This window comes from Dromiciops gliroides, chromosome 3, assembly GCF_019393635.1.
Source record: "Dromiciops gliroides isolate mDroGli1 chromosome 3, mDroGli1.pri, whole genome shotgun sequence".
Taxonomy (NCBI): domain Eukaryota; kingdom Metazoa; phylum Chordata; class Mammalia; order Microbiotheria; family Microbiotheriidae; genus Dromiciops; species Dromiciops gliroides.
Window position 1 is genome coordinate 90,368,314 of NC_057863.1, and position 108,725 is coordinate 90,477,038.

The window sequence follows — 108,725 nt, forward strand, 5'->3', positions numbered from 1 at the left end:
TACACAGGCTGACTCTGTTCACACACAGTCTGAGCATTTTGCGGGGCCAGTTCCCTTTCAGGCTTAAGTGGAGAAATGTGTTACTGCTGGAAACAGAGGGGAAAAAAAGACAAGTGATCGGATACATGCGAACTTAATCTCTATTTTAAACGTCACTAACAATCCAGTGGTTAATTAGCAATTTGCTGCCCACCAGTATGCAAATGAATGACAAGCAAAGACCCTCAGCAGCTGTAATTACTTTGCTGATTTACAAGCCACTTTTCCCTCAGTGTTGGTTTCTCCCTGTGTGCGTGCATTCATGCATTGTGGATTTCATTATTTTTAGAAGCTTGCTCTATGCATTTTTATGCTTTCATACTTCTAGCTTCCAGTAATTGGTGCTCTTAAGTACTACATGTATATCTGTGTGTGCACGTGTATATGTGTATATTTGAAAGAAGATGCATTTGCTAGGGTTTCCTATGCTCACAAGGAGTGGAAAACAAGATGTAGCAAGCATCTGAAATCCAAAGCACAACACATAGAGAGCCAGACCCTAAGACTGAGAGCAACTCACTTTTTCTCTTGCTGCCAAATTCTTCTGGGGGGCTGTTCTAGTCTTATAATATTTGTTTTCTTCTCAAGCAGCTTGTGGGAGTCAAGTCTCACTCTTCTTCGGGTGTCTGACTACTTTGGAGCAGGATGTTTTACTGTTCCGAGGATTAAATGCTGGTCTTTTTCTTTTTCTTTTTTTTGACCAGGGCACTAAGGAGGGCTCTCATGTTAAATTAAGTCAATTAATAAATGGAGACATTAAGCAATCAATTTTGTCAGCCCATCTCCCCAGCATTATGTATGGCTGGCTGTAATCACAAGATAAATGCAATGTGCTGATATATGGTAATGTTCAATAATACATTCTCCACCAGTCTCAATTCATCAGGGAGTTTCTGGAGGGGAGGCATTTGTTATTGGCTGTCTCTGCACCTCAAGGATAACATTTCTGTCCTTTTGATTGGCCGACCCACTGCTGCAAGATTCTAACCGTCTTATTTTGATGATGAATATGAAGGCATGCTAAGCCGTGCCGGAGAGTAGTTTTTTCCGAGGGCTGCGCTCTTTTCAGTAGAGCTCAAGGACTGACAATCTCCTCCGCTGTTTTCCTCTACCTACAAGACCCCCCCACCCCAAAAAGTTGTGATGCTTTTCTTCACCCAGTGCTTTGGGGCTGTGTTAGATCTCATTCATCTCAGGTTTCAGCACTACAAGGCGAAGAGGGTCTTTTCGGCTGCCGGGCAACTTGTCTGTGTTGTCAACCCCACGCATAACCTAAAGGTGAGCTGCTCCCTCGGTCTGAACCTCACCCAGCTTGGGTTCGAGTGCATGGTTTTGCAGGCATTTGTACAAGGTTGGAGCCAATTCTGACGGTGTGTGTGTGTGTGTGTGTGTGTGTGTGTGTGTGTGTGTGTGTGCGCCTGCCCGCGCAGGGGACTAGGAGATATTTTGTGGTTGTTTTGTTTGCTCAGCTCTCAAGAAAGGTAGCCAGAGTGTCTCTCTCTCATTTCTTTTCATAAAAGCCATTCAAGTGGGACTGGGGTGGGAAGAGCAAGGGTGCCTGCCCCTTTTTATCCTTCTGTCACAAATATTCCTGGGACAAATGTTCAGGAGAAATGATTTGAAAAGTTAGAGAAATGGCAATCTGTTCCAATGTGTTTGGAGAAGCACCAACCACATGGACGCTGGAAGCTCCGTCTGGCTGGTGCCAAAGTGAGGGATGTGGCTTATGAGTAGACTTAAACGGGGGGGGGGGGAGCATCAGAGAGAAGAGGGGGAGTTCTCTTTTTGAAGTTGTTTGCCCTTACCCTTAGAAGGGTAATTGCTTTGAGTTTGCTGGGCCGGACCCTGTGAGCTAGCTGTGCTTCAGCCCTGAGGCCAAGGGAGAGGTAAAGAGAGGAAGGAAAAGAAATTTCTCTGAGGAATAGGAAACCTATCTTTATTTAGCTGCCTTAAACACTTCGGTCCTTGTTGCCTGTGTTTACTGTGGCCTCTGTACTGAGAATTTTGATGCTGCAGCTGCCCCAGCCCCTGTGAGTTAGTGTCTCTTTTAGAGAGCAGTCAGGTTAAAGGGAAACCACTGATGGATTCCTACAGATATTATCAATGGGGAGATAAAGTACCAACAGCTTGACTGAGAGAATGCTGAGAGGAGGGGAGGTGCGGAATGGTGGAGACCACTAACTCTAAGAATAGCAGGATGAACATGAATATGCTGAATATTCTCGGAATGTGCTGTAAAATGCAAGATGGATTCTTGAGGATTTGTTCCCCTTTCACTGCTGCTCCCCCTTTTCCCTCACCTGTACTCCCTGTTCCTGAATCCTGTAAAATGTATGGGCATCCTCAGATAGGATATGTCATTCTCCCAAACTCTCCTCTGATCACCTCGGGGAGCTGCCATTGGCTTATTTTTCATCAACAGGAAACCCTTAAGCTTCTGCTAGACAATATGGATCTTGTGAGTCAGTGCTAAACTGTAGGAGCTACCATCCCAGCCTCTCACTTCCCAGGAGTCCCTAGGAAAGACAGTCACTTACATCCTAGGGTCAAGATGCTAGGGGAGTTACTTCTCCCCAGGAAGTTGAGTATTCTGCAAGCTATGGGAAAGGACCTGTCCTAGGTACTGGGTCTTTATGTTTCAGCAGGTGACTAACTTTGTGTTTTCATCTTTGTGTGAACAACCTATCCCTCTTCCTAACCCCATTCAGAAATAGATTTTTCTTAATGACTTATCCTTAAAAATGAAGTGTACTCTCAGTGAGTTTCAGCAGTATGTTTGTATATGATATCATTTCATATTCCATTTCATGGCCACTTTCGAGGCCATATTTACAATTCCATTAATAATTATACTTCATTGCCACTTTAGTTACCTGGTACAGGGAGGAAAGAGCCATTTAGTCTTTTCTTTTAAAATAATGTTTTATCTTTGAAAATCTTTAATCAGAATAGTTTTTAGTTTGCAGTTTAGTGCATTTTTAGATTTATAACCTAAAAAAGCTAAAGTTGACATGAGAAGACATACTTGTTAATGTCTTGAAAGGATTCCAGATAAATGAGAAGGATCTAACTGAGAGCAGCCCTGAGCCCTAGCATTTTGGAGGATTCCAAAAGGAAGTTCTAAACCTCTTACTAAAAGTCTTTAGGCTTTTATTCCCCTTTTTTGACTGCACCTGTGATTGTATTGGTGGGAAGAACTCCCAATGAGGAAACTCCCTTTGCCATCTGCTCTCCAACTTACAGTCTTTGAGAATTGCCAGAGGCAAGTGACTAGCTCAGGGTCACATAGCCTATGGCAATTCTGTGTCAGAGGTGGGACTTGAATCCTGGTCTTGTTGAATCAGAGGACAGTTCTCCATGAATTACACAATGCTACCCTTTCTATGGAAAAACCATATAAGAAATACCTCTTTTTCTAAAAGCGGCATATAATCTTAGTTTGTCACTAAATATGACTCATTTTCCAATGCTCTCTCCTTCTTGCTTTTCATTTCCCACACAAAACCATTTGGGGATTTTGCTCAAACAGTCCTCACAATAGGTAAACAGAGCAAGCTGGGTGATCTGTTAAGGGTGCGTGCAGCATGACAAGCAAGTGTGCTTGGGGTGGGGAAAGGTCTGTAGCAGTGCTAGACACATGGTTACAAGCTATTGCTGCCTGCTCTCTGGTATATCTGCAGTCCACCAGGAGGTAGGCAAAGCCCAGGTTTATGGAGTCCTGATCATTCACAGATCTTTTCCAGGGTGTGTGTATGTGGGGAGGGGAGAACCCCCAGCAGAGTAGTTAACTAGCCAAGCAATAGGAAGCAGAGCTCTCTTGTGTTGATAATCTATGTACCCACAAAGGAGATTGCCCATTCTGAATTTTCTTTTCTACAGACAGAATAAGGAAACAACCTAGTAGATAGAGACATAGGAGCCTCTTATATTTAAGAAATAAAATTTTAAAAAGAAAGATAAAAAATTGTTGACCAAAGAATGGCTATTGATCTCCTCTCCCCCACACCCCCAACCCCTTTTGTATGAAAGGTTAATCCATACAATTGTGACCAAGGACAGATAGATTGCAACCTTGGTTTCAATTTTCTGGGTTAAATGTGGCCACAAATAGGGTTGGGAAGCCAATGTTTTTCTTTGTGGAAATATTTTCCACTTTGTTCTTCCCTGATCTTTCTTGAGAATGCTAACAGCATCTTAGGACCTGAGGCAAGTGCTGAGTTATAATCAAAATTCACTTGCTGAGCAGAGAAAATCATGTATTTACCAGGCTTCTATAGGTCACCTTCATTCTCAATCTTATTATGGCTCTTACTCAGTAACCTGGGATTCTTTCAAGCAGAGACAAGCTGATGCCTCTCTTTTGAAATTAAAGCCAAAGCTTTCTTGTGACTGCAGACACTCTGGTTAAACAATTACACTCTGTAAGCCAACCCTAATTAAAGAGGATTGCTTTGAGTACCAGTGTGCTGGTGCCTCTGACGTTAGGGACATAGCTTTCAGGGAAAGTTTTTTTTAAGTGTTTACTAGGCATGGGAAGAATCAGTAAATGAAGCATTCTTGTTTGAGTGCAAATGAGTCTCAGTGTCCCTCCATATCTCTAGGTGGCTTTTTATTTCTGTCTGTCTCCCTGGATTTCTTCCTTCTCAGAGACCTCTCTGTTGAGAAGGTTCTATGATTCGGTATACCAGGATACTTCATCCCCAAACAAAGAAAAGGTTTGCCCACAACATAGCAGGCAACCCTGGCTCAGTGTCCTCAACCTCTCCATTCAGAAAGAGGTTTTTGGAAAGTGGGCAAAGTGGGTGGCAAGCGTGGGGACACCAATCAAGCAAACCTTCATCTTATTCTGAATGGGCATATCTCCTCTTTATCCTTTGCCTTCTCCTAACCACTGTGCAAGTCTTTTCTTCAAAAAGGCACATAGGGGGTGGCTAGGTGGCACAGTGGATAAAGCACCAGTCCTGGATTCAAGAGTACCTGAGTTCAAATCTGGCCTCAGACACTTGAAACTTACTAGCTGTGCGACCCTGGGCAAGTCACTTAACCCTCATTGTCCTGCTCTGCAAAAAAAAAAAAAAAAAAAAAAAGCCAAAAAGGCACATAACCCCCACAAATTCAAATTCCAAACCCTTCCCTTCATTTTGCCATAGCAACATGGTGTATTAGATTGAAAGTCAGAAGACCTGAGTTCAATTATTTGTCTCTATTATTCCCTATGAGCAGCTAGGTGGTGAAGTAGATAGAGCACCAAGTTTGGAATCAGAAAGAATCATCTTCCTGAGTTCAAATCCAGCTTCAGATGCTTACCACCTGTGTGATCCTGGGCAAGTCACTTAACTCTGTTTTTTGTTTGTTTTTGTTTTTATGTTTTTTAATAATAAATGTTTTAATTTGTAGTTTTGGATTCCAATTTTTATCCCTCTTTCCCTCCTCCCCCCCCCCTTTCCTGAGGCAGCAAACAATCAGATATGGGTTATACATGTATGATTATGTAAAACATTACCGTAATTGTCATTTTGTAAAGCAAATTTGATTAAAAGAAAAAAATGAAAGAAAGTTAAAAATAGCATGCTTCATTCTGTTCCATCAATATCAGTTCTTTCTTTGGAGGTAGATAGTATGTTTCATCAATAGTCCTTTGGGATTGTCTTGAATCATTATATTGTTGAGAATAGCCAAGTCATTCACATTTCTTCATCAAACGATATTGCTGTTTCTGTATACAATGTTCTCTTGGTTCTGCTCACTTCATAATACATCATTTCATACATGTCTTTCCAGGCCTTTCTGAAGTCATCCTGCTTGTCATTTCTTACACGTAACTCTGTTTGCCTCAGTTTCCTCATCTATAAAATGAAATGGAGAAGGAAATGGTAAATCACTCCAGTCAATATCTTTGCCAAGAAAGCACAAAATGTCACAGAGAATCTGACATGACTGAACAACAAAAATGATTTCCTATCTGTGTGATCTAGGGTAAATCATTTCATGTTTTTAGGCTGTTTCCTCATCTGCAAAAGGACAGAGAGAAACTAGATGATTTCTAAGATCTCTTCCAAATCTCTTTCAGAGATCCAGATAGCATGAGATAGTGGAAAGAGCATATGTGTATCAGAGGACCTGGGCTGGAATCCCAGTTCTATCATTTGTTGTATAACCTTAAGTGACCTTAAGTGAACACTATGGCCTTAAATGACTTTAATTCTCTCGGTCTCTATTTCCTCTTCTGTAAAACGAAGAGGTAGATGAAATAATGTATGATTTTCCTCCCAATTGTGATCATCTGTACTTAAAATTTTTGCCTTTGATCATATTTATTGGTGCGTATATCTTACCTTCCCAATAGAATCTAAGATTCTGGAGGTCTGGTACTGTATTTTATTTTGTTTTGTATTTGAATCCCTACTGTCTAGAATAGTACCTCACTTGTAGGGTTAGTGATAAGGACTAGAGCTATGATTTCATAGGTATAGGGAACTCCTAGGTGGGGAAACTCCCTCTACCAATGCAGGGTGGCACTTTTTTTGTAACTTCTCTATAATTCTATAATTATGTGGGTCATAAGAGTTGCCCATTGCTATAAGAAATTAAGTTATTTACCTAGGGTCACACAACTGGTATGTGCCAGAGGACAGACCTAAGTACAAGTATTCTTAGCTTTGAATTCAGTTTTCCATCCATTAAGCTACACTGCCTCTCACTTTCAATAGAGAGTTGCTGTTTTGTGTCGTCTATAGCTTCCTGTCACTTCCTACCCCCATAGTGTGACCTTCTCTATAAACCCATTCTTTCTCCCAGTGCCTGTCCCAGATTCCAGGCATCTAGAATGAGGATGACTGAAGCATATGAGGGCAAAGGTTTTTGGGTGAGCACTCAGCACTTCCCAGGTGGGACAGCAGCAGTTTAGCAGATTAATTGCTGCATGTCCTTAACCACAGCCCTAGTTAAAGGCACTTCAGAATGTAGATCAGCACTGCTGCTTTGAGGCAAACAGTCAGAAGTCCCTCCACTGACATCTACACATTATTGCCAATCCACTCTTTAGAGGACAATTTCCTTCCTCTCAGTGCCAAAGTCAAGGGAGCAAATACTTCGCCAACTATCCCTGAGTTGACCCTTTTGGAAAATCTACTCAATCTTTGAAACGGTCCCCTCACATAATTCATTATCGTGACTTTAGGGACAAAGGCACATAGGGATACAGCTGAGGGTAAATAGGACAACAAGGGCTTTATTTTAATTATTTCTGGCAAAGGGTTCAGTTTCAGGGCGTTGCTTCAAATTACTATGGATTTAATTTTTAAAAGTCCATGTGTCTTTAAGGGGAGTGGGGATGAAGTAAAGAAAGAATAGTGTTGTTCAGTTGTGTCCAACTCTATGTGACCCCATGAGCTTTTCTCCATGGGGTTTTCTTTGCAAAGATACTGGAGTGGTTTGCCATTTCCTTTTCCAGTATGTCCCCATCTTACAGATGAGGAACTGAGGCTAATAGAGACTCACATAGATTACATAGCTAGTAAGTGTCTGAGACTGGATTTGAAGTCAGATCTTCCTGACTGTAAGCCTGGTACTCTATCCACTGCACCATCTAGCTGTCCCAGCAGCAGCAGCAGCAACAACAACAACACACACACACAACAGTAGTGCAGACCAAATTCAAGAGCCATCTCTAAAGCTAAAGGAATTACCTTGTGAAGTTTTTTTCCTTCCTCAACCATAGCCTCCACCCCCAACATACTTCTTTTCCTTGAATCTTTGTACTAGGTAGACCTTCATTGAAGTTCTTTCTATGTGCAAAACATTGCCTCGAGGAGGGGTAACAAGATGAATAAGTTAGTTTCTGTCCTCAAGGAAGTTACAATCCAGCAGTGGAGCTTGCATGGGGACATGGGTATAATAATGGGAATTAGAATATGGAGTGTATGTGTGTGTGTGTGTGTGTGCGCGCACGCGCGCGCGCGTGTGTAGATGGCAGTAGTGCAAAGTACCAGTAAAGAAGTCATGATTGACAGAATACTCTTGCCATGGAAGTGGGGAATAGGGAAGACTTCCAGGGGCTGGTTGCTCCTTAATAATACTTAGGGATGAGGCAACATGACAGCTAAATGTCTTGGCATTGCTTTTAGAGCAGATTTTTAAAGAGAAAATTTCACTGGTAAATAAATGTTTTAAAGGGGATAAAGATTTCCAACAAAAGCTTTCAACTTCAACATGTGAGTTATTGACATTGGACCCATGGAGCTACATCTCAATTTTGCAGGGGCTTAGATTCCATTTGTGAGCTTTCCAGCCCTCTATGCTCATCTCTCTTCCCTTCTGTTGCCCAGTCTTTGGTCATTTCATTTCCCCTTTGCATCTTTAGAGCTGGACAGGAGAAAGAGATGAAGATGAATCCACAACCCACAGATACTACATTATAAAAGAGAAGAGACAAAGCCATAACCCAATGATGACTGGGTTCACAATGCATCTTTTCAGACTGATTTCACTGTATTGTCCCTTAAGGCACTAGATGTATCAGCCATATTGGTTTACTTACTGCTTCCCATATACGATATTCTCTCTTTTCTCTGTATCTTTCTACAGGTTGTCCCCTATGCCCAGAATGCCCTCCATCCTTTCTTATTGGAATCTCTAGCTTCCTTCTAGGCTCAGCTTAAGGGTCATAGAAAGTCTTTTCTGACCTAGCCCCGTTGCTCCCCCCCAAAATTTTTACATATATATATATATATATATATATATATATATATATATATATATATATATATATATAGTATTGTCTCATTTGTGTATGTGTTATTTCCCTGAATTGACTGTAAGCTACTTGAGGGAAGGGCCTACTTAATTTTTGTTTTATATTTGTATCCCCAACTCTTATATGGTGCTTTGAGCATAGTAGATGCTTAATTAATGCTTGTTGAATAAATATATGAATACTCAGACCATACTATTTTCACTGCAACTCATTCAAACTCTTTGAGCCCTAATTCGGAGTCAGAACATTGTACTGTATTAAGTTTTATAGGGCATATAATGTCATAGAACACATTTGGTTAATGGTTATTTGCAAGTGTGGCCCCAGAGTCATATAACAACTACTGTCCCAACTAGTCAATTTATTAGAGACTTATTAGCAATTTGAATGAAAGGCAAGCAGCAGAGAAAGTTGATGCTAATAGCTACAATGAGATTAGGGAATTATCTATGTGTTCCACTTATTCAATAGTATAATGCTGGTCTGTGATCAAACTGTATCAAGTTTCCTCTTATGTGGGCCCAAAGAGGCTGTTTGGGGAATAACGACTTTTATGCATGACATCCTTATTCCCCTGCCACAATGATAAAGAGCAGGTTGGAATGAGAACCCTGAAACTTAAGCCTTCATTTCAACATTTCAAGATTCTTCTCCATGATTATAATTCAGATACTTGAAAATAGCTCAGCTTCATTTTCTCTACAAATACGGGCAGCGTGCTGTCCAAGCTTTCATCTGAGATATCCATTGAGAAAATGAAGAATAGAACCAAGGATGCCTGGGGCACTTGGATAGAAACTTTCCTCCAGACTGACATCAGTCCATTGATCACCACTTTTTTGGGTATGGACATTTATTTGCCAGTTCTTGGTCTGCCTTCTTGTACTGTCATTTGGCCTATTATCTTCATACTTGTCCACAAAGATCTCCCAAAAGACTTGATTAAATGCCACACTGAAATCCAGGCATTTTGTATGCATGGCATCCTACTGACCTACTGGTTTAGTAACCAACATTCCCTATCCAAAAAAGGAAAAAGAAATGATTCATTTGGCATGACCTTTTCTTGATAAATCTGTGCTTTTGTATTGTCCTATCTGTGTATGTGTTATTTCTCTCAATTGACTCTAAGCTTCTTAAGGGAAGGGCTACTTAATTTTTGTTTTGTATCACTAGCTCTTATCCTTTGCTTGGTCCTTATCAAACTGAGCTTCAATTTCCTCATATGTGAAATCTGGATAACAATAATACTTATACTACCTAATCTGTAGTTGTTCAAAAGAAAGAACATTGTTAATTATAATAAACTACAAATATTAACCTTATTAATTTATGTGGTCCTTGACTGGAGTTCCACTTATCCTCATGGTGGTATAGAAGTTACTCTGGGTTCTATTGTAGCAGGGCAATACTCTGTGGAAAGTCTTCCTAATCCAAGAGCCTTTTGTAGCATTCCTCTTTGGGCTACAGAGACAAATGAATACACTTACTGCCTTTGTGTGATTAGGTAAATCACATAACCACGTTGGGACTTAGTTTCCCCATTTATAAAAATGAAGGGTTGGATTAGATGATTTTTTGAGGTTCCTCTCAGCTCTAAATCTATGATCCTATCATTCCCTGTTAGATATGTGAGCTCAGTGCCATGCCTTTTGTTCAGAACCGAAATGTAGTATGGATATTTTTAAAGGATTTATAATCTACAAAACAATGAAATTGCCATCAGTTTGAACCTTAGAGGTTGCCTATATAGAAATGTAATGTTCATAAAATACAAAGCCCTATGGCTGGAGTTGATTAGCTTTGCCTCCTACAATGTGGTGAGAAATATGGAATAATAACAATGGCTAGCACTTATAGAAACCTTTCAGGTTTGCAAAGTGTGTTATAAAGCAGTCTCATCTGACCCACTGTGAAGTAGATGCTAGTATTTACTCACATTTTTAAAATGAAGAAACTGAGACAGAGAAAGGTTAAATGACTTGCCTAGGGATAGATAGCTAGTAAGCAGCTGAGACAGAATTTGAACTCTGGTCTTCCTGACTCCAGGTCCACTATGCCACCTAGTGGCCTTACATGCAGCCAATTACTATTGTGTAAGGGATGGGGATGACTGGGTGAAGGAGAAAGAAAGATAATTGCAGAGCCCTTGGGGACGAGGAATGTATTCTAGCTGAGAACACTGTCTTTCTAATCTGTCCTTCCAGCAGAACTGGACCTCTTCCCAAGTGCACCTTGTCCTCAGCTCCTTGACAGTGTGTAAATCATAGGGGGAAGTAGCAGGGCTTTAAAAAGGGAAACACTTACTGGTTCCCTGATGCTGACATAAACATAATACAGAAGAGGACGGAGATTCTCAAAGGTAGAGGTCATGCAGAGCCATCCAACACTACCTCCAGACTTGTAAATAACTGCACTGAATCTTGATTTTTTTTTTTTAAAAAAGGCTCTATTTCCATTTAGATTGTTGATACAGAATGAAAGTACCTCAAAAAAACAAATCTGAAAGCAGGCTAGTGTTTTTAGCAGAGCAGCAGGGTAACTGTGACTAATTTGGAAGATGGGTTTAACTGGAAACGTCAGTTTTACTTGTACACCCCTGTATCTCTTAATCATTTCTTGGTCCTTTAATGTATTTTTAATAGTGAGTCTGTGATTAGGAGGGAGAGATCTGATTGCTGCAGAACTGGCTGGTGCAGGAGCTGTGGGAATCCTGGCAGCTGCAGGGTATGGCCTGTGGCGTCTTTGGGTATGGCGCCGGCTTGGAGCTTGCTGGGGCACAGTGGCTAGGAGCAAAAGGGAGAACTCATTTTAAGTACCAGAAGGCTAGTGGAAGATAATACTTGCAGACAGCAGACGCGGCTTAGCTGGGCATTAGGAAGACACTACTTCTTAAGAATCAACCAAAACCCAGATCAATACCTGACATTTTGAAAAAAAGCTGCTGGGAAAGTCTGATCCTGCTCATCAGTGACCATCATCCTAAAAGAAAGCTGAGGCCCCTTTTATTTAGCACCTGAGGCTTCTGTCAGGGACTTGCTGAGTGACCCTCAGGCAAGCTGCCACTTTTTTTGCCTAGGGTTCTCATTCTGAGGAATGGAGTGGATATTTTAGGGATAGCTTGTAACTGTTGTCAGGGTCCCCTCTGGGCAAGGGGTTCTCCACCTGAAATCACCATGTCCTGAAGAAGGGGGGCCTCGCTGAAGGGACTAGTGAAGAGAGTGATTTTGTGAAACCATTTCAAAGCCACACACATCTTTCTTCATAAACCTCAGACAGATCAGCACCATGGCCAGAAGCACAAGACCCTCCAGGAAAACCCACAGATCCCAGGGGAAAACACATGCACGGACAAAAAAGGGAACCCGATCCTTACAACCTACTGCTTGCTGCAAATTGCTCTGATGTAGCAAGGTTCCACCTGTCTGCTATACTTTCATCTCTGTCCTGACAGCATGATAAGGACCAGTCTCGAAAACACAAACAGTAAAAAGCCCTGCTTCCCCTTGCCTCAAACCCAGGGAAGTGCCCCTTTAGGGCTATGGTCCACAACTGTCTCCTTCTTACCCCCATAGCTTAGCCTCTTTCCTCTATGTATCAACAAATGTGTCAACTAAACAAGTTGAAAGCCTCAGAAAGTGCTTTTCTGTGGCTACAGGGGGAAGTGAATCACCTGGCCAGATATTCCCTAGGGCTCCCCTCACAATTATTTTGAGCTGGACTGGGGCTAATTCAATAGGTTTAGAGTAACTCTGATGATGTCAAGATCTGCTTCCAATAATGAAGTAAGCTGTTCAAAACTGAAGGCAATCTAGGTAAGATTATCCTTAGCCACCATTACTGACTCATAAGCTAGAAAATATCTCTAGAGTTCAAAAAGGCAACAGCTGGGGACTTAGTGTGCCTGAGGAATCCACTGGGGTCCCTTATACTCATTTTCTTGGCTTCTGATATCCTCTAAGTGTATAAGGTCTTTGAAAGTAAGGACTGTTTTTGTCCATGTAGATCCCCAGTGTCTACTATAGTTGTGTGTGTGTGTGTGTGTGTGTGTGTGTGTGTGTGTGTGTGATAGACCTGTGATTTTGTTGGTGTAGGGAATTCCCATCCTTGCTTGTCAAATGGTAAATGCTTAATACATGCTTTGTGTTGATTCATTTCTATGGCGAAAACTTCCACTACTTTCATAAACACCTCATCTGTCATTTATAATTTTAGTTGCCTGGGAGTTTGAATTTAATTTGATTTTCTTACATTTTCCCTTCCTCCTTCCCTCTATCTTTTCCTTACTTCCTCCTTCCCTCTTTAGTTTCCTCTCTCCTTCCCTCCTTAGTTCCCTCCTTCCTTCCTTTCTTCATTCCTTCTTGTTTTTTTTCTTTTGTTCATTTGTTTGTTACTTCTTTCTCTTTTTCCCATCCATTTTTCCTGTTTTCTTTAGGCCTTTCAGTGACACACATAGGTACTGTCCAAATCTATCACCTCCAGGAACAAATATAAAATTCTCTGTTCAGCATTTGAGGCCTTTCATAACTTGCCCTCCTCCCCACCTTTACAATCTTCTTATACCTCATATCCCATCACATACTCATTGATCAAGTGACACTGGTCTTCTTGCTGTTCCTCAAACCAGAAACCCCATCTCCAGACTGGGCATTTTCATTGGCCATTCTCCATGCCTGGAAGGGTCTGTCTCCTCATTTCTGTCTCCTGACTTCTCTGGTTTGTTTCAAATCCCAGTTAAAATATCACCTTCTACAGGAATCCTTTCCTGACCCCTCTTAAACTCTAGTGCCTTCCCTTTGTTGATTATTTCCATTTTATCCTATACATACCATTTTTGTACAGTTATTTTTATATTGACACATCTATTAGATTACACACCTCCTGGAGGGCAGGGATTTTTACCTTTCTTTGTATCCCTGGTGCTTAGCACAGTGTTTGGCACATAGTAGGTGTTTAATAAATGTTTATTGATTGACTAATAGTAGCACAAACAAATAAAAGAGTCTCCAATCCATAATCTAGTCAATTGCTGGCAGGTGGGTAACAACCTTATTTCTTAAGATGTCTAATTAGTAGATGCTCCCTAAGTAATCTGTTTTGCTACTTATGAGCCTTTGCTAACAGGAAATTTCTATTGCTCATAGAATCAGAGAACTGGAAATTTACCCAAGAGATGAATCTAGTCCATAATACATCAATAAACATATGTACATATACACAGAAACATAGATATGTATGTACCTATGTATATAGCTTAGAAAGAACTATAGAAAAGAGAATTCCATGGCTTCATCTGCATGGTTATCTCAGTTTCCTCCTGTTCTAAGAGGAATCTGTGCCTTTTTGGTTTTCTCCTCTATGGAGATGAAAAATAGCTTGTTGAATCAGAAATTCAGAACCTGCCTACTCTGAACATTAAGGGACTAGAGGAAGGCAAGATTCACATGTGGGGAAACAGTAGACAGGGCCTTTTTTTTCCTTCCCCAGGAATAATCCTTTTATACAGAGGCAAAATTACTTCAAGAGAAGTTTTCTCTAATCCAAACGACACCTGTTTTGTATAAGCGCTGCTGGCCTCTGAAATTCTGTACTTGATTAGTATTCACACTGTATTGCTGCAATTTATTTTTTCTCAACTCCAAGAGGAAGAAAAAAAATCAATGGAAATAAAAAGGAATTTGCCTATCAGAAAGAAGAAGCTAATCTTACTAAGAAAAAAACCCCATACATTTTATAGCAAATTCAACCAACTCTTTCCCCCAATTTGTCACAAAATTGAAGCAAAACTCTTTAAGGAACTTCAGGCATCTTCCTGTGATTTTATTTTTAAAATGAAAGAAAAGGAGATCTCGGAGCACCCTTAGTAGGATGAATGGCAGGTCTGTCAGAATAATAAAATCAAGTCAGAATTTTCAATGTGAATTAGGGAGCTAAGTCTTCTTCTGAAGTTGAGTTTTGACACAGTAGAACCTCAGCTCCTCTACCTGCCCAGCACAAAGGAGTCAGTCAGTCACTAAACATTTATTAAGCACCTACTATGTGCCAGGTACTGTGCTAAGTACTGGGGATACAGGGAAAGGCAAAACAATGCCATCTCTTAAGGAGCTCACAGTCTGGTAGTCTGGGAGAGCATGCAAACAGCTGTGTATGAACAAGCTATGCACAGGATAAATTGGAAGTAATAGAGGGAAGGCACTAGAATTAAGGGGAATCAGGATAGGCTTCCTTTAGAAGATGGGATTTTAGCTTAATCTTGAAGCAAACCAGGGAAGCTAAGAGGTGAAGATAAGGAGAGAGCATTTCAAGCATGGGGAGGAGCCAACAAAATACCTGGATATTGGGGTGGAATTTCTTGTTTGAGGAACAGCTAGGAAGCCAATGTCACTAGACTGCTGAGTATGTGATGGACTTTAAGGTATAAGAGGACTAGAAAGGTCAGTAGTGAGGCAAGTTATGAAGGACTTTGAATGCCAAACAAGACAATTTTTTTACATTCATTAAATTTTTTTGAGTTCCAAATTTTCTCCATCCCTTCCCTCCCTCTCCCTATATAGTAAGCAATTTGATGTAGATTATATATGTGCAAAAACATAGAATGTATTTTAATATTAGTCACATTTAGCCCAAAGAAACAGACCAAAAGGGAAAAAAGCGTGAAAAGAATAACAAAAGCAAAAATTAGTGTGCTTAAATCTGCATTCAGACTACATCAGTTCTTTCTCTGCACTTGGAGGGCATTTTCCATCATGAATCCTTTAGAATCGTCTTGGATCATTGTATTGTTGAGAAGAGTTAAGTTATTCATAGCTGATCATCGCACAATATTGCTGTTACTTTGTACAATGTTCTCCTGGTTCTGCTCATTTCACTTTGTATCAGTTAATGTAAATCTTTCCAGGTTTTTCTGAAATTTGCTTGCTCATCATTTCTTATAGCACACTAGTATTCTATTACATTTATCTACGACAACTTAGTCATCCATTAAGTAATTAATGGATATCCCCACAATTTCCAATTCTTTGCCACCACAAAAAGAGCTGTTATAAGTATTTTTGTATTTGTAGGCCCTTTCCACTTTTTAAATTATTTCTTTGGGATACAGACCTAGATCAAAAATGTATGCACACACACACTAAAAAAAATTTTTTTTAAAGTATGCACAGTTTGATTGTTCTTTCCCCCATTCACGGTGCTCTACCCACTGGTTGTTGCCAGGGTTCTGGCATCTCATGTCATCACCACTCGCCGACGCCTACATGATTGGAAGCCTAGTGAGGACCGTCATGTGACTGTCAGAGCAGCCATCCCATTGGCTGGGACTGTGTGGGGTGTTTCTAGGTTTGGGGGAGGAGAATTGGGCATTCTAGGTGGAAGCTGGAAAGCGACAGGCATTCTGCTTTGTATTTTCATCTGATTCCTGGGCTGTGGTATTTTTTCAGGTATTATAATTTCCCTTTCCCCATTTTATTTCCTTTCCCTTGATCCTACTGATCCAGTTTGTGTGTGTTGTTGTTTTTTTTAAGTTCATTCTTGTTAAAATAAATCTTGTTCTGTTTTGAGGGAGGCTGCCAGTCTCCTTCCTTGCTCCAATATTGCGGCGAGCCACTTAAAAATTGGTCCCCACACTATAGTCTACATTGGGGGAGGAGGAGAAGAGAGAGGAAGAATGGGGGAAATTATGTAATGTAAATGAAGTATGTAAGTTGAAGTCTATACAACAAGGAGGAAGGAGTGAGGGAAAGCAGGTAACACTTGAAACCATACTCCCATCTGACCTAATCAAAGGATGGAAGAATATATATATATATATATATATATATATATATATATATATATATACATATATATATATATATATGCATACAGGCAGTTGAGTATGGAAATATATATCACCCAACAGGGTGATAGAAGGGAAAGGGGTTAAGAGAAAGGGGGAGGGAATAAAAGGCAGGGTAAATTAAGGTAGAGATTAGTCAAAAGCAAAGCAAACTCTTAAAATGGGGACAGGAAACAAAGGGAAAGAAAAGCATTAGAGAATAGGGTAGAGGGAAATATACAATTAACAGTCAAAACAATGTCAATAGGATGAACTAACTCATAAAAAATAGAGAAGAAAGGAGAATGGATTAGAAACCAGAACCAGCAAAATTTTGTTTATGAGAAAGATACACACAGGGTTAAAATAAGGAGATAGAGCAGAATCTATTATGAAGTTTTAAAAAAGGCAGGGGGTTATAATCATTCTTTCAGATGAAGCAACAGCAAAAATAGACCTAATTAAAAGAAATAAACATGGAAACTATACTTTGCTGAAAGGTATCATAGACAATGAATTAATACCAATACTAAACATATATGAACCAGGTGGCATAGCATATAAATTCTTAAAGGAAAAATTAAATGAATAACAGGGAGAAATAGATAGTAAAAGAATAATAGTTGTTAAGTCATGCCCAACTCTATGTGACCCCATTCACTTTGTCCATGAAGTTTTCTTGGTAAAGATACTGGAGTGGTCTGCCATTTTCTTCTCCAGTGGATTAAGGCAAACAAAGGTGAAGTGACTTGCCCAGGGTCATACAGTAAGTAAGTGTCTGAGGCTAGATTTGAACTCAGATCTTCCTGACTCCAAACCCAGTACACTATCCTCTACACCATGTAGCTGTCCCAAAGAGAAGTGCACCTCAATTTTCCTCTCTCAGACATGGGTGAATCTAACAAAAACAAAAAACAAAAAAGAGACGAGATATGTGAATAGAATAATACTATTTCTCAGCTGTATGTACACCTTTCCAAAAATTGACCATAGGGCATTAAAATCTCACAAAGAAATGCAGGTAGACAGAAATATTAAATGCATTTTTGCTGATCACCATGCAATAAAGTTATATTCAGTAAAGGACCTTTAAAGCAAAGATTAAAAATTAATTGGAAACTAAAAAACAATCCTAAAATAATCAATAATTTGATTAAGTATAATGAAAACAATTAAACAACATTTTAAAATTTGGGGGATATAGCCAAAGCAGTACTTAGGGGAAAATGTATATCTCTAAAGAGTCTCAGCAATAAAAGAAAGAGCTGATCAATAAATTGGACATGCAATTACAAAAAAACCAAAACAAAACAAAACACAGAAAATAACCAGTAACAAGGAAGTCAGAAAAGAAGAGAGGATTTTGAGGGGGGAGGGAGAGACAATGAGTTTGGTTTTGGACATGTTGAGTTTAAGGTATCTACAATGCATCCAATTTGAGATGTCTAATAGTTGAAGATGAGAGTCTGGAGGTTAAGAGAGAGATTGGGACTAGAGAAGTAGACCTGTGAATCATCTGCATAGATAATAATACAGAGGAAGAAAGAAAAGATCTTAGGACAGAGCCTTGTGAGACCCAAGGTTAGCAGAAAGAACACTGTACTTGGAGACAGAAGATTAGGATTTGAATCAATTTTGACATGAACTCACTGTGTTACCTTAGATAGTTCACTAAAACTCTCTGGTCCTCAGTTTCTACATCTGTAAAACCAGGAAAATAATGCTTGCATGCCTTACCTCACAGGGGTGGTGTGAGAAAAGTGCCATATCATATGATAGCACTATTCACATATGAATTATTGGTTGATGTGTTATTAATAATAACAGTAATAATGATGACTTCTTATAATCCAGTTTCCATTCTCACAACTCTCCTGAATGATCTCCTAATTGCCAAATGTAATGGTGGTTTTTTTCTGCTTCCTTGACTACCAGGTGACATTTGATCTTTGATTATTTACTGTTTTGATTACCACATGCCCTGTAGAAAAACAACCTCTCCTTCTTTAACTGTTTCTTCCTTGTCCTCTTAACTGGCTTCTTGTTTCCAACACCTTCAAGTAGTGTCCTCCAAGGATAGAAGGAGAAAGAAAGATTTATTATAGCATCTCTTATTTTCTACTCCAACTTTCTTTTGTAGTCCTGGAGAACTGGATCTTACCAAATTCACTTAAAAGAGTGAAGATGAGAGGCAGAAAAGTTGTGATTCACTTTATGACTGAAGACAACTTAATTAAACCATCCAGGGCCTCAGTTTCTCTACCTAGAAAATGGAAATGATAACACTGTGTGCCTTCTGCCACATGAGAAGGGGTTCATAAGAAATCAGAAGAGTGTGATTGTTTTATATCCTCCAAGAAAATTGATAGAGGAAGTCTAGCTCTGATCTATTGATGTTGGGGGAAGCTAGGTGGTGCAGTGGATAAAGCACTGGCCCTGGATTTAGGAGGACCTGAGTTCAAATCCAACCTTGGCACTTACTAGTTCTGTGACCCTCGACAAGTCACTTAACCCTCATTGCCCCACCAAAAAAAAGGTGAATACATTAATGTTTCAGGAAATTATTTTTCAGGATTGTTTGAATTCTATGGACAAGTAGAATAAAAAACAGTGACTACTGAGGTTCTGTTTCCTTTTGATCATCTCCAGTACAATTACTCTAGGTGTGCTAGAACAGTGATTGTATAGCAAATCATATTTGAAATGATTGGTTATTCAGTGGCTATGACTGACACCATGACACCTGTCACCCACAGACCCACTCATTCATTCACCACTGAAATGAATAGGGTTCTCTAGCTCCCAGGTTGAAGGGGAACTTTTCCCTACAGAAATTGGATCCAGTTTCAAATCCTGGACATTCTTAAAGACATAAAGCACTCAAAAGTTACACCATTTCTATAGGGAAATGGTAGGGTCATTTACTCATCTCCTTTGTTGTAATATTGCCTTAGAAAGCACACTTGGAATAAGGAAATGGGGCTAACCAAGGAGGGCCAGTCAAAAAATAATTAAGTGGAATAAAAGTGTCTAGTTCAGTCTCTTATACATGAAAGGCACAAAATGACTATGTGCAAGTAGGAGTTCAAGTCTTGGAAGTTAATGAAAATTTCCAAGGATGAGAATGTAAAAAAGAAATGAAAACAAAACCAAGGACAAAACATTGGGGAACACTACTTGAAGGTGTTGGAGACAAGAAGCCAGTTAAGGTGAGAGAGAAGAAACAGTTAAAAAAGTTTTATTTCAATGCCACATTCAGGTGTGGAGATGACCATTGGTTTTCTTTCTTTCTTCCTTCCTTTCTTTCTTCCTTTCTTCCTTCCTTCCTTCCTTCCTTCTTTTCTTTCTTTCTTTCTTTCTTTCTTTCTTTCTTTCTTTCTTTCTTTCTTTCTTTCTTTCTTTCTTCTTTCTTTTTGGGGCAATGAGGGTTAAGTGACTTACCCAGGGTCACACAGCTAGTAAGTGACAAGTGTCTGAGGCTGAGGCTGGATTTGAACTCAGGTCCTTCTAAATCCAGGGCTGGTGATTTATCCGTTGCACCACCTAGCTGCCCCTGACCATTGGTTTCCAATAGCTATGCTACTGATACATAAATTTTGTCAGGTACTACCAAGTTGGAAAATATTAGGGCATGGGTCTGGGGATGGGCCAGGTGGGGGAGTGGTGCAGGCTTATCAAAGCTAAGAACCACAGCACAGAAAGCTTTGCTGGTTAGTTAATTAGTAAGTTGACTTGAGGTTATCTTTGGACCAGAGAATAGGCCAGGCAAGAGACAAACCTGCCCTCCCTCAAACCAAAACACCTGGGACCTTCTGAAGTTTGGGACAGTGTGGCTTGGAAGTAGGGCCCCACTGTAAGAGGGAGCTAGAAGTCAAGTAAAAATGGCAAGATGGGCAAGCAAAGAAAGTTGAGAATTATAGAAAGTTTCTTCAGCAATGAGGAAGATCGAGGTGTACCCTCAGAAGAGGATAACAACCTCAGGGCCCCTACATCCAAAGCTTCCAAGAAAAATATGAATTGGTCTCAGGCCATGGAAGTGCTCAAAAGGGACCTTGAAGAGAAAGTAGGAGAGATAGAAGGAAGATTTAGAGATGTGGAGGAAAGAATGGAAAGATAAATGAGGGGCAGCTAGGTGGAGCAGTGGATAGAGCACTGGCCCTGGAGTCAGGAGTACCTGAGCTCAAATCTGGCCTCAAACACTTAACATGTACTGGCTGTGTGACCCTGGGCAAGTCACTTAACCCTAATTGCCTCACCAAAAAAAAAAAAAAAAAGAGAGAAATGAGAGTGATGCAGGAGAGTCATGAGAAAAAAGTCAACAGCTTGAAAAGCCAAATGGAAAAGGAGATAACAAAGATCTCTGAAGAAAATCATTGCCTAAGAATTAGGACTGAACAAATGGAAGCTAGTGACTTTATGAGAAATCAAGACACAGTAAAGCAAATCTAAATGAATAAAAAATAGAGGGCAATATGAAATATCTCCTTCGAAAAACAACTGACCTGGAAAACAGATCCAGGAGAGATAATTTGAAAATCATTGGACTACCTGAAAACCATGACCAAAATAAAAGTTTAGACAGCATCTTCCAAGAGATTGTCAGGGAAAATTGCCCTGATATTCTAGAAGCAGAAGGCAAAATAGAAATTGAAAGAATCCACCAATCACCTCCTGAAAGAGATCCCAAAAGGAAAACCTCCAGGAATATTATAGCCAAATTTCAGAGCTCCCAGGTCAAGGAGAAAATATTGCAAGCAGCTAGAAAAAGAGGAATTAAAATGCTGTGGAGCTCCAATAAGAATAAAACAAGGTCTAGCAGCATCTACATTAAATGACTGGAGGGCATGGAATATGATATTCCAGAGGGCAAAGGAACTGGGACTACAGCCAAGAATCACATACCCAGCAAAACTGAGTATAATCTTTCAGAGGAAAAAATGGCACTTCAATGAAAATGGGGACTTTTAGGCATTTGTGATGAAAAGACCTGAACTGAATAGAAAATTTGACTTTCAGATACAAGACCCTAGAGAAACATAAAAAGGTAAACAAGAAAAAGAAATCATGAGGGATATTAAATGATTAAACTGTTTACATTTCTACATGGAAAGATAATACTTCGAACTCATGAGAACTTTCTCAATATTAGGGTAGCTGAAAGGAATAGACTTAGAGAACACAGGTCTGAACTGAATATGAAAGGATGATATCTGTAAAGCATTTATTTTTTGTTTTATCCTTGTTCTTTGTGGGGCAAGCAAGGTGTGGTGTCTTATGTCTGGGGCCAGATTTGGGCTCAGGGCTTCCTGGGTCCAGGACTGGTGCTTTGTCGACTGTGCCACCTAGCTAACCCATGATGATATCTTTAAAATCGGGTTGAGAGGTAGGAGGAATGCACTGGGGGAGGGGGAAGGGGAAAGATGGACTGGGGAGAGATGGCTCACATGAAGGAAACAAGAAAAAAGCTTATAGAGGGGAGGGGAAGAGGGGGAATTTAAAAAAAAAAGACTGGAGGAGTTGGTGACCTTCGTTAGTGGACCTTGTAGTCATAACTGTTGAAATCATGAGTCCTTAAGGCATTGGAGTATAATCTTAGGGTGAGATCTCTGGGCTTCTGCTCAGGTAAGCATAGAAATGCTTGAAATGTTAATGTTTGCAGTCTGGGGAAAAGTAACTTCTATATCAAATCCAAGAGATAGCTTTAGTAGGCTGGGAATTTGTTCTGGGTTGGTTGTTGTTTGTTTTTCTCTAAATGATGTATTCAAATGATTAGAGTTTTATTGTTTGGAAGAATTTCCAACAATTCTTTCTTCTTGCCTTTGCTGAATGATCTGACCCTGTCACCCTCCTATTCAATAGACTCCTGTGGCTCTCTATCACCTCCGGGATTCTCTGTTTGGCATTCAAAGTCTTTTACAACCTGCCCCTCAACCCTTCCAGTCTTCTTATATCTTTCTCCCTGCTTTTATTCTGTGATTCAGTGATACTGGTCTCCTTGCTGTTCTCGAATAAGATACTACATATCCCCACTCCACATGTTTTCACTGGCTATTTCCTATACCTGTAATTATCTCCTTCCTCTGCCTCCTCCTGGCTTTCTTGACTGTCTTTAAATTCCAGCTAAACTCCCATCATCTATGAGAAGCCTTTCCTGATCCCCCTAATGTCAATTCTCTCCCTCTATTGATTATCTCCAATTTATCCCATATATGCCTTATTTATATACAGTTGTTTTTACTCCTCAAGAGCAAGGGTGGTCTTTTGCCTTTGTCTTCCCAGGTCTTGGCACAGAACCTAGCACATAGTAGGCACTTAATAAATGCTTGTTGACTGATCTCCGTAATCATAGATTTCAAGGTCTGGAAAGGAAAGATGGGGAAGCAGAGACAGTGATTCCAAGTGAAGTGGTTTCCCCTGAAGTTATCCAGTTGTTTAATAAAAGAACCTGGATTGGAACTCTGGATTCTGTCACCAGGTGCAGTTTTCTTTCAATTTCATTCTCCGCTGTCTGCCCTGCCTGCCTCATCCCAATTATTCCCAGCACTGGAAACAGTGGATCCCTTTTCAGTTACCAATGAAGTGCCCCCTGACATTCCCTCTGTTTAGAGAGCTCTTTTGTTCCCAGAACTCCCTGGGTGGATTCATCCTGTGTAGGTTTATTCTGCCACCTGAAGCAGCAGGCAGTCAGGCAACTATCCAAATGAAACCATTTTCTATCCTCCTGGAGCTGTGCCCACTGCCTGCTTTGGATCTGAAGGGCTGGGAAGCTATCCTGTGGACAATCGACTGAGAAGTCTCATTTGTTTCTTTGGTCACCTTTCAGAAGTTGGCCCATTTCAGATCTTGGCAATTCCAGTTGTCTCTGAGACTTTCAGCCCACTGGCCTTGCTTCCATGGCTCCTAAACGTGAGCATGAAGTACCAGTGCACCCTGCAGATGTCAGCAAATGAGTCTGGGTAATTGTAAAGGCCATCGTCACTCAGCAGCCATTTCTTTCCCCTTGACGAGGATAAATGTTGATAACTCAATGATGATGAAAGCATCATAAACTGCCCACGTTTGCCACGCTCCCTTACACAAGCCAGGAAAATTTGCTGCAGCTTTTCTTACTGTGAAGAAAACCAGTTGTCAGGGCCAGGATAATTCTAGTCAAGAAATTAGTGTTGGGGGATTAATTGTTTAGAAGGTAATGGTTGCTACAATCCAAATTAATGAGAGCACAAGGCAATTTGCTGCATAGCATTTTCAATCAGAATTTCTGGACTCGAATAAGTTTTGCCAGACTGGTTGAAGCCGAAAAGGGGAATGGAAAGACATTTTCTCTCTCCTTATGGTTATTTGAACTTGGTGTGTTGATGAAAACCTAGGAAAGTGTCTCCAATAACCACTTCAGAGATGGGTCCATCCATTCTTCCTAGAGATGATTCATTTGTTTGCTTTACTTGCTCCTGAAATCTTAATGGAAAAAATGATACAATAACAATAACAACTAGCATTTATGTAGTGCTTTAAGGTTTGCGAAGCACTTTATAAATAGTATCTTACTTTATCCTCCCAACAAATCCTGTGAAGTAGGTGCGATTAGTATTCTCATTTTACAGAGATGGAAATTGAGGCTCTTAAGAAAGGGATTCCTTTTCACGTATGGGTTGGACTAGATGGTTGCTGAGGGTCCTTCCAACTTTTAAAATATGGGATTCTGTGAGTTCAAATGCTTTAAGTCATTCAAAGATGGGCTAACTGTTTATTGCTCCCTCTTATAAAGACTTCATCCCTCCCAGCTCTCTTTATGCCTAGCCTACCTTGGGAAGAGGAATTCTCCTCTTGGCATTCATTGTGCTATGGTATTTTCCTATGCCCTTATTATCTTCTTCTTCTTATATTATTATTTGCAGTAGTAGTAGTAGTAGTAGCAGCAGCAGCAGCAACAGCAACATTCCATATCCTCCCATCGGAATGCCTAAATATTTCCTCTGAAGATGCTAACAGGTTGGACTCCCCCAAATTTCACAGAAGGCACTTTTGCTAAAAACTCATCAAGAAATAAATGGCTCTCTGCCAGATTTAAAAATCACTTTGGGAACCAAAGCTATTTCAAAGAGTGGATTTTGACACAAAACTCAAAACATCTTGGTGTTTTTGTGCAAATTCAGTGCCACTTCCAGTATCTTTAAGGTGGGAGGCAACATGAACTATATATTGTAGACTTGGAAATGAGGGGAGCTGTGTTCTGAACCTCTACCAACCAGAAAATCTTCAAAATCACAGGATCACACATATATTCATACTCTTAGGAACTGAAAGGAAACCCCAAGTCCTCTAGAGTTCATTTGGTTAATAATAGTCAACAAGCATTTATTAAGCACCTGCTATGTGGCAATTACTGTGCTAAACTCTAGGGATACAAAGAGAGGCAAATGACAAGCCCTGACCTCCAGGAGCTCACAATCTAATGGAATAGACAACAAGCAAACAAAAGCACACAAACATTTATGTAAAAGATAAATAAGAAATAATTAAAAGAAGGAAGGCACTAGAATTAAAAGGGGTTTGGAAAGCCTTCCTTCATAAGATGAGGTTTTAGTTGGGACTTAAAGGAAGCCAGGAGAACTAGTGGGGATGAGGAAGCATTCTGTGGTTGGAGAGAATGTCAGAGACAATGCCTGGAGTTGAAAGATGGAGTAGCTTGTTCATGAAACACAGGCCAGTGTCACTGAATCAAAGAATGTGTGGTAGGGTGTAAGAAGACTGGAGGTAGGAGGGAGTTAGGTTATGAAGGGCTTTGAATGCCAAACAAAGGATTTTGTACTTGATCCTAGGGATAATAGGGAGCCTTGGAGTTTATTGAGTGAGGGTTGGGGTGGGGTGACATGGTTGGATCTGCACTTGGAAAATCAATTTGGTAGCTGGATGGGGGATGGATTGGAGAGAAGAGAGACTTGAGGCAGGCAGTTTCACCAGCAGCCTATTGTAATAGTCCAGGCTGGAGGTGATGAGGGCTTGTACCTGGGTGGAGGCAGCATCAGAGGAGAGAAGGGGGCAAATTTGAGAAATGTTGCAGAGGTGAAATAGACAGGCTTTGGCAACAGATTAGTTATAGGGGGTGAAAGATGGTGAGAAGTCCAGACTGACTCCTAGGTTTCAAGCCTGAGGGTTACACTTTATGGTAATAGGGAAGGTATGGGGTAGGGAGAGTTTGGGGAAAAGACAGTGCCTCAAGGAAGGTAGGTGGCATAGTGGATAGGGAGAATTTCTTGGACTCAGGAAAACCTGAAAAAGGAATTCCTTTTATATATGGGTTGGGCTGGATGGTGACTAAGGCCCCTTCCAACTCTCAAAATCTAGGATTCTGAGTTCAAATCTTGCTTATTACACTTTCTAGCTGTTGTTGTTTGTCCTTCATTCTCAAAGAGGATCCTGATATGAGGAGATGATGTCATGATTTTAGTGAATTGGATTTAAGTGAGACAGGGCTGTGCAAAGTCACCAACCTCACTCTCTCCTCCAGAGCCATCTGGGCGCAGTGGCAAGATATACATTAGGATGACTGGATATGACCCTGGATCCTTGAGGCAACTAGGCTAAGTAGCTTGTGCAGGATCATATGGCTAGTAGTGTCAAGTATGTGAGGTCAGATTTGAACTCAGGTTCTCCTGTCTTCAGGGCCAGTGCTCTCTCCACTGTGCCACCTAACTACCCTCTACTTTCTAGCTCCCCTGAGCAAGTGACTTAATTTCTCTCAATCTGTTTCCTCATTTGTACCTCAAAAATGTATCTCAAAAGGTTGTGGTGAGGATCAAATAATGTATATAAATCACCTTAAAGCACCATGTAAATGTGAACTCTTAATATTATCTACTACACGGGTTGTTAACTTGAGGTCCATGAACTTGGTTTAAAAATACATACAGAGGGGCAGCTAGGTGGCGCAGTGGATAGAGCACCAGCCCTGGAGTCAGGAGTACCTGAGTTCAAATCCAGCCTCAGACACTTGACACTTACTAGCTGTGTGACTGTGGGCAAGTCACTTAACCCCCATTGCCCCGCAAAAAAACAAAAACAAAAACAAAAAACACTTACTAGCTGTGTGACCCTGGGCAAGTCACTTAACCCCAATTGCCTAAAAAACAAAACAAACCAAAAAAATACATACATGCATCCATCCATACATGTATGCATACATATATACCTACATACATGCATACATTCATGTATTGATTACTGTATTTCAATGTAATTGATATCCTTTGTGGTTTAGTTGTTTCAGTTGTGTCCAACTCTCCATGCCCCATCTAGAGTTTACTTGGCAGAGATACAGGAGTGGTTTGCCATTTCCTTCTCCAGCTCATTTTATAGTTGAGAATCTGAGGCAAACAGGAAGAAGTAACTTGCCCAGGGTCATACAACTAGTAAGTGTCTGAGGCCAGATTTGAACTTAGGTCCTTGAGTTCCACTCTTCATTTCACAGATGAGGAATCCAAAGTCTGGGGACATTGTCACCTGCCCAAGTGCTTGGAAATGATTATTCCACAGGGAGCAAGCTTCAGAGGTGGAACTTGAACCTAGACCCTCTGACTTCTTAGCCCGTGCTATTTTATTATACCATACTTTGTGCCCTTTGTGTAATTTAGATAATTAGAGGTACTGGAGAAGAATCTTGCACAATTTTCATTAACATCATAACAATGATGATTACTTCAAGTTGGAGGGGGAGAGGAGCATCAATCTTAGTGTAACCATTACTCTTGGCCACCTTGCTATATACTGCCTGGGTAATGTGGTTGGCCATATGCCGGGAGAAATTCTGGAAACACAAGATGCCTCCTGGGTTTGCCACTTCCCAGCTCAATGCACCTTTGTCAAATTACTGGACAACTCCATTTGCTCATTGTAAAATGAAAGGATTGAACAAGAAAAATGAGAAGTTCTCTTCTAGCTCAGTAGCAGATAGAATGTTATGGGCCTTCAAGACCCACAATCAGGGCCTACCTCCAGGCCATTTCTATCTCTGTGACCCAAGGCTATTGATTTAACCTTTTAGTGTCCTAGAAAATTGATGAAGACTCTAAGTTGCAGAGAATGTGTCAAACTACATTGGCAGGAGTAGCTCCCTTACTTGGGAGTTCCTTGTACCAATGAAGTCCCAGATCTGGTTTCTATCTCCTAGTTCTAATATTCAGTGATTCAGTGAATCACTTGCTCACCTTGGTGATTTATAACAAAAGCTGATTTCTACTTGTCTTATTGCCAGTATCTTCTTGGGGAGGGCAAGCTGAAAATCTCGACCCGAGTCTTTGACCAAGGCTTCCCAACCCCATCTAGGAGGTAAAATGTCTTTTTGCCAGTTGTCTAAAATCTTAAGAGAATGATAGTAGTCATATGTGATCAGGAGAGGGATTCTTGTCTTTCTTCTGTTGCCCAAATCCCTTTTTGTTAATGCAGATGCTCCAGAGCAGAGAAAATGATTTAAAAGCTCTAATTCTGTTACTTTCTAAATCCACAAGACACCAAAGCTGATTGTAATGAGATTTGGGGAAAGAGTTAGGCTCTTAGCTGAGGCCAATTTATCTTAGGGAGAAAGTGCTATCATCAAAATGCTTAGAAATTATTAGCACTTAGGGTAAACCTGAAGAGACCTATTAATGTAAGATGCTTAGCTAAGCTACAAATGCAAGATGCAATTACAATCCTTATTTATTCCCCTTTGCTTTATATTTAAGCATGAAAAAGATGGCTAGATGAGATGCCATGAAAATCAACTGATGAAACAATAACTATGAAGTAGCTGTTATGATACCATTCTAGGGCATGCAAAGGAATAGTAGACATAGTACCTACCCTCAAGGAGCTTTTTATCTTCAGAGAGAGCAGCACATCATAAGAATGAATGAATGAACGAACAAATGAGTGAATGAATGAATGAATGAATGATAAAAGCATTTGTCAAGTGTTTGCTTTGCACAAAGCACTGTTGCTAAGCCCTGAAGATATAAATAGAAAAATAAGATAGTCCCTGCTCTCCAGGAGCTCACTTAGTAATGAGAGAGACAACATATATGGAAAGTTTCTCCTTCAAGACAGATGGAAAAATGATGGTAATGCCTCTCTGTTAATGTGATTTCTTTTTTTATTATTTTAATTTTTCTCAATTACATGGGAAGATATTTTTTGTGTTCCAAATTTTTCTCCCCCCCTCTCTTCCCTCCCCCATCCTGAAAGCCAAGTAAGTAATTTGATATAGGTTATGCATTACAATTATGCATTGATGTGATTTCTTTTTTTGTTTGTTTGTTTGTTTTGTTTTTGGTGAGGCAATTGGGGTTAAGTGACTTGCCCAGGATCACACAGCTAGTAAGTGTCAAGTGTCTGAGGCTGGATTTGAACTCAGGTCCTCCTGAATCCAGGGCTGGTGCTCTATCCACTGCGCCACCTAGCTGCCCCTGATGTGATTTCTAATGATAAAATCATATCCATTTCTGGTGTTGGATGGACAGTGCCAAGGACTGACTTGGGTGGTAAGAATTTTCTTGCATTATATAGGGTATATCCAATGTATGGAAGAGACAGTCAATCCTCTGGGGGTTCAAAGAAAGGAGCGATCATTGTGGGTTGTGAAGGCTTCAGAAAGGAGGTATAACTGAAATTGGGTCTTGAAGAATAGGTTGGATTTGGATTAGTGCAAAGCAGTGGGGGAATTCCATGTGTCAAGAATAAAGTGAAAAAAAGTATGGAGGAAGGTGATTTCTTGGTATGTTGAGGTGGGTTCCAGTGTAGCTAAGACTGGGAGTTTGTATTAAGGATTAGGAGGAGATAAAGCTGTAAAAGTAGGGGTGGGGGACCAACTAAAAGGCACAGTGGATAAAACGCTGGCCCTGGATTCAGGAGGACCTGAGTTAAAATCCAGACTCAGACACTTGATACTTATTAGCTGTGTGATCCTGGGCAAGTCACTTAACCCTCATTGCCCCCTCCCAAAAAACAAAAACAAAAACAAAAAAAGAAGTAGGTTGGGCCTAGATAGTGGAAGACCTTGAATGCCAGACTAATGAATTTAGATTTTATTCCAACGAGGCAACAGGAAGGTTTTTAAGCAAGACTGTAATATGATAAAATACAGTATTTTGAGGATAATTATCCATAATAATTGGAATTTGTAGCATGAAGTGGAAGAGGGTAAAGATTGGAAACTGGAAGACCAGTTAAAAGGCTATTTTAATAATTCAGGGTAAGGTGATGAGAGTCTGAACTAAGATAACAGTAGTAGGAATGAAAAGAAAGGGAAAGCTTCTTTATAGTATCAAGAGATATAAAGAAACAATCAATAAAATTTTGTAACTATTTGTTTGGATGTTGGCCAAGGGACAGTGCAATGATGGAAAGGAGTGAAATAGAGATGACTTGAACATTTTCAGTGGGAGAAAATGGTATCATTGATGAAAATAGCCAATGGGTGCAAAGAAAAGGGGAGGGGGAAATGTCCGTTTTGTAGTGAAGAGAATGAATTCTGTTTTAGCCGTATTTAATGTGTAAATGCCCTGTAAGCATTTGGAAGTGTAGAAAAGAAGCTTGGGGAGGGAGGGGGAAGATAAAGGGACAAGTTATGTAGATTTTTGTAAGTCATCTGCAATATAAGTGGAAGCTGCTGGAATGTATACACCCTCAAAGGAGGGTGTAGATCATGAGATCATAGATTTTAGTGGTGGAAATAACTTCAGAGATCATCAAGATCAACTCCCTCATTTGACAGATGAAGAAACTGAAGCACAGAGAGTTTTCATCTTACCCAGATTCATGTAGCTAGTCAAAGTGTATGAGGCAGGATTGTAACCTGCATAACGCCAGATCTGCATAACGCCAAGTCCAGTTCTCTAAAAGAAAAAGGCCATGGGCTGAAATTTTCAAGAACTATAATGAGGGTGTGAGTGGGAGAGGAAGAGTGAAGAATAAGTCTCTGATTCTTAACATCCAGGCGTTTGTGACACTTCAAGTCTAGTGCCCACAGTTATAGCTTATGTAGCACCAGCGGTCTAAAGGCTCTTGCTGGATATTCATGGTTCTGTCCTTCAAATAAAGAAGTTTTTGATAGGAGGCCAAAGGAAGGAATGCAGGCAACTTAGGACCATCATGATACCATGGCGAGATAAATCATTCAAATAGTCCATTCATATTTTTGAACTAGCCCATGTTCCTAATGAATTTGGATTGTATTCCATAGGCAAAAGGGGGCCATTGAAAGGTTTTGAGTAGGAGAGGAACACAGAAAAAGGCCCACGTTCCTAATGAATTTGGATTATATTCCATAGGCAATAGGGAGCCATTGAAAGGTTTTGAGTAGGAGAGGAACACAGAAAAAGGCTCTAAATGTGCTGAGACTATTTAACCTGGAGAAAATGAGATGGAGGTGAGGTTTGTTAATACTCTTTGAATATATCCAGGCTTATTATATGGAAGGTAGTACCCAGCTATTTATTCATCTATTCATTCATTCATTCATTCATTCAACAAGGATTTAATCAGCTCCTACTATGTGCCAAGCACTTTACTAAGCACAGGAGATACAAAGAAAGGCAAAAACATCAATGACCCATAGATATTCACCTCATCAAAATATCAAAAGGTTGATGATCATCTCCTTTTTAAATGATCTCTCTTAACTAGATTGTGGCACATCTATGGCTTAGTAGAGTTGCTTTGACCAAAACCATTCATGGACTGGTGTTCATCCTTCTAATGATGAGCATCTCCAAATTTAGCTAGTCTGGATCTTGGACAAGTCCATTGTTAGGTCAGTATTTATTTAAGTCTTTCTAGCATAGTGTGACCTACCAGATCTATGTGTTTGTGATCTTTGAGGAACTCAGGATTATTTCCATACTATGATGAAGAGGGACAGCATGGCATAATGGTTAAAGCACCAGACTTGAAGTCAGGAAGATTTGGGTTCACATCTTGCCTCAAACATGTGTGACCATGAGTAAATCACTTAACCTCTGAGCCTTCATGCCCTTGTATATAGGGTGGCTATAATAAAACTTGTAGTGTTGGGGCTGAGGAAAGAAAGCACACAGAGGAAATTCACCAACTCAGATGACCACCCCCTTATGCCAGTCTGATTACCCGGTCATCAACCTTCTGATGATGAACCTCTCTGTGCCTAGCTAGACTGATGTGCCTTTTGTTTCCTGGCTCTCTTTTTCCAAAGGAGCTGTGAGATTGTCCACTCTGTTAACATGACCTTTAATAACTTATCATTAACACCACATCACAGTGAAGTACTGGAGTGCAAATGTAGTGGTGAGTAGGAAGGAACACTTTGAAAAGATAAAGCCTAATTACCAGGGAGATTATCCTCCAAGAAAATTGGTAATAAAAGTTCTTTGGCTTCTAATCACGTCTTAGAAAAACAGCACCTTTTGTTTTTGTGGTTTTTCTAGTTATGTAAGCAGGGCATTTAATAGGTTGAAATCAAGACTTGAGAGTCTTTTTACATGTAATTGGGGGGGGGGCGGGGAATGAAAAAACAAAAAAACCTTGAGAATCTTCAGTAAACATCTGGGTCACTGCAGTTGAGCTGGGCATATTTTCTTGGGCTGAATTTGACCTTTCCTGTCATGTCTTGATACTCATGCTATTTAAGCTCAGACTCTAACTCTCAGAAGCCAAATTCCCCTGAAAGGTCCAAGTTTCTGAGTGTCACTTGGCATGGGGGGCCATGTGGCATTAGAGAAAAGTCATAGAGTCCAGAGCCAAGAACAGGCAGGTAAGATTAATTCACTGTAACTGCAACTCATCGGTCTCATCAATCACACTTGACTTTTAAGCCAGGCCCTACCCTTGGTTTTATGGATCATGATGCTGAAAGTCAAGACCCCCAAATCAATTTGTTACATGAAAAAGACATGCCTGATTTTTAACAATGAAAATCTCTTTTAACATGGTGGGGTGGGGGTGGTCCTTACTCATCCCTACCAAACTCATGGAGAAAAACATTTGCTATTGAGTATCTTTCTGTCTTCACTCTACTCTCCCGCCTTTGTGCCCCAATAATTTAGAACAGTTGTCTCTATTATGGTTTTCCTAAGAGCCACATCTAAATACATGACAGAGTTATGAGTCACACACATTTGCATATCATTTACATCTGTGTTGCATCTGCCTAGGAAGACTGTGCAGGAAATTTCTCAGGCAGTTTTCCATTTAAAACTTAATTATCATTACCCTTGGGGTTATTGTTTCTTGTTTGGCTCTTCCCCCCCCCCCCATCCTCGCATTGAAGCAGTGTGGTATGGTAGAAAGAAGCAGGGATTTAGAATTGAGGAAGCTGGTTTGAGTCTGACCCCTCAAGGAGTTCGCAATCTAATAAAGAAAGATAGCACAAAAAATTGAAAATAAAAAGGGGGATGAGTTGGGGAGGTATCTGGCACTGGGATAAGATAGCAAAGTCCAAAGGAATGTAGCCAGGTGGGTAATGAAAGGTGCTCATATAAAGATTATTTGGGGGCAGCTAGGTGGGCAGTGGATAAAGCACTGGCCCTGAATTCAGGAGGACCCGAGTTCTAATCAGGCCTCAGACACTAGACACTTACTAGCTGTGTGACCCTAGGCAAGTCACTTAACCCTCATTGCATTGAAAAAAAAAAGATTATTTCAAGGGACTGGAGTTGAGGTCAGTGTTTATGTTGTAGAAGAGAATACTAACTCTTTTGAAGGATTTGAAGGGCCATCTTATGGAAAAGGGCATCCATATAATGGTGATAATGGTACCTACATCACAGGGTGAGGATAAAATGAGATAATCTTTGTAAAGAGCTGCATAAACACTAGCTATTATTATTATTATTATTAAATCTATAATCCTATGTAGATGGCTCATCACATGTGAGGCAGCTAGTAGATAGTGTATTATTCTTGGGAATCAGGAAAACCAAAGTTCAAGTCTTGCCTCAGACACTTACTGGCTATTTGACCCCAGCCAAGCCATTTAACCTATTTCAGCTTCAGTTCCTTCATCTGTAAAATGGGAATAATAGTATCTATCTACTTCATGGGGTTGCTGAGGGGACTAAATGATACAACACATATAAAGCACTTTGCAAATCTTAAAGTGCCACATTACATGCCACTTACTTAATGAATAATAATATTTATTTTAAATTAATATTTAATTAATGTGGGGGCTCAGACTTTTGGCCTTTGCTTCTCTCACTTGAGGATGTGAGGTCTTTGATGGCCAAAAAAGCTTATATTCTGAAGTGGCATAAAAATTATTTCAAGTGATGAAACTTTTATAAAAGTGTCCAGGAAGGCAATAGAGTAAGTATAGAGAATAGTTCTGTCCTATGAAGATGACTTATTCTTGCTGAATTCTCTCAGTCTGGGTATTTCTGTCTGTGTAGACTTTTTTCTTGCCTAGAAGCCCATAATCCTTAGTTTTGATTGTATCCTCACTCTACATAAAAATCTCTCTCGTGGCTACTCAAAAAGGAAGGTTTTTTTTTCCAGTTTCACTTCCCACACCTCTACAATTCTAGTCTTCCACTGAACTAAAAACCATTGTTCTCTTTCTGATTACCCTCTATTTCCTCTCCAGAATCCTAGATTCCATTTGGTTATCTTGACTTGAAACCATATGTTTCTTTTGAAGGAGCTTTCTTTTCACTACCATATGCTGCCCCTTAGAAATATTCATATATATGTGTATATATATATGTATATATATATACACACACACATACACACATACATATATATGTATATATATAGTATGTGTGTATATATATATGTGTGTGTGTGTGTGTGTATATATAATAGTATGTATGTATAGAGAGAGACAGAGAGAGAGAGAAATGCATTGTGTGGGTATGACCACACATGGAAGACACCACTAGATAACCCCAAAGATAGCACACATCCAGACAGGCAGAGGTGGGGGAAGACACTTGCCTTTGATCAATGAGGTTCTCTCCTAACTCCATTAGCTGTTTTTCCCCAAAGCAGGTGTGAAAAAGTTAAATGCTACCCAAATCAAAAAAGACTATTTTCTGGAAACATTTTATGTTGGGGGAAAACAGAGCGAGCGAGCGAGAGAGAGAGAGAGAGAGAGAGAGAGAGAGAGAGAGAGAGAGAGAGCGAGAGAGAGAGAGAGAGAGCGAGAGAGAATGTTTAGCATCTCTTTGACACAAGCCAGGCAAAGGTTAGCAGTACACTTTCTTATAGTTATGGCTGGAGGAAGCATAATTATCGTAAGCTGCCTCAGAGTGCTGCCTGGTGAAGAGTCTGTTGACACTTGCATTATGATGAATGCCATTCTCCAAGGGTTTTCTAACTCAGCTGTTCTCAATTGTAATATGATTTTTGTAAAAGCCACACAAACACATAATTTTCCAGTCCTGGTATTGGAAGAAACATTTCACTTAATGAACCTATTCTAACTGTCCTTTTCTCAGCCTAGTTTCCAAGAGCAAAGATGAAAAAGAAGACAGAAACACACATTATTATATGCCCAATTTTTATTAAATCTAGTTGGCTTCTTTGAAGGGTTTCAATCTGAGATCTCTAAACCCCTATGTTGTTATGGGGTCTCAGCATCATTCCTTCTTGGGTCTTTACAAAATGACTTTTTATACCATTCTTAATTGAGTCCTGTTTTCGAAAGGCAGTATAGCCTAGGGAGGAAAGTGCTGGACCCATATTCAAAAAGTCCTGGGTTCAAACCCTGCCCCCTCACACTTACTCGCTGTGTAACCCTGAGCAATTCTGTGAGCTCTCAATTTCCTCATCTTTATAAAGGGGATAGTTTCATATCTTGTACATCGATGTTGCAGCTGCCTATGAAGACTCTCTACGATGTGCTCAAGTAGTTTTCAATTTAAAACCCAATGATTCCCACCCTTAAACTTCTCATTTCTTGCTGTTTTTCTTATCCCATATAGCTCATAGTGTTTTTGTGGGACTCAAATAAGCAAACCTATGTAAATGTAATGGTGCTTATATAAATATCAGTTGTTATTATTATTTTGTATTATAGTTCTTTGTGGGCATATCTTCTATCCCCTAATGGACTGAAAACTGCATGAGGGCAAGGACCATGTCTTAATTGTCTTGAATTTTCCCCCTATTCCCAATAACCCCCCCAGTACCTGGCACAGCACAGTACATGGAGCAGGGATTTAATTGTTGAATTGAATTAACTGAATTTTGAGACCTCCCAACTAAGCTAATCATTTGTATGAGTGCTGTGTCTTTTTACAGATGAGGAAGTCAAGTGCAGAGAAATTAAATGACTTGTTATGGGTTCACAGGATGGGACCTGTTTCTGACAGCTGTCCTTTGCTAAGAAAACTTACCATTTCCTGAATTGACCAGGAAAAATCAAACTTCCTCAACGTGGCTCATGGTATTTCTCCCCTCCTTCCCACTGCAACTCCCCTTAATGTGTTGTCTTCCTCCTATTAGAATGTGAGTGCCTTGAGGTCAAACATTGTCTTGCTTGCCTGAATTTGTACCTCCAGCTCTTAATAAGCACTTAATAAATTGTCTCTTTCTCTCTCAACCTCTCTCCCTCCTATCACCATTTAACAGCCATCCATTTTTATTATCTATTATTCATCTAATTGGAATAATAATTCCTATAGTACCTATTTGCTGGAAACATAAAAAGAGATGATGTGTAATATATTTTGCAAACTTTATAATGGTAGGTAAATATTGGTTCTTGTTGATTTGGACCTGGGATTTCATTGATGTAGGAAACTCCCAGTGAAGAAACTCCATCTACCAATGCAGATGAGCAATCAGTAAGAGAGTTGCCTGGGACATTGAAAGGTTCAGTGACTTGCCCAGGGTCACACAGCTAGTATGTGCAAGAAGGGTGGCTTGAAGTTTTATCTTCCTGACTATAAAGCCACCTCTCTCTCTCCACTGTCACCACATCATCGTTGCCATCGTCGTCATCATCACTATAATCACATCACCATTATTACCACCACATTCTTCTTTCTTCTTTTTTCTTCTTCTTCTCCTCCTCCTCTTCCTCCTCCTTCTTTTCCTCTTCTTTTTTCTTACCCCTTCCCATTTAAACTGCACTGAATGATATGGTAAGAAAGAGCTGAGATTTTTTGGGTGCTTCTCCAAAGCATCAGATGACTAGATAAAAGTAGATCAGAGTAATTGTCTTGGTTCTAAGGTACTTTGAGCATTGTTAAAAGCTTAGCTGCTGCCTTATGTGCATTTTATGAATAAGAGTCCAGGGATTAAGGATGTCATTCTGCTTAGCCAAGCTAGGAACAGCAGTACCAGATATGAGGATCAGGTCAAGCACAGGGAAATATTTCATATAGATGTTAGCATCACTAGTACATGGCTTTGCATCTTATGAGAATCCCAACACTTTCACCTCCAGTGCTCTAGCCCCACAGTCCTCCAGGTTGGCCCCCAACAGCAGTGAATGAATGAATGAATCAATCAAAAGAATGTAAGTACTTATTTTATGCCAGGCACTGTCCTATACAAAACAAATAGGAAGATTTGAGGGTATAAAAATATAGTCCCTGCTTTCAAGGAGCTTACATTCTAATAATTAAAACAATACAAGGAGTGGTGGTCACGGAGGGGAATTTTGGACTGAAAAGCTCAGGGTGAAGGGATCCATAAGAAAACTGATATATCCTTTCCAGGAATGGTGCTATAAATCTGATTCCTGTTCCCAGAGCTAGTGGTAGAGAAGAGGAGAGGAAGAGTATGTGGGTGGTGGTATGGTAAAGTGCTTTGAGCTCCTCAGGGAAATAGGGTTTTTAGCTATAATACAATGCCATCCTTAGTTTATATTATGCTACTGATGAACATATTATGAGCTAGAACCATTGAGTCAGCCCCATGTAAGCCAAATTTTAGAACAGTGCCAGTATTGAACACCTAAGGAATATACTGATAACTCTTATTTTAAACGACTGGTTCCATTATGGTTCCGTTAAATAAGAGGTTCTGTTATGAGTCATACATTTCCTTAACATCTCCAGTATTGCTGGTAGGTCTCCTTTTGACAAAGACCTCAGAATAAAAAGGAATCAAAGAATGGGGGCCTGGTTTCCATTTATTGAGTTTCTGTTCAGCATCAACACCCAGGTAATAACATTTCTTAATCAATCATGGAGAGATCTCTCCCTTCCCCATGCTCCCCACCCCAAGTTCAGATAGAACACTCTGCAAGGCTGAAGAGTGGCAGGTCTGTCTGTGGGCCCTGAACTTTAGACATGTCTGGGACAGGATAAAAGGCTCTTCAACTCCCAGTGGAGACACACAAATGCTTACTTTTCAGAGGGTCCATTTTCCAAAATGGACTCAGATTCCTGGGTCAGAGAGGTTAATGTACATAAAAAGAAGAAATCAAAGCCTGACAATAGCAACATCCAGGAGAGGAATATGGCGTAATAACAAAAGGAAAATGGAATTGGTGATAAGGGGAGGAGGGGCAGATAATCACTATTCAGTACATGGGTTCTTCACATGGGTCTGTGAACTTAAAAAATATTTTTATAATTGTATTCCAAAATAATTGTTTTCCCTTGAAATCCTCCATATTTTATTTTCTTCATTTAAAAATGGTATTCTGAGAGCCAGCTAGGTGGTGCAGTGGATAGAGCACCAGCCCAAGATTCAGGAGGACCCGAGTTCCAATCCGGCCTCAGACCCTTGACACTTACTAGCTGTGTGACCCTGGGCAAGTCACTTAACCCCAATTGCCTTATTCCCCCCCCCCAAAATGGTATTCTGAGAAGGGGTCCATAGGCTTCACCAGACTGACGGCCAAAGGGGTCCATGGCACCCCAAAGGTTAAGCCCTTGATTTAGTATATGATAGCCTAGTGGTTATATTTAAGCCCAAATTTTATACTTTTTGTCATGTTATCACACCATGTCACAATAGTATGATATGAAAGAGGCCATGTCATAGCATACTGTGGTCTCCTAAATGGAGTGCGCATTACCCAGGCAATGCATAAGATGATGGGGGTACAGAAAAACAATATTAGAACTTTTATAATTTTTAATTTTAAAAGTTTTAAAAAATTAAGCTGCACTAATATTTAATATATAGTTGATGTTAGTTCCCACATTTGATCTGTGCATCAAATGGTCATAGGACCTACATGGTATTCTAGGTATCCTAAAGGAAGAGTAGGAATTCCATAAAATGGAAGTGTTCATCTCATTTGTTCCTTTGTTTCTGGCTTGTTGTGAAGGATATCTATGTGTTCCTGGTTAAATGAATTTACAGATTTGTTTTAACTAATCTTCACAAGGGGGTTAGGTGGCACAGTGGATACAGTGCCAGACCCAGAGTCAGGAAGACTCCTCTTTGTGAGTTCAAATCCAGCCTTAGATACTTACTAGCTCTGTGACCCTGGGCAAGTCACTTAACCCTGTGCCTCAGTTTACTCATCTGTGAAATGAGCTGGAGAAAGAAATGGCAAACCACTCCAGTATCTTTGCCAAGAGAACCTCAAATGGGGGTCACAAAGAGTTGGACACAACTGAAATGATTCAATAGTCTTCACAAAATGGACAAGACACTTTATAAGTTTCTTTCAAAGAAATGCTAAATTGAAGATAATAGTACTAATGGGAGCCAAATGAATAAGAAAATGACAGAGTAGATAGCTGCTTTTTCTTCTCCTAGTATGGGAGTTATTTCCTTGGTGTCTATAAACCTGGTTTTTTGTTTGTTTTTAGTGAGGCAATTGGGGTTAAGTGACTTGCCCAGGGTCACACAGCTAGTAAGCGGTAAGTGTCTGAGGCCAGATTTGAACTCAGGCACTCCTGACTCCAGTGCTGGTGCTCTATCCACTGCGCCACCTAGCTGCCCCCTATAGACCTGTTTTAAAAAATATTTTGATAATTGTATTTTAGTATAACCAGTTTCCTTTGTGGTCCTGTGTGTTTTGCTTTGAGCTTTGGAAAATCTTATTCTGAGCAGGCTTCAGGAGAATGCAGAAAGGATCTATCGCACAAGAAAAGGTTAAGAATCCCCAATCTAGTATGAGTTTTGTATCAGCTGTCTTACCAGATGAAAACAATAGTGATCTGATCAGATCTGAGAAGATATCAGACAGAAAGAATGAAATTATCAAAATTGTTTGAAATATGGATGTTGGTTTGCTATTAATAATTAATCTCTCCCTAAGTGTGTATCGTACATTAAGATATTAACTAATGATACTATGAAGCCATCAGGAATGAACGAATGCATAAAGCATTTATCAAGCAATTACCATGTGCAAAGTACTTTGTTAAGTGCTAGAATAAGGTATTTAACAACTAAGCTTTTTTTGTTGAAAATGATAGGGATGACACATGTAAAAACTCCTGTTTTTGCATTTTTCTAGAAATGGAATTTTCTAACCTCTTTTAAAATCCTCAAAACAAATAGTTTCCATGACTTTCAAACACCTTTATCAAAGATATAAAAATGCAACACCTTCAGATTGGTTTTCAAGAACAACCCATTGACATTTTTGATGATGGATATTTTTTAGCTGAATTTAAGGAAAACCTTTGCATAACTGATGAATTGGACTGAAAAATGAGTTTCACAGCCAAGAATATACTTTTTTCCATTCAGAGCTACTTATCTTTGTGAGGCATCCTTTTTCAGCTATAGCAGCCATTTAAACCAAGTATCAAATTAAACTAGAGTTAGAATCAGACCTTCAAATCACTGTATTGCAATTTTAAATTTTTTAAAAATGAAGAATACTTAAATATTGAATAATATTGCTTTTTTGAGAGCAAGGAATTTTTTGCACTGTTAATAAATACAAATTTGTTAGTCAATAGAGCTGAAAGTACCAACAGCTTGTTAAATGGGTGGGTACTGGGGCAACTAGGTAGCACAGTGGATAAAGCACCAGCCCTGGAGTCAGGAGGACCTGAGTTCAAATCCGGCCTCAGACACTAGATACTTACTATCTGTGTGACCCCGGACAAGTCACTTAACCATCACCCTGCAAAATAAATAAATGAATGAGTGAATGAATGAATGAATAAATAAACAGGTGGGTACCTAGACCCTGTTCCTATCCTTTTTCTTTTCCCTTCCACAAGAGAGTAGCCTCTTAGTTTTGCTTCTAATCTTTTTACCTAATTGAATAGAGAAACTTTTCTCATTTTCCTCCTATTTCTGTTGTTAAGAAGGAGGTGTGAAGTTTGGCCTCACTAATAACCTTTACTTTTTCTCCATCTCTGCCAGGAGGTGGAAGTTGATATGACAGAGTATCTAGGAGGGCCCGCTAGGCCAAAGACAAGTATCAATTGTGACCCACTGAGTTCTTTATAAGGAAAGTTGTGCATCTTTGGAATTGTTGCTAAGAATTCTATTTTCATGACATTAAGAGTAATTTCTGATTGACTTGTGTGCTCATTACTGAGCCAAAATTCCCTGCTCTATAGGGTCTTTAAAAGTTGATTATTCCCTTTAGATAGCCCTCACATAGATTAAGGCAGCAATGTATACCTATTTATGGAATTCAGCTATACTGGTGCACTATGAGTAAGATCCCAGGAATCCAGGAGTCCCAAAAGATTTTCGAGTACAGTGGACCTAACACACGGTAGAAATTAGAGTTTTCTCCTTTTCCATCTGGTATAGTCACACTCTGCAAATCATTTTTAAAAGATGACAGCCCAGGACAGTCTGCCCCTTCAATCTACCATTCACTCTCTTTTCTACCTTTCACTTCCATACTCCTTGAAAAAAACTGTCTCAATGTCTGTAGCTCCTAACCACATATCATGTCCTTCATGGCTTGTAACCACATACCTTGACTCTTTCCATTCAAGTGAAACTGCTCTCTCAAAAATTGCCAGTGACCTAATCACTAAATATAATAGCAGTTTTTAGTCCTTATTCACCTTTACCTCCAGAAAGTCTTTGACACTAATTCCTTTGACTTTGTTAATGCCACACTTATTGATTCTCCTTCTACACCTTTAACTATTCCTTCCCCATTTCTTTCCCTCTACTTTGTACTCTCTGGTCACCTCCTGCACAGCTCTAATAGCCAAGCTTTATTCTCTGTCCCTGCCACCTTCTCTCCAGCTGCAGTTTTAGAACTGTGAACCTATGATTGATTCAATTTGGCGAGCCATTCCAACACACATATTAATTATTTAATTTTTATATTATCCTTTTAAGTGTCTATTTTTATATATGCTTTATAGTGTACATAATATGTCCATATAGCAGTATGTGTAGGTAATTCTTAAATAAACATTCGTATATGGGGGAGTTCAAATTACTGATAAAGATGGGTGCATGACCAAAAAAATGTAGAAGACACTGGTATAGTGAGTGGAGTGCTGGACTTGAAGTGCGAAAGACCTAGGTTCAAATTCTACTTTTCTATAAAATCATGGTGGGGAGAGGGATACATATATGTGTGTGTATTCATATAAATTTATAAAAAAATATAAAAATAAATATGTAAATATATATAAATATAATGTAAAATGAAAAGGCATCAATAAAATAAAATTCAGGCAATCATATTCACCCAACTACATTATAGGTTGTGAAAATAGAATTCATTATCTCTCTCCCTAAACCTTCCTCCCCTCCTACCTTCTCTGTTACTGCAACACCAGCCTCTCATTCACCCAGGCTCACAACCTAGGAGTCATCTTGGACTCCTCAGCACCTTTCCTCCCCATATCCAAACTACTGTCAAGCTTTATTGATTTCACCTTTGCAATATCTCTTTAATATGCCCCCTTATCTCTTTTGAAGCTTCTACCTCTCTGGTGCAGGCTTTCATTACCTCACCCTTGAACTAATGCAATAGTTGCCTTCCTTAAGTCTCTCCTCACTTTACTCCATCTTCCATTCAGCCACTGAGATGATTTTCCTGAAGTACAGGTCCAATCGTGTCACCCCACCTACTCGGTAAAATTCAGTGTCTCGGGCAGCTGGGTGGTGCAGTGGATAGGGCACCGGCCCTGAAGTCAGGAGGACCTGAGTTCAAATCCGGCCTCAGACACTTAACACTTACTAGATACGTGACCCTAGGCAAGTCACTTAACCCCAATTGCCTCACCAAAAAAAAAAAAAAAAAATTCAGTGTCTCCATATGGCCACTGGAGGTCAAATACAAAATGCTATTTGGCATTCAAAGCCCTTCATAGCCTCCTCTTATCTTTCCGGCCTACTTATACCTTAGACACACCCCCCCCTCCCCCACATATGCCTTAATCCAATGACACTAGCCCTGTGTCTCTCAGCTCTAGACATTTTCTCTGGCCATTTCCCATACCCAGAATGCTTTTCCTTCTCCACTCTAATTACTGACATCTGTGATTTCCTTTAACTCCCAACTAAAATCCTACCTTCTACAGGAAACCTTCCCCAAATCTTTTTTTTTTTAAGTGAGGCAATTGGGGTTAAGTGACTTGCCCAGGGTCACACTGCCAGTAAGTGTTAAGTGTCTGAGGCTAGATCTGAACTCAGGTACTCCTGACTCCAGGGCCAGTGCTCTATCCACTGCACCACCTAGCTGCCCCCCAAATCTTATCTTCTTAATTGCAATGTCTTCCTTCTGCTAATTTTTTCCTATTTATCTTGTATATTGCTTGCTTTGTATATATTCATTTGCACGTTGTCTCCCCTATTAGATTGTAAGCTCCTTGAGGACAGGCACTGTCTTGCTTCTTTTTGTATTCCCAGCATTTAGCACTGTGCCTGACACATAGTAGGCACTTAAATGTTTACTGGTTGATTGCATTGTTATTACATCATCATAAGCTCAGAGTTGGAAGAGACCTGAAAGGTCATCTTATTTTTATCATGTTGTGGCAATTAAAGTGTGCATAGATTTGGGGGAAGGTAGTTCATTAATGGGGTATATGTTCTCTTTCATGACACATATACTAATAGAAATTTGTGCATATGTAAGAGAAGGTAAGGCCCCAAAGAGCAATACCAGTATAGAGAAGCAAGCACAAGCAAGTCTCAGCACCATTGAGATTATGCTATCTCTGTTCAAGAGAACTATGTCAAGCATGAATTATATTTATGTGTGCATAGCAACGGGAAAGTTAAACACATTTAAATATTAAAAACAAAGGAGCTTATACCACTGTCCTAGCTCAGTAGTAGCCTCTGGCTAAAGTGACTGAACTTATTACCATCTGCTGCTTAAGGAATAAAAAAAATTCATAACATACATAAACACAATTAAAAAAAATCTTAGGTTGGTTGGTGGACACTGAAAGTTCCCTTTCCTGGTGAAATCAAAGACCCTTTGTGTATTTGTTGGCAGTACTGAAGAGATCCTTATATTTACATGTGATGTAGAAGTGATTTCCTGAGATGATAGCTAAAGGGAATAACTAGGACCAAGTTTCATTTTAAAGAAATTGAAGTCATTTTTTTCCAGACTGTTTCATTATCTATCAACACAATTTAGTTGATTATGGTAATGATGTTTGCTATTAAAGTTTGCAAAATGATTTGCTATTTGTAGTCAGTGGAACACTTGGGTTCAAATGCCACATCTAGTACTTCCAGCTATGTGAGCATGGGTAAGCCAAATAAAACTCTTTGAGTCAGGGCAGGTAGGTGGTGCAGTGGATAAAGCACTGGTCCTGGAGTCAGGAGGACCTGAGTTCAAATCAGCCTCAGACACATGACACTTACTAGCTGTGTGACTCTGGGCAAGTCACTTAACCCCCATTGCCTCTATGTAAAGTGTTTTGCAGACTTTAAAGGTTTTATATATGTCAGTTACTGCCATCATCATTATTTACCAATAACCATCTCATTCTTCTCATCTTTTTCTTTGGAGTGAGAAATGATCTTGGCACAAGTCCTTGCCATTGTTCTTTTACTTTAATGATCTTCAAATTCTTCATATATTGATAAAATGGCTTTTTTTTTTGTTAATTGAATTACTATATCATTTAACCCTCACACCAACCCTGTGAGTGAGGTGCCATGCCTGTTATTAACCCCATTTTGTAGATAAAAACCTGATACCCACAGATCTACATTTAATAAATGTCAGAAGTGGGGTTTACTTTCAGATCATCCTAACTCCCAGTGTAGTACTCTGTCCACTATGTCACCTTAGTTACTTATTATAGAACCTTGTAAATAATGTTCAATATCCATTAGAATGTGAGAAACTCTATTTGCCTTGCAATAGATAGATAAATGAATGAATACACACATACATACACATGTATATATAATTATATATATATATATATACACACACACATATATGTATACACACACTTATTCTATCTTTTTTTTTTTTTGGTGAGGCAATTGGGGTTAAGTGACTTGCTCAAGGTCACGCAGCTAGTAAGTGTTAAGTGTCTGAGGCCAGATTTGAACTCAGGTACTCCTGACTCCAGGGCCAGTGCTCTATCCACTGCTCCATCTAGCTGCCCCCTCTATCATTTTAAAAACTAGGACAATTACCTCTTTTACCTCATGTAGTTTCATTTATGATTTCATGAAAAACAGCACTAGGGGCAGCTAGCTCTGATACTTTTCTTGTCTCATCCTCTAAATCTCATATCACTAAGTTGACAATTTGTGTGTGTGTGTGTGTGTGTGTGTGTGTGTGTGTGTGAACCCAAACACTCTGTTGTCCACCAAATAACAATCTCAAAAGGAGTGGATAGCAAAGTTAACACTTTCAAGATGACTCCTTGTCCCCCTGTGCTTTATTTCCATTAGGTGTATTCTTATTTGTTTTAGCTCTGGTGTGCATAGCCCCTTACTCCATTCAGTCATGAAAAAAAGATAAAGGGGCCAGAAAGAGAACTAGTTGTAATTATGGTTTCTGAACTCTTCAGAATGGGTGGTGCCTGACCCAGGCAATGATGAGGCATAGTCAATTGTTAGCAGCAGAACTTGTGTAAGAAGCTTATTCCCTCATTCTCTGTGTGTTTCCATTAGACACACCTGCCAAGTGATGTCTTCTTTACTTAAGGACTTTGCCTCTGGCTCAAAGCCTTGGGGATAAATGGAGCAAAGCACAGAACTGTGCTGAGTTCTCTGGTTCTGGATAAATGGACTGGATCAGGCTTATAACATAGCCATTCCTTTCTCCATCCTAATGGCTTTCCATTTTCTGCCAACTCTTGGTTGCTGTTCCAGGATACATCAATACATTGATTTCTTCAAGCAACTCAACACTGTCATTTTGTAGTGCCACTTCATAAATGTCTCAGGGATTCTAACCCATCAAGAGAAAGGAGAAGTTTCTGGTATCAACTATCCTACAATGAACCCAGTCTGAAAGCTGACTCTGTTGTAAGATGTCTGGCTTTGTTTACTCTCCCAGCTATTTCTGGTCATTCTTGTTTAACAATGCCAAGCAGAAATTCATTCATTCAGTCAGTCAATCAATTAAGAAATACTTGTCAGGTTATCTACTTTTAGCCAGAATTTTTCATCTCTCATGTTCACTTAAAGGGGAGAAAACGAGTGGTTTCAGGATGAATGAATCTCTCTAAGAAAGCAGAGGGAACAATACATAATGTCCTGAAAAATATTGAAGCATGAGGTATATTGCTGACAAAGTGCCAGCTGGGTAAGCTGAAGATGCTGTTGTCCTATGCAACCTGGTAAGCATCTCCGGCAACACTACTGGGACTGGTTTATGGCCCCAAGTCAGTGTGGAAACCCTGAGAAGGGGGAGGGGAGTCAAGGCTGCATAATATGGAGTCATCCATTACAGACACCGAGGTCCTAGGGTATGTACACTATAATAGCTGGAGGAGAGGGGCTAATAAAGTTGATTTTCTTAGATGAATCTTTCACCACAGTGAGGTTTCTGAGCCATGCCTTAAAAACTGTCATAGCTCTTCTTCATGCACCTTAATGAGTAATCCTTCCATCTGTTGGATTCCCAAAGGAATCATGTATAGAAGGGAATCTATATGTAATTCCACAACTCTAGGAGCTGATTGAATGGGAAACAGCTTCCAGGTCCAGAATAACATGAACTATTCAGGTGATCCCAGCAAGGGAGTACTCTCACAGATATGGGGGAGATAGGGGGTGGGGACAGACCAGAGCTGAAACTTGGGCAGCCTGCCTATATTGACAGTAAGTTCTTTTTTTTTTTTTTTTTTTTTGGTGAGGCAATTGGGGTTAAGTGACTTGCCCAGGGTCACACAGCTAGTAAGTGTTAAGTGTCTGAGGCGGGATTTGAATTCAAGTCCTCCTGAATCCAGAGCCAATGCTCTATCCACTATACCACCTAGCTGCCCCAGTAAGTTCAATTTTTAAAAGTATTTGTAGATCTAATACACCAGAAGTCATAATGTTGCATTGCATTCTGTGACGGGTCCTGCTCTAATTTGTACCAAGGAACTATCTTAATTTACTAAATTTCCCGATGAGCTCTCTGACTGGAGTTAAAACTTAGTTTTAAGGACACTATGGATTCCACTCTGTTGGTCTGGGTATCCCACTAACCAAAGGCTGCAATCAGGGATGCCTATACCTCCCAGGCTCTTGCCTCTTTCTCTTGCCACTTGAACTAGACAATTCTGTACTGAGTTGTTTTCTTTCATATGTACTTTCGATTATTTCTGTCTAGTGTGACATTCTCCAGATGGCTTGCTTAAGTTTAAGTGAGGACATTTATGTATAATGGTCTAAGTCCACTAGCATCAGAGACCATGGAGTACATAGCTGTCAATCATTTAGCTTTCTCCCATTTATTGTCATATCTTTGGTTCTTTTGTTTAGGAGTGTGTGTCAGTCATGATGTGTCTCTCATGTTTATAGCACTATCTATGAAGATCTACTATTTCTTCTACAGGTAGATCTTTGTTTCAGTCACTCAAACCTAAATAATCATGGTTTAAAATGTATTTAATTCTATTTTTAAATACATAGTAAAATCCAAGAAAATATGAGCCATTTATAATATAAAATATGACATTACAAATGGCTCCCAGAACCAACCCTTCAAGCCAAAACCTTCTTTCAGAGTGGAATCCACTTCCTCCATATTTAGTCTTCCAGGTATAGCCCAAGCATGAAAGAGAAATAATTCTGAAGTTTAGTGTCTTATAATACCCCCTCTCATCTCCTGCAGCCTCAGGAACAGGAGGATGAATGATAATCATAACATAATAATATTTACTGGAGAACCAGATGACTAGCCCTTGCAAAGGGTGATGACAATCACTGCAGGAGTAGATAAACCATGGATTGGGGGCTGGGTTTCTCCAATGGGGTGATTGCTGCTTTCACAGAAATTGGAATACCAAGGATCATGACTTCAGGGGTTCCTGGCACTAGTGTTTATCGATCTGGCTTGTCAGGGTAGGAGGAAAGCAGTCAGAGCACAGGAAGGAGGAGGGAAAACACTCCAAGTAAGTACTGTGTTCTCCTGGGTGAAGGGAAAGCACAGGAGATAGACTTAGCTTCAGCACCTATCCTGATCATTATTTTGTGCTCAGTCCTCCAAAACTCTATGGTCTACTCCTGTATCTTAGATCTGTTATCTGTATTACCCCTACCCAAGCACTATGCATAGCAAAAGGAAAAAAGGGAAAATGAAGTTAATTCAGGGCACCGGAGAATTGCCAAAGAATTAGGGCCTCTTCCCCTTATACCTTCAAAGGGGGGGGGGAATATAAGTAATGAAATAATACATACGGTTAAAGATAATCAAAATCACATATAAAAAAAAACCCGACTCAGTACAGTCTAGTCTAAGCTGTGATGTGTGGGTGGTTGCTGCCTTGATTCTCTGTATCCAGGGAGCTAACCCCAGACTTTTTGATTCTCTGGGATGGGTATGGTATTCTGGAAAAAGCCAAGAGATTTGGATAAGAGAGTATGAATATGGTGCTCTCCCTCAAGTGAATTAGAAGCTAGGTGGAGATAGTTAGGACAGATCCACAAGTAGATATATAGGTAGACAAGATCAAGTCAATTTCTAGGAAAGCTTATTTGGAGTGCGAGACTGAATAGATCTTAGGGGATATCACAGGCATCCAAAGGGATGGTTTGATGAACTCACTTAAAAATTGTTTTTTTGATGAACTCACTTTCATGTTTTAAGCAAAAAGTATTCACAGGGTACATGATTACACATCCTCATTCCATCTCTTCCAAATGGATCAAACAAGAAAATATCTGTGAAGTGCTTAGAATATCTCACACACAGTATAGACTTAATAAATGCTTGTTCCCTTCCCTTCATTCATGCCTGCTTAATGTTCTGAAGATGTGCTGAACCTGCTCCAATATTGTGGTTTAGTTACATTTTTTTCTATGTCCCTTCTATCAGAAACAAAAGTTTTAAAGCTTATAAAGGAAACACAGGATGACTTATTATTTTACATTGATCTTACATTTTAAACATCTATTTATCTATCCATCTATTTATTTATTCATTCATTCATTTATTTAATGTTTTCTTATTATTTTACATTTTCAAATTAAACAAAAATATATTTTCTCTACTTTCCATCTCTCCCTAACCCCCCTAGAAGAAAAAACTAGAACAAAGTCATTGTAACAACCATGCATAGTCAGGCTAAACAAATTTCCTCATTGACTGTATCCAAAAATATGTCTCATTTTGTAGCCTGAGTCCATCATGTCTCTGGTGAATATGGGGATAGCATGCTTCATTATCGGTTTTCTGAAACGGTGGTTGTCATTGCATTGATTAGAGTTCTTAAGTCATTCTTGTAGCATGACTTTTCACTTTCTCCCAAGAAGTTACACTTTGAGGTGACCAGCCATTATTCTCCTCAAATCAGGAAGATCAGGTCTTTGAAACTTAAATTCACTAACTTGCTAAGTAAGTTTCTCTTCTTCCCAACCAATGAAAAGGTAGGGTGACAGTATTGTCCAGGGACTATGAGAAGTAAAAGATAGGTTTTCCACCATCTCAAACACACCACCTTGAAAATGCAAAGATAGCCCTTTGACTTAGAGAAGACCGTAGGATTTTACTACTTGATACGGACCTTAGTGATAACAACTATATACCCAATACCCTCAAATTACACATGAGAAAACTGAAAATCTGGGAGGTAAAGTGATTTGTCCAGGGTTGGACAAATTGCAAGTTGTAGAGTTGGAATTTCATCCAGCTCTTCTGATTTCTAATTCACTGTTCCTGCCATATGTTTTTATGTCCTCCCAAAAGATGATGTCACCAGATTCTGAAAGAGAGACTTTACTATCCACTGAGAACTTCTTCTTCTTCTTTTGCGGGGCAATATCAGATCCTATTGATATTATTATTTGTTGATTACCAAAGAATAAAAAAGCAATCGACTGGATGGAACAAAATGTGACCTCACAAGAACTTATTTTTCACTTTTATTTCTGCATTTTAAATTTAATTAACAAATTTAATTAAGCAAAAGTTGGAGTTGAAGTCAAGTGATTGTACCTTGCTTAGTGACAATTATTGAATTATTGACAGTCTTTGAGTTGTCTTTTTTATGTTTCTCTTGAATCTTGTATTTGAAAGTCAAATTTTTGATTCAGCTCTGGTCTTTTCATCTAGAATCCCTCAAAGTCCTGTTTTTCATTGAATGCGCATTTTTCCTCTGAAGGATTATACTGTTTTTCTGGCTAGGTGATTCTTGATTGTAATCCCAGTTCCTTTGCCCTTTGGAATATCATATTCCAAGCCCTCCAGTCCTTTAATGTAGAAACTGCTAAATCTTGTGTGATCCTGACTGTGGCTCCACGGTACTTGAATTGATTGGTTCTTTCTGTCTGCTTGCAATATTTTCTCCTTGACCTAAGAACTCTGGAATTTGGCTATATTAATCCTGGGAGTTTTCATTTGGGGATCTCTTTCAGGAGGTAATGGGGGGATTCTTTCAATTTCTATTTTACCCTCTGGTTCTAAAATATCAGGTCAGTTTTCCTCTCATGAGAACTTTTATAACAATATGTTTCCTTTGACATTATCTTAGTCCAACTTGCATGTATTATTTAGAGATGTATGTTTCTTGGTTGTCCTTTTCCTCCCCATTTACCTATTTATGAACATTTTATCTTCCCCTAGTAGAATGTAAGCTCCTTGAGCACAGGCACTATCTCATTTTTGTATTTTATCTCTGGCACCTAGCATAGTGCCTGGAACATAGTAGTTCTTTAAAAAATGTTTGTTGGGGCAGCTAGGTGGCACAGTGGATAAAGCACCAGCCCTGGATTCAGGAGGACCTGAGTTCAAATCTGGCCTCAAACACTTGACACTTACTAGCTGTGTGACCCTTGGCAAGTCACTTAACCCTCACTGCCCTGCAAAAAAAGAAAAAAATGTTTGTCAAATAATTGATTTGTTTCCCAGCTTGGTATAAACTGAGGTTAGATTATTTTAAAGGGTCCCAACCAAGCTGGGTTGGAGGTTCAAACCAAATGAAGTGACTTGCTGACAGTCACACAGCCACAATCCAATATGACCCTCAATGGTGATAACAGTTCATGTCAGTCCAGAATTGAGTGGAATGTAAGCTATAGAAAGTAAAGTGAAATAAAGAAATTGGGAAGCCTTTGTGGGCAAAGAAACCAGCCTTTATTAAGAGAAACAAAGGGGGCGGCTAGAGAGCACAGTGGATAAAGCACCAGCCCTGGATTCAGGAGGACCTGAGTTCAAATCTGGCCTCGGACACTGGACACTTACTAGCTGTGTGACCCTGGGCATGTCACTCAACCCCCATTGCCCCACCAAAAAAACAAACAAAACACACACACACACAAAGAGAAACAAAGGTGGGGTCTACAGCTTGCCCAGTATGGTTTAAGACCCCAAGTAACAGACTTCCCAGTTACAGTTGTCTTGATTCATTTTTGGTGCAAGTAGGCTAGCTGAGGTGCAGATATTTGTTCAGCACCCTTTTACTTAAGCAGGTTCTTGGCTCAACCAGAGCATGATGTTTCAAGCAGGGTCTTTTTACATTACAGGTTCTGTCCACCATTTACTCAGTAGTTTTTGTTTTTGTTTTTTTTTGCGGGGCAATGGGGGTTAAGTGACTTGCCCAGGGTCACACAGCTAGTAAGTGTCAAGTGTCTGAGGCCAGATTTGAACTCAGGTACTCCTGAATCCAGGGCTGGTACTTAATCCACTGCGCCACCTAGCCGCCCCTACTCAGTATATTTTAATACTAAGATGATTATAATTACATTGCTAAGATTAACTGACACCGGTATTTGTCCAAGATTACGTCATTGTTTCAGTTACACACTGGTTTTCACCCAGTACTATATTCTTACTATAAATCACACAATTACTTCTTATTCTATTAAAATGATTATGGCTGATAGATGATTAGCAAAGTAATTCAAAGCAAGGTACTTGAGACATTGATTATTGATTTTTCCCATTACAAAAATAGGATTATGGGGGCAGCTAGGTGGTGCAGTGGACAAAGCACCAGCCCTGGTTTCAGGACTACCTGAGTTCAAATCCGGCATCAGACACTTGACACTTACTAGCTGTGTGACCCTGGGCAAGTCACTTAACCCCCATTGCCCTGCAAAAAAAAAAATGGGATTATAATTTATCACCCAGACTTTGTATTTTTTTTTAAGTTAAGGGTAGCTGCTTTTCCTAAACTGAATATGGGGCATGAGCAGATAAAAGACATAAAATAAAAAGGTATAAAAAGGCAAGTTGGGATATCACTGATGGATGAAGGGGTGTGATAATAGCTGACATTTATGTAGCACTTTAAGGTGTGCAGAGCACTTTACAAACCATCTCATTTTATCTTTACAACAACTTTTGTACATGGATGCTATTATTATCTGTATTTTACACAAAGGGAAACTGAGCCACCCAGATTAAGTGATTTACCCAGGGTCATACACTTAGTAAGTGTCTAGGGCCAATTTGAACTCTGACACTCTATCTACCGGGCCACCTAGTAGTGTAGGAGAGAAGAGAAAACCACTGTATATTAGGTAGAATGACAAACATACCATTTCTGATCTAAGATATTTTCCTTCTTTGAGTTCATATGCAGGCCTTTCCCCATTACAATAGCACCGTTTACTTCAACTCTTCAATTATGTCTAATACCATTGAACACCCAACTTTTCTCACTGGATTTGAGGACTCTTGAAGCTTCTTGGTACTCAGTGTTGCCAAGTTATCTACTAGTTTGACATGAATTTTCATAGTGTTTCAGGCTGTTCATTCTCTGGGAAGGGATGTAGCTTCTGAAGTCTTAAGTTTTTACTATGACCCCAGTGCACCAATTAAAATGTAATTGAGGAGGAGCAGCTAAGTGGTGTAGGTGATAAAGCACGGGGCCCTGGATTCAGGAGGACCTGAGTTCAAATCCAGCCTCAGACACTTGACACTTACTAACTGAGTGACCCTGGGCAAGTCACTTAACCCTCATTGCTCTGCAAAAAAATAAATGAATGAACAAATAAATAAATAAATAAATGAATGAATAAATAAATAGATAGATAGATAGATAGATAAATAAATAAATTAGATGTGACTGAGGGAGGTATAGCAGCCTCATTAAAACCAGGCAGAAGCCCTCTTGGCAGGATGTGGGGCTCTCATCTTAATTCTATGAATGTGCTTCATTCTTCTCTTTCAAGTCAAGCTTCCCTTTGAGTGATTGATTACCTTGGTTGGTTGTTGGGTCCTTTATTCTCACAAGCAAATAGTACACCTGAGTCGTGTGTATTCAGATATGTAATACTTGTAGACCACTCACAGTATATACACAACCCAAATGAGGGAGAGATTATTTGCATTTCAAAAGATGTCTTTGCTTTTTATTATAAGAGCTTTACCCAGGATCTCTTTAAACAGTGAGCTATCCTGGTGGCATAAAAAGATCTTATGTGCAAAAATTCTAGATACCTACCACTTTTTTTGGGGAACTCATCTGTTGTGAGTATGTAACTGTGCAGAGGTACAAAGCATTGTTGGGTAGAACAGATAAGTGCATGCATTTTGTAAATGCTGTTAGGGTGTACCCTGGGGGCACTGTCAGAGGAAATCCCCCTAATCCAATTTTAGGAATCAAAGGATTTAGAGTTGGAGGGAAATTTAGAGATCAGTTAGTCCAATCATCCAATTTTATAGTTTAGGAAAATGAGGTCTAGATTGGGGGAGAGGCTCCCCCAAAGCCACTCAGGCTTTAAATTGTAAACTTGGGACTCAAAGCCAGATGCAATGAAAATACATATTTTAGGAAGGACATTGACAAAATGGAGCTTGTTTAAAGAAGAATCACTGGAAAGGAAAGGGCCCCTAGAAATCATGTCAGATGCAGATGTTAGGAGAATTGGAGATGTTTAGCCTGGAGCAGAGAAGAGGGCAGAGGCATAGGAGCCTTATCTTTTAGTGTTTGAGGGGATAGCCTGTGACCAAGAGATTAGATTGGCTCTGCTTTGTCCCAAGAGTCAGAACAAGGGAAAAATGGATGCAAGTTGCTTTAAGGAAAAAGCTTGGGGAAGCTGGGTGGTGCATTGGATAGAGCACTGGCTCTGGAGTCAGGGACCTGAGTTCAAATCCAGCCTCAGACACTTGACACTTACTAGTTGTGTGACCCTGGGCAAGTCACTTAATCCCAATTGACTCTTTTTTTAAAAATGAGATGATATTTTTATTTTCATTTATTTACTTATTTTGTGGGGTGATGAGGGTTAAGTGACTTGTCCAGGGTCACACAACTAGTAAGTGTCAAGTGTCTGAGGCTGGATTTGAATTCAGGTACTCCTGACTCCAGGGCCAGTGCTCTATCCACTGCGCCACCTAGCTGCCCCAAACTCAGGTCCTCTTGAATCCAGGGCCAGTGCTTTATTCCCTGTGCCACCTAGCCCCCCCCCATTGACTCTTTTTTTTTTTTTTTAGGAGAAATAAGGTCTTTAATCGGGGCAGAGGAACTATAGCTCGTGGTATTGCAAAGTTCAGAAGCTAGGAATCCCCATTGTAGAATTGTAGAGAAGTGAAATGGGCTGCTTCATAGGATATGGGATGCACCATCTGCAGAGGTTTTTCAAGTATAGGCTGAATAACTAATTTAATTACTGGATATATTGTAGTTTCTTATTCATGTTCCAATTGGGCTACCTGATCTCCAAAGACCAAAGGGAGGTCCCCAGAGGTTAAGTGACTTATCCAGAGTCGCACAGGAAGCAGGTGGCTGAGATGTGATTCTTTTGGCCACAATCTACTTCTTCAACCTCTACCTTGTCTTGAATCAAAGAATTTTAGAGAATTTCAGAGCTGGAAGGGACCTTAGAGGTCCTATTCCTCTCATTTTCTAAGGCAAAGCTTCGGTTTTGTTGTTGTTGAATTGTGTCCAACTCTTTGTGAATCCATTTGGGGGGTTTCTTGGAGTGGTTTGCCATTTCCTTCTCCAGCTCATCTGACAGATGAGGAAACTGAGGCAAACAGGGTTAAGTGACTTGCCTGGGGTCCCACAGCTAGTAAATGTCTGAGGCAGGATTTGAACTCAAGAAGATGAGTCTTCCTGCTCCCAGGCCTGGCACTCTATCCATCGTGCCACCTAGCTGACCCAAAGTGATTTACTCAAGGGAAAAAAAATTAGGCAGATGAGGGCTTAAACCCTTATTTGCCAACTTTTAGTTCAGTGCACTTCCCATGATGCCTTGCCAAGTCTTATTTCTTACATCTTAGGCTGTCACAGTCCTATAAACACACACCAATAAGTCCCATCGATTTACCTATGTTCTTTTTTATTTCCTTCTCACAGACCCCTCTCTCTCCTTCATTATCTATCCAAGCCCCATCTATCATTCAAGGTCTACCTGTCTTCTGCTGCACTTGGTACAAGGAGTCATGCCCCGCCTAACCTCACTCAAGGTTTGAGTGAGTCCTGGGGTAAAGCTGAGTTGGCTTCAAACACACCTTACTCCTTGATAGAAGCTCTGGTCTTAGGATTTTGCTGATCCCCTTCTAGACTGTTAGACAGGACCAGACATTAGACATCTGCTCTGCTGCTGAGTGTGAGCTTCTCCCTCCACAGGTTTCTCGGGTATTGAGAATCAAATCAACAACACCTCTGTTACTGTGAAATACATAACAATCTACTGCCCTTCAGCTCTGCTTAGAATCTCTGGGTTGCTGAGTTGTAGGCTGTCCAAGAGGAAGCTTCTTTTCCTGATCACCTCTTGCTGCTACCTCCTATCCATCCTAGTCAAGCCCATTTCTCTGGTGTCCCTAGTTTTCCATCATGCCCTCTGGAACCCCTATTCTTTGTTAACAAACCGTCCTTCATGTTAAAAAAGTTCCCTCTCCGGCAAAAAGTTACCTCATCTTTATTTTGCATTTAGTAATCTGTGTACCTGTTGTTTTTGACTAATAGGATGTAAGTTCTTTGAGGCTGGGGACTGTTTCCTATGTTGTCTTTGCACCAACCCCAGGGTCTAGCATAATACTTGCCACAGAGGAGGCATTCAGTAAAGCCTTGTGAGGTTAAATTGTCTCCCTCTCCTTTGAACATCTAAAATCATAGCATCTTAAACCCAAGTGGGACCTCAGAGATCATCTCATCTAACCTGGTCATTTGATAGAGCAGAAAACCGAAGTCCAGGGAAGTTCAAATCACATGTCTGAGGTCACCCAGCTGTTTAGCAGCCGTCCTGGGACTAGCTTGCCAATGATCAGTTTTCTTCCTGCTGCCCTGGGCTGACTTACTGCTCCAGCATTTAGAGTCTGTATCACACCCCTTAACACTTAATTATCCCTTGCCTTATATCACTGGTGATAGTTCCCTGTGTATTAGGTTCACCCAAACCTCTTGGTGGCCATCACTGCAACCCAGAGGTTCTTATCTCTCTGAGCAACAGCTCAGTAATAGGTATGTGGTACATGATGATTAAGTCCTGGTTGGTTGATAATAAACCCGAGTCAGAAATCTAGGGGATGGGCAGCCCCTCTCACAGAGAAAAACAAAAACAAACCCTTTCAAGGTCATGGGAATATCAAGGCTCAGGAGTCTTCCTCCCTTCTGCCTATACACAGCACCCGGAGACCCTGCTCATTAAGATGAGGTTCCATCTCATTACTGTGGCAGCCCTTGCTGGAGCCCTTAATTTCTTGTGTTAAAACAGCAAATGAGATGATGCAAGCATGATTTCTAATAGGTACCATGGGTCAGTCGTTATTCATTTGTTCTAGTGCTTTTCACATGACCGGCTGAGATGAAAATTTGTCCTGATCCTGGCAAGAGCTATAAATTAGTTTTATGCCTGTACTAAACCCAGATGCATAAAGAAGAGAGAGGTTGGGAAAGATGACCAGGTCCAAGCTGCTCCCCAGCTATGCATATAGCGAGCTACTTTTCATTGTGACGGAGTCAGACAGGTTAGATGAGGGATTATGCCAGGCAGGAAGTGGACACTCTTTGCAAGTTGCTAAGTGTCAGGTTAACCCCTTAATGTAAATGAATAGGGAGTACTGGTAAATGTTTAACAACGTAAAAAAACACTCACAGCATACTTTTTGTTTGTTTTTGGTGAGGCAATTGGGGTTAAGTGACTTGCCTAGGGTCCCACAGCTAGTAAGTATCATGTGTCTGAGGTCGGATTTGAACTCAGGTCCTCCTGACTCCAGGGCTGGTACTCTATCCACTGCGCCACCTAGCTGCCCCCTCACAGCATACTTTTAAGTTTAATCAGCATTATTAACATTTGGTCCATCTTTTTTTAAGTCTAGACAATCAACAAAACGAAACCTGGTTTGTAACTTTTGCTAATTTTTGAGGTGTAAAACGCTCATGTTGAAAATTTAACAATCAGTGTCAGCGCACCTCATATGAAAAAGTTAAAGCTGGAAAGGGAAGTTTGGATTAGACTGTGGAGGGCTTTGAATAAGAATTCAAGTAGTTTATTATGTTATATAATAAGAATATAGAGTTTATTATATTTTACTTAGGAAGTAAAAGGGAGCTACTGAAGGTTTTTGTGTAAGGGAGTGACTTGATCTGTCAGGTGGGAAGAATAGATCCAAACAAGAATGCTCAGCTGTAATAAAAGAAAGGTCATTAGGAGCACTTTATTCTCTCCTAACAAGACATTGAATTAAATTGATTTTAAAGTATCATCTGAAAAAAAAGTATCATCTGTGCTAGAGGAATAGATAATACAGTACAATAGAATAATCTCCAAATTTCCAATATGTGACTTCGGAATGTATGACATAGTTTTCCTCACCATAAGATTTACCTTCCTATGTTTTGCAGTTGCTTAATAATAAAATTAGTTTGCATTTCTTGAACACACTTAATAATTTATGAGTCATACTGGTCGATGAGAGGAAAACCATACTAACAAGCAGTATTTACAGAGATGATGGTAATTTGCTAGAGAACTTGAGTGGTGGATAGAGAGTTGCCTGGAACTCAGGAACAGTGGGGGTCCAGTTCTACTTCTGATCCATTCCGGTCCTGTACCTCCCTGCCAAGTCACTGGACCTCTCAGTTCCCGCCAGGGCAACTCACCAAGGCAATAGACAGGTTGGGAGGGAGCTGGCCTCGGAACCAAGAAAACTCGTTTTCAAGTTCCACTTCAGACCCATATGGGTTTTGTGATCCTGGGTTAGATACCCTCTCCCTGCCCTAGTCAGTGGGTGTCAAACTCAAATAAAAATGGGGGCCACTGTCCATAAGGATCCCCGTGGGCCACATATTCACTTAGAAAACCATACATGTTTATATATTTCTTTTTTGTTAACATTTCAATGCATTAAAATCAGATGGGAACTACATTTTAATTTGGTTTGGGCCTCACTGGTTCTAGAATGTTGTGGATTTCATACACATGGTTGACACCTCTGTTCTAGACAACTCTCTGAGGCTGCAAGTTGCAGAGAGAAGGCCAGTCTGCATTGGCGGAGGGAGTTTCATAATCCAGGGGGTTCTGTATAGCATTGAAATCACAGATCTAGGCCATAGCCCTTGCCCCTAAATAATCATGCTATTGTTTGTATTTATAGAGCACTTTCAAGTAGTTTTGTAAAAGCTTCCCAAATCACTGTAAAGCTTCTTTGTTGTTATATGGGAAAGACACAGAAAACCCTACCATTCTTTTTACTCATATGAAAAGTGGGCCAGAAAGTGGTCAAGTGACTTGCTTGTGGTCCCACAGAGGGAGGGATAGAGCAGGAACAAGACCACAGGTCTTCTTCTCCTTCTCCTTCTCCTTCTCCTTCTCCTTCTCCTTCTCCTTCTCCTTCTCCTTCTCCTTCTCCTTCTCCTTCTCCTTCTCCTTCTCCTTCTCCTTCTCCTCCTTCTCCTTCTCCTTCTCCTTCTCCTTCTCCTTCTCCTTCTCCTTCTCCTTCTCCTTCTCCTTCTCCTTCTCCTTCTCCTTCTCCTTCTCCTTCTCCTTCTCCTTCTTCTTCTTCTTCTTCTTCTTCTTCTTCTTCTTCTTCTTCTTCTTCTTCTTCTTCTTCTTCTTGTTTGGTAGTTTCAGTTGTGCCTGATGCTTTGTGATTCCATTTGGGGTTTTCTTGGTAGATACTGGAGTGTTTGCCATTTCCTTCTCCAGCTCATTTGACAGATGAGGAAACTGAAGCAAATAGGGTTAAGTTACTTGCCCAGGGTCCCACAGCTAGGAAGTATCTGAGGCTGGATTTTAACTCAGGTAAATTAGCCTTCCTCACTCCAGGGCTGGTGCGCCAAGCACTGGGCCACTGACCCCCAAAGTGTGTCTATGATACAGGCCAACTCACACTCATTTCTCCAACTACACTATTCCGTAGCTTCAGGTCTGTTTGTGTTGTCCACTGAGGCACTCTCTTTTTCAGGAAGATTACAAAGCATTCAACACTACACCAATCAGATAGCTGCATTGACCAAGACTTTGTTATCATGGTCCCTAGATGCCAGGACACCTCTGTAGGGACCAGCACTTAGGACCCAACATGGCTCCGTCTCACAGGTAGGGGTGCTTGTCTCTGTGTGCTGCTTTAAGCTCCATTTGTCTCTGTAGTCCCCTAAAGGAGGTGCACCTGAGGTGTATCCCAGGCTCTAAACAAAGATCTGCTATATGAGTCCCAAGACATGCCCACAAAGTCATCGGGGATGCTTACCCTAAACCACACCCTCCCATCCATGCACTGATTCACACACCTTCAGCTTGCCAGGCTCATCAATAACTAACCACTCTCTCACCCTAGCTCACACCAGGGATCACTCCAAGACTAACACTTCTATCTCCCCTCAAAGCCCACTCCATAGTCCATTTGTAGCACTCTTCCTCTTAACCACCCAGGACCTTATCCCAAGCGCCCCAATTACTAGCCTCAGGAGGACATCATATAAGGATGCCAAGGGGATAATCAGTCACTTTGGACAGCTATGAGCTCTCTTCAACCCGATCACACAGCTACTACATCTTCAGAGTCTCACTCCATTAGTTTCTACTGCATTTGAAAAGTACCATGTGTGCCTTAGTTTCCTTACCTGCTCAAGACTGTGAAGAAGATATCTCATCTTGCCTCCCTCATCCATCATTTCCCAGGGAGTGTTGTGAAGACAGACCAAGTTATTATTGTCAAGTTCTTTTGCAAAGGTCAGATGCTATAGAAATGTCAAGCAAAGATGAATCCCCAACATATGAATGTATAGGTTATGTTGTAAAGGGTTCTTTTATACAAGTCCTTTATTGTTTATTACTCAATACATATTTTCTCATAAAAATAATATTATTTAAGACATATGGTGGTAACTTTCCTCTATTTAACCCATAGATATACCATAAGGGAACACATATGTAATGGAAAAAGATAGTCTGACCTCCCCCTTTGTTGACCCCACCTAAAAAGCAGTAAGGACTTTGTCAGCTTGGCTACAAGCCAGGATGCTTTGGAGAAGGGACTCAAACAGAGTGGAGGGGAGGAGGAGGGTGGCGAGAGGCAGGGATGGGGATTCTGGTGTGGACTGAAGTAGGTATGCTGGTTATATTATTTATCTAGGTAATGGCATAGGGTTATGTGTGTTTGTAAGGAAGGCTCTGTGTAGACTGTAACTATATAAATATAAATTAATGTTGATGATAGCAACAAGAACAATTTGGACTTCAGGGTAAGGAGCTATAGGGGTAGGATCTCTGGCAAGGTAATCCACCAGGGACATGCCCAATTCACCTCCATTCTTTTCTTCCTCTAGGTGAGGGATCAGCCCAAGAAAGTACACCGCCCCCCCCTTCATTGCACAGGATTAATTAACCTGAGGTTTATAGAATGCCTCCCCAAAGGATGAATGGATAGATTTCGGGGGGGGGGGCATGTACTGGGATGGGGAAAATGACATCTTTATTTTCAGTAACCTCTACCTGAAATTTAGCATTTCCTTCCATTATGAATTAAAAAAAAAACAATCATCCTGAGAAGGCACCCATAGGCTTCACCACAATTCCAAATGGGTCCATAGAACACAAAAATGGTTAAGAACTCCTAGATTAAAGGGGTGCCTCCTCTGCCCCATCCCTTTCTAACCTCCTTCTTCCCCTCCCCCCTTTTAAATCATTTAGGTCCCTTTGTAGGGAAACTTACATCTAGGTATTAAAGGAGTCAATAGGTATACAAAGGACCGAAGAAAGATTTCTCTTCATTTCTGAGAAAAAGTATATTTAGGTTATCCAGCTCACCTTATCACAGAATTGTGGAGGGAGGAGAAGTCCCAGGAATAAAAAACAACACTGGGCCTCTAATTGGGAGCAAGAATATGTGTCTGCAATGGCCCACAATAGCAACTGTGGTTCTTTGAGCTGTGTGTGTGTGTGTGGGGGGGGGTGCATATTGAGAAGAGGAAGATTTCTAACATAGCCCTGGACAGCAAGGACATTAGTGAAGCATGGTGCCTCTCTGTAGGACTGCCTTACTCAGATCTTTGACTCTGGTTTGCATACAGTAATAGCTAGCATTAATATCACATTTTAAGGTTTATAAAGCACTTTACCTAAATTGTCTCATTTGATCTTCACAACCCTGTTGGGGGGGCAGCTAGGTGGCGCAGTGGTAAATAAAGCACCAGCCCTGGATTCAGGAGGACCTGAGTTCAAATCCGGCCTCAGACACTTGACACTTACTAGCTGTGTGACCCTGGGCAAGTCACTTAACCCTCATTGCCCCGCAAAAAACAAACAAACAACAACCCTGTGGAGCAGGTGCTATTATTATCCCCATTTTACAGATGAGGACAAGCCACTCCTATACAGAAGGCAAAATTTGGACTTAAGTCTTCCTGACTCCATGTTCGGACCCAGATGCCTCATTTGAGTTATATACCTGGACTTCATTTCACCTCAGCAAGCACCATTGTGGTAGGGCTACCTGTCAGTCTGACAGAAAAGTCTCTTTTGTTCTTCAGGATCCCACTTGTTCTTTGGCTTTTGGTGGACAATGGCCCAACTCTAATCCCTCCCTCTGACTAGCTCCCTCTCCTATTATATAATCAGGAGACCCTGATGGAGCAATGTAGTTCTCTGCTCAGCAGGTTTTCTTCCTGGGTCAGGAACAAAGAGAGATGGACAGCCAGGAACACACTTAGAGAGGATGGGCACTTGTATGATAGTAGTGTGAGGGGTGGACCCCAGGGATTTCCTTTTACTCCTTGCCAGTCTCAGTTCTGTCCCCCATACTAGAGAGGTTCTGTGAAAAGCTGGAATGGACAGGGAAACAAAGGTTTTGTCAGAGAGTATTGAAAGCACTTCTAGCCCTTCAGCAGCTAGAAACAACTGAGCTTGGCACCTTGCTAGGAAAAAGAGGAAACAGAGTATAGGAACCTCCGTGCTTCCTTTCTGTATGCCCCATGCCTGGCCCTGTCCTACTTGGGAGCAGTGGACTCAAGTTGTACTGTATATTCTGTCTCCTCCCCACCATTTCCCCTCCTCCCCAACCTCCTGCCCCCAACACACAAACAAGAAAGAGAGAGAGTGAGAGAATGAAGTCTCCATGGCCTCTTCTATGATACAACTTTATGTCCTAAGATTTCTTCTCTCCATCCCCAAACTGAATTTTCCATAAAAAGTTGATTTGAAGGTCCCTTTCACTCTGCTTGCCTTAGATAGCTTTTGTGGGTCTTGCCCCAAATACCAGAATCACTAACTATGGTCCCAGAGGTTAGTCCTAAGGGATAGGAGGAGGGACAACAGAAGGAAATTGGATTTTCCTCCAGAGTAGGGCAGTAGGGGAAGTTCCATAGCCATTGGGCCACCTAGCTGGGGTTTATGATTTCCAAAGAGGCAGGTGTTTTATAGAAGCTGGGGGTTGCCTGTGTTTAAGATGGGGAGAAAAACTCTAGGGAAGGACCAAAGATGGAGATATGGGGTACAGAAAGTCTCCCTTGTCTCCTTGCCTGACATCTGGTAGATGAACAGAGGTAAGAGGTGAGACTTTTCACTGCTCTTGTTCTGTGGAGTGAGCATCTAGTTCCATCACTAACCAAGTGCCCCTTTGAAACATTAAATTCACTGAAGTCTATTTTTTTCCCAAGGCAAAGGGGGAGGAGGAGAAGGAGGATGGGTGGTCAGGACCTTCTAAACTTTCCATCCTCTATAAATAGGTTCAATTTTCTCTCACTGTAGGTGGGATACATGTTAGGCTGAATTTTGACCTCTTTCCTCACCTGCTCACTTCTAATGAAGAACCGAAATCAGACTGCATAAAAACACCTTTCCCCCCCATAGGTTTTGAGATGAGGGGAGGAGCAGGTGGTAAGAAAGGGATGATTTGCACAGCTCCTAGTTCTGCCAGACACTGGACAGCATCACTCTCAGGCTGTTCTCCTATAAATAAGTCTCCTCTTTTTCACCACAAAGGTTTACTCCCTCCGTGGCAGGAAAGCTTCAAGGGAACAGAACACAGTTTTCTTTATTTGTTTTTCTATATTTATTTGATTTGATTTTTCTATAAAGTGAGAGGAGGAAAGTGCAAACCTCAAACACAGAAACCCAATTTAGTCTTTCAGGTGTCAAGTAAATAGTGGGAAATTGTGGGTAGCCATGGAAAATGGAGAATTTACTCATTCTGACCAAGCTGTCTTCTAACAGATGAACTCAAATGCCATGAAAAGAAAGAAAATAAACAATTCTCTATAGCCTACTTAAGGATTCCTCAATGGTTGTGCTTCCCCTCTGTTTCCTTTCTGAACATCCTGTGTCATGTGGTTCTCTGACTGCATAGAGTTAATGAAATGGTAAACACATCTGTTAACTGAATGGTTAATGATTCAAGTTGCCGTTCTTTCGGAGTAGATCAGCTACTTTAACCTCTTGATGTAGATAATGGAAATAGCCTAGTGTCACATTTCGGCTACCCCTACCCCTATTCACTCCTTACCTCTCCTCTCCCCTAACCCCAAAACAAAATAAAACAAAACTACCCCAGATTTGAGGTACTCTTACAGTCATGTCCCATCAAAAGCCATAGCCCCCAAACAGCCACTTACATGTTTGCTTTTATAAGCCAGCCAGTAAACATTAATTCAGAATAAAATAAATCTATCTAATCAGTGGAACAAATAAAGTGGTAAGAAAAAATTTTGCTCCGACATTTCACCTTACCGCCTGCAAATAGGCAAAGATGACCCCCCCAAAAAAAGCAATATTGGGTAAACTATGGGGAGAGAGATACAAACATACTATTGATGGAGCTGTGAATTGGTTCAGTCATTGGAGAAAACAAATTGGAATTCTTCAAGAAAAGTGACTAAACTGTTCATCCCCTTCTACCCAAAGATTACCATTAGGCACATACTGTAAAGAAGTCAAAGGAAGACATAAAAATGTCAAAATAGTCATAGCAGCACTTTTTTCTGATAACAACTGAAAAGAAATTGTCTGACCATCAAATGGAGAATGGCTGAACAAACAGCCATATATAATATACTGAATATAATGAAATACTATCATGTTGGAAGAAATGACAAATATGAAAAAATCATAAAAAACATGAGAAAGTTTATATTAACTGATAGAATTTGAAATAAGCAGAAAATGAAGAACTATATGCATAATGGAATGAAACAATCACTAAAAGGAAGATAACAGGGGGCAGCTAGGTAGCACAGTGGATAAAGCACAGGCCCTGGATTCAGAAGGACCTGAATTCAAATCCAGCCTCAGACAATTGACACTTACTAGCTGTGTGACCCTGGGTAAGTCACTTAACCCTCATTGCCCCACAAAAAAAAGGCAAGATAACATCTGACTAAATGTAATAACCAATATTGGCCTCAGAGAAAAGACAGTGAAATACTCCCCTCTTCTTGGCAGAGAGGTAGAAGACTGTGGGGGAGGAATGTTGCATACATTGTCAGATGTGATCACTTTCTTACTAGTTTTTATTTAACTTTTTTTTTATTACAGGGGAGGGTTCAGTTCTGGGTTGGGGAGTACCTATATACATAAATAACTGGTAGATAAAATCAAAAGGCATCCATCAAATTTGTTTGTTTGATAAACAGAAGTATGTATAGAATAATTTTCCATATATGTGTGTATATATGTATATACATATACATATATGTACATACATATATGTACATATGTGTACATACACACACATATATATACATATACATATATACACACACATCCATACATATACCTATTTTGTGTCTAATAGTAGACATCTCTAGGGTGAGGAGAGGGAAGAAAAAAAAGAAATTTACATGATAATTTTGTTGTATATTTGAAAGGAATAGCAAGTGGTACATGGCAGTTTTGCAATTTCATGTACAATGATCTGTTTAATTGTATTTTGTTATGGGAGTGCTTGTTTTATTCCATAAATTAAAAATAGGATATTAAAAAATTAAAAATAAGAGAAGAAAAGCTCATTCTAAGGACATCTTTACTCTTCTCTATGTTACCATAGCACCAGTGGAGTGAGGCAAATAAAGATGCACACAAAACATGCACATCCAAGGAAAAGGCAACAGATCATGAACCAGGAACTTGTGTGGCTAGGGTACATGTGTGAAAGGCACATGCACACTGCAGGGCTGTCTATGTCCTAGTAACATCATCATACTGCTCTCTTGTATTATCTCTGCTGTATTTTTCTCTACTACTTTTTCCTGGACTTCAGCTCTTTCTATCTACTGGCTCCCTGCTCCTTTGTATCAAGGTGTGGTCACTAGAAAGCTTCTCCCTGTTAGGAACAGGCTGAACTCTTTTAATTTATAACACAATGTAGGAGCCTCCATACCTACCTAAGGGCCCAGAACAAGTCAGTTAGAGTGTCCCCCAAGCTAATATTGAGTCTATTCTTTTGGGGAGGTGGGGCAATGAGGGTTAAGTGACTTGTCCAAGGTCACACAGTTAGTAAGTTTCAAGGTTGGATTTGAACTCAAGTCCCCCTGAATCCAGGGCCAATGCTTTATTCACTGTGCCACCTAGCTGCCCCCAAATCTATTCTTTTGACCACTTATGACTGACAATTTAAAAGCTATGGTCCCAGAAAACCATCTGACTTAGAATTAGGAAAGTCCTTATAACTCCCATCTAAACCTTTGATCCATTTGTCCCCCAAAACTCATTTACTGGGGCTCTGTCAAATAAAAGCTACCAGAGTTCTATAAAAGTTGAAGTAACGAAATTGACTGCCCTCCTTTTTCTTCTTCTTTTTTTTTTAATATTTTTTTTGGCGGGGCAATGAGGGTTAAGTGACTTGCCCGGGGTCACACAGCTAGTAAGTGTCAAGTGTCTGAGGCCAGATTTGAACTCAGGTCCTTCTGAATCCAGGGCTGGTGCTTTATCCACTGTGCCACCTAGCTGCCCCCTGCCCTCCTTTTTTCAACAGCACTCAAATAAAGTTGAGTAAGAACAAAAGCTAAGAAAAGAAGGAAAAATAATTGTCCAGTGCTTTCCTGGTCTATGTCACTGCTTTTAGTAGATGTATATATGTCTATATGGGGTGTATGTGTGTGTGTATTTATATTATATATCTATTTAGGAAGAGGATATAGCTACTAGACCTATGATTTTGCTGGTAGAGGGAACTTCCTAATAAGAAAACTCTCTCTAAAATGCAGGTCAGCACTTTCTCTGTACCGTATAGTCTAAAAGAGGTATTCAGAGCAAGGAGGGGTTAAATGACTTTTCCTACCAGTTTGAGCCAATAAATGGGGCTTGAATCCAGGCCAGCTCTCTATCTGCTCCGCCATGCTGTTTCTTCTCCTTAGCACTGCAGCTCAAGCAAATGATTACAAAATACTTTCCAAAGGGTGCAGTGCAAAACATACTGGACTTGGAGACAAAGGATCTGGGTTCAAATCTTAGCTCTGCCACTTCCTGTGGCTCTAGGAGAAGGCGTGGCACTGGAAAAAGCAATTGCTTTGCAGTCAGAGAAATCTAGCTTCAAATCCTGCTTTGGAGAGTCACTAGCTGTGAAATTTTAGGCAAGTCTCTTAACTTTCCTAGGTCTCATTTTCCTCCTGTCTATAATGACAGGGTTGAACTAGACAATCTCTAAGTTCTCTGTCAGTTCTAACTCTAAAATCCCAATCCTAGGGGCAGCTAGGGGGCGCAGTGGATAGAGCACCGGCCCTGGAGTCAGGAGTACCTGAGTTCAAATCCGGCCTCAGACACTTGATACTTACTAGCTGTGTGACCCTGGGCAAGTCACTCAACCCTCATTGTCCCACAAACAAAACAAAACAAAACAAAACAAAACATGTGGAAGATTTTTTTAAGGGATGGGGAGGAAAGGAGGGTTTTGTGAATGATAGATCAGTTGAGTTAGTATTTAAAGGATGGGTAGAATCTCAGCAAGTGGTGAGGACAAATGAGGGTATTGCAAACACAAGGCATAATACGAGCAAAGGCATGGAGCTGAGAAAGCGTAGAGTGTGTTCATGGCTCTCATAACAGGAGATATATTTATTTCTGCTTCCAAATGGAAGGAAACATTTCCTTGTGGTATAGCTGCAGGTGTGGACCGTGGTCTCTTTGTGGACTATCAATGATGGTTCCCAAGGTTTTGGCCTGTGATGAATACAGGGGTGACGGCTCCTACTGTTTGTCAAAGCCTCCCCTGAGGTGAACAAACCAGTCACAAAGTTCACAGTCTTGTGTGGATTTGGCACTCATAGCCTCAGGGTCCCTCAATTAAAGTCTAGGGGTCCATTTCCTCTCATCATGAACTAAATGAACAACTCTAGTCTCTCAGTGGGACCCGTTCAGGAGAGCATTGAAATGTAACCATGATGGCATCTTGAATTGCTTAGGTTTATGGGGAGAATTCCTATCATCTTGAAGTGGATTTGGTATAGTTTTCTCAGTTGAAAACAATCAACCTGCTCCTTGGAGATATGCTGTTATTGTAGAAACTCAGTAGTGAATATTGGATGAAAGAAAGAGTTATTAGGGCCAGGCAGAGCAGTGAGGTCCCCAAACCCAACAAGAAGCAATTTTCCTGTCTCTTTGTCCTCATTTTCCCTGCCTCCCCTCCAATGTCTTTATATAAGACCAGAAACTTAGTTGTACACTCATAGATTATAGCTTAAGGGAACCATAGAAATCATTCAGTCCAACATTTTCATCTTACAGATGAAAAAACTGAAACCTATGTAGGTGAAATAACTTGTTCAACGTCATGCAGGTGGATGAGTCAGGATTTGAACCCAGATCCAACAAACTTCCCACAATGCCATATTGCTTCTTATTATGTTTATGTTTATTTTGTCCCTCATATCACTCACAGAGAGTTTCATCATTGTTAATATTCTATAGTCTATTTATACCCACCTTGGTATTGATCCTTTGGACTTGCAACTATGATTCTTTGTAGAGAGTGTTCTATGATTCACAGCTATGTAGCATCAGAAGAGAATATTGTTTAAGAAAATGTGCTTTTGTGGGCAGGGGATCATTGAAAGTACTTGCCAATTTCTCCAATATGGCCAAGCCAGATCTCCTTTTCCTCTTCAGTTCTGGGTCCATCTATTACTCATCTGCCAAGCTTGCCCAAGAGAGGTACTCATGAGCACACACCATGGCTATAATCCAAAGCTAAATCATTAAACAGGCAATAGACACTCTATACATTTTGTTATTCAAGGGGGTCTTTCCTCACTTCCTTTCATAAGGATTTACTCAGAGATGTCAGCCAATAGTCAATAGTCAATACGCATTTATTAAACACTTACTTTGTGCCAAGCACCATGCTAAATGCTGAAGATACAAAGAAAGGCATGGCAGTCCTTGTCCTCAAGGAATTTATAATCTAATGGGGGAAGACAACACATAAAAAGAAGTTAAGGGAAGGGCAGCTAGGTGGCGTAGTGGATAAAGCACCAACCCTGGATTCAGGAGGACCTGAGTTCAAATCTGGCCAAAGACACTTGACACTTACTAGCTGTGTGACCTTGGGCAAGTCACTTAACTCATATTGCCCTGAAGAAGAAGAAGAAGAAGAAGAAGAAGAAGAAGAAGAAGAAGAAGAAGAAGAAGAAGAAGAAGTAGTTAAGGGAGAAGGGCAAGGAGGGGAAGGTGAAGTCCTGAAGCTAGGGTGGGAAATGATCTGAGGAGGTATGAGTTACAGAACTGATTTTATCTTGCAGAGTGATGAGTTTCTGCAGATTGTGAAATTCAGGAGGTCAGCAGGCTGGGAAAGCCATCTATGCACTGAAGATTCAAGGCCTGCCTCTTTGAGCAATCCCTCAAGACCCATAGAGGTTACCTCTCTTCTACCTCTCCCCTTAAGGAAATGGAAGGGGTGTTTATCCAAAAAACCCAACCTTTTAGTGCTTCATTCCTGGATCTGAGAATGCTAATCTTCTATTCAAAAGTCTTTGATGGGGGCAGCTAGGTTGCGCAGTGGATAGAGCACGAGCCCTGGAGTCAGGAGGACCTGAGTTCAAATCCGGCCTCAGACACTTAACACTTACTAGCTGTGTGACCCTGAGCAAGTCACTTAACCCCAATTGCCTCACCAAAAAAAAAAGAGTGTTCAATGGATCCCTGCTTCTTACTGAGTAATGTTCAACTCCACTACTTTCCTGGCCCTTAAGATCCTCTACAATATGGTACTAGCTGGTTTTTCCAGGCTTATTTCATACTACTGTCCACGAATTCTATATGCTAGTAGTCAAACTAGACCACTCAGTATCCTCTGCGCACCCTCCATATCCTTGCCTCATTGCCTTTGCTCATCTCCTTCCCTATACCTAAAACATCCCTTCTTCTCCTCTGCTGACTTTTTACTGCAACCTCTTACTAGTATGTACCTTCCACATTTTATTATTAGTATTATTCCATATCTTATTATTATTCCCTCTCTTAAATTATTAAGTAATTATTATTAATTACTTTTATATTAAACTTGACGCAGTGCTTTGCACATAGTAAATGCTTAATAAATGTTCATTGGTTGTTGAATTGAGCTGATATTTAATCACTAGAATGTAAGCTCCTTGAGGACAAGAATGGTTTAATTTTTGCCTTTGTATAATAAATGATCATTGGTTGTAGAAGTAAATTAAATTGAATTGATAGCATCAAGGCCAACCCCTTAGTTTGATGGATGGAAAACTGAACCAAAGAGGTTAAAAGTTAGTTATGGGGGCAGCTAGATGGCGCAGTGGTTAAAGCACCGGCCCTGGATTCAGAAGGACCTGAGTTCAAATCCGGCCTCAGACACTTGACATTTACTAGCTGTGTGACCCTGGGCAAGTCACTTAACCCCCATTGCCTAAAAAAAAAAAAAAAGTTAGTTATGGTAACTTTGTCAGAGTCACATGGCTAGTTAGTGATAGAATCCAGACCTCCTAACTCCCAACCCCTCCCCTTACCACAGCACCAAGATGCTGCTGATGTCACTAGTGTCAGACTATTATTGTTGACAAGATTGCCATTTAATATTAACATAGTGATAAATAAATAGGAGCAGAAATGCTGAGTGGATCATAATTAAGCCAGATTTACTTTACCTTTCAGAAAGAAAGACACATGGAGCAAATTTCTCTCAGTCAACAAAGTTTACACACACCAAAAACAAAGGGAGTAAGTATTTATATAGTTCCTACTATGTGTAAGGCACTGTGCTAAGTTCTTTACAATATTTCACCCTGCAATGTAGGGGTTGTTATTATCCCCATTTTACAGATGAAGAAACTGAGGCAAACAGGGCAAAGTGACTTGCCCAGAGTCACACAAATAGTAAATTCATATTTTCCTGACTTCAGGTCCAGGACTCTATCTAATGAGCCATCTAGATGCCTTTAATGGGGAAAGATTCTCTTAAACAAGGCTAAATATATCCATGACAGGAACTAGGAAGTGACAGGAAGGCCACACTGCCCAAAACTATCTCACAAAATCACAGTTGGATGGGACTTGGGCAGTATAGGGGCGGGGGAGGGGTGTGTGGGGGGGTGGTGATGGTGGTGAGGGGAAGATCTAGTCTACTAGATGGCATAGTGGCAATTAGTATGATGCTGAACAAGTCACCAAACCTGTTTGCCTCAGTTTCTTCATCTGTGAAACGGGGATAACAATAGTACTTATCTCCCAGGGTTGTTGTGAGGATCAAATGAAATAAAAATTGTAATGCACTTAGCACAGTACCTGGCACATAGTAAATGCTATATTTATTGTTGTTCAGTTGTATCTGACTCTTCATGACCCCATTTAGGGTTTTCTTGGCAAAGAAATTAGAGTAGTTTGCCATTTCCTTCTCCAGCTCATTTTACAGATGAGGAAACTGAGGCAAACAGAATTAAGTGACTTGCCAGTGTCACATAGCTACTTTTGTTGTTGTTGTTGTTTGTTTGTTTGTTTGTTTGTTTTGCAGGACAATGAGGGTTAAGTGACTTGCCCAGGGTCACACAGCTAGTAAGTATCAAGTGTCTGAGGCTGGATTTGAACTCAGGTCCTCCTGAATCCAGGGCCGGTGCTTTATCCACTGCACCACCTAGCTGCCCCATCACATAGCTACTAAGTGTCTGAGGCTGGATTTGAATTCAGGTCTTCTTGACTCCAGGCCTGGCCCTCTATCTAGCTGCTCCTTGATAGTTCTTTCGAATTCTAAATCTATGATCCTGTAATCAAAGCTCTCCCACAAGATGTTCATTTTCACTAACATTTGGCTTTCTTGGTATTGTGGAAATTTATTGTGATTTGGGAACCCTGCCTTTGGGCTGAGATTAAAAAGCCTTAGGCCCTCAGGGCTTTTTCTATGTGAGGGGCTGGTGCCCCTCCCCCTCCAATTCAGCTGAGCCAAAAAAGCCCTATGGGCTTTTCAGGAGCCAGGTCAGACTGATGGGGGGAAAAAAGAGAAGAGGAAGCCCCATCTCCCTACGCCCTAAGGGGAGCTGCCCCAGTGATCCCAGGCTTGTCCTGCCAGACCCTAGCATAGCCTGTGTGGAGGTCCCAGGCACGCAGCATGGGGCATGAGCCCCGTTGGGCATAGCCTTAGTGCCGCCAGTGCATTAACTTGGCATGTGCGAGGTTTGAGGGGAGAGAAGGAACATAGCTAGCAAGCTAGCAAGATAGTGAAGGTGGGGGACCCCGGAGGACTAGGAGGACACAACTAGGCTGGAAGATTAAGAAGACAGTAAGAGAGGAGACAGACAGAGGAAGGAGCAGTAAGGAGTAAGGGGCTTTTCAGGGGTTCATCACTATGGTAATGAGAGAACAGTAAAAGTGAAGCAGGAGAGCCAGAGTGAAGGAGAAAAAGAGTGAAAGTTGGAGAAAGCTGGAGCATACCCTAGGGCAAGAGGCATGGCCCTTATTGTATTAAAAGCAGACAGGTTGTATAATTTGAATTTCTTAACCCTTATCGTTTACATTGATTTTCATAAATAAATTCTGCTTTGATTATTTAATTAAGAGGCTTCTTAATCTTTTGCTTATCAATTTGGGAGCAGAGAAGTGGGAGAAACTTTATAAACGGCCCATATTAAATTAATAGCAGTCAGATAGCCAGCCAGTCAAAAGTCTCGAGATTAGTCCTCCAGTCAGATTAGTCCCCCCATGTAAGTTAAAATATTTTCACATTTGAATGGTGACCACAGCAGGACTTATGACCCAATTACAATTTTTCTAAAGTTATAATTTTTCATATAGCCCACACTTATATAATTTTCCAGATTAGTTATAGTTAAATGGTTTTTTAATAGCATCCCTATGTATTTTATTGTATGCTTTTGAAAACATGATTCTGAGAAGGGGTCCATAAGTTTTGCCAACTACCAAAGGAGTCCTTGGCAGAAAAAAGGTTAAGAACCCCTGCTTTAAGTGGTTTCATGTTTTGGGTAAAAGAATTGGGATGGCCAATGGATGAGAGGAACATGGTTCCCTACTGCCTTATGACTGCACTGGCTTCTTCCATTTCAATGTCATGGATACGAAGACAGCTCTGGGTAACTTTAGCAGGTCAAGTGTAAGGAAACTGGAACAGGAGGAATTCTGGGTAGCCTGCTTTATTAGAACTCAAGTCACTCACTTCCCTCAAGATGTCCAGGGCCATGCTTCTCTGCGCATATTATGAAGCAAGTTATAATAGGCAGAGTAATAGCTAACATTTCTATATACTTAAGCTATAAAGTAGTCCCTGTGGATGCAAGGGCTGACAGAGAAGGAAAAAATAAAATACATAGCTAGCATTTTAAGGTTAGTAAAGTACTTTGCATATTATCCCATTTTATCCTCATAATAAATGGAGAGGCAACTGCTATTATCATCTCCATTTTACAGATGAGGAAACTGAGGCTGAGGTTAAGTAATTTACCCAAGAGTTACATAGCTAATAAGTGTCTGAACCAGAATTTGAACTCAGGTCTTCCTGACTCTAAATCTAGTCCTCTCTTCACTATACCACTAAGCTGCCGTTAAGCTAATGCTAAGGGAGAATGGTGATATAACTGATAGAAATAGAAAAGACAAAAAAAGGGGCAGACTTTGTAGAAGAGAATGTTTGGTTTGGTATAGGTTGACTTTAAAGTGATGGAGAGTCATCAAAGTGAATATGTCTGGTAGGCACCTTGAGTGGTAGGTCTGAAGCTCTGGAGGAAAAAAACAGGACTGGAGATTAGGAAGTTCTCTGCATATAGAAAACAAGTGGGAAACTCCTTAGGAATGAATGAGATTGTGAAGGGAGAGAATATAAAGAGACAATATAGATGAGTGCTAATGATAGAGCCTTGAGGAACACCAACATTGACAGGTTGGGAAGAGAAAGAGGAGAAATTGAAGGATACAAAGAAAGTGATCAGAAAGATAGAAGATACAGGAGAGTTGACTATCTTGGGAGCCAAGAGAACAGGCTATAGCCAGAAGAGAGTGGTCAACAGCATCAAATCTATCAGAGAGTTCAAAGAGGATGAAGACTCAAAAAACACCTGCATACTTGGTGATAAAGAGGTTATTGGTGACCTTTGAAAAAGGAGTTCAGGATGAAGTGGAGATAAAATGGAGACATCTGATATAGACTACTTTTTCAAACAGTTTGTTGGTGAAAGGGAAGAGAGATGGGGTGATAGCCTGATATGCTAGGGGCAAAAAAGCATTTTAAGACTGGGAATCCATTGGAGTAGGAATAGTACTGTATTTTATTTGTCCTGCCCACAAAGGCTTGGCCATGGAGATGTTGGACAGACCCCGGAACCTACCAGCTAATAGGAAAGACTACCCAGAATTTCCTTGCACCCTGGAACAGACCACCTAGAGTTCCCAGATATCTATGTATAACCCTCCTATTCTCTAAAGGTGCAATTTCAAGCACCATAATACACAGTTTTGGAGGGTAAAGGAATGAGGCATTTTTGTGTAGAATGGCCTTTCTTTCATCACTCAAATCATACTACCATCTATACTGCCACATTGTAAGGCTAACACTTATTTATTCTTATCTAGTCACATCTACAAATATCTTTTTAAAAGTGCCTCACTGCTATATTAAGTTGAAGACATTGGCTCATTTCTGTTCTGGACTTGAAGGTATATGAGTTCCTTCCAATTCTGAGATACTAGGATTCTATTCCAAGTCCCTGCTGCGTGCACAATACTCTTGCCGGATGAGCTATTTGTAAATTGGCTTGCGGTCTGTAATGGGCAGGGAGAAAAAAAAAACAGCAGCCCTGTACAAAACAGTTTTCAGAAAACTAAGGGCTGGTCCTCAAGTGATCTTACAGATGTATTCATAATTAATAGGGCTTCAGGTAATTACGTTTTAACTCAAAATTCCTCATATAAGCCCAAGGTTCCATTTAGCAATCTCAGCTAGGAAAATCTGATGTTCTACAAAAAGTCGCCTTTGGAGGGGGAGAGGGGATCTTTCATCTTTGAGATTCATAAAAACTCATTAGCATACCCCAAACCTAGCAGATGAAAAACAGCCAAAGATTAAAAGGAGTGGGAGCTACAGTCTCTCAACTAGATAGTAGAACTGAGGTGACGTGTTCACCTAGTTGGAGGTAGGGGCCTGACTCTTTGTCATCTGAATGCAAATTGGGAGTCAGAGATGGATGGCCCTCCCAGCAGTGAGGAGGTTGAAATGGGATATGGATCAGTTTAGGAGAAGGACAGATTTCCTGGGGTTGAATCATCGGAGGTACACGTGCACACTTCTTAGACTCATTCACTGATGGATACCTAAAGGCTGCATAAACAATAAGAAACAATGTTCTGCATGTCAAAATTAATCCTTAATATTTCTAGTCTTCTAAAAAGAACAGGGGAAATGTCAATATCACCCTGGGATGAGTTCTCTATTTTTGAAGCATTTTTGTTTCAGTTTCAGAGGATGAAACTTGCTCATTTGTCTGAACCAGAGATGATTCGATCATAGATTTAGAAGTGGAAGGGGTCTAGAAGACTACTTGGACCATCCCTCCCCCTCTCACATCTTATTTTATAGAAACTGAGGCTCAGAGGAATGAGGTGATTTAACCAACATTGATATCCTTGAAGACACAAGGAAAGACTCTGGGCTTGGCATCAGGGCGCATAGATTCTAGCCCTACCTTTTCTTAGACACCTTGGGTAAATCATTCCATTTCTCTAATCTAATTTAGAGGCAGCTAGGTGGCTCAGTGGATAGAGAGCTAGAACCTGAGGTCAAGAAAACATGAGCCTAAATCTGGCCTCTCATGCTTATTATCTATTTGACCCAGAACAAGTCAATCTACCTTTGTCTGTCTCAATTTCCTCATCTGCAAAAGGGAGTTAATAACAGTGCCTACTTCCATATATAGTGACAAGGGTCAAAAATAATATTTATAAAGTGCTTTGCAAATATTAAATGCTAGCTCTTCTTCTTCTTCTTCTAATCATCATCCTCATTTTCCTCATCTACATAATGAAGTTGGAAGGAATCCTGGCATATTGGATAAAGGGTGACCTTTAAAGTCAGGAAGACCTGGGTTCGAGGCACTCCAAATAACTCTGTTAGACAAATCTCTTCAATGGAGTCAGTTTCCACACTGGGAGATAGTTACACTGATGAAATACCAAGCTTGGACAAAAAAAGGTGGTAGGGGGGACAGACGGGGGTAGAGGTGATGGAAGCAATAATAAGACAGTATTTCAAGCATAAAGTGAATAATAATCATACAGTATACAGTGATTGATAATACAGTATTTGTGAGGATTGAATGAAATAATGCATACAAAGTTCTCTGTATCAGCCAAGTGCTATGTAAATGTCAGTAGCTCATTATTATTCTTGTTTGAAACTCTGTCTAGTCACTTGGGGCTATTTTGTGGGAAACTATCCAAATGTCTTTCTTCTAAGGGAACCATACTCTTTAGGGATTGGGCTACCTCATTTCTTTATGTCACAGTCGCTCACACAGACTGATGCACACATTTGGAGGTACAGCAGCACAGATGTAGGGGAAAAGCTAAGTTCAGAGTCTTGGCAGCAGGGGAACATTTGTGGTATGTATGGAAAACCCAAAGCCTTCCCAGGGAAGTGGTGTTCTGAGCATTGTTAATAGATTATCAAACAAGTAAGTGATCTTACCATGTGCCAAATGTTGTACCAAACATTGAGGGTGGGGGCACAGGATAAATAGGATGTGATTTCTGCTTCAAGGAGACTTTAATCTAGTTTGGGAAGAAATTGTCAAAGAGCAACACATCCAGGAAATGAGAGTGACCAGTACAAGGCAATGTATACTTGCTTTTTTTTTTTTTGGGGGGGGGGGGTTCTTTTGTTTTGTTTTGTTTTTGTGGAGCAATGAGGGTTAAGTGACTTGCCCAGGGTCACATAGCTAGTAAGTGTCAAGTGTCTGAGGCTGGATTTGAACTCAGGTTCTCCTGAATCCAGGGCTGGTGCTTTATCCACTGCACCACCCAGCTGCCCCCATACCACAAACTTTTGAAGCAGATATTACCTCTTTTTATAGATGAGAAAACTGTGTGTGTCCTTATATTGCTTCTTCCGACCACCATGTGAGTGCTTGTCCTGTGCAAGTTCTCCAGAAAAGAATCTTTTAGGCAAGCGTATGTTGGAAAGTCAATGCTGAAGCTGACTTTGGCCACATAATGAGATGAGTGTTATTGGAAAAGACTCCAATGTTGGGAAAGATTGAAGGCAAAAGGAGAAGGGGATGGCAGAGGATGAGATGGATAGATAGTGTTATGAGCTTGGACAGACTTTGATACTGGAGGGTAGAAGGGCTTGGCATGCTATGATCCAAGAGGTCACGGAGACACACAGACACAACTGAACAACTGAACGATGACAACAACAAATGGTTAATGGTTAATGTTTGCCCCCACCCAGAAGTCTCTGTGGAAGCATCAGGATTTGGCTCAGTTTTAACTCTCCCCTAACAATATTTGTTTTCCCCTCCTGCAAGCAAGAGAGGCTACCAAGTTCAAATACTTCTAGTTTATTACAAGACATTTAAGGAAGAGTCAATATGGTACCCCTTACATTGAAACTAGGCTTCACCCTTACAGTTCGCTTCATAGTCCCTGGAAAAGATTCGTGACACTAGTAGGTGTCAATCACTCAAGTTTACAGTAGTCCATGGCCAGGTTAGTGTCAATTGCTCTCTGTGTCCTCTATGGTGATGGCCCTCCATTTGCTCTGGCTCTTGGCTTTTGTCATCAATCCTCAGCTTGCCTCAGAGACTTTTGGCCTTTGCCTGTGGGGTACATTCTTTAGCTTCTGGAGATCACCTTCACCTTCCTCATCACTACCATCTCCTAGATGTTAGCCCCCCTCCCATATGAGGTCCCTGTTACCCAACGATCTTTTTTTGTTCTTTTTTGGGCATGTATGGATATGGAATAGTGAGTTCTTTCCTTATTAGTGCATTCAGCTTCCCAACTCCCTCCTTTCCCTTTACAATGAAAGGAAAAGTAATAGATGAGGCCCCTGAGCCTGTTGGCTGTACAACAAAGTACTCAGTTATGTGGGACAAATAGCCTGTGCTGGGGAAGTTCAGAAGAGAAGGGGAAACTTGGTCTCTCACCCTTGGGAGTTTAGCATCTAAAGCAGATAACAAAGATGAATGGACACACAACAATCCCATCTGTTGGACTGTAAACTTCCTTAGGGCAGGGACCTCAAGTTAGGTTGAATTTACAATATATCCTTAGCCCACCCAAAGTGCTATTCTTCATGCAAGATGTTTTACTGATCCCTCTCTCCCTTCCCTATATTTTGAGATGGTTTTCAACAATTCTGTTAGTAAAGGCTCAGCCATCTGCAATCTTGTTCATTTCTCCTTATGGCCAATGGCATGGATTTATTAGAAAGCGAGAAAGCAGGGAAGGGATGATTAAAGATGCTTTCTGAGAATAGGAAATCCAACACAGCTGGGAAGCTCAAAAAATTAACTGCCCAGTTTAGATCTCCTTAGCAACATGCAGTAACCAACGGAGCTAAGCCAGAGACCATTAAATGACTATAATACCTTCCATTTACATATTGCTTGATGATTGACAAAGTATGGAAGAAAGAATGCTGAACTGAGCATCAGAAAACTTGAATTTGAATCCTGTCACTTTCCCCTAATACCTCTAAAGCCTTGAGCCAGTCACCATGTTTTTCTATCTGTGCAACCTTGAGCAAATCCCCTAACCTCTGAGGGTGTCAGTTTCCATACCTGTAAAATGTCCTCTGAAATTCTTTTCAGCTCTGAGACTATAATCCCATGACCTTCTGAGAAGCCTTCCCTGACCCTTCCAGGTGTGAGGGTTCCTTCCTTCCTTCCTCAGTCTCTTTACTTGTTGCATCCCAAAAGATAGTAAACTCCTTTTGGGCAGGGACCATTTTCAAATCTCCAACACTTAGCTGGGGCTTTGCCAATGGTAGGTCCTTAATAAATGTTTGTTGAATTCAACTGATGCATAGGGTTGACTTTGGAGGCATCTTCAAACAGGAAGAAGGTGGCATGAAAATAATCCCTGAGCAAGGACATTATGACATATATCTTATTTTCCTACTCTCCGGGAAAATATATTATTCTTTTCAGAAGATGGCTCATAAATGCAAAGAACATTGACTCTAGAGTCAGAGGACTGTATTCAGATCCCGCCTCGAATGATTATTATGCTACTGTGGGCAAGTGCTTTAATCCTGCCAGTCTTGGTCTTCTCATCTGCAAAATGAGGGGGTTGGATGAGATGGCCTTCTGAGATTCTTTCCATCTTTATGACTACATATATAGAAATACATATATATGTAGGTATACATACGTACATGCACATCCACATATGTATATTTATAAATGTTGTATATTAACATTACATTACTTATATTAATGTACATGCATGTATATAGTATATTACATATATTAATGTATCTTGCATACACAAGCGTATATAGAGCGATTTTTCATTTCCCCAGTTTAACTCCCTTCTATGGGAATATTCAATAATAAAGGCTCATATGACTTTGCTTTACAATTTACCTCCCCCACCCCCACCCCAAACTCCTGCTTTCTTTACCACAAACTTTTTGTTTTGTTTTTGGTTGGTTTGTTTTTTTTTTTGCAGGGCAATGAGGGTTAAGTGACTTGCCCAGGGTCATACAGCTAGTAAGTGTCAAGTGTCTGAGGCCAGATTTGACCTCAGGTCCTCCTGAATCTAGGGCAGGTGCTTTATCCACTGCGCCACCCAGCTGCCCGATACCACAAACTTTTGAAGCAGATATTACCTCTTTTTATAGATGAGAAAACTGTGGTTCAGAGACACAAACCATGATTTTCTAACTCCTACTCCTCTTCTTTCCTCTCTACACCAGGTTTCATGATACATCGTGTCTTGAGATATAGAAAGTCATAGATTTAAAATCTGATGGCAGCTTAGAAGCCATCGATTCCAACCTCCTTATTTTATAGATGAGGAAACTTAGGCAGATGGAGGTTAAGTAACTTGACCAGAGTCACACAGGCAGTAAGTGTCCAAGGTGAGATTTGAACTCAGGTCTTCCTGACTCCAGGTCCAAGTCTCTTGTCTGCTTTATCATTGCTTCCACAAAAAGGTTCACCTCTAGCAGTCCCGCTTTTATTTTCCCCTCTTCCCAACCAAATGATTTCCAAGAAACACTACCCAGAAGGAAGCATTTTGTGGTCCACATGGTTTCTCACCCCTCCATCCTCTTGCCCCCCGGCTCCAACTGTCAAAAATAGCCATTCAGGAATTCAAGCTTGGCAAGGATTGTCTGCATGATTGTCTGTACCGGGTATCACCTTACTGAGATCAGAGAGCAAAGAAACCCAAGATTCACCTTCTAATTTGAGCTTTTCTTCTCCCACTGAAAAATGAAGCCTCATTATCCCCACTTTCACTCTCATTCTGTTTTATTTTTTTTTCTATTTGGCAGCAACCCAGCCCAACATCTCTTGGGACTTTGGATGCACCAGGCAATCCTATGCAGGCTATTAAAATAGAACTGGTGAAAGTGACATCCCATGAAATTGGTGTGGGGAAAACAGTGAGCTAGATATGTCTACACAATCGATACCAGCCCTGGCAAGGTTTCCTTCTGACAAGGGAGGGATTTAAAGTCCCCAGTAAGTTGGAGCTGAAAACCACTTTCTACTTTCTCCCAAATGCCCTGGTAAGGGTTTGGAGAGAACTTGCCAACTGCTTATATTCCACAATTAGGATAAAGCTTAAAGTACAGATTTCCTGGGAAGAAGAAGTGGCATACAAGCCAGTTTCAGCCAAAGTATAAATACCCAAGAAGCAGCGTGGTGGAGTGCTGGCGCTGGAGTCAGGAAAGGTTCACCTCCTGCCTCTGACACTTACTACCTTGTGGCTATGACCAAGTCACTTAACTTCAGTGAGCCTCAGTTTCCCCTTCTGTAAAATGAGGGAGTTCAACTAGATGGCTTGTAAAGTCCTTTCCAGCTTTAAATCTAGAATTATGTGACTGGTAACAGAGCCTTTACAGAGTGTAGGTTTTGCTAGGGGGAGTAGAGAGAGAACACAACGTCCCAGGACATTTGGAGTAGCAGGAATAAGGAGAAGAGGGCAGAAAGGAAAGACTGGGGTGATTAAAGATGGTGCATGTTTGTCTTTGTGTCCTCAGCCTTACCATGGTATTTGGCACCAATTAATTGGATTGAATTGAAAACAAGCTTCATGATTTTTCCAGGGTCTAGCTTTGGCTTTCTTATGTCAAGTGTTATCTTTGCAGGATATGTTACCTTAGGGAATTCAGTGACTGGAGGAGGGGCCTGAGTTAGCCTTATTTTTCTGAAGAAACATCTGAGGCATGGAGAAATAAAATGACTTACTTAGGGGATGGAATGGGAAAGAATTTATTATGCACTCATTGTGTGCCAAGCACTCTGCTAAGTGTTTCAGAGAGAAAAGCAAGTCAACTTCTTTCAAGTAGCTTACATTCTAGTTACTGTAGACAACACATATAAAAGAGTTCAGCCTCGGGGTAGCTGGAATGGCCGGGGGGGTCTTTAGGATGCAACATCAGGATAAATAACAAACCTTCTTTGGGGTACAACAGGTCATAAGGCAATATCTAGGAGGAGTGGTCCATAAGGGTATAGTGGTAGGGTAAATGGCAAGGTCCACCATCTTATCAGAAGGATTTTTGTTGGTGATTCCTTGCTTATCCAAGTGATGTAAAGAACCATATCCCCATTCAATGACTATTGGGAGAGGGTAGTGAACCCAAAGGTGGGAGTGGAACAAGGCTCTGAATTACCTCTAGCATGATGGTCCACATCTAATGGGGAGCAAAAGTCAAGCACCTGGTACAGGGGATCAGAAAAGGCTTCCCACCAAGAAGCAGCCTATGAGATAAACCTTAAAAAGAACCAAGGATTCTAAGAGGCAGAGGTGAGGAAGGGATGTTTTCTAGGAATGAGGAACAAGCCTATGCAAAGGCAGAGAGCCAGGGGATAAAGGGCTGTCTTTGGGAAATGTTAAGTTCATAAAAAGGAGAAATATGCCACAAATTTAGAAAAATCATAGGATGAATGGGTTTTAAATAGAACATAAGTGAGGGATTTATGTTTTATCCTAGTTCTTGAACAAATGACATGGTCATGCAAGCACTTTAGGAAGCTTATTTTGGTAGATATGTGAAGGGTGGATTAAAGAGGAAGAAAAAGATTGGAAGCCAAGAGTACAATCAGGAGGTTTTACAATAGACAAGACAGGAGGCAAGAAGTGATATGGGTCTGAACTAGGCTACTGGTCCTATGAGTGAAGAGATGCTGAAGAGGTATAATCAATGAAACTTGGCAATGAATTGGATACTGAGGGTGAAGGCAAATCTGAGGATGATTCTGAGGTTGCAAACCCAGATGTCTAGAAGAATGGTTGTGCCCTTTAAGAGAAGTAGAGAAATTTGGTGACAAAGTTTAGACACAGAAAGAATGGGGTTTTCATTTTAGACATGTTGAATCCAAAGAAGGTCAATGTGAGCTTGTTCTCCAAATCCTAGGATGAGAGAACCAGGGAAAGGAGGCTATTTTAGGACAGTAAAAGTAAATAACCCTTTCTGTACAGTTCATTGTGTTTTTTAAATTATTTTTAAAATTTATTTCATTAAATATTTCCCAATTACATGTACAATTTTTAAATCAATCATTTAAACAAATTTTGAGTTCCAAATTCTCTCCTTCCCACCAAGTCTCCTGTCTTGAGAAGGCGAGTAATTTGATTTTGATTATACACATGAGGTCATGCATGGATCATTATTACAAAGATTTAGCTGTACACTTGATCAAATCATATGCCCAAATAGATATAAGCCCCACAGAAGGTATTCTAAACCTTTTCCTATCTCTTTAATCTAACTTCAGATAGTCCCACTCTTTACTAAGATAGAAGCCATCACCTGCACTCTTACTTTACTAAGATGGAAGCCATCAACTGTGAACCTCCTACAGTGCATAATGCATACATGGAATTTCTCATCTGCTCCTTTGCCTGGAGGAAGATTGTCATCACCAACCACATATTAGGCATTCATCCATGAAGCCCAGTGCTGGGCATACAGACATCTGGTAATCATTATATAAACAATTAATTGATTAATTTAAAGAAGCATTTGTGGAGGGCATACTTTGTGCAGAATACTGTGCAAGGTGCTGGGGAAGTTATAAAGTTTGGACAATGTAAGCTATTTGTCCTCATGAAGCTTTTAGTCTAGGAAGAGGATGTTGTACAAATACAGACAACTATCACACACAATAATACATGATAATTACATTGGAAACATCTGGCAATAACGAAAGGTTTGAGGAAGCTAGAAAAGATTTTGAGTCAATTCCTGTTTGGAGTTTTTCCTTCATCAGAATGAGAGAGTAGTAAAAATGGTCAGCTAGTGTTTCCAGAGATCTTGATTTAAGAAATCTGGCATTCCAGAGATAAATGACTCTGGGGGGAAGGATACCCCACCACTGGTGGTCTATATTGCCTTCTGACCCTCAGTGATTAAATGAGTCTTAGGCTAGCTCCTTTGTTTCTTTCTCCCCTCGAGTGAAACGAGAAGGATGGTAACTTTGCCCTTCTAATCCTAGAAATTCTTTTCTTAATTAATACTCACTAATGAGGTCATGAATGAATGTAAAGCAAATGAGTGTAAGCAGAAGTCCCTTAGAATTGAGTATAAACTCCCCCTCCCCCTCCCCCTGCCCCTGTTGAAGCGAATTACCACGGTAATGTTCTGGAAAGGGAGGGCTTTTGAGGGAATTACAATCCTGTAAATCAGATTCCTGACCTGCAAGGAGAAAGAAAGTCATCAGAAAAGGAGTGTCATGGGATATGGACAGAGACAAGCTCTTTCCTACGTGGCCTGAGATCCCACAGCCTGGCCGTTCGTTATATACACACCATAAAAGTGTAGTTTATCATATTAGCGAATGCATTTTCAAATTCAATTACACTGATGCTGGAAATGGCCCCACGGATGCTGTTAATCTCTGGGAAAGAATTATACCAGGTCTCTAAAGCTTCCCATTTCTAAACCCAATCTCGAGCATGCTTCTAAAGGTTAATTTAAGATCCGTCGTCCAAGAGAGAAGTTAAACATAACTGCTGGAAGAACAGTTCTCCCCCACTTGACTGACTGAGGGGTTTATCAGTGTATAAGAGTTCATTAGTTTTAATTAGTGTAATCACTAATGTTGCATTAACAGTTTAGTGAGGGAAAGTAATTACTCACACATCCACTGTATTAGATAGGAAGATGAGAATTCATTTTCCGAGACCATTAACATTTCAGATTAACATTCCAGCGATTAAAAAACACTTTCTCCCAGTCACCCACCCGATGACCTGCTCACCCACAGATAGTTTAAATTAACCATATCTTTCATCGGGAGAAGTGGAGAGAAATGTAGAATGGAGCCCAAGTTGATTATTTTATAATCCCTTCTATAGCCACACAGCAAGAGTAGAAATCTTGATTAGTTCATAATGTCCTGCTTGATTTGCATAGTCATTGGGCTCAGTCTCTGCGTTGGGGATTATAAACTTGGCTACATTGTTACCCAGAAGCAATAAAGCCCAGGAAAAGTGAGAGACAAAAGAAGAGGCAGACCAGTCTAGATGGATTGAACCCCTGGGCTCACTCTTAGCAGGGTGAGGGGTTCATTATTCTTTCCATAAGGAACTATAGGTTAGGGCAAAGTATTATATTGTTCACCAAGAATCTTAGTTTAAAGAAAAACACATCCCCGACACTGCCAGGCTTTGGGAAACCTTCTCTGTGCCTGTCAGAGCCAGTCCAATCAATGCCTGAGGGACCAAAGGTCCCTCCAATCTTCCCATTTAAATCATTGAGGGTCAAATGAAATGCCACAGTGGCCATTTCCACTCAACTAGAAATTCCCTGCTCTCCTCAACTCTCGTCCCTCCACACTTTCTTGAGTTTCAACAGTCCCCGTGACAGACACATCATTTTTGAAGTCAGACACCCAGAATTATTTTCTTTTGCAGGTCACTGTGTGTGACTGTGAAGTCCTAGGCCAAGGACATTAGCAGCTCTTCCCTGGGGCTTGATGAAGAAATAAACATGCTGTGTCCCAAGGCCTCAGAGGCTGGGGGGCAAGATGTGGAAGGAAGAGACCAGAGGTCTGTGGAGAGAGTTAATTAGGCTGAACACCACCAGCTCTCTCCAACAAAGCCACTAATGGAAGTGCCTCATATTTGCTTAGCACCACGCAGTTTTCATAATACTTGCATATATGATACCTCTTTGGAACCTCACCAAAGCCTGGTGAGGAATAATAATGAAATACTACTAGTGCCAATTACAAAGCATCATAAAGTTGGTAATGCACTTTGCAAATAATATCTCATTTGGGTACTGACAACAACCCTGGCAAGTAGGTGCTATTAATATCTGCCCTCTACAGACGAGGAAACGAAGACAAATAGAGATTAAGTGACTTGCCCCAAGCACTTTGCTGAGGCAGGATTTGAATTCAGATTTTCCTGACTCCAGGTCCTGTGCTCTGTCCACTGCATTACCTGGCTGTTATATTGGGAATTACTTTCTAAATCTATGATGCTGAGGTAGAGGAGGCAAGATGTAGTGGATAGAGTTAGGAAGTTAGAGTTAGGAAGACTTGGGCTTAAGTTTCATCTCAAAAATGTACTATCTGTATGACCCTGGAGAGGGGATTTAATTTCCCAGTGCACCAGGAAACTCTCTAGGACTGTAAGTGGCCGAGAAAGTGGCAATCTGGAAAGAAAGAGAGCATTTTCTTCAACAGGGATTTCCTAAAACCATGAAAGTACAGGTGGGAAGGCATGTCAAGGCAAAACAAGGTAAGGAAGGCAAGGCAAGGGAAGACAAGAGAGGGCAAGGAAAAGGAAGGGAAGAGAACAGAAGGGAAAGCAAGGGAAGGGAAGATAAGGGGAGGGAAGACAAGGCAAGGGAAGGGAAGGCAAGAGAGAAGGCAAGAGAAGGCAACGAAAACCAAGAGAAGAGAAGGGAAGAAATCCTATGGTCCCTATTTAATAAATTAGGAAGCTGGCTCAGAGAAATTCAGTAGCTTGCCCAAGGTCAGGAAGGTTGTAAATGGAAGAAGTGAGGGCAATAATGCAACGCTTGACTCCCAGTATAAATCTTCCATTGCACCCCTGCCACCAACTCCCCAGGAAACAAACATAATAAGGCCACCTCACATATTGGTGAATCAGGCTAGAGAGATCAACAGAGCATTGGATTTATCATCAGAAGACCTGGGTTTGGTGGATAAAGCACTGGCCCTGGATTCAGGAGTACCTGAGTTCAAATCCGGCCTCAGACACTTGACACTTACTAGCTGTGTGACCCTGGCCAAGTCACTTAACCCTCATTGCCCCGCAAAACAAAAACAAAAACAAAAAACAACAACAACAAAAGAAAACAGAAGACCTGGGTTTGAATCTGGACTCTACTAGTTAGTAGAATCATAAATTTAAAGCTGAAAGGTGCCTGAGGGATCATCTAGTCCAACCACCTCATTTCACAGAATGAAACTGAGGCCCAGATAATAAGTAGCCTACCACTTATCAGAATTTGAACCCAGGTTTTCTGATTCTTTCCACTCTATCATACTACCTGTGCAATGTACCTCTCTGGGCCTCAGTTTCTTCATCTGTAAAATGGAGGGGATTACATTAGATACCCTCTTAGGTTTATTGTAGCTCTAAATGTTATGATCCCTTTTGCCTCAAAATATAGCCATATATGGGGCAGCTAGGTGATGAAGTGGATAAAGCACCAGCCCTGGATTCAGGAGGACCTAAATTCAAATCTGGTCTCAGACACTTGACACTTACTAGCTCTATGACCCTGGGCAAGTCACTTAACCCTCATTGCCCCACCAAAATATATATACATATATATGTGTGTGTGTATGTGTGTGTCTATCTATCTATATCTATATCCATATGTATGATTTCCTTCAAAAGAATGGAGGTAACAGAGAGATGGGACAGCCAGGTGGCACAGTGCCAGATAGAGTGCCAAGCCTGGAGTCAGGAAGACTTGAGTTCAAATCCAGCCTCAGATGTTTATAGCTGTATGACTCAGGGCAAGTCACTTAACCTTGTTTGCCTCAGTTTCCTCATCTGTAAAATGAACTGGAGAAGGAAATAGCCAACTACTCCAGTATCTTTGCCAAGACAACTCCAAACGGTGTCACAAAGAGTCAAATGTGACTGAAACTACTGAACAACAATATAACAAAGGGGGCAGAAATTGGATTAGGGTGGCTCTTTTAAATAAAAAGCATCAAATACATGGTGAATTTGAGTGGAAGAATTGAAAAGAGCTTAGGACTCTACTCACAGCAGCCACAGCCAAGCCACCCACCAAAATATATTGTTTCCCAGAATGCTATATGTAAAGGATTGTGAGTATTGTTGTTTTTAACCATTCCTACTTGCAAAGAGAGATAATATTAAATAGTGCTTAGTAGATAGAGTCTAGAACTTGGAATTAGGAAGCTTTGAGTTCGAATTCTGCCACAGACACTTACCAGCTATGTCTCCCTGGACAAGTCACTTCACCTATGTTTGTCTCAGTTTCCTCATTTGTAAAATAGGGATAATAATAGTGTCCACCTCCCAGGGTTGTTGTAAAGATCAAATGAGTTAACATTTGCGAAATGCTTTGTGAACTTAATGTGATATATAAATACTAACAATTATTTTAGCACCATCTTTAAATGTGAAAGAAAACAACACTTTTTGGGGGGCAGGGCAATGAGGGTTAAGTGACTTGCCCAGGGTCACACAGCTAGTAAGTGTCAAGTGTTGCTGGCCACATTTGAACTCAGGTCCTCCTGAATCCAGGGCCAGTGCTTTATCCACTGCACCACCTAGCTGCCCCAACACTTTTTTTTTTTTAAGCCAGAGATTGACATTGGGTCATCGAGGTGCTGGTGATTGCTTTTCAAGCATAAGATACATAAGAGTTTTGGTACCATTGGGGATAGTCGGGTCAGCACTGTACACTGATGATGAGAGAGGAACACCATGTTGTTCTTCTCTCTGTTAAGATTCAAGAAGTACCCTGAGTTCAGGGAATGTTTTTGCTTTTTCTCTATATCCTTAGCACTTGGCACAGTGCCTATCATCTAGACAGCACTTACTGAATTGTTAGTTGATTGCTTGACTCTCTCACTTTCGTCTCTCCCTTGACAATTTTCTATTTCCACAATTTCAACCATTATTTCTTCATAAATGACTATCAGATCTTTATATTCAGCCCTGTCTTCTCTCTTTGAAGTCCCAGACACCCATTTCCAACTGCCTACAGGACATGTCTACCCAGATATCCCATTGGCACCTTAAATTCAACTTGTCTATGAAATATGATTTCACAAAATTAGAAAATATTTTGAGTAACTGAATAGTCAATAGTCTGTAAATATTAAGTACCTACCATGTTCCAAGCACTGTGCTAAGTGCTGGGGATATTAATATGGGGAGAGGGGCGAGGAAAGAAAGACATTCCCTGCCCTCAAGAATATTACAATCTAATGGGGGTAAACAATACACAAAAAGAGACTGAAAAAGGATTAGGAAAGAGGAAAAGGTCCCCTGCTCAAGTCAGTCAAAGAAGTCCCAAAGTAGTGCAACCAGTTGAGAAATGAGGAGATTATCTGAGCCCAACTCTCTCCTTACATGGAGGTTTGGAGTTCATGGCTTCGCCTCCAATTAGAGAGGCAGAGAACAGACTTGAGATGAACTACCAATTTTCATGATATCATCTAATTAGAATCAAAAAGGCTTAATTATCATTTTTCCCTTTGAACTGAGCTCTAAGAAACATAAGTTCCCAATATACTCCTCTGTTTCAAATATCTAAATCTTGTTACCCTTATTTATTTATTGAAGTATAACTGAGTTTTTATCTTCTTTAGCAGAACTCCCAGACTAGGGTTCTTCTCACTTACAGGTCATCTCTTCCTTACTTAGGGGGTTCCTTAAAAGGCAGGTGTTCTTAATACAGGATCCATATACAATATACACACATATATGTATAGATATGCATGTATATATACACATTTATGTGTGTGTTATATGTGTATGTATTATATACTCTGTGTGTATTGTACATATTATACATTGCATGTATATAATATGTATGTATCAATAATTATATTTCAATGTAATTGATTTCCCTGGTGATACTATATATGTTATTTTATGCATTTAAAAACATGATTCTGAAAAGGGATCTATTTTGTTGTCGTTGTTTAGTCATTTCAGTCATGTCTGACTCTTCGTGACCCCATTTAGATTTTTCTTGGCAAAGATACTGTAATGATTTACCACTTCTTCTCCAGCTCATTTTACAGATGAGGAAACTGAGGCAAACAGGGTTAAGTGACTTGTCCAGGGTCACACAGCTAGTAAGTGTCTGAGACCAGATTTGAACTCAGGAAGACTCATCTTCCTGACTCCAGGCCTGGCACTCTGTCTACCATACTATCTTGCTGCCCAAAGGGGTCCATAGGCTTCTTCAAACTGCCAAAGGGGTCTATGACACAAAATATTAAGAACTCTTGACTTAGAAGTTTCTCAGATTGGGAGAGAAGGCCTAGCCTCACTTCACATTAACCTGTTTCTCTTTCCTTTGCAGTATGTATCCACCAGGCGTGCAGTCACACAGAATACTCCAGAGCCAGCTGGCTTCCATGCCCACCATCACATCCACCACCACCACCGCCACCACCAACCACAACAACACCATCTTCACCACCACCGGCATCACTCCCTTCCTCACCACCTTCACCACCAGGAGGCAGTATTGCACGAGGCTCCACTTCCCCTCTGCATCTGCCCTTTATTCTCCTGTCAATGGGAAGGCCAACTGGAGGTGGTATTGTCCCACCTGAGGCAAAGCCACAGAATTGACATCCTGCAGGGAGCAGAGATAGTCTTCCTGGCCACAGACATGAACCTTCCAGCACCAGCTGATTGGATCATCATGCATTCCTGCTTGGGCCACCACTTCCTCCTGGTGCTGAGAAAGCAAGAGAAGTATGAGGGCCACCCACAGTTCTTTGCCACCATGATGCTGATTGGGACCCCAACTCAGGCTGACTGCTTCACTTACCGCCTAGAGCTCAACAGGAACCAACGGCGTCTGAAGTGGGAGGCCACACCCCGATCGGTCCTGGAGTGCGTGGACTCCATCATCACTGATGGTGATTGCCTGGTACTAAACACCTCCCTGGCCCAGCTCTTCTCTGACAATGGCAGTCTGGCAATTGGGATTGCAATCTCAGCAAGCAAGGTCCACACCCCTGAAGTTGAGATCTAAAGGACAGAGACATGCACACACACTTACCGCCTCCAAGAACAACAAACCATTGGTTGTCTCCGTGGTTTCTGGATGTCAAGACTCTAGACTTTTTTCTTCTTTTTTTGGTCTCAGGTCTTTTGTGGTATTTAGTATTTGTCTGCCATAGGCATTATGTTATGTATACATCCTGTGATTTAAGATCTCAATGTAATGTATTTCCTGTTTTGTTGATACAATTTTATGTAGTATTTTAAAGATAGTTATCCAATCAGAATGGTTATTTCTATCCACCATGACTCTCCACAAACACACACACACACATCACAAACACACACACACACATGCATACAGGCATGATTGAACAAAATTAATAAGTTCATGAAACCACTCACACGTGAGTGGGCAAGTCCATGAAACCAACCAGAGAGATACATGGTGTCTTAAAAGAATGGGGTTACATCTTTCTCCTGTCTATTTCATAACTGGCCAAATCTGGGGTACCCCTTTTCAGCACATCAAGTAATAAGGTCTAATTGACTCAGGCATCTGGTAACCCTTAATTAGCACTTAACCACAAAGATGACATCTATATACAATATTGGGGGCAAGGATAGGAATTATAACATGCATTCCCTACAGATCTAGTTCTGCGATTCAAGATGGACATTAAATACTAAGTGCAGCTTTAGAAGGCTCTCATAGGTTTTTTCCACTTTAAGAGATAGCATTGTTCTTTGAAAGAGCACAGGGTTTTGAAGCAAAGGACCTGGGTTCAAATACCAGCTCTCATTTATTGCCAGCTTTTAACTTTGGGATTTACAGTTGGAAGGAACCTTAGAGATCACCTATCCAACCCCTTCATTTCATAATAAATGTTTACTTAATGAGCTTTATGGATGAGGAGACAAATCCAGAGAGTTAAAGGTCACACAGATAGCAAGTAGAGTTGGACTTTGGTACCAAATTTTCTCACACACAATCCAGTTATTTTCCCAATACAAGAGGATGATATTGAGTCTTATCTTCCCTAGAACTAGACTCAAAATTACCCATCTTTTTTTGATGGTCTCCTGAGCATTCCCTTGTCCTGTAATTTTCAAGAAGAATTCACTATGACATCAAATGTGAGAGAAGGAAAGAAAGGCAGAAAAAGCCAAAAAAGAAAGTAACACAAACATCTCTCTCTCTGAAATGCAGTTATTTCCCCAGATAGTCTGCTTCATAATGCAGTTATGAAGCCTGACAGTTCTGTCACCTGGCTCTTAATACCTTACAACCTATAGCTCCATAATGACATTGAATAGAATGAATTTAGAGCATGATACACAGATCCCATAGCATAAATGATAAATAACCCATATTCAAAATGAAGGGTCCTCTGTTTTGTCTTCTGCAGACAACTGAATGGTATCCTCTTCATAGGCAGTCCTTCATATATTTGAATTCAATGCAATGTAGCAGATATTGATTGAGAATCTGTGATGGGCAAGGGAATGGTAGAGTACACAGAGATGAAGACCAGATTCCTGCCCTAGAAGAGCTCACAACTTCCCAAGAGATTTTTCTCACTCATATTATATATTCTAAAATATTCCATGGACACCACCACTCAACACATAAACACAATCACCAGAAACATAAAAATCAATGGTACCCTTTGTTCCATAGATTGGTGCTAAATGTTCTGCAAGGTAACTTGGGTGAACCCAGAAGCTACCCTTTAAGAGTTTAGGATTAAGAGTCATAGAAGAGGTTAAGAAGAAACCTCAATTATTCAATTGGCCCAGCCTTAAAACCATTGAATGAGAAACATTTAGTGCAGGTAGCCATCTATTTTCCAGGGTCAAATAACATCAGCCTGCTATATAACCCATATTAGTACTTTGTTGCAATTAAGATCAAGCATTCATACCAATACCCAACACAAATCTTTCCTTGATTTCACTTAAGCCCATTTCCTTTGTCTTCTGTGGATATAGAAATCAGAGTTGTGGGGGTGAGAGAACATTATCCTCATTAATAAATAAACAAAAATTTATTAAGCCTACTATATGCTAGGTACTGAGGATACAAAGGTATTTGCCACCCTCAAGGAGTTTACAGATCATCAAGGAAAACCACATGTGTACATATATATATATATACATATATATATATGTATATGTATATTATATGTATATGTATATATATTTGGGGTAGGGGGAAGCCCTCCTTACATTTGGATTTGATTAACAAGCATTTATTAAGTTCCTAATATGTGCAGCAAAGTTTGTGGACTGCTGTGGGGATATGGGCAAGACAGAGGCATCTAGTAGGGAAGATGACAGATACAAAAATTAATACCAAAAAAGGAAAACTGTTCTTAATTTTATGGAAAAGGTATAAACAATATAGCTAGCAATATGCAAGCACAGCAGAGGGAGAGATTAAATGTCAGGATCAGGGAAGGCTTCATGGAAGACATGGCAGTTTAGCTTTATCATGGACTTTCAGAGTTGGAGGAGACCCCTGAAACTATCTAGTATAACTCACACCCTAAAAAGAATTCTCTTCACAACATATCCAAAAGTCATTCTTGAAGAGTAGGTTAGATTTCGGGAATCTGAGATTAGGGGCAGTGTAGAAACCTCAAGATTGCAGAGCCTATTTGGGTAACAGTGAACAGTCTGGTTTCTCCAGAGCAGCAGTCCTCAAAATCTTTGAATTCAAGTCTTCTTTACACTTAAAAAATTATTAAAGAACCTCCACACAATGAGCTTTTATTATGTGGGTTAGATATATTAACATTTCCCATATTAGAAATTTAAATGTGGGAGGCTGAGACAAGATGGCAGAGTTCAGGGAAGAACTCAGCTGAACTCTCCCAACATCCACCTCCAAATAACTTTAAAATAACTCCTCAAACTGAATTCTGGAATGGCAGAGCCAACAAAAAGTCAATGTTTTCCCAGTCATAGACAACTTAGGAGGTAGGCAAGAGAGATCTGGGATAGCAGGGTGGTGGGCAGCCTGGAGTGCAGTACATGCTGTGGCAACAGCAGCTGCAACAGCATCATCAGGAATTCTGGGAGCTCTCAGCCCACAGAAAGTAAGGAGATTAAATAATTGATCAGAAAGAAATTACAGAAGACCCTTTGCTGACTCTGGGTTCAATGCCCAATTGCATTGCCTGTATGCAATTCTAGGTCACAGTTCCAGGGTGAAGAGGAGTACTTGTGTTTGCAGTCAAAGAGGAGCAGGGGCCTTGGTCAAAGTTGCAGGGAAAGGAAGAGTGCTCACTCACAGTGGAGCATGAGACCTAATTTCAGTTCTAAGGCATAAAGGAACACTAATCCTTAAAGCTGCAGGAGCGCAGTGGAACTGGTCATAGTTCCAGGTTCAAAATGAATGCTAGTACTTGCCGCTGCAGGGGAATAAGGTCCCTTTCCGAGTAAAGACCAGAATACAGGCCAGGAGATCAACAACCACACCTTTCTTTGGATCAAATCATCTTGAAAGTACTAAAAACTTAACAGACCTCCAGAACTAGTTCTGAAAATAGCAGCATGAAAAACCTGAAGCTTGGGACAGTACCCCCTCCACCCCCGGAGCAGAATCCACCTGACCATAAAAAGTACAATGGTGACAGGGAAGATTAAGACACAAACTCAGAAAAAAGACAGTGATAGCAAAACAACTACAAGCAAAGCCTCAAAGAAAAAAGCAAATTGGACACAAGTTCAACAAAAATTCCTAAAAGAGCTCAAAAAGGATTTAAAAATCAAATAAGAAAGCTAGAGGAAAAATTGGGGGAAATGAGAATAATGCAAGAAAATTATGAAAAGAGAGTATTGGTAAAAATTATTACTAAAAATTATGAAAAGAGCCTGGTAAAAGGTACACAAATGCTAAAGAAAATAATACCTTAAAAAGCAAAAATGGCCAAATGGAAGAAGAAATACAAAAATTTAATGAAAGACAGTAATTCCTTAAAAATTAGAATTGGGAAGTGGAATCTAATGACTCCATGATACATCAAGAAATAATAAGTCAAAAGAATGAAAAAAATAGAGGAAAATGTGAAATATCTCAGTGGAAAAATAATTGACCTGGAAAATATATCAAAGAAAGATAATTTAAGAATTATTAGAATTTCTGAAAGTCATGATTTTTAAAAACTAACATAATATTTCAAGAATTTGTCAATAAAAACTGCCCTGATATCCTAGAGTCAGAGGGTAAAATAGAAATGGAAAGAATCCATCAATCACCACCTGAAAGAGATCCCAAAATGAAAACTTTAAGGAATATTATAGCCAAATTCCAGAGCTCCCAGTGCAAGCAGCCAGAAAGAAACAATTCAAATATTATGGAGCCACAGTTGGGATCACACAAGATTTAGCAGCTTCCACATTAAAGGAGTAGAGATCTTGAAATGGCATATTCCAGAAGGCAAAAGACTGAGTATCATTATTCGGGGCGGGGGGAGATGGATATTTAATGAAAGAGGAAGTTTAAGCATTTCTGAATAAAAAAAAGGCCAGAACTGAATAGAAAATCTGCCTTTCAAATATAAGATTCAAGAGCAGCAAAAAAAAGGAAGGAAGGGAGGAAGAAAGGAAAAAAGTAACATAAAAGAGAAATCATAAAGGACTCAGTAACATTCCTATATGGGAAGATAATACTTGTCATTACATCCTTATATGGGAAAATACTTGTCACTCCTAAAAGCTTTATTATTATTAGGGCAATTAGAAGGAATGTAAATAGGCAGATGTCATGAGTGCATGTGATCTCAAAAAAAATAAGGGGTGAGAAAGAGAAATTCACTGGGAGAAGGGAGAGGAAGAAGAGGGGAAATTATTGCACATAAAAGAGGTATAAAAGGAAGAGCCTTTACAGTGGAGGGAGAAATGGGGGGGGGGGGTAAGCAGGCAATACTTGAACCTTACTCTCACTTGAATTGACTCAAAGAAGGAATAGCATACACACTCAGTGGGATATAGAAATCTACCTTACCCAACAAGGAAGTAGGAGGGGAAGGGGAGAAAGGGGGGTACTGATAGAAGGGATGGAAGATCAAGTGAGGCAGTGGTTGGAAGCAAAATAGACTTTTGAGGAGGGGACAGGTAAAAAGAGTGAGAAAGGAGGATAAACTGGGGGGGAGGGGGGGAGGGGGGAAGGATGGAAGGAAATACACAGTTAGTAACCATAACTGTTAATGCAAATGAGCTGAACTCATCGATAAAAGGGAAGTACATAGCCAAATGGATTATAAACCAGAATCCAACAATATGTTGTTTACAAGAATCACATTTGGGGAGGCTAGGTGGCGCAGTGGATAAAGCATGGGCCCTGGATTCAGGAGTACCTGAGTTCAAATCCAGCCTCAGACACTTGACACTTATTAGCTGTGTGACCCTGGGCAAGTCACTTAACCCCCTTGCCCCACAAAAACAAACAAACAAACAAAAAACTAGAAACACATTTGAAACAGGGAAATATACAGAGTAAAAATAAGGGGCTGGAACAAAATCCCTATTATGCTTCAGCTGAGGTTAAAAAAAAAAGGCAGGGGTGGCAATCATGATCTCAGACATCCAAATACTTAAAGAAAAAGTTAAATGAGTTACATGAGGAATAGACAGTAAACTATATTGGTGGGGATCTAAAATTTCCCCTTTCAGAACTAAGTAAATCTAACCATAAAATAAGTAAAAAATAAGAAAATAAATAGAATTTTAGAAAAATTAAATATGATAGACCTCTGGAGAAAACTGAATCAAAATAGAAAGAAGTATCTTTTCCTCATCTTTACATGGCACCTTCACAAAAATTGACCATGGATTAAAGCATTAAAAAATATCACAACAAAATGCAGGAAATTTAAATGCACCCTTTCCAAATAATAATGCAATAAAAACAACATTCAAAAAATGGTCACGGAAACACAGATTAAAAATTAATTGGAAATGAAATAATCTAATGCTAAGGAAAGGGTAGGTCAAGGAATAAACCATAGGAACAATAAATAATTTCATCAAAGAGAATGACAACAATGAGACAACATAACAAAATTTATGAGATGCAGCCAAAGCAGTATGAGGGGAAAACTTTTATCTCTAAATTGAGAAAAAAGCAGATTAATGAATTGGGCATGAAATGATGAAATAAAACTATTACTATTTGCAGATGATATGATGGTATACTTATAGAATCCTAGAGAACTAAAAGACTAGTTGAAATAATTAACAACTTTAGCAAAGTTGTAGGACATAAAATGAACCCATAGAAATTTATAAACACAATTAAAAGACATTTTTCACACAGAGATCTAAATAATGGAGAAATTAATTGCTCATGGGTAGGCTGAATCAATATACTATAAAATTACTATTCTACCTAAATTAATTTGATCATTCAGTGCTGTTCCAATCAAACTATCAAGAATTATTTTATAGAGCTAGAAAAAAATAACAAAATTCATCTGGAAGAACAAAAGGTCAAAATATCTAGGGAATCAATGAAAAAATGTGAAGGAAGGTGGACTGGAAACACCAGATTTCAAACTGTATTACAAAGCATTAATTATGTAAACAATCTTATACTAGCGAAGAACAAGAGTGGTGGATCAGTGGAATAGATTAGGTATATAATACACAATAGTAAATGACCATAGTAATCAGGTGTTTGATAAACTCAAAGATAGAAACTTTTGGGACAGGAACTCACTATTTGACAAAAATTGATGTGAAAACTGGAAAGTAGTTTGGCAGAAATTAGTTATATATCAACATCTCACAACATATACCAAGATAAAGTCAAAATGGGTATATGATTTAAATTTAAAGGGTGATAATATAAGCAAATTAGGGGAGGATGAAAAATTTTGTCTGTCAGATCGTTGGATAAGGGAAAAATTTATGACCAAACAAGAAGATAGAGAATATCATGTGAAATAAAACTGATAATTTTTATTACATTAAATTTAAAAGGTTTTGCACAAACAAAACCAATGCAACCAAGATTAGAAGGAAAGCAGGAAACAGGGAAATTTTACAGCAACTTTCTCTAATAAAGGCTTTATTTCTCAAATACATAGAGAACGGAGTCAAATTTATGAGAATACAAGTCATTTCCCAATTGATAAATTGTCAAAGAATAGAATAGGCAGTTTTTAGACAAAGAAATCAAAGCTATCTATAGTCATATAAAAATGCTCTAAATCACTATTGATTAGAGAAATTCAAATTGAAAAAACTCTGAGGTACCAGCTCATACTTATCAGATTGGCTAATAGGACAGAAAAGGAAATGACAAATGGTTTAGGGGATATGGAAAAATTGGGACACTAATGCAGTGTTACTGGAGTTGTGAGCTGATCCAGCCATTCTGAAGAGCAATTTGAACCTATGCCCAAAGTGCTACAACATTTTATATACCCTTTGATCCAGAAATACCACTGCTAGTTATGTATCTTAAAGAGATCAAAGGAAAAGGAAAAGGACATATAAGTACAAATATATTTCTAGCTTATTTTTTTCTGGTGGCAAAGAATTGGAAATTGAGGGAATGACTATCAATTGGGGAATGGCTGAACAACTTGTGATATATGATTGTGATGGAATGCTATTGTGCTATAAACAGGATGATTTCAGAAAAACCTGGGAAGACATGTAAACTGATGAAAAATAAAGTGAGCAGAACCAGGAGAACATGGTACACAGTAAAAGCAATATTGTACAATTATCAACTGTGAATGACTTAGCTATTCTCAGCAATACAACAATTCAAGACAATTCTGAAGGACTTATGAAAAATGCTATCCACCTCCAGAGAAAGAACTTATGGAGTCTGAATGCAGATAGAAGCATAATTTCTACACTTTATTTTTCTTATTTTTTCAACATGGCTAATAGGGAAATGTTTTGCATGATTTCACATATATAATTGATAACACATTTCTTGCCTTCACAATGGGTGGGGGAGGGGTTAGAGGGAGGAAGAGAATTCAGAACTCAAAATTTTAAAAAATGATTGCTAAAAATAAATTTAAAAAAGAAAGCAAATAAAGGAAATTTAAATGTCTTAGTATTGTTATGACAATTGTTTTATCTCATGGACTACCCTGTCCCTACATCACACTTCGAGAAGTGATGCTTTTTCCTGTTTACCTTTTTATGCTTCTCCAGGGTCTTATATTTGAAAGTTGAATTTTCTATTCAGTTGAGGTCTTTTCATCACAAATGCCTAAAAGTCTTCTTTTTCATTGAAGTCCCATTTTTTCCTCTGAAAGACTATACTCAGTTTTGTTGGGTATGTGATTCTTGGTTGTAATCCCAGTTCCTTTGCCCTCTGGAATATCATATTCCATGCCCTCTAGTCCTTTAATGTAGACGCTGCTAGACCTTGTTTATTCTTATTGGAGTTCCACAGTACTTTAATTCTTTTTTTCTAGCTGCTTGCAATATTTTCTCCTTGACCTGGGAGCTCTTTAATTTGGCTATAATATTCCTGGAGGTTTTCCTTTTGAGATCTCTTTCAGGAGGTGATTGGTGGATTCTTTCAACTCCTATTTTGCCTTCTGCTTCTAGAATATCAGGGCAATTTTCCCTGACAATCTCTTGGAAGATGCTGTCTAAACTTTTATTTTGGTAATGGTTTTCAGTTAGTCCAATGATTTTCAAATTATCTCTCCTGGATCTGTTTTCCAGGTCAGTTGTTTTTCCAAGGAGATATTTCATATTGCTCTCTATTTTTTTATTCATTTGGATTTGCTTTACTGTGTCTTGATTTCTCATAAAGTCACTAGCTTCCATTTGTTCAATCCTAGTTCTTAGGCAATAATTTTCATCAGACAGCTTTTTTATCTCCTTTTCCATTTGGCTTTTCAAGCTGTTGACTTTTTTCTCATAGCTCTCCTGCATTACTCTCATTTCTCTTTCCATTCTTTCCTCCACCTCTCTAAATCTTCCTACTTTCTCTTCAAGGTTCCTTTTGAGCACTTCCATGGCCTGAAACCAATTCATATTTTTCTTGGAAGCTTTGAATGTAGGGGCCCTGAGGTTGTTATCCTCTTCTGAGGGTGCACCTTGATCTTCCTTGTTGCTAAAGTAACTTTCTATTGTTCTCAACTTTTGTTGCTTGCTCATCTTGCCATTTTTTACTTGACTGTGGGGCCCTGCTTCCAAACTACACTATCCTGAGCTTCAGAGGGTCCCAGGTGTTTCAGTTTGAGGCAGGGAAGGTTTTCCTCTCACCTGGCCTATTCTCTGGTCTGAAGGTAACCTCAAGCCAACTTGCTAGTTAACCAGCCAGCAGAGTGTTGATGTGGTTCTTAGCTGAGAAGTGATACTTTAAAGAGGGTCTTGAACGAAGAGTTCTCAAAGTGTGCTCTGGGTCTAGAATATAGATTGAAGGAGAGACACATTTGGAAAAATTTTGTGAGAATATTGTGAGTGGGGTTATTGTATGCCAGGTTAAGGGCTTTCTTCTCTAGGCAAAAATGTTTTGTTTGTTGTATAAGGAAACAATAGCATTATAGATATAATTTAGGAAGAAATTACTCTAGCACGAGTGGGCAGAATGGATGGTGTGGGTACCATAGGAGTAGAAAATGGAGAATGACAAGGAGACGAACTAAAAGCCTGTTGATCATGTTCTAAATCAGAGGCAATAAAAGCCTGAAATAGGGTACTGGCAATTGGAACAGAATGGGTACAAAAGACAGGAGAAGGAAGGAACTGAACCCACAGCCTTCTCTTCTCTTCTCTAAGCTAAATGATCTTCATCTATTTAGCCTTTCCTAGGAGGTTCTGTTTTCTTCTTTTTACAAAAAAATGTTTTTGTTCCCTTTCCCTGGACCCTCTCCAATGTCTTCCCATGTGTTTTATACCATGGTGACCCAAACTAGATCCAGTCTAATGGACATTTCTCCCAGCAGACACTTACTATTTGTGTCTCCATTTTATCTACTTCAACCAGCACAATTAGATTTTGGCAGAACTTCAAATAAGCAAATCATTTCTGACAGGTTGTCCTAGGTTGGCTGCTATCAGTCTTTTCTCTATAAAACACAATTAACACTGGACTGGCCACTTACCCATTCCTGGGATTTCCACTTGACAGTTACTAGCTGTGTGACCCTGGGCAAGTCACTTAACCCCAACTGCCCCATAAATAAATAAACGAATGAATAAATGAATGAATAGATAGATAAACAGATAAATAAATGGACAAATAAACATAAATGAATGGATGAATGAATGAATAAATAGATAAATAAATGAATGGCTAGATAAATGAATAAATATATAAATAAGCAAGTAAATGAATGAATGAACAAATACATAAATAGATAAATAAATGAATAAATTAAAAACAGAGATAGCATAGATCATTGTTCATAGATTTTGAACTGAAATGGACCACAGAAGGCCTGCAGGCCAAAATCCTCATTTTATCAATGAGGAACCTGAGGCCCATAGAGGTGAAATGACTTGACCAAAGTCATATAGGCAGTAAACATAAGAGACAGGAGTTGAAATCAGGTCCTCTGACTGAAGAGCCAGTGTCCTTTCCATTGTATCATTATGCATTCAAGCTAGTTTAAGGGAAAGAAGATAGACTGGAGGACAAGACCAGTCATCTATATCAGTACTGGTCCATGATAGTGAATATTCAAACTAAAACATCAAAATGGAAGCACATAATCATTTTCTCCAAAATTTAATAAAAAACTTCCTAGGGAAAGTAGCATGAAAGGTGACCTTGGTTGAGCAGGGAGGGGAGGCAGGCCAACCACCTTACCAGGGCAGGGATCAAAGAACCTGGGATGAGTCTGCTGGTAAGAAAGCCACTGGAGTGTGGGGAGGGAAAGTGTGATGGGGTATGTTAAGGGAGGGAGCTCACCCCAGCATGTCAAAGGACTACAAGTATTGTCAATACCCTCGAAATTCAGTCTCCTGAGAAAAAGCCCCATCCGTGCAGCCTTAATTATGGATTTTTCTAGTATTATGCCCCTTTAACCATTATTTCCTATTACCACCAAACACATACCTCCAGGACACTACTAAGGACCAGGAAGATTAAGGTGAAAATGTTGGCAGGCTCAAGAAAAAGATCTGAAAGCAAACCTCTCTGTGAGGCTGGGGTAGATGACCTCTAAATTGTCTTTTCAACTTTTTTTTTGCTATAGGATTTTCATTTAATAGTAGTACCCAGACAGAAGTGTCTATTTCAATAGAAATTTCCAAAAATAGAGCACTATGCTCAATGGGTTTTTTTAATTGTTATGGACCATTGGTACTTGGGATTCCTGTCTTTCTTCTTGTGACCCCAGTCCCACCCTGCACACCTGAGATGTAACAGAATCTGACAACTGGATGATGCTTGGATCTCTCTTGATTTCCTTTCTCATTCAGTGAGGGAGATTTTCCCAAGGCATGAGAATATCTTGGTTAAAAATCTCACACATATGGAAGCTGAAATCACTCCCATGGGTCACCAAGGGACTTATTGTTCCTTTGTGCTAATAGTGATAACTGACATTGATATAGCACTTCTAACTTGGCAAAGCCCAGTAGGCACATTCTTTCATTTGAGCCTTCTGCCTTCCCTTGCTTCTTTCAAATGTCAGCTAAAATCCCACCTTCTGCAAGAAGCCTTCACTGGCCCCCCTTAATGCTAGTAGTTCCCTCTGATTCCTTCCCATTTATACTGAATATGTATCTTCTTCGTTATAGTTATTTGCATGTTGTCTGTCCCATTAGACTGTGAGCTTCTCAAACACAGGGATTGTTTTTGCCTTTGTATGGCCAGTGTTCAGAACAATGCCAGCCACATAGTTGTTTGCCCATTTTCAAAGAGGACCAAATCATGAGTGAATTGGATTTAAGTGAGGCAGAGTTGCACAAAGTCATCTGCCTCATTCTCTCTTCCAGAGTCATTGAGGTCCAGTGGCAAGACAGAAGTCAGGAGGACTAGCAATGTCCTGGGATGAAGCAAATGACCTTGGACTCTTTGATGGCTGACTAAGCTCTAAGTGCTCCACCACACCTGATTCAGTCATCTTCATGCCTGTTGGAAAAAAATGTTCTCATCTACCCATTTCTCTGAGGAAAGAAGGCGGGGAAGTCTTTACCTGCTTAGGGTAGACATCCCCATAACTCACCCAGAGGTTTGAGTCCTATCAATTACCCTCAACCTGGCTTAGCCAATTGCTGAGACAGCTTTACCAGGGGGTGGTCACTGCAATGCTACAGCTTCTTGGAGCCACAGGTAACAGCTGAGTGAAGGTGGATGAGTAGCCTTTAATAAATGCTTTTTGTTGTTGGCAACAATCTGGTGGAGGAGGAACTATAGATGGTATTATCTCCCTTTTACAAATGAGGAAACTGAGACTTCAAAAGATTAAATGACTTGCCTGTGATTAAACAATTAAAATAAGCACCTAGAATTTGAATTCAGGTCTTGCTTACTCCAGGCCCAGCTTTCTAGCCACTCATTATACCACAATATCATACTCTCAGATATTATGTTTAAAAGAGTTAGTACAGGGGCAGCTAGGTAGTGCAATGGATAAAGCACCAGCTTTGGATGCAGGAGGACCTGAGTTCAAATCCCACTTCAGACACCTGACACTTACTGGCTGTGTTACCCTGAGAAAGTTATTTAACCCTCACTGCCCCACAAAAAACAGACAAACAAAAACAAACAAAGAAAAGACTTAGTATACCTCCAGAGCTGCCAAACTAGTAATCTGGGGCCTGGGAAAAGATGGCATTTGTTCATACCAGTAGGTGTTTTTAAAAAAAAGATCCAGGTGTTTATACATTAATTGACTTTCCCAGGTTTGTACTATCGGTTGGCAAGCTATGATAAGTGTGGAAGAATCTCCTTTACCTTCTCCCTGCCAAATTACCTTATCCCAAATGGAAATGACTGCAAAGTTCTCTCAGAATAACATGAGTCAAATGAGTAAATTATCCTGAACAGAAGCTGAGATTTGTTTTTTTAAACTCCTTAAAGCAAGAACGGTTTCGATGCATAGGAAATACATCTTACTTCCTTTGTCCATTATGATCATTGTGGTGACTAAAAAGGTTCAAGAGAAATTTTCTGAGTAATTTAATCATTGTATTAATAATGCCAACATTTTAATAAAAGTATGGCCATTTGACTGTCTCTTTCTTAGACCAAAAGCAGTCATGGCAGCAGGCTTACAGTTTATATACCCTTCAAAGGGTATGTGTTCCCCAGTATGAGAATCAACCCTAATTGGTTAACAATTAATGAGAGAGGGGGCAGCTAGGGGGTGCTGTGGATTAAGCACCAGCCCTGGATTCAGGAGGACCTGTGTTCAAATTTGACCTCAGGCACATGACACTTACTAGCTATGTGACCCTAGGCAAGTCACTAAACCCTCATTGCCCTGGAAAAAAAAAATAATGAGAGAATGAATATTACAATGAGGGGCTGGATTTGAACTTTCATTAGGTCACTTACTTTTTAAATTAGCCCCAGCTTTGGGCAATATATTTAAGGAATTTACACCCCACCCAAGTCTGAGTAGAACACAACAGCTACCTTGCCTGAGTGGGGTCTTGAACAAGAATGTTAGTCCAATCCCATTATCAGCAATGTTCTTCAAGAGACTGAATTTTCAAACTCAGGACTTTAGAAAAGGGGGGGGTACTCTGAATATCCCCAAATCATTAGTTATTAATAATAATGTCTCTTACCATCAAGGATGGAGAGAAGCTATGGACAGAACACTGGATTTGGAACCAGGGGACATGAGTTTGAATCTCAGCTTTGCTACCTAATGTCTAAAGGAGTTTTAGGGTTGCCAGTTCTCTTGGGTTCATGGACTTTTAAGAAAACTTTGATAACTGTATTTCAATATAATTGATTTCTCTGTATTTTAAGAATTTTTTTTTGTAGGCAATGGGGGTTAAGTGACTTGTCCAGGGTCACACAGCTAGTAAGTGTCAAGTGTCTGAGGCTGGATTTGAACTCAGGTCCTCCTGAATCCAGGGCTGGTGCTTTAACCACTGCGCCATCTAGCTGCCCCCAAGAATTTTTTTAAACTAAAAAAGACAAAAAATGAAAAAAAAATAATTTAAAAGCATTATTCTGAGAGGAGGTCCAAAGGTTTTGCCCAACTGCCAAATGGATCCATGACACAATAAAGTTTAAGAAGTCCAAGGTCTCTTTTAGTTGTAGAGGCTCTGATCATACAACACCATCTGAGATCTTTCTTTACATATCCACTAGTGAAGTATTACAGACCTGAGCTTCCCCCAGGTAAACCTTGCTCTGGCTTACCGGAGCCACTCCAGAATTCTAAGCAAAGCCCAATAACTCGCCAGAAGGCAATATTCCCCCTAAGCAAAATGGCATTGTTCCTGAGATTCAAATAACTAGAGTCAAATCTGATTTTGCTTTTGTAGACATCCCTGCTATGGAAGTCAATTTAGTCATCTCTGGAAATGGCACCAGCCCAGGGCAGAATTGTAAAGTCAGCAAAACTTACCTTGAAGGGCCACTGTCCTCTCCTACCCTTCCCCTTCTGGGCTGATTTTCCGTCCTCCCTTGGTCTCATCTCAGCCTTCAGTAAAGAGGAAGTGTAGTATAGTAGGAACCATTCTATTCATGATGTCATAGGACTTCGGTTCAAATCTCTCCTCTTGAATTTACTACTTTTATGACTTCGTACTAGTCATTTAAACCTCCCTGAGCTTCAGTTTCCTTGTATGTAAAATAAGGGAGTTAGTCTGGAGAGGTTCCCAAATTTTTGAGACTCAGGACTCCCTTAAAAATTATCAAGGTCTCCAAAGAGTTTTTGTTTATGTGGGTCATGTTTTTGTTCAGTCTTTGTGGACCATACTGTCCATGGGGTTTTCTTGGCAAAGATACTGGAGTGGTTTGCTATTTCCTTCTTCAGTGGATTAAGGCAAGCAGAGGTTAAGTGGCTTGCCCACAGCTAGTAAGTGTCTGAGGTTGGATTTGAACTCAGGTCTTTCTGACTCTAGGGGAAGTGAATAGAGTGGTGGGCTTAAAGTCAGGAAGACTCATCTTTCTGAGTTCAAATCTGAGCCCAGACCTTTACAAGCTTTATGACCCTGGTTAACTCACTGAACTCTGTTTGCCTCAGTTTCCTTATCTGTAAAATGAGCTAGAGAAGGAAATGGCAAACCACTCCAGTATCTTTGCCAAGAAAATCCCAAATGGGGGGTCACAAAGTCAAACATGACTGAAAAACAATTGACTACACTTCTTGACAAAGAAAGACAAAAACAGTTCTTTTTTGTGAGGCAATTGGGGTTAAGTGACTTGCCCAGGGTCACAAAGCTAGTAAGTGTTAAGTGTCTGAGTCTGGATTTGAACTCAGGTCCTCTTGAATCCAGGGCCGGTGCTTTATCCACTTCAACACCTAGGTGCACCCCCCCTGCTTTTATTGATACTATCCCTTCATTTCAATGCCAGCTCTGACTGACCAACAATCTAGAGGCCTCCAAACTCTCCTTTCAAACTTTGAAGTGATGTAAGGTTTTCAATACAAAAGGACCCTGACCTCCACGCAATGGAGGAAAAGAATAGAGAGTGATTCTCATGACTGGTCTCCCATGTCTTGCTTCTCACCATCTCTTGACTGACAGCAGGATGGCCCCAGAATGTGCTTCAGGGGTTATCAGATCAGTTGTCAAGACAGCCTCGCTGGTTTAATTCTTTAATTTCAGACCACTGTTAGTTATTTGCAAGATCAGAATTGAAGCAGGAGTTCTAATCGTATTGCCTGTCAATTCATTTTAGTCTCAATCATTTCCTCTACCTTCTTATTCCCAGAACCTGTTTCCTGCTTTCATCGAGGCTGATAGAAAGTCCCTGGAATGGCCTTGAATGATCAAAACTGACCAGTGTGGGCAACATGAATATTCATGAATTGGTTCCTTTTCAGATCCTGCCCCTTCTGGGGGACATTCTGACACGTCCCTGTTCCCAAGATTTACTGTTCACCCAAATTGATTAATACTTAATCCTCCAAGAATTGAACTGGGGTGTTACAGAGTAGTACAAAGTTATTGAAGGAAGTGGAGGGGAAAGAATATGGCTTTAAATAAGTCTCCTTAAATACCATCTCTACACCCCTAGAGAAAGTCAGGGTTATTTCTTATTCAAAGGACTCTATCCCCCTCCTCAGCCCATTCTCAAGAATTATCTATCAAAAGAAAACTATCTGCTAAGAACAAGAATTGGGGATAAGATACAACAAAGGAAGAAAATAATCAAGAAAGAAGTCAAACAAGCAACAAACATATATTAATTGTCTACTCTATGCAGAGCACTGTGTTGGGCATTGGAAGCAGATATGAGCAGATATGAGGGCTGGAAAACATAAGCTTAGATAGCACATGGCCCCTTGACCTCATAGAATTTGCATAAGATGCATACTGGTTATTATACCGCACAATATTATAAGGTAAGTGCATTAGAAAGTATAAGACAAAGGCTATGTATAGTGCAAAGGTCATTAATAAAAAGAGGATTGAAGGAGGAACTTTAAAAGATAATAGGGGGACAGCTAGGTGGCTCAGTGGATAGAGCACCAGCCCTGGATTCAGGAGGACCTGAGTTCAAATCTGACCTCAGACACTTAACACTTACTAGCTGTTTGACCCTGGGCAAGTCACTTAACCCCAATTGCCTCACCCCCCAAAAAAAACTCCAAAAAACAAACAAACAAACAAACAAAAAAGATAATGGCGGGGGCAGCTAGGTGGCTCAGTGGATAGAGCGCCGGCCCTGGATTCAGGAGGGCCTGAGTTCAAATCTAGCCTCAGACACTTAACACTTACTAGCTGTGTGACCCTGGGCAAGTCACTTAATACCAGTTACCTCACACACACACACACAAAAAGATAATAGGAATTCAACAGATGATGGGAAGGAGGGAGGCACAGTATTCTAGGCATATGAAATGACCTGTACAAAGGCAAGGAGAAAGGATAGTGCTGTGTGTTCGGGGGAGATAACAGTCCAACTTGGTTATTGCATGAAGGTCTGCAGTAGTGTGATTATACATCATAGCATCGGAACCAGAAAGGACTTTAGAGGAAATTTAGCCCAACCAATCCCTTCATTTTCCCCAAAAGGGGAACTGAAGCCCAGAGAGGTTAATGGTGTTAAATGACTTACCCAAAGTCACATAGATAGTAAATGGAAGAAGAGTAGTGCCATATTGCAGAGGGCCTTGAATGTCAGAGTAAAGAATGTGAACTTTATTCAGTAAGGCAGTTCTTTCGAGGAGAAAAGTAACAAGACAAGGTCTCTATCCCTCAAAGAACTGACAAGACATACATCTATCCATACATGTATACATATATGTGTATATATGTATGTGTGTGCACACACATAGGGGATGGGGAGAATAGAAAATGGCAAGGTTTGGGAATGAGTAGGTCTGCCTTCTGAAGGAGGAAAACAAAAGAATAAAATCCCATCAGAGTGGTCTCAGGGCCCAGCTGAGTAGTTATCAAAGGCTATTGCGTACTAGGAATTAAATGGAATTGATTCTCTCATCAGTGGGGGGGGGGGGCAGAGGGAGGAGGGGAAGAAGGGTAAAAGTCAGAGTTCACTGGGTCTGAGGATGTGACAGCAGATAGTGATGGTACCTGGGATACCCCAAACAGGGGCTATTTAAGACATGGTCCTGATGGAATTACAGTAACAATTCCCTGGGGGCAGGGTTGATGGAAGTGACCATGTATAATTCTCCCCTAGAAGCATAGATGGGGCTTAGCCTATAAATCTCCTGCCTTCTGGATGGTAATTCACATTTAAATCCCCTCCACAGTCTTGACAGGGAGATACCAAGGCAATCCCTTGTGAGGCAGTTCAGTCAGGAGTGACAGTTATCCAGCAAATCTCGATGCCCACCCTGAGAGATTTGTGATGGAAGCTGGGGGTTACTCGGCAGTTCAGAGACAAGAGCCCTGCCCCCTCACCCTCACCATAAGTGTTATCTACGGCTCTGAGGGAATCACTGTGTTCTTTCCATGTTAGCCTAAGGGTGAACAAGGTTTACTCTGTATCTTCTCTATAGTGAGGGTGATGGCAGAGATCTTTTCAATCCCAAAGTCTTTGTCTTGGGGGCTTTGATCACAGCCTAATCATCAAGACAACCAAATTTCCCACTCTTTCCTCAGTCTTGGTTCCTTTTCTACTTTCATCAATACACAGGAGGTGACTATTTCCTAATTTCATATCAAAGCACTATCATGAGCAATTTTATGTAATCACAGGGGAAGGGAGGAAAGAGAGAGGGAGGGAAGGAAGGTAGGAAGGAAAGAAAGAAAAAAGGGAGGAAGGAATAAGGAAAGAGAGGAGGAAGGAAGAAAATGGGTGGAAGAGAAGAAGGGAGGAAGGAAATGAGGAAATAAAAAAGTGAA

General features: G+C 40.3%; 1 protein-coding gene across 1 annotated transcript; it reads left to right on the forward strand.

Annotated features, from left to right (window-relative positions):
• The first annotated feature begins 1,047 nt into the window (after positions 1–1,047).
• SIAH3 (siah E3 ubiquitin protein ligase family member 3) lies at positions 1,048–92,350 on the forward strand. The gene is made up of 2 exons (XM_043996570.1): positions 1,048–1,317; positions 89,629–92,350. Exons 1-2 carry the CDS (start codon positions 1,183–1,185, stop codon positions 90,310–90,312), a joined length of 819 nt encoding a protein of 272 aa, XP_043852505.1. The 5' UTR covers positions 1,048–1,182; the 3' UTR covers positions 90,313–92,350.
• The last annotated feature ends 16,375 nt before the right edge of the window (positions 92,351–108,725 follow it).

What these genes read in the sequence shown, in the direction of transcription:
- SIAH3 (XM_043996570.1), top strand. Translation starts at nt 1,183, where the DNA reads ATGCTTTTCTTCACCCAGTGCTTTGGGGCTGTGTTAGATCTCATTCAT. An exon ending in ACCCCACGCATAACCTAAAG is followed by an intron (nt 1,318 to 89,628) that starts GTGAGCTGCTCC and finishes TTTCCTTTGCAG; the next exon opens with TATGTATCCACCAGGCGTGC.